Source organism: Hydra viridissima, unplaced genomic scaffold (genome assembly GCF_058129835.1).
Source record: "Hydra viridissima isolate aposymbiotic clone 2 unplaced genomic scaffold, HvirCarnegie_v1 scaffold_7, whole genome shotgun sequence".
Classification (NCBI taxonomy): Eukaryota; Metazoa; Cnidaria; class Hydrozoa; order Anthoathecata; family Hydridae; genus Hydra; species Hydra viridissima.
In genome coordinates, this window is record NW_028324306.1 from 11,167,854 (window position 1) to 11,310,421 (window position 142,568).

Genomic DNA, 142,568 nt, shown 5'->3' on the forward strand with positions numbered 1-142,568 from the left:
ATGGCATAAGTTTTAGTTAAACTTTATTTATAGTTTAAAAAGTTATAGTCAACCAACAAAAATGTTATTGCTTGTGATGATTCTATAAATACTTATTTATCACAAAGCATACATTCATAATGAGAACTGAATATTTAAAGAATATTTTAGTATTATACCTTCAATTATATCTGAAGCAGAGCCAATACAATACTCCATGACAAGCTTAAAAAAGAAATTCACCTAATTGAACTTTAGTAATGAAGATCAATTAAACAAATATACACTGCAAAAAAATTTTTTTTTTTTTTGCATAGAAAACAATATAACAGAAATAAAAATTGACATTCACCCAAGCTGTATGCTCTTTAATATAACATCCATAATATTTGACACAATTTTCATGTTTTAAATTAACAAAGAATCGGACTTCTTTTACAATATCCTGCCACTTTTCATTGGAGTTTTTTCCTGAAAAAGACATTTTCTTGATAGCCACTCCTTCTGATGTTTGACTATTGCGTGCAAAAAAAACAGCACCAAAACTGCCATGCCCAATTTCACGTAGATCAAGAAATATCTTTTCTGGATCAATATCAGAGAACAGACCTGCATATTCTGGGTTTTTAACACCCGCTTTGGGGTTGGGCATGGTTTGTTTCTACATACAGATTTTTTTTAAATACAATCTATCTAAATGTTTTTGTTCTTTAGCTGAAATAGAAAAGCAAGTTTACACAGCTTAAGAAGGCCTTATGAAAATTTAAATGTACCTTATTTAAATGTATCTTACTTAAAAGTAAATGTATCTTATTTAAAAGTAAAATTAAAAATTAAAATTAAAATGTTATTTAAAAGTAACAAATAAACAACATTCCAAATTTTTAACTGATTTTTAAAAAATACTTGTTGCCTAATAGTAGCATACAATTTTTTAATAGCTTTTTTTTAAAAAAAATTGAAATTAATAATTCAATTATAAATAACTAAACAGTGTATATTTTACAACTTTTATTCATCCATCACCGAACTGCATACACAGAACTGCCTATATTCAACAAAAAGAATATTTTTTTAAGTAAGTTTTTTTATTTTTATAAATATTCTTTAACATGTTTTTAAGGTTTTTATTTAGATTGCAGCTATTATCACAACAACACTCTAAAAAACAACTCTGGGCTTAGTTAAATTTTTATTTGAATCTTTATCTAGTTAAGCTGGTAGCATTATTAACAACTGCAAACCTTTTTTATTACAAGAGAAGCTATGCTAATACAAAAATTATCTTAAAACCAATTCTAGGAAAACAGATAACATTCAAAATAAAACTTTCCACATTCGAATCGCTAAGCAATTAAACATATATCGAACAATAATCAACGGCTCGGAAAGGCATTTTGTGCAATAAGTCAACAATCATAACGTTTTAAATTAGATGAATCATAAATAAAGTACTCATAACGACGAGCCTAAAAACTAGATATGAGAAATAATTGATTTTTGAATTGATTGATTTGATTAAAATATCTTAAAAATCCGGACGAAACGTGAAGACACCAACCTATTCATGCGATGCAAAAGGCGATTTTTTTCCGCAAAATGTAAGTTAACGTTGAGGGTATTTACAACTGCCATCAAACCAGGTGCTTTCATGCTTTCCTTTGTAAACCTATTTTTTTTTAAGATTTATTTCCTCATTTCTGCGTAGCTTAACGATTTCATGTCTGCCACAAGGATTGTCTTAAATCATATCGTATTAACTCAATTTTTGCAGTTTTGAAATACAGCTTGAAATGAAGGCAATAAATCATATTCTAAGTCACTCAGAGAAACTCTTACTTGACCATTAGTAGAGTTTTTTAAAACTGTGAACTGTAATTTTTGTATTTACACAATAAAAACATACACAAAACATTTGTTTACTCAAATCTATGTTTTTTTCTGTATGGTTTAAGACGATCTCCATGTAAACATGTGTTTAATCAATATTTGGGATAATTTTCTAAATCTCAACTCTTTTGCCGATGTACTGGTTTTCAAAGTTCAGTTTTCTTTTGTTATTTGGTAAAGATATCAGAGGTTCAGTCTGAATGCTGGAGTGGCATTTTTCTACAAAATTTGCATTTTCCTATTGAGACTTTACCATTTCAAATCTATATTACGAAATTTTTTTGTCATTAAAAGTTTTTACTTGAGAGGGTATCATCGATGATTTGGAACACAAGAACGACGTTTACATCTCAGGCAAACGAATTGTAGTAGAGTTTAGTACCGTGCCCCCATTGTTTACTTTTTAAAAGACAGCCTTGCCCTGTACATGTGTGTGTATTACATATATTACTGTAGAACAACAGACTGTTGATGGTGGAATAGGTTGCAAGGTATAAAACACGTTTAACTGTGAGTGTATAACGCGTGCATAACACGTTAAATAGATAGTATACGCGTTTTAATATGTTAAATAGATGGCACACGCGTTTATAACACGTTTAATACATTGCAAAAATTTCATTCAATAGAAGCAAGCATAACAAAAAATAAAACATTTTCATAAAAATCAAAAGCGAAGATCTCCCTCATCACAAAATACAAGATGTTTTCAAAACCGATAATAAAATCTAAATTTCTATAAAATAAAATAAAACATCAAAAAACAAAAAAAAAAAAAAAATTAACCGCTGCTCATAATTAACAGAACAGACGCACAATAATTTACCATAGATAGTCTACGTGGCAAGGAAAGGTAATAATATATTGAAATTTTATTTACAATAACTCCAAGACTAGTTGATAGGCGTAGAAAAACTTATTAAAAGAGAAAAACTAGTTAATCGAGTAGATAATAAATCTTATGGAAAAATGTTGTAAACGAGGAATAGATCATAATGAATATAAAGGAGTTAAGATATCCCTTGTTAAGAGCTTTATGAATTGAAAAAAAAAGAGAAGAAAAAGGAGAGAGAGAGAAAAAAAAAAGAAAGCTCAAAACACGAATAAAAAATCATCAACAACAAAAAAAACACTCTGATCTTCTTGTCCATCTTCGCAGTCAACCGAAAATCCTTTCATAGTTCGAAGTTCATTCTTACTGCTGATCTCTGTTATTTCATAGTTCGAAGTTGTGTTCATTCTTACTCTCTGTTGATCTCTATTATTTCATAGTTCGAAGTTCATTCTTACTGTTGATCTCTGTTATTTCATAGTTCGAAGTTGTGTTCATTCTTACTCTCTAGATCTGTTATTTCATAGTTCGAAGTTCATTCTTACTGTTGATCTCTGTTATTTCCGAGTGTAGTAAAACAGATCTAGAAATCCATCTTTGCTTCATTTAATACCATATCACATTAAATTTGTATACAAGCATTTAATTCTGCTTTATTGAACATCTTTCATTATTAGACATTATTCACGTTATTCGAATCTAATTTTAAACAGTAATAAACCCAGACTTACTTTCTAACAACAAAGATTAGTTATCTTCTTTCTGATTCGATAAAGGAACGTCGATCAGCGGCGCTACCGTTTCGATTCTCATTTGGACGAGGGCGTAAAGGCGCAAAATTTGAAGCATTAGACAAGTGATCATCGTGCTGTGAATTATAAAAATAGTTCGTTTGTTGTAAGCTGTTCATACTTACTGAGCTTTCTCGACTAGAGTTTGGCAGACGGTTAGAAGGCATACCAAAGTTTCGTCCACTACCGCGAGGACTACTCTGATTAAAACTTCTATTTAGACTCGGACTACCTGAACCTGGTAAGTTACTTGAACGAGGACTATTGTCAATGTATCTCCGCGAAATACCGTCGAAATCTGATAGTTGTAGTTGGTGCTTATTTTGTAAATCTAAAAGACGCTCTTGACGGATATCTTGAAGCCGAGTACTCTCTTCGTGCATCTAAAAAACCATAAACAACATTAAATTTTAATACGCACGCATGTTTATAATTATAATAAGTATACGCTTATAAAAGATAGTCGAAAAAAATTACCCTTTCTTCAAGAAGCATTTTACGAAGCGAAACTCTATCTTCAAGTTCCTGAAGTTCTTTTTCGATATGATTTTTTAAATGCGTCGCCTGTCTTGTTTGGTAAGTTGTGAGCAAGTCTTGCTCTTGTTTTAATTGAGCACGCAATGCATTTAATTCTTCTAATTGAATTTCATCTAAACGTACCTAAATATTCCAAACTTTTATTTTAGGAATTGAACGACATTGATTTGTACGGTTTTTCATTTCCTTAAGTTTACTGTAAGTTAAGAACAATGACTACACAGCTACAAGACCTAAGACAAATATACATCTAAAAAAAGCTCTTAACATTGTAAGGAAAGAAAATGAAAAAAATTAGAAACATATTTTCTTCCTTACAATAAATTTCACTCAGTTCAATATAAATTATCAACCTCAAAATACGAATTTAAAAAATGAAAAAGTATTGCATTAGAAAGTAAATTATCAAAATCTAGAAAATTCTTTTGGCTTATCAATCTACCATTTAATATGTTACAAATTCCAATACAAGTTATGTTCTTAATAGTGGTTTTGGTTGCAAAGTTTTATGTGCCTGATAAACTTTAGAATGCTTCATAATTAGAAATTTTAAAATTTTAAACATTTTTTATTATATTCATGACTGTTAAGCAATTAAATATTAACAAAATTTGAAAAAATGTGATATAGATAGTAGAGAAGGGAACCAATTTTGTACAAAAATTGTGTTAATAGCACAGTGATTTAACTTTTGATTAAAAATGGAAAAATGCACTTTTAAAATTTTTTTTTAAGATTATGATTTGATAGCAAAGAGATTTATGTGAATGCTCTTTGGTTAAAATAGAATCAAAGTTTTTCAAGACAGTCTTTTTAAAGCGAGACACTTGCTTTCTGCCATCTTCAACTGACTTTGATAAATCAACCTTGCATAAAAATTAATTTGCTAAAAAGACAGACAAACCTTATCATAAAAGCCATTTTAAGAATTGAAATGATCTCTTTTTTAAATTCCGCTAGTTTCACATTTATAAAAAGAATATTTTAAACTGTTCATTGAGGTTTTTGAATAGAGATGATTGCAGATGAATCTCCTTAAACCTTAACAGGTTTTTTAGTGCTATACAAATATAAAACCTAAATAAAAATTTTTTAAAACTGTAAAAAGTCTAACAGCACTCTTAAACAAATATTTTTATATCCTTTTAAAAATTCTGAAGATGGTAAAAATTTTGAAACTTTATACTTTTCACAACCAAAATTTAGCAAAAAATTTCTCAAATTTGAACTAGCAAAATAAGAGCTCAAATTTCATATTCTTACTTTTAGAACCAAAAAAAAAGGGAAAAAATTTATGAAGCAGAAAATTTCATTTTTTCTTTTTTTAGAGACCCTAATATAACAGTTATTAGCTAAATTTACTTTTTGCTTTTGAAGTAAGTCACTGATACTGTGTTCATATTGTGATCCAAGATCAGCAAACTTTCTCATTCTGTCTTCTTCAAATTTATTGATGATAGCTTGATGCTCCTCTCTAGGAGCATTAGCTAATGTCTGCTTTCGTAGCAGTTTGTACTGACGCTCCTGGATCTTGCATGTTTCACGAAACTGTTTCTTAACTCGGTCCTCTTGAGCCTAAACAGTTATTGTAACAGTTTTAATAACTTTGTAAAGTGACAACAAATAATGAAAGTAAACAATTTAACTTTTTAATACATCTAGAAAATATTTCACCTTTAAATTTTTAGGTCTCTGTCTGAGTTCTAGCAAGTGTTTTTTTTGTAACTCCATCTCTGCCTTCTTATTATACTCCATTTGATTTTCCCACTCAGTAGCATGCAACATTTTTTGTTGTTCGTACCGCAAATCATGCATCTCTTTCATTTGACTGAATTCGAGTTCTTCAGTACATTTGTGATGATGTAGCAACATCTGATGGGCTCTATCTTTTTGTGCTTGCAATTTGTTCAACTCCTTAAAATGAATTGATTCATGATTTTTACATTATTTACACTATTTACATTGTGCATGTGTATATGTATTATTTATATTTTAAATGTTCTACTGAAGAAAAGCTCCTGTCAAGTCATAAAACACTACAAAAAAAAAAAAAAATTTTTTAAATAACTTAAATTAAAAAACAGAGTAACATGGAGTACTTCGAAGAGCATTTCCTTTTGCTGAGTTTGTCGTTTTATAAGTTGATTTCTTCTAAATATTCTTAACTCTTCTTCCATCATGATTTTGTGTTGATAAGTTGCTTGTTGCTCTTGCATTTTCTGCTGCTCTGTGTATTGGTCTCTTAATTGTGAAAATGTTATTGAAGCTCGTTTTAATTGTTCATCCTAAGTTAAGTATCCATATGATATAAATATGAGTAAACAAAACTAAAAAACTTTATTTCTTGATGTAAAAGATAAGTAATTTGGTAAAAACTAAACACCACTATTGACCTTTTTGAGGTTTTGTTTCGCTTGCTTGTAATTTGATTTTAGCTGATTCATAAGAAAACGCATTTCTTCCTCTTGCTTCTCTTTCAGCTGTCGAATTAAGATCTTCTCTTCATTAATACTCTCTTTCCCCTATGAAAAATAAAAAAATTAAATTAAAAAAAAGCAAAATTAGTTAAATGTGTTAAAAATGTAATGGAGATATCTTAACAAAAAGTATAAAATTGATAACAGAACATTACACTTTGCTCAAGTAATTGTCTATGCTTTGACTTCAACTTATCCATCTCTCTATCAAACATATGCATCTGGTTTTCAAACTCTCTTTCTAACAGTTTACGATGCTCACACATAACTTGTTGCTGTCTTTGTTCAATTTGTAGAAATCGCTTCTGATGTTGTTGGCGCTCTCTTTAAAAAAAAATTACTTTTAAATAAAGAAATGATTTTTCAAAATAAAACCTTAGAAAATCTTATCACAATTACTAGTTATATCTTATAAATAACTGCTAAATACCTATCCTATGATGATAACCTTAACACTTTACAGCAAAAAAAAATATTTACAATGAAAGAGAAAATAACTGTTCATCCTAATGAAATTTGAAATAAATTCATGCTTAAAACTATTATTCATAATCAAAACATTAAAGTTTAAATAAAAATCTTAGAGATTTATTTTTGTGCTTTTATGTAAATTGTAAGTTATGCTACACATTCATGACTCAAAAACTCACCTTTTATAAACTAGCAATTGCTCCCTATAAGCATCAGAACCTTGATGCTCTTGCACTTGACGAGCAACAAACTGAGCTGGACGCAATGTTGAAAACCTATTGTCATCAACTGGTTTCTCAGCAACTGGCTGAATTATTGATTAAAAAGTGATAATTTAATTCATGCTGTTATGGAAACTATTTTACTTGGTAAGAAACAATAGAAAAACAATGTCCCACTTACACTTGTAAGAAATACAGGCTTATCTGTTGAAGATGAAAAACTTGCAGAATCATCTTCTGAGCTTGCAGTTGGAGATGTATCACTAAGAGTACTTCCTTGACTTGTTACACTCATCCTCTTTGCTTCCTATTGAAATATAAAATAATTCCAAATTATTCAAAAAAATAATTTATTAAATCAAAGCAGTCTAAAACTTTAGTAATATGTCTTAGATTAGTCTATTCAAATTATTTTGAAACAGAGTTTAAAGGCTAACTAGACCTAATCAATAACTACTATATACAAAATACTATATCAATCTTTTTTTTTTAATTATACAAATTTATATTATACATTTTAATTGCTATTAGGTCTTAAAACTATTGCTAATCATGGCAAACACCAGTTATTTTGCAGTTTATAAGTCAAGTTCTATTAGATAGGATAATCTTTTCTTTTTATTTGAAATAAGCAGCTCAATTCTGTGTAAAATTGCTTCAAAATATATATAAAAAAAAAACTATACTACAACATAAATTAACTTATAGTATACTTTTGCATTTTCTCTTGATCTGGTGAAACTTTGTAAAGTAATTAAAATAAACTTAAATAAACTAAACAAGTAAACCAATCATTACCATATCTAGCATATCAATACATCCATCTTGAGAATCATTCCATAGAACATTAGCAGGTTTTTTCTTAGTTGAAGTAGTTTGTTCTCTTGCACCATCTTCAGAATCAGAAATCATTATCTTTACTCTATTATAATTAGCTTTATTTAGTGCAGCAACTGCACACTTTGTTCTCTCTATTAAATTTAACAATGTATTTCTGGGTCTTTGACAAGATATAAATGGTTCCTAAACAAAGAGTAAATCTTTTAAAATACATTTCTACACAACTTAAAATTAAAAAAGATTATTCTTAAAAGACCAAACATTCTTTATCTTCTTTTAAAAAGTACTCTTAACAACAAGAATCAAATTTATGTGGTATGAGAATCAAATTTATGTGATCACAACAAGTCTCAGCTCAACCAAACTTTCAATTAAATTTATGTGACAATAAATCAATTTAGTTTCAATCAAAAGAACTCTTGCTGCTACTTTAAACTCTAAAAGTAAAAAAAATAAAGTTACATTGAGCAGACTTTCTGCTGTTGGGCGATCTGAAGGGAGTTTTGCTAAACATTTTACAACAAATTCTTTAAATTCAGCAGACCTAAAGATAATAATATACTTAGTAAAATCCTAAAAAATTTAAAAGCTAATAAACTTTATAAAATCTCAATTTTTTCAAAAATAATTTTAAAAAAAAGTAGTACAATTTTAAAACTTACAAAAGCCTTAATATTAGTAAAGCAATAAAAATCATTTACCAGTCACCAGATGAAAGTCTTGGGGGGTCATTTTGAGCAATATGATATAACGCACTCATTGCATTCATTTTGAACAAAGGAGGCTGGCGTTCCGCTAACATACACACAAAAAAATGATAATAAAAAGCAGAAAACAATAAGAAAGGTTCTCACAAGTTTTGTTATTGCCAATGAATTGTTTAGCAGCAGATTTTCAACTTACCTAACTCAATGCAGGTAATCCCAAGCGACCATATATCAACCTAAAATTTAAATTTTATGTATAGTACATAACTGTCTAATGATTTTGTCATTTAAAAACTTAAACTAAACCCAGAGCGCCTGTAATATATTGTTTATCATACCTTGCCATCATACTGCCCTTCATCCATTGCAAGAATAACTTCAGGAGACATCCTTGAAAAAAGTTTTTTTGTGGATATTTAACTATATTCAATTAAAAATCATTTGATTGGCTACAATGCCAAACTTCAAAACAATCAAAAAAAAAAATGCTTGGGTCAATCATTTAAAAAATTACCAGTAAGGAGTTCCAACAAAAGAATTTGCAGGTACTTTCATTGACCCAGATCCAAAATCAGCTAAAGATTCATTGAAGTTAAGGAAAAACTTACCATAATTAAATTAAATTCTTACCGTAATTAGAAAAAAATTGAGGAAATTTCACCTATAGAGAGCTTATGCTCTTTATATCTAGAAATGTAGAAATTCCATTCAGAGAGGTTCTAGTATAATATACACAAAGATATGGATTCTCTAGATCTTTTTAATGGTATTTTAGAAATAAAGCACATTGAAAGTTTACAAAATTCACTCACCTAATTTAACCACACCTTTCTCTGAAAGCAAAATGTTTCCAGCTAAAAAATTAAAAATTAAAGCTTTCTATAAGGAAAATAAACTTTGAGCAGTACCTCTATAAATTATGCTTCTTACCTAAAAGACTTTAGAATTTATGATTATAGAGCATTTCATGTCAGCCCAGTAAACTTTTGAACTTTTTAAATCATATTTCTTCAAATTTGTTGAAATTTGGTAAAGTTACTGAGCTTGATGAAATGGTTTTCCTAGAGATATTTAAGCACCCAATTCAAAGCAGTTCTTGAGATATTCAAATTTTAAAATACAACTGTTTTTTTTTTTTTAATTTATAACTTACAGAGCTGAGTAACTAAGCCCAACCTTCATGCAACAATGATTATTGTTTAATGATAAGTAAATTTTATATGTGATTAATTTTTTTGTTTGTTTCTTAGTTTTATAGCTCACATTTTGGCAGAAGCAGACAAAGAGTGGGTGAAAAGAAAAAAAAAACAAATGAAGGGGTACAATCTGCACCAAAATGATTTTCTTCCTTGAAAAACACTGCATTCTGCAACTCCTGTAGCAAAAAACATTTTTCATAAGACTTCCTATCAGTACCAGATTCCTTGACAAAGACCCTTTAATATAGTAGGGCAATCTTGGTCACAAAAGTGGATACAAAAAATTGAGAGGATAGTTGTGAATGAAATTGCAGAACGAGATGTCATTATTACTCAGGATTACTGTAACATTAAAAGATGAACCTGAGAAATTATTTGTTTTACAAATCTTTGCTGGAGACCCTAAAAAATGCCAATAAATCCTCTATACAAAAAAATGTCAAATTGCTCAAAATATATTTTGATTTTATAGATTTGAGTACACCAAAAGTAACCTGATATAATTCATGGCTTATTAATCAACTTTGATCATTTTTTGTTTTAAAGAAATCTCCAGATTCAGTAAAACTTTTAATAAATATCATCAAGGTGATTACAATATTCTCTTAAGTTACTGCACCTTGCATAAGCTTTTGGACAAAAGTTTTCATAAAACTTCATGTTTCCACACCCCCAATAACAGCATAATTGATTAATGTCTGCAACCATTTTGAAGCTTAATTGGTTGAAGTTGTGACACATGCTGCATTTATGCTTTTTGGGATAAAATTCATCCCATTTTTGCCAAACTATAACTTTGTTGTAATACTTTTTCTTTTAATTACTTTTAGTAAAGTAAGTTTTTTTTTATTTATAATTTTTTGCTAGAGAATCAATTGGAACATTAGGATTTTAAGCCACTTGTCCAAAATGAATTTTCTCACTTCTAACTGCAAATGCATTTTCTTTGTTTACAACAAATTCTTTTTAAAATACCTTTATATCATTTGAAAGGTAGATAAATTTGCTTTAAAAATTAAAAAAAATTATCAAAATTGATTAAGTGGTTCTCAAAATATTTCAAAAATCCCATACATCATTATCATTCTAGAAAGTCTTTAGTAGTAAAATGCAAACAAATATTTTGAATATCTTTTTAACACAACATTTTTACTTAATCCTTATATTTACATAATTGTTTTCACCACTTTGTTACAAAAAAGAAAGTTAGAAAATGTAAGAAAGTGGGCTGATATATAAATTTGATAAGCAGCTGAAGTATAAATTTGTTTTATCAAAACGCTTCTTACATATTTAAATATATCTTAGTTATTTATGATGTAACAAAATTGTAAGGAAATATTCTCCTTTATAAAGTTTAACAAGCATTCACACCTAATGCTTAGTATTTATTATTGAACAAAATAACTATTAGCTTGTTTTGTTTTTTTTTTGAAGCTTTACACTTATATTCCAGCTCTTTTGCCAGCTTTTAAAAAGAAAGATTTACATAAAAATTTATGGTAGCAGTTTCTTATGTCACAGACAAAGCCAATTGATATCCAATAAATTAGTGCATTGAATTTTAATTTTTAGATGGAGTATCATGGTTCTACTCAAAAGAGCCCTAAAACCTCTAAAAGACATTTTTGAAAAAAGTCAAAAGATGTTAAACAGATTTATTACCTTTAATATCTCGATGTATTCTATTATTTTGATGAAGATGGTTCAATCCATTTAATGTCCCATGACAAATTGCAGCACATTCATTCTCTGCTAAGGGTTTTTTGTGTACTAAAAAAACAAGTTTTATATGTATAAGATGAAAACTTTCTCACTTGAAAAATAAATAAATTAGCACAACATTTCTTATTTGGATTTACAATCAATGACTAAAATAAAAAATAACTTTAACAACTTTTTCAGCTTTTCATATAAAAGTTTTACGGTAAAGTTTTATACAGATTTGAAAAACTGCAAATGAAGAAAAAGTAGTAATCTATTATTCAAAATATAAAAAGCAATATTTTTTTGTGCGTTTATTCATTTATACCTATAACATTTGTTACATTAAAGAATTGTCAAGCAGAATATTTTTAAACTCTACTACTTAGCATACTATAACTGAAATACCTTCTAGTATATCTGAAGCAGACCCAATACAATACTCCATGACAAGCTGAAAGAAAAATATTGTGATGGTCAATAAATTTATCAACAAATTTAAAAAATTTTCAAAATAAATAAATGGACAAGTTCACTACAGCTAATATTACTCTTGTTCAGGCACATACTACTTGTTAACATTTGAATAAGAATGTAGAAAACAACTCTTCATCAGTCTTGGTATTAAATACAGAAAACAAGAAAGTTAGATTTAAAATCAGAGAGGATATTTACAAATTATATAAATGTCAAGCATATTATACACTATCACCTGATTTAATCTCAATTCAGAATTTCCACTACAAAACCATTCCTAGAAATCTTTAAAATTACAAAAACTAATAAGCAAATTAACAACAAAATATTTACCCAAGCTGTGTTTTCTTTAATGTAGCAGCCATAATATTTGACACAGTTTTCATGTTTTAAATTAACAAAAAACTGGACTTCTTTAACAATATCTTGCCACTTTTCATTGGAATTTTTTCCTGAAAAAGACATTTTCTTGATAGCCACTGCCTCTGATGTTTGGCTGTTACGTGCATAAAATACAGCACCAAAACTCCCATGACCAATTTCACGCTGATCATAGAAAATCTTCTCAGGATCAACATCATAGAATAAGCCTGCATATTCTGGATTTTTGAGACCCATTTTGGGGATGGGCATTGTGTTTCTACATGCGGAGATTTGACAAAATCCAATCTATCTGCACTAACAGATAATGCATTTTAATTCTATTGTAGAGGAAAATTTAGCTTTTAACAAAAATGTGATCAAAACTGTTTATTCTAAAAGATTTAAAATATTTAAAACTCATGTGAATATATGTATGTATGTATGTATGTATGTATGTATGTATGTATGTATGTATGTATGTATGTATGTATGTATGTATGTATGTATGTATGTATGTATGTATGTATGTATGTACGTACGTACATATGTATGTATGTATGCATACATGAATGTATGTATGTATATATGTATGTATGTATGTATGTATGTATGTATGTATGTATGTATGTATGTATGTATGTATGTATGTATGTATGTATGTATATGTCTGTCTGTTTGTCTGTGTGTATACATGCATGCGTGCATGCATGTATACACATAGACATGTATGTATGTATGTATGTATGTATGTATGTATGTATGTATGTATGTATGTATGTATGTATGTATGTATGTATGTATGTATGTATGTATGTATGTATGTATGTATGTATGTATGTATAAAACTTTACATTTGTGGTTTATAAAGAAAAAATTCTAAAACATTTGCATTTTTTATTTGCATGCTCAAATCTGGCCCTGTAAAAGAATATTTATGCATAGGAATGTAAGTTATTTTTAATACAAAATATTGTCAATCTTAAACTTTTTTTTTTTATAAGGTCTACCTTTAAACTTACTTTTAATTTTTAAAAGTAACTAAAATCATATAATTAAAACCTTATCCTTGATCAAACATATACAAAATATACTTTTCTCATTAAAGCCTAAACTTCTTAAAAGTATGTGATCTATTTTTAGTCATCAGTGGCATTACTTGAGTATACTTATACTGCATCTATTGTGTTAATATGTATCTGGTGATAATATATAGGTATATAATAGCTAGGTACCAACAAATTTAATAGCAAGCAGAATTAACATCAGAATAGATCTACCTATATAGACTTTATGAAAAAAATAAATTTTTCCTTTTTTAAATTCCAAACTGTTATAGTGAGTATATTTACAATTATGATATGTAAACTATAGTCTTAACTTATTATTTTTACCAGCTCGCTGTCATAATTAACTGCCCGTCACTTAAACATACATAAAATTTTTCAAAATAAAATACTACGCATGCGTACGGAGGGGATTCAGATAAATTCTGCCTCGATTTTCGAATTGGAGACGTTTTCTCAGTTGAATTATTATTGGTTACGATTCGAGCAATGTGAGGAGGAAAGTAAAGGAATTAACATGAAAAGTAAACAACTTTAATCAAAGCAAATACTAAGATGTGAAGGCAGTTTTTTTTTATTTATTTCTTTATGATATTCCAATACTACAAGATTTGTGTTCGATAACAACGACTATAAATATTATGTAATGCAAAGTGGTGTATTTAAATTGTCTTTTGTAATTTAAAATGCCACATAACAGAAACAATTTCATTAAAAAAGTAATAACAGTGACGTCACTTAACCAAGAAACAAAACAAAGAGATTTCTTTGATTAAAACTTTTAAAAGTTTCCTTATGAGAAAAGTTTTGCTGTTTTCAATAAAGTAAATGGTTCTCATTAAAATATGAATAAAACCGCCAAAAGCTCTTGTAAAAAAAATCTGAAAAACACTCAGTGGTTTCAAAAAATAAAAAACATGAAAATTTTTTTTGACTTGTAATTCTTTTGTAAAATAAAAGATATTGAGTTAAATTCTTCGTGAAAATGTCATACTAAAGCATTATTTCTACAAATTTTTATGATAAAATAAATGATCCTCGTGTTCATTGGTTTTCTCTATCTTTTGGATCTGTTATACCTCTTGTTATAATTTTTTAGTGGATTTATGATGCAATTTTCAAAATAGTTATTCTTGCTATTTCTCTATCGCTAAGACTGAAATTATTATTCATACCATTCTACTTGTTTCACCTACTGCTTTTTGACTTCTTTTTTTGTATCATAAAATGCGACTAAAATCATCAGGATTGCGATGGCTCCGCGCAAAATCGGACTATCTGCAATCTCCGCCAAAAACAAAATTGGCATATCTGCAATCTCCGCGTAAAACAAAATTGGACTATCTGCATTTTCCGCCAGCTTTATTTTTGAACTATCTGCATTCTCCGGGCGTTCAAAGTTTTTATTGCATGAAATTATGCGCCTTGTCAAAATGTAATTTCGCTACAAATGGCAGAACTAATGATAAAAGTTGTTAATAAGAAGACAGTAATTGCATTATTTTCCATATATTCCTGTGATATAAATCTGTTTAAGTTTTAACACAAAGTTTCACTTGCCACATTTGATTTTGTTTAGAAGTAATTATTTTAAATAGTTATATGACATGTGATATGTTAATGCAAATGAAAAATTCACAATATTTTTAGAACATCATTTTAGCAGCTAAAATAAGAACAGTCTGCATCTACTTTAATCTCAAGTCTGAACTTAGTAAGCGTATACACATTGAAATTGATCAAAGTGTAGCTGATCGCAAAACCAATTTTATGTATTCAAATTTAATTTGAAATTAAAATGCTGCTGGATTAAGAAAACGTTTTACAGTTTTACGAGGCTTATTCGAAACATTGTTTGGTGTTTTTCAAGTTTGTCTATTTTCAACAGAAAAAAAAAAGTAGTGTTACTGTGTTATCTATATTATATAGGTATACTATATAGCATATAGCAGTCAGTCATGTTTTGGTTAAATGTGAAAATAACAAGTTGGTTTGTTTAGCTTACAAAATTAATTAATTCAAGTGTATTATTGCTATCGTCAAATAAAATATGTTAGATCTTAAAAATATGTTAGGACTACAAAATTATAGATGCTTTTAGATAAGTTGTGTTTGTATGTTAAATTATAATTTCTAAAGTTAAAAGTTACCTAAATGTGACTATAATTTAAATTCAAGTAATTAATATTGTCTATTACAAATGTGATGATTTATTATATTGGATATACTGTAAAAGTAATAAAAGCCTGATATTCAGATCAATGTGCAAGTTAAGGATATGTTTATTTAAAACAGCAGTTTTTTGTTATTTTGTAAGTATTCTTTTATAGAAAAAATACAGCTATTTTTGATTGTATCATAGTTATTACTATCATAGTAAAAAAATTAAAACCCTTTTTTATATATCATTACATCCCAAAGTCTTGGATATGTAAAAACTATCAAATATAATTGGACCAAAATTGTTTGATCATCACTGCAGTTGAGGTGACATCTGATTAAACCAATGTTTAATGGTTTAGAGCTCAAATCCAACTGAACCTTAGGTTCAGTTTGATTTTGATCCTACTTATTGATAAACCAAGTTTAAGAAAAGTTGGAAACCATATGTTTAATACTCATGCATGAGTTTTGAACTAGTTTGTGTTCAGTTAAGTAGCATCTCCAAAAAAGAATGGTTTTAAGTAGACAGCAAAGAAAACTCCACATAGTTTGATTGCTTAATGAACAAAAATAGGTTAATAACAATAATTTTGTTAGTTACGATCTAGTTTACTATATATTTATTGTAATATTGAGACGACTACATTCTATATACGTTATGTATTTCATCCTCACATTCATTCGCTTTTACAATTTAAATACCATTTCTTAATTCATTGTGCACAATGAATTATGCACAACGAGCCATATATAGTCATTGAACTGCATATTCATTGTGCACAATGAATTACAATGACGCAACTATAACACCCCTTGATCTCCAGATCACAAAATCTGCATATTTATTCGGAAACTCTTCCTGCCTCATTTGCACACGCTCTTGAACAGTTACACGATCGCTCTTTCTAACAAAAACCGGTTTTGACCTTAAAGCACTTTCTTCATCACTATCACTGTACTCTTCCGACTCTTCGTACTCTACCGACTCTTCATACTCTACCGACTCTTCGTACTCTACCGACTCTTCGTACTTACAATTTAAATATCAATTCTTAATTCATAGTGCACAATGAATTACACAATGACGCAACTACATTTATATATATATTTATATATGTGTGTGTATATACACGTGTATATGTAAATATATGTATATATATATATATATATATATATATATATATATATATATATATATATATATATATATATATATATATATATATATATATATATGTATATATATATTTATAAATGCGTGTGTGTATATATACACGAAATTATTGTGATATATGTGTATATATATATATATATATATATATATATATATATATATATATATATATATATATATATATATATATATATATATAAATTAGCAAAAATACTTATCTAATTTTTTCTTTGACAGCTTGTTTTACCATCGGTAGGTTCATCAGGAAGTCTGATAAACCTAGTGATGGTAAAAGATAAGTTTGTAAATATATAAGGTTAATATATAACATGTTAACTAATGATTAATTTGTTAACCTTCCTGATGGTGAAACAAGTTGTGGAAGAAAAAATTAGATAAGTGTTTTTACTAATTTATTACTGCTCTGCTCTTTAAGACCATTGAGCACTCTATTTATAGAATACACTAACATAGTTTTTATATATATATATATATATATATATATATATATATATATATATATATATATATATATATATATATATATATATATATATATATATATATATATATGTATATATATATATATATATATATATATATGTATATATATATATACAGGGTGTCTGCCAATATTTTAAGTTGGATTTCCCTAGCTTTTCCCTGATATTTACCTATTTCTCGTTTAGAAAAATGCTCTTCAACTGCAAAAATATAAACAATAATACAACCCACATTTAATATATCAAGAGAAGTTCATAAAACTATCTGCCAAATAAACTTTTAGATTAAGTGAACTATATACAACTTATTTAAGTTATATAAGTTTGATAAAGACTCATCTTTCCTGATTTTTCTAAAATTTAGCCTAATTTCTCTGATAATCCCCTGATTTTTTTGAAGATATCCGAATTCCCTGGCATTTCCCTGATTTGGCAGGCATCCTGTATATATTTATATGCAGATCTTGCGTATAAAGACCACTTAGCAACATTGCAACATAACATAACAAGAATTTAATTTGATCTAAAGTTATTAGTCACAACAACAAGGCTAAATAAAATTGACAAAGTATCTATTATGAATTTAGCAATTAGTATGTAACATAACAATGTTTTGTTACATATGCTATATTATTATTAACAATAACATAAGTTATTTTTAACATATTTATCTTAACTAAAACTACTTGATTACTCACAAACAAGTTATGATCAAGGTTTTGTGTTTAAACAATCGCTATTAATAAATGTTTAAGTAATCGCTATTATTTAAAAAATTGTAGAATTTTATAAAAAACTTCAAATATTTAAAGAAACACCACCAAAAATTTATGCACCCGAAAAAATGCATGTTTAAATTAAAATTTACCACAGCAGATTTTAGCTCTCCATAACTTTTTATCCTATGTTTCTTTTATAGTTCATCCAAGTCTTTTCATAGTTACCTAAGCTGATATTATTGCAATCTACAAAGGTGAGAATGTGACACACTAAAATATGTATTTTCCATGAAACTGTCAAGTCATAGCTAAATACATCTTTTGTATATAGTTGAAGACTAGAAAATGAACTTTTGAAATCTTCAATTTTAACAGAAATATCTGTACCCATTTCCAAACCAAACACAGCTGATTTCACTAATGAAAACTTACGCAAACAATTCATTATTGATAAAATATTGATTGCTGCAGTTAAGGTCGCATCCTTCTCCAAAATATCTAATAGGGGCATAAATCAATTAACATTGTTTCCATCTAAACCTACACCATGATACCCTCTCATTAATATGTAATGTGTTTTCAACCAGCTTTGAAAAGCTGGCCAAACGTATTAAAGCAAAGTACAAAGTCTATCCACAACTCCCATCATAATGTGAAGATCAGGTGGAGGAACAATGTGTTCAAGAAAAGTTTCTTGATCTTCTTTTAAGTAAATGAAATGAGGATTTATTACATTTTTGTATTCCTGCATTTTCAATCTTTTTTTTCCACCATATACATATTGATCATAACATAAGTCTATAGAGTCCAACGTTCTTAGTTTCCCTGCTTCAAGGGAGCATTCTCCTTCACAATACAGGCAGGCATATTTACCAGAGTGACTTGAAAGTTCTAAAAACACTATTTGCACACTTTAGGTTAAATGCCATACTGAAGTTTACTTCTTCAAGTTGAAGAAGTACCAATAATTTTTGGAGATTGCCATTATCCTCTAAGACCATCTCCACAATGGTAAGAATATAGCATTGCTTGACACCTGAATCTTCATATATTTCAAAGGAAGAATAATGATTTTTTGGATCGAAAACAATAATAACTTTTAAGAAGTTTTGACCACCATTTAAAGATATTCAGAGTTTCCTGCAATTCAGTTATTTTAACATTAATAATTGATTCTACAGCACTTGTTAGATTCCTGTGTAAAGCAGAACATGATTTTTTGGTTTTATTTTTAGAGAGTTCTAATGCATTTATAGCTCCATAATATTTTGGAACAAGATATGATTTACTTTCTTTCTTTTTGACTTAATTTCATTTACTCCAACTGTAACAGAGAAAAGATTTCCACCTGTAGACATCTTGAACTGCTCTACACTTACAATGCTTTCACTCTCCATTTTATGCTTTAACAATCCAGATGCTACTTGTTCTGCATGTTTATCTCCAAGTGATTCACTAATATCTACTATATTGGTTACAGCTTTACTTTTGCAACAGTTATGAGAAACTCCTCTAAAATTAATAGTAAAAATTTTATAACAGTTTTTGAAATATGTAAAAACAATAAAAAATATATTGAATCAAACTATAAATTAGCATAAAGAGAAAAAATGTTTTAACTGATCTTATTAACCTTATTTTTAAATTATAAAATCATAGATATAAATAATCTATACTAAGATTTAAATAGCAGTCCACAGATTTTTTCAGCTACATTTAAAGTATTTGACCCTGGCTAATTATTTGTCTGGATACATATCAGAGGTTTGCCTAATAGTACTCCTATTTACCTGAAATACATTACTTTCTATCAAATACATTATTCTACCTGAAGTACTTTAATCTTATATATATTAATGGGTTATTTTGACTACAATAATGGCTGACTTTATTAAAACTTTAGAAGAAAAAAAGCCAAAAATTATGCGTTTTAATTTTGGAAGTATACATATTTAGCACTTAGTTCAGAATTTTTTTAACAACATATATTGTGTTTACTAATGCATATGATTGATTAAATGTAAAAAAATCAGGAGTGGGGAGAGTTTCAACCTGGGGGTCAATTTGGAGAACAGTGTTGCTTCACTTTTTCTTTACAGAATTTTTGTGAAGTTAGACATCTAGATAATATATACGATTGGGAAGGATTAACTTGTAAAACCGGTAAAGATAGGCAAAAGGACATCTTGACTCGACTTGAAGATTTATTATATATTTGAACTAAAATTTGGCATTTAAAAAAAAAAAAAAATTGGAATATTGTAAAAATTATCGTTATTATACCGATAAATATCGGTATTCTCGTTACTTTTATGTATTACGATAAACCGATAAAAAAAAAGCCGATAATATCGTTTCAAACGATAAGTTATCGTTTCATAGACAAACTCATATCGTTTGATATCGTTATCATTTTATATCGTTATCGGTTCAAAATATCGGTTCATACCGATATACCGATAGCGATACGCAGACCCTTAGTTGGCACAGCGATCACGGGGTTAGTTGGCAACATGTGCCAATTTACAACTATTCTCAATAGCCGTAAATTCACTTAAGTATATAACACTACAGATCTACAGAAATGAGAAATTACAAAAGAAAAGTAGATAGGCCTGTACATTATAAAAATGTTTCAAAAAATGCTGTTGATGCTATTTTTTTAGAAGAAAAGTCTATTTGATCGACTTAAGGGCAATAAAAGTAATGTCAAAAAATATTGTTAGATAAAAATTATGAAGAATTTTCATAAAAAAGATGCGCTTGAAATAGATGTTTAATGTTACTAAACTTGTCTCTTTTTATATGGTGTGCCAACTTACCTTAGGGTATAGGCAACTTACCTCAAGCCGGGATAAGTTGGCACATATTTTTTTCTTTTTGGAGGCCCTTTTTGGGCCACCAATTATCTTTGACACTTAAATATGCTTGCCAAACTCATATTCTTTTAAACTGCAATTTGATATTCTCAAAAAAGTCCACCCAGAAGAGCTCAAAAACTAAAACTGTAGCCAACTAGCCCCGGTCTCCACTACTTAATGAATCTATAATACAAGTTTTAATTAAGTTTTAATGTAGAGAAATGATAAATAAAGCGGTAAAAATTTATAAATTTCTTCCTATTATAGCGATATGTTATTTTTTAAAGAGATTTAAGTAGGTAATTCAGAGAGAACAATCAAAATATTCCTTAATATTTATTCCTTAAGAGCTATTGTCTAAGAAATCTAGGCAAAGTCTGGAAGTGATGTCTTCAATTGCTTCAAGATCGTTTTTTCCGTTTAAAACTGATGGGAAATACAGTTTTCTAAGAATTACCAAAAAAATATAAAAAATTTATTAATGGCCAATCTGAATCTCCACGTTGTTAATATCATCTTTTGAGAGTGAATAATCTCCTCTTTGATTAGTGTTGGTGCATCAATCTTACAAACAATGTCAAGAGACGAACATTGGAGAATATTTTCTTTGGTTGGCCACTTGAAGCAGTTCTTTCCAGGTGTAACAGAATATTCCATACAAGAAACATATATACCATCATCATTGACCTAATGGTTAAGGTAAAGTAACGTCTAATCATTGCTGCTTCCTAAATATTCCTTGAAATTAGTTAATCTGGTTAATAAACCAATAATTTTGTAATAGATCTCAATACACAAAAATACAATATTATTGTGGTAAAACTTCTTACATTTTAAATTATTGCAGGATACCATTACATAAAGTATGGAACAACAATCCAATCACCAATTTGAAATTCAGCTGCTAACTCCTTTGCACAACAACAATATCGTTGTTTAAATCATCTTCTTTGTTTTCAGGTGCATTTTTCATATCAACAGTTTCATCAATCGCATCATCAGTTAAGTTAACCTCTTCACAAAACGTGGTTGCCAACCTTCCTGTTCTTTTTTGCTTACTCCATTTAAAAAATTACACTTAAAATAATGGAAATTGCTAAATATTTATCTTAAGCCCCAAGAAAAGAAAAAAAGTCACATTTTTTAGCATACATACTTTGGGTATTTGTAAATATACAAGTTAATTTATTTGCCTACAGTATAATGATCGAATTTGTTGAGTTGTCACATATTCACATGGCTTTAATATTGTCCTCAGCTGCTGGTGAACTTGCTTTATCTGAAAGGACAGTGGACTTGCTCTAATTGCTTTATACAAAGAGCTGCTTTTAGCTGCTTAGCTGCTTTTTTGATTCTTCGATAGTTTCATCTAAAATGATTGTTATATCTCGAACATATATGTCATCAGCAGGAAAGCAAGACTTTATTGGTGTTGGAGCTGGTTCTAACATGTCAATATTGTTACCTGTAGAAATACTTTTTAGGTGACTGAAGCAAAATACGGCTCCAACAGGAAGTGATAAACTCTTTCCATTATTAGCAGCAAGGGTGTTCAAAGGGATGGATCTAATTTTCGGTGCTTTTTTACCGATTTGAAATTCATGTCTTAGGTGTTGACAACTGTTTGGCTGACTCCAGCTAATACCAAAAGAAAAACGATGGTACGACCATAATGAGTCATAGCATGAAAGATAAGTTTGTAGTCGGCTTTCAATCAAGGTTTTTTCATTCCACTGGTTTGTCGGTAGTAGCTATAAAACAGTAACGTTAGATTTTCCACTTATGGAGTAATAAATCCTGTTTCTTTTAATAAAAAAGTAAATAATACTCTAATATTATTTATACCTTTAAAGCTTGTAAATGATTAGTTATGTCAGCAGTTAATTCGTTAACTTAAAAAATTCCATCTTTGTTTCAACGCTTAAAAGGACCACAAGAAGTCTTCTCTTTATTAAAATATACGGATTTCTCATAAGAACTGACTTTATTCTTGCTCTCTGACATATTTTGTTTATTGATAATTATTTATTGACTAATATTAAAAAAATGCAGTTTTTACTAACAAATTTTAATTCTTTTACTGAAAACTGCTGAAAAAAATTTATGTTATGTAACTCAAGTAAACCATGGTATGTACCAAGTAGTCATTAACAAAAATAACACACTAAGTCGGCAGTCATTCGTCCCTCAGTATTATCTCGTTCTATCTACAAATGAAATAAATAAAATGTTCTGTTTAATATATAAAATAAATACAAATTCATATATATATATATATATATATATATATATATATATATATATATATATATATATATATATATATATATATATATATATATATATATATATATATATATATATATATATATATATATATATATAATGTTCTACCTAATATAATATATTATATTAGATAGAACATTGTATTTATTTATATATAACTTTTATTTGTTTTTATTTTAAGTGCTATATGTGTTTTTTTCAAGTTTTCTTGTACAGTTCCTTTAAAAAAGCATTATATTAAAATTTTTAATAGCAGTACTAATTAATAAGGGTGTAAAGTAGCTATTGCTAAGTATATCTATACCGTTGCTAGGGTATTTTTTTTAGTTAAAAAATTGGCAAAATTAGACTACTTCTAGGATTTCTGTAGGCTTTTTATCACCCGAGCACATGGATTTTTTTTCAGATATTGGAAGATACATATTTAAGGAAAATAAATAACTTATACTGTTCATGGTGGACCTAAGGGCACGGTTGTTATGGGTAATCTATCAAAGCGCGTTAAACGCAAAAAAGTGATTTTTGGTAGGTTACTCCTTCCCAAGTCCTTGCATGCACATGGTTTTTGTTCCGAAAAATCAATGTATATCTCACCTAAAAAAACTGGCGCTTGATTGATTTCGCACCCCCCCCCCTTTTTTTTTTTTTTTTTTGCAGATTCTGAAAGATCTTTGTCTGAAACGGAAAAAAATGGTATTCATTTTTATTTTTGATAAAGAAAAAGTACTCTAATTCACATTTGAATATTCCATTTTTCCGTTAAAAACGACGCTGCTTTTAACTCCATTTTGAAACTTTTTAATGATAGTTTTAAAACCATTAATTCAAACCGCTGAAAATATTTACCTGGTTTTTACAAGCGTTAAGAAACACAAAGAACAAAAAAATGACTTAAATTAAAACATTTACTGAAAAGCTACTAAATTTATTCATTACAATATATAAAGAAATATAAACAAACAAATAATGAGCTGTGTTCATCAAATAGTTTTACGAACACCTAATTTACTGGGTAGTTAGTAGCAACTTGATCCCAAAAGTGAAAAAACGCATGCTCTTTAAATCTCTGCATCCACATGAATTCGCTGAAATAGTCAGGAATCATGTCTCTATGTTTTCCAAACATTGCTTTAAACTTTGCTTTGCTGCGACTCCACATTGCTTCAACTTGATTAGTTGTCACGTTTGTTGCCCGATCTACAAAGTGAAGCAAGTGGTTCACCGTACCATGCTGAAAGCCTTGTGCTCCAAGAGTGTTATAAGCACCCCACATATCACTCCAAATTTCCGTCCCTGGCCTTATCCATCGATGTATAATCGGCAAAAGAGTTGCTGCATCACGTTGAGCAACGGGGATTAAAAAACCTTGTTTTGTTGTTGGCTCGTAACAACCAAATATCCATTGGCCTTCCACAATTCCGCCACGGTTGTATTTGCGGCGAGCAAAAAGAGATTCGTCAATCTCTACAACACAGCCAGGGCCGCCTAATTGTAAAGGATTATTCAAAAAGTAATCTACTGCAACATTTCTGCAAAACTGATTCCAATTGCTAATAGTTTCCCTGCGTCCAATATCCAATTCTTTTTGAATATCTTCTTGCGACAGTCCCCGACTTTTGCCTGCGCTACGAGCCCATATGTATGTTATTCCAATGATTTTCCACAACTCCAGTTTTGATTTCTCAAAAACGCTGCCTTTGCGAATGTTTACAGTCTTTTTACACTTTTTAACAGTACATCTCCAGGTTATTCCATCTACACTGCGTGTGTACAGCTGTTCGCTACACTGCAAGTTGCAAACGGGACAAATCATTACAGTAGCAAGCAAACCGAATTCTCTTAACCACTTTATGCATTCTTCGCGATTATTCATAAACCTCGCACCAATTTGAGTTAACGAGATTTTATCGAATTCATCTACTGTTGGTTTTCTAGCCATTTTGAAATTTCTCTTTGTAAAAAACTGGTGACACGAATTTATTAAGCGACTTAATATAAGACATCAAAACCGTTCGAAAAAATTCCAAATAATTTTATACCTGTTACCTGTTATTTACTGGTATAATAAGAATAGTATAGATAGAAGAAGAGTATAAATAGTTTTATAAATGTCACCTGTTATTTACTGGTATAAGGCAGTCGCGCAGCAAAACATGGACAAACATCAAAGATGGAGTGTAAAAACTACTTAAAAACTGATTTTGTTTTGTTGATAACACTCATCCATTTTTTTGTTCTTTGGTTTCTTAACGCTTGTAAAAACCAGGTAAATATTTTCAGCGGTTTGAATTAATGGTTTTAAAACTATCATTAAAAAGTTTCAAAATGGAGTTAAAAGCAGCGTCGTTTTTAACGGAAAAATGGAATATTCAAATGTGAATTAGAGTACTTTTTCTTTATCAAAAATAAAAATGAATACCATTTTTTTCCGTTTCAGACAAAGATCTTTCAGAATCTGCAAAAAAAAAAAAAAAAGGGGGGGGGGTGCGAAACCAGACAAGCGCCAAAAAACTACGTGCACGTATTAGCCTAAAGAGATATTAGAGCTCAAAGTTAGGGTAAAATTTAAAATGTTGTGGTTTCGGACCACAATTTCTAGACAACTGAAAAGGTAATCATGTTGAATTTTTACTTTTACTGTAGAAATCTACCCAGATTAGTAAAAAAATTAAAAAGAAATGTTTCTGTCATATTCATGTTGCTAAAACTACTCCTCAAAGTAGCAATTGCACTCCATGCGCAAAATTTTCTCAAAACAGGCCAAATTTTGGGATCCAATATCTCCAAAATTAATAAAAATTTTAGAAAAAATAGTTCCCCGTGGCCTACTTTCATTATTTTTTACAAAATATCTAAAAATGAGTGCAATTTGAAGACATCACTTCTAAAATTTGTTTATTTTGCCTACATTTCTCAGAAAATGGCTCTTAACATTATTCTTTAACAGAAGTGTCTAAACGTGCAAGAGCAGATAATCGCTGTCAGGGACATCTAATTCTATTATGACTTTTATTTAAAGAAGATGAGGAGTCTAAGCATTCCTAAAATCCATCTAGATGATCTAGACAATTATGAGCTGACCGCCTGAATTGCCCTTTAAATTGCTGTAGGATCATCACGACAAAATATTCCGTGTAAAGATTCATCGAAAATTTGAGTTTACTGAGTTCTATAAATTCCATGAAATCGAGATTGAATCAACGAAAGAAATGTTTACATAATACAGTTATAAAGCGAAAAGAAGGATTTTTTTTGGAAGAAAAGTTTTCTTAAACAATGCAAAAAAAAGTTTTCAAATAACTTTTAAAGTTCCCAGCAACAGAGATTTTTTCTAATAAAAATTTTTCTATAACTCAAAAATAATTTTTTATTACTCTAAATCAATCTTGAATAAAAATTTTATAATATAAACTAAACACAATTGTATTAACATAACACTGCTACATAGCAAATACTAAAACATGAGTTCAGTGACGCAACGCGGAAAAAAATGTTTTTTTATCAGCAAACTTTTAAATGGAGTTTTCACTGAAAACTCCATTTAAAAGTTTTTTTCTTGTCTTGTATCGTTTTCTTACATGTGAATTAAAGATATTTGCAAATCTTGTAATGCTAACGCAAAATCTGCTGCTGACCTGATCTTGTATTGACTAGATTTAACTCTCAGGGCTGCGATTCTCTTAACAGTAGCTCCTATTCCATCAACCACTCCTTTCCCGTGCATCGCTGCAAGAAATGCCAGAAGAATTTTTTATGAAAATCTTTTTCATACACAACCAGTGCAGCCATAATGCTTTTGTTTTTGAACTGAGAAGTGGCATTATCGCTGAACATGTGTACTTCTTTGACTTAATCAGGAATAAAGTGAAGGATTTTGTCAATGTACGGTATAACGGAAGACTTTGTATGATCAGTTGAATCAGAAACTATGGCAAATGTTTTTAGATCAATGTTCCAGACTGCAAGGGTAATGATAGAATCTTGATTTTGACCAAAATGAGCCGCTTGTGGTTCGTTTTGATAGAAACACCTAGGGTTTTCAGCCCAGTCAACTTGGATTACCGCAATTTCAGAATTAACACTCATCGAAACCTCCTTCAGTTCTTAAAAATTGTTGATTGATTTTTCTTTACAAATGCGTGTTTAACGAACTTATCACGCATCGCTGATATGTGTTGGGTGAGTTCTGTTACAGTAGATTTTTTTAAAATGTTTTCAATGTTTGCATTTGTTTTTAGTTTCAGGTTTTCTCCACTCGTCCCAGGATACTTCGAAACCAAATGTATTAACAGCTTGCAAGTGTTTATCGAAGTGTTTTATAACTTTGCATGCAGCGCATTTGTCATAGACGCAATCGCATGTGTGCGGTTCACAAACAAAGTTATTTATCATTTCAGATCCAACTTTGATTGAAGACGCTTGAATTGATCTTGTTAATGCATTTAAGGCAAATCGCATATTTTCATGCAAACATAAACATTATGCGGAAATTTTGTAAGTGATTTCACATTGCGTGGACCAAGGACGTATTAATAGATGGACGTTCAACGCATTGTTTTATAAAAAAGATGTGTGTTACGCTATTGTTTAGATAACAAAAGCGAAACAATAGGTGATAATTGCGAAACCGGGGAGTATTTTTATTTTTTTCGACGTCGGAAAAAGATGGTCTCGACTATCCAATAAAAATATTTTTAAAAGTATTTTACTGAGCATCGATACATAAAATGAGTATGACAGAGAACTTTGCTATTAATCAAGATTATTCTTTTTTGCTTGAAAGTATTGATAGCCAAATTGATATAGTTGTGGATGATTAAATTGAGATAGATCTTGAAGAGTTAGCGGAATTGTTATCAGAGGATTTTGAATTGGAGCTCATACCACCAGCAATTCCTACAGAGAAGCTGATTGCAGAAGAAACCAAAATGCTGAAAAAAACAGAAGAACGCTTAATAACTAAATTTACCTGTCCGAAATGTTACAATAAATATCTTAGAGAATAGAATTTTAAAAAGCATGAAAAGAAATGTTACATTGCCACTAAAGGTGTGCTTATACTCACATGTTGTGGAGCTTAACGCCTAAACGGGTGCTAATTTATATTTGCAAATACTCCCAAATTATGAAAATATTGTAATAACTCTTAATTTTGATTTTAGAAATTATTCAAAACTGTAAATTGTTGTAATGTACTATTGAATTTCCATATAGAAGAATGCAAGTTGTCTTTATTACATTTTTTACATATACTGGTGTAAGAAAATGTACACAGTTAAAAAATGGCTAGTTAAAGGTAATAGATGATTGACATTTCTCTTTAACCTGGGTTCCATTACAGCCAAGTTAGTATGGTAGATGGTACTAAAATCACAACAGACTTCTAAACATATTAATGAACAACCTCTATGTCTAATAACTTTAAAGTTTTCAACTGTATTGCCTTAATTCCAACATCCTCATTTGATGTGCTTTGGAAATTTTTAAAATCAGAAAATTTATTTCTGATTACAAAAAAAGATACTGGAAGTCATTATTACATTTACAGATGTTTATGCATGAAATGTTGTAGAATATAATATTAGCAGATTGAAGATTTAGTTGATCTGGAAGAGATTTGTTAATATTAATGGATAATGGCACTTCACGATTTAAAACAATTAGTCTCCACATGCCATTTGATTGGCGATAACTATTGATTTTAACTATTACAAAATAATTTTTATTATTTTCATTGTAACAGTCAAAACCATGTTTTGATGCAAATGCTTTTAACTGTGATGAATACTTATCGCATGTACTTTTTTATTTCTTCCAACTCTTGTGAGTGTGTTACATACATAACAGGTTTTTCAGAAAAATTGAAGAATTTATCATTCCTCTCAAGCCTCAGGGGCGGATCCAGGAAATTTTTTGGGTACATCTGATTTTTCCACAAGCAATTTTTCTCCCCCCCCCCCCCCCCCACACACACACACACACAATTCCGGAGTTGGAGGGGAAGGATTAATACACCATATATATACACAGGGCCATTCCGAAAAGATCTTCAAGGAGGAGGAGGAGGGGGGGAGGAAATAACGTATGTTTTTGCCGAGTTACTTCTAAAAAAAAAAAGTCATCATTTACTGACATTTGCTGACTATAGTTAAAAACTTGCCTAATACAAGTCTAAATTTGGCGACTAATTTTTCAATAAAGTTTTTGTAGGGGGTGGGGGTTTAGACACCGCTCTTCCCTACAACATAGTGACAACTCTGTATTTATAAAAAAAATACGCAAGGATATTACTAGGACATCTTACCATAGTAAAATCGTATATTTACATAAAATTAAGAAATTTATTTATATTGACAAGTTAGATTTATTTATACTCACAAATTAGCTTAATATTTTCACATTCCATTTTTAAATTATAATCTTACACATTTTACACATCTTATATTTTTATCGTAAATAATTATATATTATGTTTATATTGTAACAAACATAAAAAATATAAATGTAACAAAATAATTACTTATTATAATAATAAATATTGAATTTTATATAAAGAAATTAGATGCCGCAATCTTAGTTTTACATTTTGCATAGCAAAAGTAAGTTTTAAAATCTTTATTCTATTGAAACTTGTATAATACATAAAACTTCAAAAAATAAAAACGTTTACACTATAATTATTACAACATAGCATTTACAAAAAATGATAACAGCAACAACGATATATCTGAAACCAACGTATGTAACGCGATGTATGCCAATAATTTCTTTATGCCAAATAATGTTTTAAAAAGATTGGTGGCTATGTCGCAAATAAAGATGACTTTTTTTGTTCTGTTTTTATTTTTAGTAATTTGTATTTTTTAAACTTTATATTTTTAAATTTTTTTAAAATATATTTTATATTTTATTTCAATTTTATTTAAAAGTTAATCTACGATTAATAGTAGCAAACTTATCAATGACTTTTTTTATATCTATAACTATCTCTGTATGAATATTCATTAATGCTAAACCATTTAGGCGGTCCTGAACCATGGTGCTTCGTATGTAATTTTTTAGGCGCCGCACAGTGGGCGGAATTTCAAAAAACCTGGCCAAAAGTCAAAAAATGATTATAACTAATGGAAAATTTCTGTAAAGCATTTTTTTGAATCCCCAACTTTAAATTTGACATAAGTGTACCAAAATTCAATAATGGTAGATCCAAAATGGCGGTGTTTTAAAAACATTAATCATTAGAAATGCCTTAGGGCTTTCGTATTTAACCAATTAGTTCTAATTCGACATTTAAGTTCAATAGACTAATGTATTATTTACATTACATATATAAACATTATATATAATACCGATATATAATGTATTATGACTGTATTATTATGCCGCAATGTTAAAAAAAATAAATTGAAAAATTCATTATTTATTCTACTTATTTATTTGTTCAAGGAAAACAAGGAAAACTTTTATTTGCATCATTTATCATAATTGTTTCATTTATTTTACTTTAAAATAAATCACCACTGTCATCTGAATCATTTATTGTTGAAATATTGTTGATAAACTCAATCACAGACGAATGAGTTTCAGAGTTTTCGTTAATCTCCGGAGGTAATAACATTTGTAAAGCTTGAGAAGACAAAGATCTGCTAACTTTTGCATGAGATTTTAAAAGTGAAGATATTGCAGGATCTGACGAAACCAGAAGTCTGCAAAAAACGTCATGCATTGTATTTTTTCTGGAATTTTTCCTGGAGAAATCTTCGCGATATTTTTTTAAGTCTTTGTTTCTCGATTCCTGTGCATCCTCAGATAGTTGTCCTATGGGTAGTATTGCTGTTTTTGTTATTGAGTCTCCATGAATAAGTACTTTGTATACTGTTGTAGGCATGTTGTACCAAGGATACTTTTCAACAAAAAGTAGTGCAGTTTCGGTAGAATAGTTATCGAGTTTGTCTGCGTCTATTGGAAAGCCACTAGATAGTACCTGTAAAATTACATGAAACCGATTTATTAGTTCTAAATCCACTCCTAGAATATCAGCAGACACTTGTGAGTTTTTAAAAAATCTTCGAGCTGTATTTCCGTCATTTGTATTACCGCATCCTGGTTTCGGTCGATCAACTATTAACCCTAGCTGCAGCTTAAAAGCATTCTGGATTAACAATTTTTGTTGTAATATTATACTTTTTTCAATGTCAGAACGTGCTTGTCATTTTTTTATTCCAAGTTTATACCCAAGATGCAAAAAACATTCAAAAAAGCGAATCCATGTGTGCTACTAATTTTTTTGTAGTTTTATTGCACTTAACAAAATCAGTTTCTCAAGAAACATAATAACTATATCTATATACAATTTGACTGATTTTGTAAAGAAAACAAAACACCGCCATTTTGTTTACTAAAAAACACGACTAGCACTACACAATTTAAGTTAATGAAGTAATAGGCAAAATTAGGTGCCTTTTCTTTTAATCAATCTTTAGAATACACTTTTATGAACAACATCCAAATTATAACTAAGCGGAATCTCGCGTGTTCACTACTTTTTCAATGCTTGAAAAATAGGTTAAAGAAAATAAATAAACTTTATTCTGTACTTTTTTGTTCGCACTTTTCGCATAAAATTTAGAGAAATAATATAAAACATTTTACTAAAATATAATATAAATACCTTGAATAGTATCGTCCATAGTTAGTTTTTTAGTAACGATAAATAACTTTTTTGTAAACGATACTTATTTGACCACTTTTTTTTTTGTTTTTAAAATGCCTATTAAGTGTTTTTAATAACAGATGTTTAACTGCGTAGATTTAGGTAACTTTAAAATTTATACAATTTTTTCTTATACAATTAAATGCAACAGGGCTTTGTTTATGTAGTTTCAAAATAATAAAATCACAATAGTGATTTTTTTTTTTGACTTTTAGCCAGCTTTTTTGAAAATTAGCCCACTGTGCGCCGAAGCGAAGAAAATGACCGCTCACACTCACATGAAGTTAATGGAAAGGTAGCAAGTAACTTTAGACAAACTTTTATGTTTTCAAAACCAGGAAAATTTATCGCTTTTAAAGTCTCAGAAATATTAGAAGGGATATTTCCTTTAAAATTTAACCAGAAGGCTTCCCATAAATCAAGCTCACCAGACAAAGCAAGCGGATTCGGTAAATCTGTTCCATAAAAGTCACTGAAAGATATGATGGAGTCTTTCCAACTGGTGTCACGAGAACATTGCACTACTGAAATCATTTTTCTAGGAACTAGCACAAGTGCTTTATAACATTTTAAGGTAGTATCATCAAACCTTGTGTCTAGTTCAACACTGAGATGGTCTAACAAAGGAATCGTGATAACAAACTTAAAATAATCAGAAATAGATTCAGAAGGTGTATTATCTCTGTTTTTGGAAATAAAGGAAGTTCTTGGCTTTGTTTCGGCTACATTAATATTTTGTGCAATTTTTAAAGCCTGTTCATAACACATTTGATGGTGCTGATCAACTACATTTCTAAGTGAAGATACAACATCTTTCAACGCCTGAATAAGATTTAAACCATCATAAATATCATTACTCTTTGACTGCAACATTCGCGTTATGGGAAGAGTTAAGTCAAACACATTTCTTGTTATGCACATAGCAACAATAAATCAAAACCTGTAATTAGTTTCAGAAGAGACGATGCACTTGAAGATGTTGAGTGATTAAAACTCTTACTGACATTTAAAGACATCTCTTCAAGACAAGAGACCAAAGGAATAAAAAGTTCTTGAAAAGTGTCTAATCCATTTACTTTTTCCACCCAACGTGTCCTGCAAACATCTTTTAACTTTTTTTTAACAGCCGATGGAACAGTACTTTCGATATACTCCTCTAACTTTTGTTGTCTCGTAGGTGAAAGATTAAAAAAATATGATATTTCTTTAACATGTGTCAGAAGATTCTTTACATATTGTACGTTGCACGAGGCACAAATAGCTAAATTTAGCCTATGGCTATAGCAATGAACAAATGAAGCTTTTTCATTTAGATTTAAAATGCGAGAGGACAATCCTTTGGTATGACCAGCCATTGCTCCAGCACCATCATATGACTGTCCTCGGCAATTCATGATATCTAAAGAAAAATCTGAAATACTTTTTAACAAAATATCAAATAATCCTTCACCAGTAACACCATTTGTGCAATGTAAAAAACTGATAAATTCTTCTCTTATATTAAACTTCGAATCAACAAATCGTATAACTAATGATAGCTGTTCTTTATTTGAACTGTCAGAAGCTTCATCAGCAATAATAGAAAAATATTTAGAATTTTTATTTTTTGCTATTATTGTGTCAGTAATAACTTCTCCACAACACCTTACTAACTGATTTTGTGATGTCTTAGATATATAAGATGCATTTCGTTAATGATATTTAAGATGATCTTCAAGAACTTTATCACCAGCTTTAACACGAAAATGTAACAATTCAATAAAATTACCTACAGTATTATTAGAAAACTCACCATTTTCAGGATGAAACTCCGAATCATCTCTATGGCCTCGTAAAGAAAGACCAAGACGTCCACAGAGAATAATTGTTTCAATAATAGGTTGTAATAACTGTCGGTTTTTAGAAATCTGTGATTGAACTAATTTTTGAGATGTAATATCTAGCGAATTGATTCTGTTTTACAAGACCAAATGGACGACATTGAAAATAAAACTTTAGCAGTTTTTACATGTAAGCTTTTATTTCTGCAGACAGACCTATCATTGGTTTTGCCAAATGCATGTATCTGAAAGTAACGAGAAGCCTCATTCCAGCGATCAAAAGGCTTACTAAATAATCTTTCGACTAAACTACATTCAGATAGAAAATTGCACCCAAAAAGTACACATGGCAAACAGAAGGCTCCATCAAATATTTTCAAATATGTGAGCCATAGAAATTTTTCCATCCACATAAATTGAAAACTTCGCCCATTCAGATTTTTAGGAAAAGAATATGTTTTACAAGGTACAAAAACAGATTTAACTAAATGTTGAAGTTCAGAATTACTTAAGGTTTTTGCAACATTTGAATAACTAGTATAGTTAGAAACCAAATAACCAATATCATAATTATTGGACGGTAAAGAAAATGATTCACAACATGTAATTTTACTAAATTTTGATAATGATAATGGTGGTTGAGTAGAGACTTCCATTGGTTTCCTTTTTATATTATCCAATAAAAGACTACTATCTTGATGTTGGCCTCGAAATAAATTTTTATTTTAGTCTGCGACATTTTGGTTTAATTTCATTTGAAATTTTTTGTTTTAAGTTTTCTTTTATTATCACAGGGGTATAATGGTTGTGTTGGAAAGGAGCAGAAAAATCATATAAAACACCTTCATAACAAAAAAGGAGATAAAAAGACTCAATATTGTTTAAAGAGGTTATACGAGGTACAATAGTAGAGCTGAATAAATTTTTAAACTTATGTAGACCAAAATCTGGATATAAACATTCTATTTTCTTATTGCAAACACTTGATAATGCAAGAATACAAAGTAAAGAAGACCAGTTTTCATTGTTACAATTATTAATAGCTTCTTCTTGAACTAAATCTATACTTTTTTTTCCTGAATCCAAAGAATTTAGTGATACTGATAAAGGAAGAATGTTATCAAAGCATAGAAAAGAGCTAGTATTATTAACAAAAACATTATGAAAATTCGGCATTTAAGAATAATTCAATTGAGGTCTGTAATCTTAAATCATTAGCCATACAGTTATTTCCAGTTAGACACAAGGAGATAGAACTGTACAGACAGTTTCCAGTTGATTGAGACCTGAGATTTACATAAAATATAATAATTAATGTATTTATATGAAAAATTTATAAATATTTTTAACTAGCTAGCAGTCAATATAACATTACAATTAACCAAATAGTTATTTAGAAAATTATGGAACCTGAACAAACATCTTTACCTTAAAACAACAAAATTGCCATTATGTTTTTCTTTAAAACTTTTTGGAAGATAGATTTCAAAAATTTTAAGAGTTTTTTCTGCTTTGCAAGAGTCGACAATAATAATATCTTTACAAGAACTAATATTTTTTTCTAACATATCTTTCAAAGAAATCAATTTTGTTTTATCATTTTGTAACATAATGTTTTTAATTTCTTGATTGATTGACATTTTAAGTTAATACTCGGACAGACAAATTAATGCTTGAACATTTAAAATTAAACAAATTTTGAATATTTTGAATTATTCGTATGTATATTAGGGTGTATGTGTTGGGGTACGTCCGACAGTGTTTTTTTTTATAAAAAAAACAGAATATTTAAAAAATGAATAATGAAAACTAAATTAAATATAAAGATAAATAATATAATGAAATAATACTGGGTACGTCTATTGATGTATTATATCACTTATAGAATATTATTATTATTTTTACCTCCTGATGATTGCAAAACAATAGATTTCGTCAAAAATTTATTAAGGATGCATTAGGTACGTCCAAAAATTGTTATAAGTAAAGAAAATTTTCAATTATTTTTTTAACAAGCTAAATAAAAATTTAAAAAGATTTTTAATTATATACTAAAATAAAATTGGGTACGTCTATTGATCTGTTTAGGTAAATATTATTTATCAAGAATTGCTTAAACCTCCGGTTAAGATAATTTTATATACGTTTTAAAAATCGCTTTAAACAAGAACCATTGGTATTTTTATTTCACAATTGCCCGTAAATGTAAAACGCAAGCGTAGTACTTAAATCTTATTGATATATACTACTAAAGATATATACTTTTTTAAAATTCAATTAATAATCGAATTATACTATATAATTTATATTTTTGATATTTTTGGGTACGTCTTAAGACGTATTAGACGTACCCTAGATCCGTCCCTGAGCCTTTTTTTGATTTTAAATCTAACCTGCATAAGATCATATAACATGATTTGCATAAATATTCAGGATGAACTTTTTGATAGTCTGAGGTTGTATCCAGCTTGTAAAAGCTAAGAATTGCTTGTTTATAGATAACAATAGGTTTTATTTGATAGTGACTGTCCTGCTTTATTATGCAGCCACACTTTCTACATAAATGTTTTAAATATTCCTCATGAAGACTCATTATTTATCCTGTAATGAGATAATAAATATGAATATAAGATTATTTCTTTTGATATAATATTTAGAAAAGGTTAAAAATAGGGCTATGCATCACTTGTAGAAGGCTCAAGAATATGCAACTAAAAGTATGGTCTTATCATTTTTATTACTTCTGTTGTTACTATTAGTAACAACAATAATAATTAAAAAAATAAGATTATTATAACTTAAAGTAGCTCTACATGACAGTTTAAAAATGCTTAAACAAAAATGCTCATTAAAAATATTTTATATATCTTTCCAACTCCTGAAACGAATAGTATTTTATGAACTTTAAGATGCTTTTAGTTATAATACCTTTAGACAAAATGCAGTTTAGGTATCGAAAGTTAGAAATTTTTTAACTAGGTCGTTCACGAAAAAAAAAAATCCCAAAATTCAAGAGAAAAAAAAAAGCGAGGCAAATTAGTTCGACATTTCCGACAAAAATAAGAAATACTCTCTGATTTGAACCTTAAAGTGGGAAGCATAATCTGAGAGTGGGGTGAAAAGAACACTAAAAATATCTTTTTCGACCTTTAAAGTATATCATAGCAGCTTCAATTTAATAAGGAAAATTTGTTTCACTTTACTCTATCCATTCTAGTAAACCAAGCATAGCCTTTTTGCAAAAGCCTAGTTTTAGACGTCAAAGTTTAAACACAGCTAAATTTTTATTAAGCAAAGTTCATAGCTCAAATCAACCTTTTTCAGATTTGTGAACTATTCTTGATTAATTTTTTTGTTTTTTATAACCATAAGCTTCAGTAAATGCATAATTATAATGGGTTTACTGAGGGAGGTTTTTTGACGGAAATTTGACGGGTAGAAGTCGGAGTATCTGTATCATGAATTTAGAAAATTGACGGTAACACGCATAGTTTTGGCTAATTGGCGGCACCTTTGATCTATAACAATGCGTTGAACGTCCATCTATTAATACGTCCTTGCGTGGACGAAGGCCATTGATCCATTCGGAACTCCGTCTCGTCGGATTTTTCTCGGTTTTTCTGAATTTCGGAGTTCGAAAGAAATCGAGAAACCTCGACGGAACTTCGACGAGGTTTTTAGAAAATATCAATTTTTACTCGTAAAATAATTAAATTCTTATTTTATTTCTACGCTGCTTTTACAATAGTTCATGTTGTTTTCAAAATATAAGTGTTCTCTTTGTTCAATATCAACACAAATTTAAATCGCAAAGCAATTAGTAATGCACAGTGGGACAGGTGGTGGTGGTGGAAAAAACCTCAAAAAAAAAGCTTATTCTATTCCAAACCATATAATAGAACATACTCGTACTTTTCCATTGTACTATTTCAGAAACTCTTTTGATTATAATAGTATCTTTTTAATAATAGAAGTTTTTAAATCCTCAAAAATCAGTTGCGGTATAATAAAATGTAATGCATAATAAAGTAATATCTTTTTTTGTCAAAAAGCAAGAATTTTTTAATTTTTAAGCAAAGATATTGTAAACAATAACTTTTAAAATATTATGCGTGTGTGATATTAGTTAATGTATTTTAACTATTTAGTAGTTTACCTTTACAAAAAAAAGTCAAGATCATTATTTACAATATATACAAAAACTGGTCTTAAAATAACGAGGTAAGTTTTAAACATAATACTTTTTTTTTACAATAATGTCGTATATCGTATGATCAAAATAATTTTCTCCACCTTAAGTCTAATATTCTTTTATAGAGAAAAATGGTTTCGGAAGCGTGGAAATACTTTGATAAAGTTGTAGTAAATGATAAAAAATACGGAGATTGCAAAAAATGCCATAAAAGAATCGCTTGTCCAGGAAGCAGCACAAACGGCCTAATTGGTCACATCAAAAGTTGTCAGAAAATAGATTTAAAACCATCCAGTTCCAGACCAGTTTTGACTAAGATATCGTTAAACTATCTTCTTGCCAAGTTGACAGCTCTTGATGGATACTCAATCAGGTCCATAACTCAATCTGAAACACTAAGAATGCTTTTTGAAAATTATGGGCATAGTTTGCGCAAGTCAGCGTCCACAATTTCAGAAAAAATTAAGATGTTTCATGCTGAAGCCAAATGTTTAATGATCGCTGAATTGGCTGCATTGAAAGCAAAAGGAGAAAAATTTGGACTAACAGGTGACGAATGGTGTAGCAATAGAGGTAGAAGATACTACAATTTAAATGTTCATCACGACCAAACATATTGTTTAGGAATGGTGAAATTGCCGTCTCTTAGTTCTGCCGAAACATTAAACATTTTAAGAATGCAAAAATTAAAAGAATTTGGTATAGGTGATGAAGATGTGCAGGTAAAACTACGGATGGCTGTAGCTGGATAGTGAAATTGGGTACCATGTTTAAGTTTCCACATCAAATCTGCCAGAATCATTCAATTCATTTGAGTGTTTGTGATTTGCTATACGGTAAAAAAGGTTGTCGCGAAATTGTGAACAAAGAAACTGAATCGGATGTTCAAACAGAAACAGAAACTGATGGAGAGACTGAAGGAGAGTTTCTTATTGACTATTCGGAGAATGAGATTGAATATGAAGAAAATATCGAAAAAAGTCTACAGAAACTTCGAATACTAATCAAGTTTTTAAAATATTCATCGTTTCGGTATGAAGTTCTTAAAAGAATAATACACAAAGTTTACGGATCTTCGCATGACAAAGGACTATTGCTCGACAACCGCACTAGATGGAACAGTGTTTTTCAGATGATCAAAAGATTTTTGGACTGCTTAGAAGCTGTAAAAAAAAACACTCGAAGAACTAAACTGCTTAAACATGTTAGATGATATTGACTTGGATTTCTTAAAATCGCTGTCTGACTTATTGGAAGTCATTGCTGACGCTGCAGTTCGATTGGAAAAACCAAATACAACAATTTTGGAGTGTGACATCATTATGGAAAAGTTAGTAAGGAAATTGAAGGTTATAGACAGACATCGGTTCTAATTTTGCAGAGGCGTTAATCTCTAGATACGAAAATCGTAAAAACATTATGTTGGTATCATTAAGTCGTTATTTGCACAATCCCGATTTTTTTAAAAATAAAAACCACACATTTTTTTACGCTTCCAAAAAAGATATTCAAGTTTATGCTGCAAAATTATTTGATCAACTATTTGTAACAAAAGAAAATAGTCTCCAAACAAAATCAGATGATCGCGCTAAAAGCAAACAAGAAGAACCATCACAATCGACCATCATAATCTTATTTTGTCGAAGTTCAAGAAGTTTTATATCAAAATTAATCAACAGCTAAAAAGCCAAAAAAAGTCCAGACCTTCACCGATCAGTAAAAAGAATACGAAGTAACTGGTGTGAAATCAGAAGCAGTTTTGGAATTTGAACTAGCCATCCACAGAATTCAAGCAACTTCCTCGGAAGCAGAAAGAGTTTTCTCCTCGTCTTCCAGATTTGTCACAAAGTTTCGTAGTTCGCTTTCTGATGAAATGATAAATGTTTTCATCTTTTTAAAATATTATTTTAAAAGATCTTCAGAATAAATACTTTTTTAATATTCTTTTTTTAGTTTTTACTATAGGTACCCCAAGAAGTCTTAATTACAGAGCACCGCGGAAGGGCATTTAACTGAAAGTTCACGCCTTCTTCCTAACCGATGCCGGTTAGAAAGCCATTTATTAGATAAAACTTGTTCGTTAAAAGATTGCGATAAGAAAAATATTTAAGTACTAAGGAATATAAAAATATAATTTTTTTAAAAATTTATTATAAATTATAAATCGAAATATAAAAAAATAAAAAAAATTAAATATAAGAACAATGTTTAATTATCAACTAGATAGTTTATTTTTTTAATTTAAAACAAAGTTTTATCAAAGCTCCAACTTTTTCTCGACTCCGACGGAGTTTTTCCTCGATTTTTCTCGATTTTGAATCCTCTGTGTATAACCCGCACTTTATTTATCTACCGTAAATACTCGTGTATATCTACCGTAAATACTCGTCTATAACCCGCACTTTATTAAAAAAGAAAAATCTTCATAAGTTTGGGGTACGGGTTATATAAGGGGCAAAAATTACCTACACATGGTTAAGTAAAATTTCATTTTTAATTATTGATAAAATAGAAAAGTTCGTACTTATTTCAATTCTTGCTTAACCAGTCTCTATATCAGATTTGTACTTACATACGATTCCAATGAAACAAGTGCTCATTTTGACTCGATTAACAATTTGAACTCTAAAAAATATGCAAAAACTTGTGCTATGAAGCGCTTTCCAATTTAGATTACAAAATCAGGCTTCCAGTTTAGACCATCAAGTATCTTTCCAGCTTAAATTATATAGTACTTTCTATATGAAGGTTTTTACATATGAGCCGCTCAGAAGCCAATGCGGTTAAGTCCATTTTTTGATATATACTGATTTTTGGAAATTTTGATGAAATAATAATCTTCTTACTTATTAAAGGATTTACTCGTTGGTTACTTTATACACTTTTCTAATTAACTTAATAAACCAAGAATTTTGAAAACTAATGTATCAAAAAACATTAATTTTCTCAATTTTTGTGTTTTGGACTTAACCGCATTGGCTTCTGAGCGGCTCATATCATTCCTCAGGTTTTCATATAAGAAAATTTTTAAGTGACAAAAATGTGGAGAGCGTAATAGTGTTTAGACAAATTTTCAAAAAAGCATCAACATACTAAGGTATTTTTGTGACAAAAGCTTTGAAAAAATCATTTGAAAACCAATTTACTTAGTAATGAAGAGTCAATTCATTGCTTAATGAATTCGCTTTAGGTTTATCGAATAAACATTAGCAAGAAGCATTAATGGTAACTGCAACGGTAAGACAAAACATTTTTAAAAATTTCACGATTATCAAGTTAACAAATATTACACAATAATAAGTTAAGAAAAAATATAAGCTTATTAACAGCTACTCTATATTTACTAGGATAGTTCGAAGCCGGCTCCTGATTTAATCGCATATCTTAACTTTTCCTTTAGTATGCTCTTTTTCTTGTAACACGGGAGCTTTAACAAATTGAAGCATGTAGAGCTGGTTGGTAAACGGGCAGCGGATGTAGATCCGCGTTTTCGTAAATTAAACAAACCTCTGACAATACTTGTTGCGGTGTCTCCATTATCCTAAAATTATGATGTAATAGATAGTACAAATGTAACTGATTTTTGTGAATTGTTTATCTACACAACCTTACATTTACCTACACATCTTTATCTGTCACAATTATAAAACGCCTAACTCTGACCAATAACGAATTTTATAAAAAAATATTTCGTTCGTAATTCTGACAACATTTCTTAAAAAGCATCATAAAATGAAAAAAAAAAATAACTTTTGACTTTTAAAGATGTCTTTGTTAAGGTCCTAAGATAACTGAAATACTATAATAAATAAACTAAAACTCTTCTAAAATAGCAATTCAAACAACAACTTTTGCATTAATTTAATGTTTATTTTATAAATCTGGGAAATGCATAACATCTTATTGATAAGACTTTCCGTAAGCCTTACATCTTTATTTTGTAGAATTGTAATGAAACTTACATCTTCATCAGAAGAATCCACAAAGCAAATAGAAAACTTACATCTTCATCAGAAGAATCCACAAAGCGAATAGAAAACGGTGGCTCAAGATGTTTGAAACCTAGTAGAGGTGGATTGGAGCAGCTTGTTACGAACTAAAAAAAAAAACATTCAAAAAGTCAAATAAAAAATTATCTTTCATATTTGCGATCCGCTTAAAGGAAAAATTGAAATAATTAAAAAAGCCTCTTCTATTAAAAAAAGAAATGTAATGAAACCTTTAGAAAGAGTTTCTTTTCTTGCAATGTAAAGTCGTTGTTCAATATATCCCACAACCAAACTATAGTTTGGTGAGAAGCATGGTAGCCGCCATAATACCGAGTGTTATTTCTAAACTCATTAGAGATACAGAAAAAAAAATTTTAACCAAAATATATTTTATTTAAAGTTTATTCAAAGTAAAAAAAATTTACTTTAGGTCAGCGAGATCCAAGTTCTCAGTGTCACCAGATATTAGACGCTGTAACTGTGGTGCCGAAAAAATACTCAGCCACTCTTGTGAGATAATACTACGGAAGCCCTGGACAAAAGCAGCTTTTTGCTGTTTGATTTGTGTATGAAGGCGGTAGCGAGCCATCAAGTGAATGTATGTCACTCTAAATAGAATATTCAACGTCATTTCCATAGGAAAAAAAAAAATAATAATTTATGTATAATTGAACAACTTTTTCATGTTTTCTATCGATGCAAATGCTAAAAGAATTTGTAAACAAAACATGTAGAAATGTTATAGGAAAAAAACATCATACGAAGAAATATTTTAGAAAGATTAGAGTATAATAGAAATATATAAGAACAGTTAAAAAATTACTTATTTGAATTAGTAACACTTGCGAATCTCCCTCCCGGCTTCAAATCATGCGTCACCCTCTAAAATTTTTGATAAAATCTTTAAGATGCTGGAAATACCTTTTGTTTGAGATTTCTCAAAAAAAATATATATAAAATTTGAAAATTGTAAATTATAAGGCTCACCTGTCCTAAAACATCTTCATCAAAAGCAAATACTAATTCCAAATCAGAGACATCACCGTTGTAAGTCTAATGAAGAGAAGCAAAAAAGTTACAAGATATTTTAACAAGCGAATTTTATTTCAATTTTTGTTTCATAGATTAAAAGTACTGAAAGTTACTTTTTATCAAAACTGAATATAAGAAGTAAATATAAAAAGTGAATATAAAAACTGAATACAAAAACTGAATATAAAAACTGAATATAAAAACTGAATACAAAAACTGAATTTAAAAAAACAACGACAAACCAATGTTAAAACTGGAACGTTTGTTTAATGAAAATTAGCTTAACAGATATCAAATCCAAGAAAAAATATTTACAAAATAATGAAAATTATACAATGCAAATCACTTCTTATGAAAATAAATCTTAAACTTTCCATATTTTATTTTCTAATTATTACCTTGATAAAATTTAGGTTTTTGTACATCTCAGGATCAAGGGATGGAAGCTCATCAATCGAACTATACATGGGAGAATGTTTGCGTTGCAGTATGCAATTTAAAAAAAAAGATGCAAAAGGAACATCAACCAAGATACCCTGTTATAAAATAGTTCAAACAGAAACAATTTTTCAATGTTTAAAAGTTATTATATAAACAAAAGAGTAGTTTTAAATTATTTTTTTACATTCAAGTCAAATGATACTTACAAGATTAAATATTTATAAGAATTGAGTAAATATTTATAAGAATATTTATAAGAATTGAGTAAATATTTATAAGAATATTTATAAGAATTGAGTACTATGCACAATATCTACTTACAGATGGAACAAATGAATGAAAGTAAAGAAAACCTAAAGTATCACCTCATATACTGCCTTTCCTAGCATCTTTCCAACAAATTCAAATAACTGTAAATGATTTTCGTGGAGAAAAGATGTTGGAGAAGGATACAAACGTTGATCTTCTCCACATGTCATCTAAAAAATCCCATTTTGAAAGACCTCAATTTTTATTTCTCAACATTTAAAAAAATTTGATTAACTAATTTTGATTGATAACTAAATACATTGGGAAAAGTGTTTGATTTTATATTAAAAAAAAAAGCATGGAAAAACTGAAATGTTTTGATATTTTCATGTCAAAAAGTGTAAACTTCAAGTTCTGAAAATATAAAATATTAATACTTACTTTAAACAAATTTAACTCTGGATTAAATGCTTTAGATATAACATCTTCTAAAAATTCCTTAAAAACACCATCTTGGTCTATTCCAACCTCATCCAAACCCTACAATGACAAAAGAAATAAAAGACTCACATGACTTGTTAGCCTAATAAATTATCTTTTTTAGTAAAGTCATTCTTACCTGTTCATTTATAAACTTGACACGTATGATTCCTTTTAATTGTGTGCCAGTATATCTACATAACTGCTCATAACCGTTCTTAAATATAAAAAACTTAAAAGTTCAGAAAAAGTTTGTGCTTTAACATAAAAAACAATGAAGATAGTTACAAGTTTGAGAGTAAAAATTACCTCTAACAAATGTGATCTATTTATAGAAATTAGAGCAGAAGGACGCGAGCATTCTTTACTTATGCCAAGTGATTTTTTATCATCACTTATCCAACTGTGAAATATTTTCATTCTCTGAAATCAAAAACTTAATTAACAGAAAAAGGAAGCTTATAAAAAAGATCTCAATAATAAAAGGGATCTCAATTAAAAAATTATTACAAATAAAGAGAACCTCCATATGTGGAATAATGTGAGGAATATCTTTTAGTACAGCTAATGCTCTTGGAACTTTTTCTTGAAGCTCATTATGAAACTGACTCATTTTTAATTCTCTAGATTGGAAAATAAATACAATGCTTAAATATAAAAAAGTGTAATAGTTTTTCATACAAATTCAAATTTTTATTCAAAAGTAAGATTATTAAAAAAAAACACACACACAATGATCATCTTACTTCACCAACCAGTGATTATTTGGAGTAAATTGCTTTCTACAGTCGCGATCATGAATCAACAATAATAACTGGAGAGCAGCTTTTTTAATGTCACCATCTTGGATTTCACTACTTGTTGATGTTGCTAAAAATTCTTTATCAAATGTTTATACAATACTTTAAAAAATACTTCTAAGATAATAAGAAGCATGCAGAGGTACAAATAAGACTTTTCAAATCAGTTATAAAAGAAATACTTTGCCAAAGAAGCATATACAACTTTGCAAATATGGTGTAACTTTTACACTGACCATTGTTGCATTAATAACTTGTTGCAATAATAGTCATAACAATCGCTACAGTAGAGATGCACAACAGTACAGATACACTATAATCATCCTCGTCATCATCCTTGTCATCATCATCCTCGTCATCATCACCCTCATCATCATATACTTAAAAAACCTGTCACTACTGTGATAATTTTCTTTTAAAAAAAGTATTTATTTTTTAATAAAAGTTGGTTTTTTTAATGAAAAAATTCCATCATATGCAAAAGATCTGTTTTGCTTTGACACCTTTTATAAGCTACTGTAAAAAAATTACAAATCATATTCTTTTAGTTTTGAAGCTTGCCAACCTCCCTCATAAACCTTTTGAGCCAAATATCACCAAAAGTTCTCAATTGGTCATAATTGAAGCGCCTTTATTGGATTGGATTCCTCATTAATGTAATTGACATATTTGTCCATCCAATTTAGTAATGAGAACTTGCTACATCTGGTTGAAATAAATAGTTAAAGTCACCATGATACTTGTAAATAAATATTTGCGGACCATATTTTCTATATTGAACATTCATTTTTTAAAATTGAAACCAATTGTCAATTGATTTTCAATGTATTTAAGACACAATTTTTTCCTTTTTCAAATGCTGACAAGTCTCTTTGGTTTAACTTTCTTTTCTAGTTTAACTTTCTTTTCTAGTTTAACTTTTTTTGTTTCTGCCCATGAACAACCAGAGCATTTTTTGTCAGAAAAAAACTGATACTTTTATACTTTAATTTTTCTTGAATATGCATTTAAACTACTATTTAAGTATATAAGTATATAAAATATATTAAAACATTAGAGAAAAGCTAAGTTTAAAAGTTGTACCACAACTTTTTAAAATTGATACTAGAAGTTTTTACCAATATTTTTATAATATAAATTTTTTTAATAAAAATATTCTACCAATAAATTACTTACCTGGTGCCAACCATATCAGTTTAAAAACCATTGAATTTAAAAAAGCTGCTAACTTCACAAGGTCATCAAGAGTAAATGGTTTTTGCTTCTCATACAATTCACTGTCATCCAGAATACTAAAGTCAAAAACAAAAGTAGTGAAAATTGTTCTGTTTTTTTAGACTTTTTCAATTAATATTTCCTTAAATACTAATGTTTAGTAAAAAAAGTAAACTGAATAAAACCCAATAGATTCACAAGGGTATCAATTAAAACATAAACCAATATAATTCTATTTATGGTAAAGCAAAAACTTTTAACTTGATAATTATTAAAAGTATTAAAATAAAAATCAACGCAGACTTTTCTTGATATAAAAGTTTTTTTGGAATCTTCTAAAGTATAACAAAGGTTTGATTGCATGATGTTCAAAGGTAAATAAAACCAGAACTATAATAAGATTTTATTTTATTTTTTTGCGATACAAAGAATATCAGCAATTCAAAAAATAAAGTTAATCACTTAGTAGTTTAAACACAAGAGCTATTTGAAGATTACTCAATCAAACCTTTTTTTAAATTACAAATGAAACAACAAAAATTGAAAATTGGTAAGTTCAAAGCAAAAAGAATCAATAATCACAAACACAATACTTACGGTATTAACTGAGATGAACATTCAAAAAACAAAACAAGTAATGATAACAATGGTGCAGGTAGAGTAGGAGAGTTACCAGTTATATAATTAAGAATGCTTTTCAACCCTGCACCAGGCCCAAGTGAATAAACAAATCGCCACAAGCGCACAAGCACCTCCTCTTGTAAACTTAAAGCTAAAAAAATATTATCTTTTACTGATGCACAAGGATATCTTTTCCATAATTGAAAGCATGAAAAATAATTAGAAGATCATCCCATTTCAAAAAAAAATTTCAAGTCTTGATTTTGCACTTAATTGACTACTTAATTGACTAGTTAATCAAAAACCAGCCAAATTACCAATTATGCAATAGAAATAAAAAAAAAATCACATTTATTTATTAGAGAAGAAAATCAAGCCAAATAAGAGAAAAAAAATGTCTTGGTGTAAAATTTTTGCATTTTATTAAAAGTCTTTGAAATTGTTAGACTTCATATTTCATATGGAAAGTAGTACACAACCAACTAATAAATAGCAGGCAATATAATTTAAATGAAAAGGATTTTCAACTTAAAAATAAGTTTTAACTTGACATTAAATTCTTTATAAACTTGAACTAAATCTTGATTTTTAAATTATAATCACATTTTTAGAAGCACTTGACAATAAATATAGCTGAGTACAGATTTTTATATTGGAAAACTAATAAAAATAGTGCAATACCTTTTTTTCAAATCTTACACTTAAGTACATATCGAGGACCCAAATTATTTTATTATTCAAACCATTAATATTTAAAATGATAAAAATTAGAATATTATTTAAAACTTATTTTTACTTTAATAATGATAAAAATTTTGAAAAAATTATAAAGATTTAACTCTATTAACTTTATTTAGCAAATATTTAAAAATTAATAAATATCTGCTAAATAAAGGGGAAAAAAATTTATATTCAATAACAGAACTCCCTATAATATAAGTAATGATAAAAATTTGTTTGAATTTTGGTAGATTATGGGAATAATATAATGGGATTTGAAAATTACATCTCTATTAAATTTTCAGATAAAGTACCTTAACCAACCTGCAACAATTTCCATTTTCAGTTGAGGCAATGAGGCAGTCATTGTTCTATACAAGTCACATGATGTGCAGATATCCATTACAAGTGGTTCATTTAAGTCAACAAAATCAGAAGACTTTTGAACTGTTTTCATGAAGGCTCTTCGAAGCAAACCACCTGAACAAAATTTTCACAAAAACTTATACAATGAAAGACTTAATTTCATTATAAAAAATGTTTCACCTAACAATTAAAGAAAAATATTTAAAAATAAACATTAACTTTATTACAAGTTTTAAAATTAAGCACCTTTTGATTGATTCTCACTTTCTTGGGTGAAAAGCGCTTCAAAGTCAGTGGTTGAAGGTAAGCTATCAAAAAAACACTTCACTAACTGTTGGTGCCATAAGACTTTGAGTTGCTTCATTATATGAATGTAAGCATCATTTAATGATCTAAAAAAAAAACTCTATGTAAAAAAAGAAAAACTCATTATACAAAGAAATCTAAAGTTCTTTTTAACAATAGAACAGACAAAATATTGTTATAAAATAGAAAAGACTAATAAGAAGGGAATTCATTAAAAAAAAAGAAAAAAAAATTACCGACTTGTGGATACATCTTTGTACCACCCAAAAATTGGGTGCCATTTTGAATTACCTAAATGCTTACCAACATACAGCTGAATGTTTTTTAAAAGTCCAATTAAAACCACCTGAAAACAATGTTTTATGCTTGCATATTTCAGTCAAAAAATTCAATAAAAAAGGATTGTTTATGGAACATAACAACAACAGCATTAAAAACTAAGGGTCTGCAGACCATATTGTTGTGCTGAATGGTGAAGCAACTTTTGTTACCACTTTGTTAATGACTGCAGTTAATTTTGAAATCAACACCTGTGAACAAAATGGTGCAATAAATGGTGCAATAAATTAAATTTATTGCACCATTTTGTTCACAGGTGTTGAAGATTTTAATCTACTTATAACATGGAAAAAATTTTGATAATGCTCACAATGAATTTAACAAGTTGAAGCTGATAATTATCAAAAATGAAATACCATCAATTTACACATTAAATGATGACTCATGTTTTTCACTTTAGACAGATTTAGACCAATGGCTGACTGTCTGAAGTTGAAGATTTGCCTTTGGATGAAGTTGAATCATGAGATGCAACAGAAAGTGATAGTGCTCTTTTTGTAGGAGCTGGAAGAAAAGTAAAGTGTTTGTGTGATACTGCAGCGTATTTTTCTGATGTCCTGAAGAAAGTTCTTCATTCCTTTTCCAGGTCTTTGTCATTGATAATTGGTTTTCATCAAATGAAATCATTTAAAAAGAAAATCACCATTTTCACAAAAAACTGCCATTAAAAACTCAATTGTACAACTACCTCAAGTTAGCCATTCCACATGCTGACAGATGCTCCAGAATGATCTCTTTATAACTGTTAGCCTAGACTTTTTATAGTTGAAGAGGTTTTCCATGGTAACCAGGATTAAACATGACTCCAGTGACCAAAGCAAGATCTTTTGCACCATATGTATCTAACATTTGATGCAGATAGTACCTTGTATCGCATACAAACTGTTGCGCCAGATTCTTTATTTCAAATTCAGCTTCAGTTGGACATTCAATATTGAGATGGTAAGTGAGCTGAGAGGTAGACAATCAATTGCAGTGAAACATTCTCTTCTATATTGTTCAACTTTACAACAGCTCCAAACCTGTCATTCCAAGATGGGTTGCTTCTTATCATCAAGTTCAATTATTCCATCATTAAATTAATGTTCACCTTTTTGGTGAACACCAATTTAAACTGCTCACACAAGTAAAACGTAATGTTCACAGTATTGGTCTCATCATAATGAAAAAATTGTCACTATATTACTGTCAGTGACATTCAGTTTGGAAATATTCTCCATTCTGGATATGCAGTTAACTGTATATGTGTGTATTAAACCAAAATAACTGCATTCATCACACCAAAACTGATATGGTGAGCAGACCCTTAAAAAAACATCTCTAAGTGAAACTTCATATTCTAAAACTGCTAACATTTAATTATAAAAAGAAAAAAAAAATACCTTTAATTGAAACTTAACATTTTGGAACTGCTAAAATTAAATTATAAATAATCTAAAGTTAAGATAACAAATACTATGGTACTTTTAAAAAAGGATTTTTACTTATGTATATCATTTTTCACAACATCTTTTATTTTTTATGTTCAGCTTTTACAAAATTTATTTTTTAAATTTCTGCTTTTCCTAATGTTTTTTTAATTAAGAAATCAACTGCAAAAAAAAAGTTTTTCACCTCACTTAAACCTTAATAACTTTTTAGAGGACCAATAAGTTATTTGTGCCACTTTAACTTAAGATAAATCTTTCAAAGGTGGTCCTTTGAAATGTTTTAAAGAGAAAAAAAAATAAAAAAAAAAAAAAAAAAAAAAAACTTTACCTCGGTGTTTAGATGAAAGAAATTTACTAAATTGCCTAAACAAGGATTCAAAGAGTTAAAAAACAAAACCTATTTTTAAAGGACATAAAATTAACTTTTGTATATAAAACTTTACAACCTACCAAAAACACATAGGCATTGATTAGCATCAAGTTTGGTGCACAGGTGTTTTAGATTTTCATCACTATAAAGGTATTGAATGGTCGTTGGAAACATTTCCATTAAAACTGCATTGTTCTGCAAAAGCCAAGTAAAACAGAGTAAAACTGCATAACAACAGATACAGTTAATGTTTCTAATACTAAAAGTTTTAAAAATTGTTTTTGTTACTTTAGTTTCAGTATAGAAAAAGTTCTTTCTTACTTCTGGTGCCATTTGATTCAGGTGGCATATGTATGCTGGTATAGAAAGAACATGTATAATGAACAGAGATGTTGCTGTAGCTTCAGACAAAACCTTCATTGATCTAAAATGTGTAAATGAATTAGATAACTAATGAATTTTTTCAAAGAAAAAAAAAAAGAAGATAAAATCAACCCAACCATAATTTTCAAACAAAAAAGAAACAAAACAAAAACAACCTAGATAATAATGTATTAGTTGCAGATATAGCTACATTATTCAATGATATGTGAGTACAGCATAATCCATTCAATAAAAATTCCTATAAAGAAAAAAAATTATTTTAACCTAATAATATTAAGGAATCAATCTGGAGTTCTAAACTTTGTAGAGTAGAAACAGAAAGCAAATTTTGGAAACAGAAACTAAAATTGAGAAAGGTCAGGAAAGTAACTGAGGGCTTATTAGAAAGGTATTCATTTAGTTAATACAAGTTTTAAATATTTGATTAATTTTGTAGACTGGGCTCAAATTAGCATAATTGGTTCAATCTTCAAAGTTACATATCTTCAGTTAGAAAGCTAAAAACATACTTTTCCTAAAATCTATCTTGCTTTCAAAATAAAACATTTTCATACATTTTTTTTAAAACAATATTTTTATGGTCTATTTCTACTTCTGGGTCGATTATGCTAAATAAAGGGGGAAAAAAGGTCCATTATGCCTTTTGTATAAATAATAATAATATTTCAAACTTTTGATCTAGGAATAAAATACCTTAACAAGTTTATCTATGAAATATCATTATACTATTTATGAAATATGCATTAAACAATTAGTAAAGTGAGGATCCCATATTCTATTGCTATTTCCAAACATTTAAAATTTAATAGAAAGTCAGAAGTAAATATAAAAAACAAGATAAATTTCAATTAAAAACTTAATATATAATAAATACATTAAAAAAGAACCTCTAAAGATGTTATTATTCCTTTTGATATTAAGTCCGTCATCACACCAATACATAACTGATGCATTATGGGAGCAATATTTTCACCTAAATATCATAACATTTAATATTAAGTTTTTTAAAGTATATTATGATACTGCAATTTTCATCTGTACAATAAAACTTGTGTTCATAATCATATTTATCAACCATTATCATAAACATAATGAGCATTTTCAACATGTCAAAATCTTTGATGAACATAATAAATATCCGCAACCAAGTTTTAATAATTGATTTTGATTAATGATTTAAAATGAGATATCAAAGTTTACATGAGAAATCAAAGATTTAAAATAAAGAACTCCAAGTAGATAAATAACCTCCTTTCATCTTTAAAATTTTCCAATTTGAAGAATCTGTGAACATGACCAACTAAACAACATTAAATCATTTTCATACCATATTTTGTAATGACACATGACTAACAAATTTAAAAATTAATAACAAAATTAATGCTTATAGTAGCAAATATTGCACAATGTTATGATTACAGGAAGCATTCTGTTAAGGCAATATAATTTTTTCATACCCATATTTATCATAAGAAACACACACCCATATTTATCATAAGAAACACACACCCATGTTTATCATTAGAAACACACACCCATGTTTATTGTAAGAACACATGCCCATGTTTCACGTACACCCAGATTTGATGGTAAAATGTAGTTTAAAAAAAAAATCCAATCATTCAGACCATGATACCCTTACTTCTTAAAACTAATTGATACTTGCTTACTTGTAGTGCATAGTAAATAAAAAAGAATTATGAAAATTGAAACTTAAAGTGTGCAATTGTTCTTAAGGCAACTACAATTTTGTTGATTTAGCATTTTTGTAAAAACAGAAAGAGCAAACAAAGCAACTTTGACCTTAAGACAGTTAAGATTGGAAATTGATTTGACAGTTAAGATGAGAAATTGATTTGATAAACAAGTTTGATAAGCTATGTCATGATTGTGACAGATTTATAAAAATTCAACCAAATATAATTTTTTACAAAACCAAATAGAAATATAGAAACTTGTAATTGGCACAGAAGATTTAGAATTTCAAGAGCATGAACAAAAATAAGTGTATTGACAAGAAGAACATCAGAAAAGGCAAGACTGAGTTGATTGAAAAAATGATGATGATGATGATGAGCTGTTAATTAGCAAATGACTAAAAAGGCCATTATATTAAAAAAAACACCCTCTTCAAACTCTAATTAAACAAAACAAAGAATTAGCACCAAAACTATGCAGTGTTATTAACATTTTTTTATTTATTACTAGTCTTGATCTTACAAAATCTACATCAGTGCAAGGTGTGCACATTGTTGTACCAGTCCTCATAGCTGTTGGTATTAACATCAAAGATTTAATACTATTTGCAGAGCATAAAAAACAATTAGAAAATCAATAGCCCAAAAGATTCAAGAAAATTTTGTAGCAAATACACTTCTAATTACCCATGTTGACAATAAAATTCTATCAAGCACATATGGATGCCAATTATTATATCAAGTTTAAATGTAGTAAAACTATTGGCCATTTCTAAACTTTCCATGAGTACTGGTGAGCTCATGGGAATTTTAGCTGTTGAAGTATTGTCTGAATGGAAAGTTGTTCCAGCCTGGCTGTCAGATTTTTGTTTTGATATAAGTTTCAAAACTGATATTCACACCAGTGCTATTACCATCATTCAGCAGACAAATGACAAATATTTACTGCTTTTAGAATGCAGGTATCATGTCCTTGAAAATTTTTTAGCTGTTGTATTTGACCGGTTTTTCCAGCTTTCAAGGCCACAGATTGGAACACTACTTAACACAGAGTAATTGAGGCTCCTGACATTGAAATTCTGAACTTACAGTTGATGAATTTACATGACTAAACCAGATGAAGAGAGATATTTCAAAATTCCTAAGAAAAAAACTCTTAAAATTACCTGGAGCTCATTAGACTGACAATAATCATATTGGGTAAAAATGATGATAAAATTCATTTTAACCCTCCAGGAATCTATCATTTTCCACACAGATGGCAAAGGTAATATATTGGACATAAATTCTGACAAATTGTATCTTTTATTCTCTGGAGAACTTTAAAGAGATAGATATTGAGATTAGTAAACAAAAAATAAACTTGCGGTTTGAGTCCAAATATTAAACAAGCTTCAATAAATGCGCAAAACAATGCAGCATAGGTTTCTGTGAATAAATTTTATGTCTGTAGTCAAGTCAAGTTATAGTTTAAATGTGAAGTCAACCTAATTTACATTTACAAATACATAAAATAGTTATTTTTTGGACTCATGAACTATAAATGAACTACAAATAATGTAAAGATCGACTGATTTTGAGAGCATGTTACATAGGGTTGTCAGGAAACCAAAACGAAATCAATAAAATTTAAAAAACAACTAACCATGGCTAAATAAAGACTTGTCCTATTTTTTCCACAGTTTGTCTAAAAGAAAAGGAAATTATTAAAACCATCAAAAAGTAAAATTAATTTACTAATCACTAAAAAGGAAGAAAATACTTAAAATTAGATTTTAACTTACACTTTGACTTTTTAATAATTTAAAGCATATATACAAAATTTTTTTTAATGATAAGAGCCATAATGACGTGTAATCTTTTAGCAGCATTATTGACATATACCAGTACTAAAATGAAAACAGATACAGTTATACTCTCATCAGAAATAAAAATGAGCAAAAAAACTAATAACAAAATAAAATACCTTTGGCTCTTTTCTAGTTTCAAGGTTAATCAAAATAGCTTTACATAAATGTTGAAATCTCTGAAAATATATACATATTTTTAACTTATTAGCACAAGAAGCTTTATACAACTTAACACATCTGGAAAGTTCTTTTATGCAAAAAAAATGTAATTAATTATTTATATTTAGTCATAAAAATTATGGTTGAGTTTTTACCGACTTAAATTTACGAGTAAAACACCAAATAAATTGAAATTTTCCATAATTATTGGTAAAATTGCTAAAAAATATTTGACACTTATTGAATGGTTGATCTCCAGTTATTGAGTGAAATTTAAAGACTTGTAGCTCTCTTTTCGGTCACATCACAAACCAACATTTCTTTTACACTGGTGTAGAATTCGTTGTTTGACTTGTGAGGTTGTTTTTAGGCCTCTTCAAGTGAAAGTGGATTTTTGTCAAGATTTTCTGAGCTACACACTTCTTGAATAAATTCCTAGATAGATATTCTTCAATAATTTTCTAGTTGAACATTCGACTTTGAGTATCCGTTGAACTATCTACAGATCTACAGACTGTTCCATCTTGTTCTGCTATCAAGGATAAGTGAAAACTCTTTTTGATGCTATTTCTTGATTTCTTTTTCAAGGAGATTATTTTTTATTGGGATTTTTTTAGATAACTTGGCCTTTTTTCTGATTTTTGTAATGACAGATTGCAAGTGCACTTTTTGAAATGCAAATGTTTTCATCCATGGTAGCACCAAGAAAACTGACTTGGGTGTCAGGTTCAAATTTGCCACTCAATTCAATTGAGGAAAATGAGCATTGAACTGTACTTCCACATATATTGCAAGTAACTGCTTTTGCTTTGTTTAAGGTGTAGTGACATTTTGCCTGAAGGCAAATCAAATTGATTGATAAAGACAACAACAAATAAATTACAAGAAAGTAAGAACCTTTTTCTTAAAATTTCCAGACAAAACTAAACCAAAAAGAATCAGTTTTAAAGCAAAGATAACAATAGCTTAATTGATAGGAAAGTGGTAATCAAATTTTTAATCTATTGGTCCATGCTATTTCAAAGATTTTAAAACATTCTTTAGCATTATTTAAAAATCGATATTTTCTGAAATTTAATGACATCATTTTGCTGATTTACTAGTATATTTTTGGTAAAAGCTCAACCTTAATCAGAATTCCAGTCAAAATTATTGTGGAAATTTAATTTACTAGTATATTAATTTCTATCTAGTGCAATAAAATTATTGTGGAAATTTAATTTACTAGTATATTAATTTCTATCTAGTGCAATGCTTATAATGCATAATGCAGCTTATTACGTTTATCAACTTTCAATTTACTAATGTATAATAATATTTAAAAACTTTACAGTAAAAATGCCTGTATAACAGCAAACATACCTTTTCATCAATCTTATCTTTGTATATAAAAAGTAACTTGCGAGCACTTGAAAATAGTGCCATAGCTGAAGAAGGTAGTTATTAATTATTTTCATGCAAATTTTACAAAAAACTAATTAATATGCTAGGTTACAACAAAAAGACATAATGCTTACGTTTAATATCTATATACATTTCTTAACATAGTAAACAAAGTATGATATGATTAAGGGTTGAAATCTTTTTTATTTTAAATTTGAAAAAGTTTGTGTTCATTTTGAAAGAACTCAAAACATACAAAAGTTTTAATCATCTAGTTATTTATCTTTTTTAAACTCTATTGTACATTTTTATGTAATACAAATTAAGACTAAAAGAAACTTAAATACCTGTTATTCCTGTTAGAGACTTCTTATTTTGCAACAAGGAATCAAACTCAGTTCTTACAAAAACAGAAAAACAACTGATAAATGATAGAGAAACATAACAGAGAAAAAGTTATGTTATATGAGTATTACATTAAAAACAAAAAAAAACAAAACAAAAAAAAAAACAAACTAATATAAAATATTATTTAGATGAGACTGATTCTGTGCAATACTTTGTTGATATAGGAAATTATATCTGAATCAAAATTTACTCTACCTTATTTGATTTGAAAGTTTTTGTTTACTGAGAAACATTCTTACAACAGCCTAGTAAAAAATATTCAACATTTTCTAAAAAATATAATTACCATATAAATATACTGTCCATAAATAAAGTATATAAGTATATATTTGCATATTATACTGACTTGAATTTTAACTGCTGCAGATGCTTTTTTCTTTTCTTGTATTCTTTCTTGGCGCTCTTGCTGCTTAGCTCGAACAAAATCTGATATATGCTCATCATTTTTGCCAAACATATTTAATTTGTAGATTTAACATTAAGCAATTTTATTAACTCTGTAAACAGTTTTTGTAGTTAAAATATATTCTAAAATCAAGATTTTTTTAGTAAAATAGAGATTTGACTACTTGCAAAGCCTAATTTAATAAAAAGGTGTTTAGGTTGTACAAACAACAGCTGATAAAATGTCTGAATCTTGCCTTATCACTTTGTCAGTTGATAATCTGAACTGGTAATTTTATAAATTTCTGGTACTTTTATAAAGTTCTTGCCTATTATGTAAGCAAATAGTTACTTTTTTGCTTCATATAACCAAACTATGTTTAACTAATTAATCATTATTTTTTTTAATATATGCTATAGTAGAATACTATTGTACATAAACATTTGAAGTTTTTACTAGTTTTTAAAAAATTATTTTATTTCTAATAGGTACTTATTTATAACTATAGTTTTAGTAAGTGTCTAAAGTTTACATAGCTTAGTTCAGTAAAAAAAATTTTTTTTCTAATAAAAATTTGTATCACTTTTATACACTTTATCTTTTTATTATAGTAAAATACACCAGTTTTACGATAAGTTTTATGAATTTGTAGGCAACATTTTTGAAAGCTAAAAATATTTCAACTTTGTTGTTGTTTACGTTTAGTTCACCAGTTACGCCTCAGCTTCTTTTCCGAGAAGATAAAAGAAGTCTGTTTACTAAGAAAACCCATTAAAGGACGATTAAGTGCAGCTTTGCATTCTGACAACTCTACTTAATAAAATTTTGTTTAGCTGAGTATTTCCATGTTTATTATAGAATTTGAGGTTGGTTTAGAAAGATGCCAAATAAAGTCTTCTGGTTTTTACAGAGTATTACTTCTCTTTTTCCAAAATTTTCGATATCGTCCAATTTTTGCTCGAGTTTCTTATTGTATACTGATCATTTCAGCTGTTACTAAGTAACTTTTTTTAGTTTAGGAATTTGGAAAATGATTCTAATCCAATTCTTAGCCTCAATAAATATTACTTTTAGAATAAAACTCTATAACATTATCATTTAAAGAAAAGTGAAATTCTAAGTATCTTAAGATTATAGAATGTCAATTTACTCTCAAGATATTCAAAAAGATTCAAGGCTTCAGTAAAAAATAATGACACTAATTCCTGAGTACATTATTCTAAACGCTCTTTAATCTTCTAGTTGATATCAATGATATTAAATTTTTTTCTATATATTTTTTTGCACATTCAGAAGAATTCTTCACCCTAACTATGAATCATTATACTTATCACTTTATAAGTTTGATTTTCGTTAAGTTTTGCTTTCCTCTTGTTAAGTTAATTCTTTATAACAAAAATCTTTACATTGTGTTAAGTATTTGTTCTTGAATGTCATGATTAGCTAAGATCCTATGCAAAACATATGCACAGCTTTTTGAGAAAAGTTTAGGTATGGTCAAACGATATTTTAAAAGTTTCTACTGGAGATAATTAAACCCATTTACTTTTATGTAATTTACAACACAATGCTTAAGTAAGGCGAATTTGAAAGTTTATCGAAAGATAACGGCATTTTAGTCAATATATATTTTTGATATTTTAAAACGTAAATCGTCAAAAAAAAAAAAAAAAAAAAAAAAAAAAACAGAAATAAACCTTAATTTTTTGATTTTCTCCTTACCTTATAAACAAACAATTTTTTTTTAGATTTATGCAACACTAGGATTATAATTGGGAGAGAAATGTTTTTTTAGATTTATTTAAACTGATTAGAAAAACTAGTTTTAAGGAAAAAATTGAACCTACGCAAAAACTTTGAAGAATAAGAAACCTTAGAAAAATCAATTGTCAGAAATAATTAAAAATCATATGAAACACATTAATGAGCATTTATTAAAAAAAAGTTTAATCAGAAAACGTTTAGATAAAGTCTCTAGAAGTTGAAGAAGCACGTCTGATAGTGGGAGAAGCATCTCTGGTTATTGGAGAAGATAAAGCACTGCCACCGGAAATCTGCTTGATTTCAATATCAGTATATACAAACGTTGCTGTACTAGTTGAACGATGGTGTAAATGATGGTGCATTTTTGAATAAATGAAGCAGTTGGCAAAACTATTAGACATTTGTAGAACTGACAATACTTGATCCACTACTGAAGTAATTTCACTATGAAAAAAAAAATCAATATTAGGATAATGCATGTAATACAAAGTTTTTGAAAAATTTTTTAACTCTTAATAAGTGAAAAGAAAAACTTAAAATGATAAAGACAATAAAGAACAATTTTTATCTTAAAAACAAATTTTCTTACTTAAAATTGGGCTTAAGACCTAGCAATCCCTTAAACAAGATTATACAATCAAAAGCATCATATGGTACAACAAGTATTGTAAAGACAATCTCCATGATCACCAACATCAACATTACTCTGCGCGGCTTACTTTTATTATGAGTGTTTGATGCTATGTAAAGTTCATTCTTTATCAATGAGCGATATACTAGTACAGATGTCACTGTGAATATAATTATTAAAGTAAAATCTCTCACTATTATTATAACTATACGTGGAAATGAATACCATGAAGATAACTTGTTAATTGTACATACCCCATTGGTTTTCAACTGTTGGAAATAAATCTGATACCACTGCATTAAAACACTGCTAATAAATGAAACAATAACAGTAACATGAATGCATCTCTTAGAAAATTTTTCCTTCAAGGGTCTTGTTATTGATCTACATCTATCAATGCTCATAATAATAAGAATTGCCACAGACATATTCAAAGATATATGATACATTGGATAAATAATTTTGCAACCAAACCAAAATAATGGCCATTTTTTATAACAGGTCAAGTGTTCATAAATTTCCATAACTATCACAATAGATGCCATTAGGTCAAACATGCTCAAATATAATATTAACACTTCAATGTTTGAGTGGTGACGTTTGGTGAAGGGCTTGAACTTCACCATAATAATGCTGTTGCACACAAGTATTAAAGCAACTATAGTGCTACAAACAACACAAAAGATAATCACATCTTGTTTTAAATCACATGATGTAGAAGGCAATATGCTGAGCTTTTCTGTACAATTGCTCCCAAAAGATTTCATCATCCAGCAGACTGTAAAATAGTTAAATAGTTAAAAAGTCTGTAATTTTATACAATAAAAATAAATTTAAAAAAATGACACAAATAAAAAGGAATACAGATTATGAAAAAAGAAAACCATGTTAACTAAATAGAATACATATAACTTTATATTTGCAGCCAAAAGTTTACTTAAAACTATAATCAGCACTTACACATCTGTATTTGAACAGCCAAACATTGCAACAAATAGTATTTAATCAGAGTATAAAATATATTTACCTTCCAGAAAAAATCACATAAGTGTAAAAAGAATTTTATTTGCAAATAAAAATTTTGGCATTTTACACCTTCCCTAAAATTTCAAACATTTGTGAAAATTTAAGAAAAGTAGTAACACTGCAGGAGCACCCAGTTTATCTAATTAAAATAGACTCAACAAGCAATGATGGTCACCAATATTTTATATTTATTTGATAAAGTAAATCTAATATAACAAGTTTTCAATAAATGAGATTTCCCTTATATATATGACTAAACACACATATATACATAGGCATTTGAATGTGTATATTTATGTGTACACTGCATTGTACACATAAATATACACACTCAGTTTGATATGTATGTATGTATGTATGTATGTATGTATGTATGTATGTATGTATGTATGTATGTATGTATGTATGTATGTATGTATGTATGTATGTATGTATGTATGTATGTATGTATGTATGTATGTATGTATGTATGTTTCTATGTATGCATAACCTTAAAAAAATATAAACTTCAGAAAAAAGTTTATATAAAGAAATAAAAATTCTTACTTACAAAATTGAAGTTTACGAAGAGATACAAGCCATTCACATCACTTTTACATAAGCAATTAACACATAAAAACTATTTCAAAACTAAAAAAAATCACTTGGAAAATTTGCATTTAGCTGAAGAGACTTTAAATACAACTAATTGCAATTTAACATAGCACCTACTTTTGAAAACATCATACAATCATATAACCAAAATACTATAAACATCTTAAAGCAACTGAACTGGATATAACTTTAAGTGCATGATTGCCCCAACCAAAATGTCATTGTTGCACCAGCAAAAAAATATTGACTATCTTCCTAAGACTTTTTAAAATAAAGAAATTTGGTGACTAACTTAACTAATTGAATATCTAAGCATAAAAAACAAACAAAAACACTTAGATAAAAAGTATAGACTAAAAATATAATAATAATTTTTTGTCTTCTTTTAAAGAGAAGCAAAAAAATACTCAAATTTAAAGCATATGGATTATTTTTAGTTCTTTGCTTTATATACAACTATTTATATTTACAAATCCAGTGGAAATGGTTATTTAATACAAAGGAAAATGCAATTTGAGTGAAGCTTCATTGAAAAGCACCAAAAAAGCATTTAAATTTCAAATTTCTTTAAAGTTTTTCATAGCTTCCTCTCGAAGACGTCGTTTTCTTGCAGTGTTTTGTTCTTGCTTTTGCTTAGCCTCTAGTTTTTGTTGCTGCTTGCTTTCAGCAGGATTGTATAAAAATTTCAATTTTTCCAAAAGCCGTTCTCTTGCTATGAAACGATTCCTCTCAAGAGATCTACTCTCTTGACACTGAACAAAGTAAAGTTAACGAATATAAATGAATTGATAGCTTACTAGTTTTTGAACTTCCTAAACTAACATTGACTGCCCTAGGATTTTGAGCATATAAAATGGTGCATTTTGGCATAATCTGAAATGTCAAGTCATTGTTATTAAACTATTTACTTCTTTACATAGTTTCAAAGTTTATTACTCTGAAGTCAGTTGCAAAGAAATATAAATAGCTACATTAATTTAATAACCTTAAAAATATTTAACAAAATAATTTTTACATTAAGGAGATGATGAAATATAGAAATGGAAGTTATAAAGATGCATACACGATTGTAAAAAGGCTGAGAAGCATTTGTAAAAAAGATAAGAAATATTTCTGTTCTACTAAACCTTGACCAGCTTTGTTGAGTGATTAAATTATTTCAAAACTAAGCATTCTTTTCTCATTAGTACATTAAAAATTTTTTTTTTTAAAAAAAAAAAAAACAAACCTTGACAACAAATCCAGTTACATTATGTTTTAACTCAACACAATTACTAGTTTTGTTAATTTTTTGACCACCAGGTCCGGAGCCTTTTATAAACTTCTCTTTAAAATCACCTTCTTTTAAAGAAATAGTTCCAGATTTATCCTTTACAACTTTTGGTGTCCGATCATCATCATAACAACCAGATGTCAATTTTTTGTGTGACATCCAACAATTCGATAAATTGAGATCTTTACTGAGGAACGATGTCCCCATATGAAAAGAGAGCACTCCTCTTGCAACTGCCATTTCAAGATAACGTCTTAACATAAGATAAATAACTATTGTTATATTATAAATGTTAAGCCAGTAATAAAATGTCAGCTAACTTCAGCAGCCATTTTTACAGTTCATAAAAATTCTCTAAATCTTGTGACTCCTTTAAATGAATATTAAAAGAAAAAAATATATTAAAACTGCAGTGGCCAACTTTTCGTAAAACATTAACTTAAACGAAGTTTTATATATGATATTGCGAATGTAAATTCAATGCTTAAAAAGAAAACTAAGTTCCAGTTTCAATTTCTTTAGCGGGAAAAAATGTCATCACATTATTAAAAGGTAATAAATAAAAAGGTGCTGAACTTATTGTAATTAATATGCTACGACAAATTAAAAAAAGAGGTGAATATTTTTTTTCTTTTTCTTTCACTATAATGTTTAACAAAAATTTGAAATATTAGTTTAAAAAGTTCACATACAGAAAATTTTTCCAAACTTGAATTATTTGACTTTTTAAATGCGTCTATCCTAAAACACAAACGAAGGAGAGTATTCTATGATGTCAAATTGCTAAAAACTAAGATTATTGTTCCTAATTACAAAAAATGTCTTGACAACGTAAACTAAACATTAGTCTATCAAAACATACTTTAAAACTCGAAAGCTTTGGAGCTTATTTAGTTTTTAGCTTATTTAAGTTTCAAAGTAGTGTTAACACTGAGAGTACTGAGAGTTATAATAACTTTAATCTGAGAGTTATAATACTTTTAATCTTAGATGAAAGCGATGCTTTAGTACCAATCTTTGGCTGTCGCAAAAGGCAAAGAACTTCAGTATTAGCAGATCCCATTGATTTACCCAGTGCAAGTGAAGATGATAAGTTTTTACTTAATGCTCTATCTCTTGAAAATCATTTGAATCAAAATAAATCTCAATGTGAAAGGGAAAGGTATACAAAACACCAGAAGCAATCTACAGCTTCAGTTATACCAACTTATAGTTTGAAACACATCTCTGATAGAAAGGTTGTAGATAACCAGTTTCAATCCTCTTATCATCAACAACAGCATCAAAATAGATTTTATTCCAAGTTTAATAATGTTAATATTAAACAGCAAAATTATAATCAAACAAATGATAACAATCAAAAACAGCTTTTAAAGTATGATAATAAAAATGAGATTAAAAAGAATATCCAGCAGCAAGAGCAATATCCAAAGAATTTAATGCAACAAAATCAGCCACAATTATCAACCTTGAGAAAAAATTTAGTACCACCTTCAACATCAAACTATGGAACAAGTTTTCTATCCCCATGGTAAATTTTATTAAAAGTTGCTGTAGGCTAACCTGATGTTTTATTTACCATGTATTTTACAATTGTATATTACCAGGTAGCCCAGAGTTCTATATTTTAAAGTCACTATTTTTTTCCCCTCAATAGTATTTAATTTTTGTTTTAGGCTACTTATGGAGCTTATTAGAAACTTAGGCTAAATTTTTATTCATCCCATCAAAACATTGAATTTATTTGATTTTCTTCCATCCAAGCTTTGAAACTACTACCATTCATTTTAATCAATTAGCATCAGATAAAACAATTCTACCTTAATATTGTGAGCCTATCTCTAGTTGTCATGATCAGTTTCTAGCTTGATAAGCACCAAAGTTTTTCTTAAGTAAAATGTTTCTAGCTGTTTTTGAAGAATTATGTTTTCCAAAGTTCTGCTAATTTTGCAATGTGTGTGTCTGTGTATGTGTATGTGTCTGTTTTTGTCTGTGTCTGTGTGTATGTCTGTGTCTGTGTGTGTCTGTGTGCCGACATTGATTACCATTTCCTGTCATCATGTCTTATAATCTCTGAATTTTATTTTGAACAAGTAAATTGTCCTCTTCAAAGTTAAGTGATATTTGCAATATTCTTTAAGTGTTCTTTTTTTTTTTTTTCCTTTGAGTATTTTTTAACCAGACCTAAAATTTAATTAACCAGATGTATAGAGCTATTTTTAAAAAAGTCATTGCATAAATATTCATGGTTATATTTGCATATTTTTGTTTGTTGTACTGACATGGAATAACCCTATAATCAATTATACATGCCTGCACAAATATTTATTAATAGATAGAAATGATGTTTTGTTTGAGCTTTGCTAATTAATAGATTATTTATTTATGATATCTATATTATTCTCAGTATATATTTATGTTCTTTTCAACGTAAATTATGGATTTCTTCTTTAAAAATTGATTTATTCATCATTATTTAAAGAGTATAAGTGTACTTTACACTAATGCCAGAAAATTAGGAAACTGGTTGTTATTCTCTTAAAATATTATCTTGTTATAGGGAAGAAGGCTTAAATAAAGAAAATTATCTACAGTCAAGCTCATTCTTATCCTCTTTTAATTCTCAGGAGCATGTAGGTTTTTAAATAAAAAACAACAACAAATATTTCATTACCTGTTGTATGAATATTTAATAGAATTATTTCTAGATAAATACACATGTATGTATGTATGTATGTATGTATGTATGTATGTATGTATGTATGTATGTATGTATGTATGTATGTATGTATGTATGTATGTATGTATGTATGTATGTATATATGTATGTATGAATGTATGTATGTATGTATGTATGTATGTATGTATGTATGTATGTATGTATGTATGTATGTATGTATGTATGTATGTATGTATGTATGTATGTATGTATGTATGTATGTTTGTATGTGTGTGTGTTAAATTTTTATGCTTGTATATATAATAAAAGTTATTTATTTCATAAGGTTATTTGGTGCTTTTGTATGTGTGTTTGTATTTGATTATTAAATATTTTTGTAATGGGTTGATAAGAATTTTTGGAAGTGTTAGCTATGCATCTCTTTCATATTTGTTTCTACCAATCGCTCAATAAAAAAATTTTGTTTAATTTTATTATCTTTAAATTTTTAGACTTTACCTAAAGGCTTGAAAGTAGTTCATGTCAAGAGGACTCATGTCACTATATGCAAGTTTGTCACTACTTTAATTAAAAACCTAAAGGACTGGCTTAAAGTCACAGAAAGGAAACCTATTATTTTTGAAATATTTGGTGCGTATTAAATTTTCTTAGGATAAATTGTTTTTGGTCACTTATATCAATTTGATAAATCTATAATCTTAGGGACAATGGAATCAACAATTTCTCATGGTAAGCCTGAAAAGTTGTTTCATATTAAAGATCAGACGGGTATGCTGAGGTATAATTTTATAAAAATACTTGCTTTAATTATATTAAGAGCTTATATTAGTTATATTAATAATTTTAAAAAATGATTAGAATTAATCCTTTATAATGTTAAATAATTTCATATTTTTGTTCCTCAGTTAAATCACTAATTTTTCTTCTCTGGCTTAGGCATTTTGTAAGTCTCATCAGTCATATTCATTCATTCATAATAAAAAATATTTATAATAAATGAAAAACTTACCTATGCAAATGTTTGGGAATAATTTTTTAAATAATTTCTGGTTTACATTTTTACAGAAAAATTTTAAATTTCAATTCAAATTTTCTTTGAAGCAATTTTTTCCTGTAAAAAATTGTTCAAGCAGTTAACTAAAAGCATCTTGTAACAAGTAAATCAAATATTAATTTAAAAATTGCTAATTTCTCCTAGAAAAAATTTGATTATTTGAGTTGTTTCTTACAAAAAAAAATTGTTATAGCAAAGTCTCTGTTTAATGTATCGCAATGTCTCAGTTTATGTATTACTTCCACAGTTTTTGGTTTTAAAAACAAGAAATGTTCAGGAAGACCAAGGATTACCAAAAAAGGTGGTAGACAACTTTTTAACTTGTATGAAGGTGATCCTAGAAAAAGCACTGTGACTTTGAATTCTAAAATGTCTTTGGATTAATAAGTAAAATGAAGTGTGACACAATTCGGAGTTTTATGTCTTTTACTTTATTGAACAGTTTGTTTTAAAAAGCAATCATCTCTCTCACTTGTTACAGACATTTAAATGTTGTCTAATCAAACATTCTATCTTCTTAAATCTTGTGAACTTATTGAACAAATTTTATTGAACAAAAGAAGTATGTGCTTGGTGCCATTTAACACATTTTTTTAAACATCCATAGTGCAGGAAATTTTCTTTGTCATTACAATCCTATGCAATAAGTTGTTGATATTTTTATGAGGTTCAGAAACTATAGTTATCTTATTTCTTTGAATATAAATATTAATTGTAATCTTTTTAGATGTGTGTTATGGGAAATTGTAAGTTGTTATCTTCTTTATCTTTGAATATTTTATTTTGAAGTTTAATATAAGCATTTAACTAGTTTTATTTGCAGGATCGTTCTATGCCACATCTACCAAGAGGTTCAATTGTTAGGTGATTGCTTGTTAAAAACCTATGATATATGTATGTTAACTTAAAGATGTTAGTTCCTAATTATATGGTGCCGATTTTTATCTTAGATGTGTTGGCAAGTTTAATGAAGATTATTTTCATTGCTTTTCCGTTCGTCAAGTTACATTACAAGAAACTAATTTGGTTGAGTTTTTTTTAGAAAAAAGTGATCAAGAATTACACAATCAAATGTTTAAATGTAGAGAAGTTTAAAGTTCTTTTATTCATAAATTTTATATATAGTTTCATATATAAACGATAAACGCTTATAAATTTGTATAAATTTTATATATAAACGATATACGCTTGTGTTGATATCAAATAGTAAAAATCATCGTAATTTAAGATGTATTAAATGTTATGTAACACCGTGTTAAATTTGATATTATATTAAATTCCAGAAAACCTTAATGTTTTTTGCTATAACTAAACAAAATTCTCTTTTTATTTGGTTGATTTTATTTACTAAAGTTTAGTGCATGGGAAAAAAAAGTAAAACGTTGCATTCCTATAAAAGTATTATTCTCTAAATTATTACATTAATAAGATTGTTTGCGTTGATTTTGTTTATATTTTATAACAAATCAAAAGGTTGTAACTTAATGGTACTATAGTTCTTTATAATATAGATATTGGTTTTACTTTTTGCTGTTGTTGTTACAGTTGTAAAAATTAATTTTCTCCTTTTCGTTTCTTGTCAAAAGTAGATATTTTAAACCGTACTTGCTTTTATCATATTAATGTTCATGTTTCTTTTAGTCAGGATGAGATTAATATTGATATCTGCGATTATAAAACAAAACTTTCTTAACTCCCTCAGACCCCATGTGCAGAATTATGCACATAATGTTTTTGCATTTTAGAGCAATTATTTTTTCCTAGTCGAAAAAGACTTGTTGATTTTGTTTAGGAAGATACATTCTCTGGACAGCTTTTCTCTCGAATGTGACAGATTTCTTTAACTGATTAAGATCTTTGTACTTATGTTATCCATAATACCTTCAATGAATTTCACCAATTCTAAAACATTCCCTTGTTTCCTTGGACTGGTTATTCCTGTATTAAAATTGTTATCTGCACATTATTACATAAGAAATGAGCAAAACATTTATCAGCTCACTAGTTGGCCAATTTACCCTATATAAAAGATACTTTAAATTACTTTTTTGAAAAAAGAATCCTGTGTACAAAAATCCAACTGAGACACTTCTTCCAGCTTACGTAAATAATATGAATTTCACCAACTCTAAAACATTCCCATGTTTCCTCTAAGCATGTGTATAGTTTGCAATTGGTACTTCCAATTAAATCTTTGGCTTGAAGGTCGCTTGGATGTTTTTGATTTTCCTGATTTTTAAACATCAAGCTTATCAGATTAAACATCATTCTTTACAGTTTGACATGAAATGAAATGTCAATGAAAATAAAATTAAATTCCATGTTCGGTTGTAGCCCTAAGTGTGCCCTATGTTCGGACATTGGCCCTAAGCACACTGCACGGTATGTTAAGCAAAAAAATTTAGTAAGCAACAAAGAAAAATTTTCCAATGGTCAGCTCAAACTGTAGATCTTAATTGAATTGATTACCATTGAGATTATTAGATTGAAAACATTGAATCTAAATGACCTTAAGTCCATTATCAAAAAAGGATAAGATAATATCCCGACTAAAATTACTCAAAAGTCGGTCTACTCTGTACTACAAGGACTGCAGGGGTTTCATGAATCAATAGGTAACCCAATAAAATATTGAACTTTTGTTATTGAGTTTGAAACAAAGTTCTTTCGCACTTGCGCCATTACAAATGGATCTCATTAGAGCATAGGAAGTTTTATGAATTTCTAGAATGTTCCAGCCTTTTGTTTTAATCCATCAACGGTACATTACTTTCTAGAAATTTCCACCCATCTATTTAAGTAAGTAGAGGTGATTCACTTGATTTAACGTGTCAGATCAAAATTTCCATATTCGGCACTGCATCTGGAATGAGTTCCACCTCGATCATTGCACCCATCCCCATCAACAAAATTTAGATGTCCCCATCAATAAAGTTAGATGGCGACAAAGAAATGATACACAAAAAAAGAACAGTGGGCTATCTAGTCCCAAAATAGACCGACATTTAAATCATTTTTTGGAAAATGTTTAAGGCCAAGACAATCAAAAATTGTTTCTTTTGTTGATGTTTAACAGAAGTAAAAAACCTGTTTTTTATTTTAGTTTTAGATTTAGTAACACATGTTAAAAAAAATTAAATTAAATTAAACAAAACAGGAAAGCGAGATGATGCAAAAATGTTACGCGAATGAAATTCTACTCTTTCAAGAGCAAGTTAAATAAAGAAGCTTGTTTTTAATCCACTGAAAAATTCAATTCCATACACGCAGGACAAAGCATTGGCTTTATATGTGGATGGAGGATTTACAAAAATAACTTATACATTAGTGTAGCTTGGTACCCATGGTACATCGTGCTAACATATATCCATCGTATCCTTTCATAATAGCTGCATAGAAGAAATGCTATCCAAGCAACCCCATTTTGCTATTAGAAATTTCTGCAGAAATAGTTTTATAAGGTTATTGGAAGTGTAAAAGTGGTACTGTATCAAACTAAACCTCAAGTGTTAGTTATGATATATAAATGGGCATTGTAGTTCCTATTGTAAAGCAAAAGCAAATATAATGTAAAATTCCAAATGAACAAGATCAAGATCACAAATGGGTTTAACTGTCAACATTCTGAAACCAGAAAACGGAACAACAAATGATGGAAATACTGCAAGGCGATTTCTCCAAGACTCAGTATTAGCTTCACCGGTAACTGAAGTTAATGAAGATTTATTTAAAAAGTTTCACTTTATATAGCACTGTACTCTTGATACTATATGCCATCGAGTGTTCACAAGTTATTAACTTATGGAAACGATATTACAGAAAGAACTTGTTTTTCAATTAAAATGTTGTCTGGGGTAGCCTTAAAGTTGAGGAATGAAGGTTCCAGAAATACTTGAGAGTAAAAAGTGCGCAAAATGTCTCGCAAAAAATCTATAGTTATACGCAAAAGTGCGTACTTGGATTATTTTCCATCGTAAAAATACGTGACCGATGCACAGTGGAGTATTTCACATAAAAAGTTGAACAAAATTATTTTATGTTTATTATCGATGTGATATGTAGTAAAAAGAAGTTTAGGGTCATTATATTGTATTAAAAACGATTGGTCACACATGAAATGTAAAAAATTTATATATTAAAACAAAAAATACAGACTTTTTTACATCTTACATACTTTACAAATATCAACAACTTCGCAACTATTTAACATAATGACAAATAACTAAATTTATATTACTAAATAATCACACTTGAAAGATGCATCTAAACCTATACTGGGTTTCTTAATCACTGAACTTAATCCTTAGGTTATAACTGTTGTCATGAATTATTTTTCGTTAAAGGATTAAATCCTATGGTTAATCCGCTACAAAGGGCTAATGATTTGACAACTAAACAATTTGAAATTAACAATTTAAATTTATTATTATAGCCCTATATTTAATCCAAAGTAAAATAAAATTTTTTAGTACATGTCATTGCAATCATTTTCAATCAGAATCAATATCTGATATATCGTCAATCGTCATTGCTTGTGAGTCTTCTAATGTTTCCGGCATCATGAGTTCTATTGTCACACTGGAGAACGGTTTTCTTTTTTTCTGGGGTCTTTTTCTCATACTGCTTAGCAAAGGATCCGAAGTTAGCAGAAGTCTGTTTAAAATATCTCTATTACAGTTTTCTCGCGAAGACTTCCTCGTATAATTCTGCCGATAAAGACGGAAATGTTTTTTTCTGGCTTCGGCTGCTTCTTCTGATAGCTGGCCAATAGGCAGTATAGCCTGTTCAATTATTGTGGTGCCATGTCTTAAAACGTTATGCATAGTCGGCGTCATTGGGTGCCATGCATATAAATTAACATAAAGTTTAGCTGTCTCATTTGCAAAATTTTTAAATTTTTTTACATTAACTTGATGCCCACTCGAAATTGCTTCCAAAATGACATTACATTTTTTTTATAAGATTTTTATCAATCCCTGTGATGCGGGAAGCGGTTAAGGGATCGGTGAAAAATCTTCTTGATGTATTCCCATCATTACTGTTCCCAAATCCAGCCTTAGGAATATCAACCGACAGTCCTAATTCATCTTTAAAGGCATTTTGAATTTTTTGTTTTGTTTCCGCTACTATTTTTTTATCTTCTTCTGTTCTTGCTTGCCATTTTTTTATTGGTATTTTATATGATATATGCAGCAAGGATTCAAAAAATTTGATTCTTGCGTGCATTATTGATAGCCCAAATTTCAGTGTTTCACGGCTAACTGTCGTTTTTTTATTCAAGTCATTAAAATCTTTTGAAGTTTGGCCACATATATAGCATCTCATTGTTGATGTTGTATTTGTAGCAGCATTGCAAACTTTTCCATCAATCATAGCAAAAAAAAAATACATGCTTTATTTGCAAATTAGCAAATAGCGTTCATTATTTCACTTTTTCTGAAGCCTTTCATTTGGTTCTCTACGCATTCGATTTCATCATTCGTTACGTCTTTGCTCTCCCGAATAAAACATATTTTTATTGGTTGGCAATATCTTGTAGATGATGGTGCTGGGTTTTGCCAAAGCACTTTCTTTTGGTTACCAATATGGCATATGAGCTGTAAATAATTCTTTCTTTTTCATTTAAAGTTTCAATAGCTTCGTTCAAATAACAACATAATCGCCTAGACGTGTGATCCAGAAGATCTTGTAATTTAATTTCTGAACAAGATTCTGTAATTGTTATCGATTCTTCTGGTGGATAACATTCCACTTAACATTCCAATTCACAAATATTCTTGTTGGCTGCATGAATAATTTCATATTGTTTTTTAGTCACATAACCTTCCTCAAAATTTGACAACGCTTCTGATGGTGTGTGCTTTTTAATGATATCTTCAGTAGATGTGTCACTTTTTCTATATTGTTTGGCTTTTGTTGGTGTAAATAAAATTTCCTTTTTAACGTTAGACGCGTCACTGTTCCCTGCAGCACCTGATTCATTTGAGCAGCATAAATCAACTGCTCACAAGGTATATGTTCCCTTAAAACCCTTGTTTTTCGCCTTCTCCTTGGTGAACTCGATTCACAAAATTCTTTTGACGGTCGGCCGGGTATTGCCATCGTCCAAGTTGGTAGAGCTATGGTGGTATTGAGCCATTGTTTGTTATTTTTTAAAAAACGCTCTCTTTACGGCTAGCGTCTTCCCATTTTTGTTTAAATTAGAACTTAAAAGGTGAAAAAATGGTTTTTAGTGCACTTTCTTCATTTGCAGGGCATTTAGTTATGTTTTTAAGGTGTTCTAATAAAAACACGAATTTGTCGTCAATTTTTTTCTCGGAACTTTGCTCCAAGTCTTCATAAAGTGGTCGTCTAGTCATCTCTGTTGTGATTCTACAATAAAAATATGAATTAAATTAAATAAAAGTTTTAATCACAAAAAAAAATGTTTTTGCCTTATTGACTAAAAAAAATTTAAAAAATCTTAGGGCGCGTACATGCGCAACTTTTTTTTTTTTAAAATGGTAAATAGAATATCTAAGGTTTACGTGAAGCACAAGCTCGTAGCTTAATAAGGCTTAATTGATATTCAAAAACACTTTTTAATATCGTGTATATAAAAAAAAACGTTAAATTTTTTACATCAAATATAATTGATGAGAAATGTGACAGTAACATATAAAATAGAGAAAATAAATATACCAAAAGTATGAGCTTACCTTCTTTTTCAATATCCATTGTGATTTTTAAAATTTGTCACTAACCACAAACTCAAAAAATGATTTGTAATAATGCTCGTCAACAGGAACGTTGAAAAACAATTGAATTCATTACCACAATTACTCGACTTTTAAAGCTGCCCCAATAAGGTGGGAGGGAGATGGTTAACCGAAATGACCAATTAGGGATGTAACCTTTATTAAGCTTTAACAATGCACCAATAAAAATTGATTTTGACAAAATTTTGAAAATCGACTTTTGATCAACTTTTTCGTATAAATACTCCACTGTGCGATGGTCAAAATAAAATACGGTAATTAATCGGAAAAAACCTTGATAGAAATTTTGAAAAAATAAAAATATCGAAGTTCTTACGAGGTTTCTCGAGGTACGATGTAATTCGATGATTTATCACGAGATTTCACTGTAAATACGAAGTATTTCTAATAATACGAGATATTTGATTAAATTTCTATGGTAATCTGTAAAAAGAGTGAATTAACTGTAATAACCGAATTAGGTTTTCGCAAATTCCCTCCCAAAATAAACACTCCATCGGAAATAATCGGAAATTAATTTCCAAAGGAGAGAAAACTAGTAAAGCTGTAAAAGCTGTAATTTGATTAAAGTTTTTATATTTAGTTCCTACAAACCTATTAGGGATAGCACTTTTATTTACTTTGATGTTAAAAAGTTACTTTTAAACAAATATTACTTTACATAACTTAGGTTAAATTATCAGATAAATTTACATTTAAAAATAATTCATTTTTGAAAATGTAGCATAGTAAAATAATAGATTACATGTAAAAGTTACTTACATGAAATTAATTTTAAAAATGCGTAAGAAACCAGAAACAAACGCTAATAAAAAAATAACTGGTAAAACCTGTGTTTAGAGAGCCATGGCTAAGAGATCGAAGCAAAAACGCTAGCGAGCTTGAAAATAAAATTCTCTATTTATGCTAGAATAACACTTAAATAATGAAACGTCTGAGGACATATATAAAAAGAACGGTTGAGAAAATCTTACAGAGAGAGAGAGAGAGAGAGAGAGAGAGAGAGAGAGAGAGAGAGAGAGAGAGAGAGAGAGAGAGAGAGAGAGAGAGAGAGAGAGAGAGGGAGGGAGGGAGAGATTTGCGAAAAAATTGATAAGAAAACTTTGGGAAATTTTTAAAATGCGATAATATGGGAAAAAGAGAAAAGAAATTTTGAAAGAAGAGATAAAAAAAATATATAAGAAAAGAAGTAAAGGAGATCTTTCAAAAAGAAAGAGAATATTTTAAAGTGAGAACAGTTCTATAATAGACAAATGCTTTGGTCATTAGTCCAAAGATGGTAAAATAACCATTTTGAGTGACTTTTGATATTATTATCTGTATTTGTAAATATTAAAAGAATATATTCGGATTAAGTATTTGAGAGCATTTGTAAAGTGAATGACCATTAGTAAATATCATTATCATTTCATTTATATTTCGGTAGAGGAATTAATATATTGTTATTGTATTAAGTTTTTGTAGTTAAACTTTACGTAGGTTTAAAGTGTTAGAAGTCTTGTAATCTACCATTACACGAACCTTACACAAACCATACACGAACTATATTGGTGTGCGGTTCGCCTAACACTTAGGGCAGCTCAGCACCCAAACAGTTGATTTTATTTAGGCCAATTGTTAAAATAGTAGTATGGTTACTATGATGCCACCGGGCAGACTGACTCACCTCGACAATATTTGTCATACTTTACCGTTCGCCCCTTTTAGTCATGTGTGTGATGTCAGAAGTTAATATAAAACGTTTGATTTTCAAATATAACAAATTCCCTCATACCTTATAACGTTTAAAAAACTATTATTTTTATTTTTAACACCTTTGATCTGATAATATTTATTTTAGAAAGATATTTTCCATAAACAATATTATTTAAATGAGTTATTTGGCAGTACAACTTGAAACCAGGCATGTCTTAATTACCATTTTAAGACAAAGCTGATTATTCCGGTATTCGAGAGTAATCTTAAAACTTGAAAAACATCACAGCTTGTTTTTACCGTCTATTCTGGAAAATAAAATTAAAAAACATTAGGAAAAATGGCCTCTCAAAAAGATTGCAATGAGCGTTTCTTAAACTTTAATATTGGTGTTTTAGGACATGTTGATAGTGGGAAAACTTCACTCTCAAAATCTTTAAGTACAGTTGCTTCTACGGCAGCATTTGATAAAAATCCTCAAAGTAAAGAGAGAGGCATTACTTTAGACCTTGGTTTTAGTTCATTTTTGGTAGATTGTCCCGACCATTTAAAAGAATACAATTATGAAAAATTACAATTTACTTTGGTTGATTGCCCAGGACATGCATCTCTTATAAAAACCATTTTAGGTATGTTCAAAATGAATTTATTGCATATAGAATCTAAACATATAACCTATTATAAATAACAGATATTAAATCAGAACCCATAAAGTGAGCTATTAGCTAGCTTAAAACCTTATACATTTTTGAAATTTCTTTAAGTGTGTATTTTTCATGTCTTTATTTAAAAAAGATAAATATCTCTGAATTTAATTTAGGTGGTGCACAAATAATTGATATGATGATTTTAGTAGTAGACATACTAAAAGGGATGCAAACACAAACAGCAGAGTGTTTAATTATTGGTGAGATTTTATGTGAAAAGATGGTAGTTGTGATCAACAAAATTGACCTTGTTGCTGAGAACAAGAGAAGTTCAGTTGTGCAAAAGGTGATTAGAGAAATAACAAAAACACATGTGCTTGATCTTTTTTTATTTCTTGGTCTGCTTTTCCTAAAAATAAAGAGAGAGAGTGGGGTACTTTAGGATAAATGCAGTATTCAATAGCTTCAAAAAAGTAGAAAAATTGTAACAATAAGTGTATTTTTTAAGCTGGTAACTTGTTAATCGACTAAGTTAGTTATGAACTGCTTTTCTACTAGCTTTTTTTTTATAGCTTTTTTCAAAATTAAATAACTTATAAGATTTAGTTGAAATTATTGGTTCTAGGTAAGATTATGTTTTCTATTCTAATCACTAAAATAAATTACCTAATACATGAGTTAGGTATTAGGGTTTGTTTTTATAAAGTGAGGCAGTTTTATTTATGAGATCTTCGGTATCTTAGCATAAAGAAGAGTTTAAAAGTAAACTCATACTTGTGATTTACTATTTCTTTTAAATCTCTATGTATTACTAGATAAGGATCCAGTATTACTAAAAAAGAGAGAAAGATCTATGAAGAAGGGTGGTTTAAAAAAATAACAATAAATGAATCTTGAGGGGGGAAAAATGGAATTATAATAAAAATAGTTATTAACTGAAACTGTATATTTAGAAAGACACATGAAGTTAATATAGTCTGGGTTTAAAAAAGTAGAAGCATTGATTGCTTTCATATAGATGGCATGACTAATTTTGTTTTATTTTGTTACTTGGTTAGTTAGCTTTAATTTTTATTGCTGATCTTTTATACTTTACATCAAATCAAATACATCAAATAGACTTTTTGTTTGGTTTTTGAAAAACTTTAAATAATTTTAGTTTTTGGATATTTTTTCTTTCAAAAATATGATATATGAAAAATTAAGCATATTTAGAATAAGTTAATAAAGCCTTTTATAGTATTAATATAATAAATGGTACTATTAGATTTGCTTTAATTTTTTAAAAAGAAAGAGAGCATTTAACAACTAGTTTTAAGCTGTCTCAGATTGTCAGCAACTACCCCCTAAACTCTCCTCTAAGGAGACAGTTTAAGGCAAAGGCTCTTAAGTCATTTAAGTATATTTTCTTATAAATTTGAGTTTCTAAAGTTTTTCTTTAATTCAATCATCAAATCTTGTTTTAACAATTAAAGTAATAAACTCTTCTAAAAATGAATACAATAGTGCAATAGTGCCCCCCTCTTTCCTACATAAAAGTACAAAGTTCTATAAAATTAGTTATATTTTTTTAAGTAATTTTTTATTTCTTTTAATATAATCTATAATAATCTGAGAAAATAAAAAAAATAAATGTAGATGAAGATGCGAATGCTGAAGACATTAGAAAATACAAAGTTTAAAAATGCACCTGTGGTAGCTGTTGCTTCAAAATGTGGAGGATCTGACAGCGAAACCAATGAAGCACTTAATTTAGATGATTTAATAGCATGTTTGAAAACGCAATCCTATATACCAAAGCGAAATCAAATTGGTCCGTTCTTGTTAGCTGTAGATCATTGTTTCTCAATACGAGGCCAAGGAACAGTTATGACAGGAACTGTACTGAATGGAAGTATTGAAACAAATGATAATGTTGAAATTCCTGCACTTAAAGTAAGATATATATGAGTGAAATTGAATCATAAAAATGCTTTCTTAACATCTTTTATGTTTATTGATTAAATATTGATGTAATACAGTGTTCTTTTCTATTTTCTACTCTTACCATGAGCATAAAAATTTTAAAAGATGTTTAATACTATTTTTTCCTGTTGAATTAATAAAAGATTATATAATTTAAGTATTTTATCATTCAGGAAATAAAGAAAGTCAAATCTATGCAAATGTTTCGACAACCTGTTAAAAAGGCATTTCAAGGAGATCGTGTAGGCATTTGTGTTACTCAGTTTGATCCAAAAAATTTAGAGCGTGGATTTGTGTGTACTCCTGGATTTTTACCAACTTTGTTTGGAGTAATTTTAACTGTTAAGAAAATCTCTTACTTTAAAGGAAGCTGTTCTAACAAATCAAAGTTTCATATTACAGTTGGCTATGAAACTGTCATGGCAAAAATGCAGTTTTTCAATATTTTAAACTCAGACTTAACTAATAATGATAGTTTTAACTTTAATCTTGAATACAATTTTCAAGAAGAACTCACTAATGAAAATCATGGTACTACTCAGTTTGTCTTTTTAGATTTTGAGCATCCAATAATATGTCAAAAAGATGCTCTTGTAATTGGTTCAAAACTAGATATCGATATAAATATTAACACATGCCGACTTGCTTTTTATGGGAAAATTTTGCATCCGTTTTCATCAAAAGATTTTCGAGAGACTTGCCTTCCCAATTTAAAAGTGTTCAAAATGAAAAAAAAAGAAGGATTTATTGAGAGAATGACTGATGATTATTCAGTAATAGCACGCTCTATATTTAAAAAAGAAACAAGATTAGAATTATTTAACAATATGAAAGTTACACTCTCTACTGGAGAGACTGGACGAATTGAAGGCAGTTTCGGACAAAGTGGTAAAATAAAAATAAGAATACCAAATGGGCTGGATCCACTTACTAAAGAGCGACTTTCAAATAAAAAGAAGGGAAAGCAGAAACTCATTGAAGATGCAAGTTCAGATGGTGAACTTGTCAAAGTTTACTTGTATTTTAAAAAGTATATCTATGATGGCACAAATAAAATGATACAAAATTAGTCCTGTTGAATATTTTACGGTTTCCCTTTTTATTTCTTATGTTTGCTATTAAAATGAACGTGTATAGAATTTCGCAGAAGTTAAAATGTTTTAGAGTGTGATGTTTTATTATCGATGTTTTAGAGTGTGATGTTCTATTATCGGACTTTTTATGCATGTCTTATTTAGTGAATTTTTTAAAACAATTTTCTTTGTATTTATTTTAATGTTATTTTTTTAAGAAGAAATTGAAGGGAAGTTGTTGAAATAACTAACCAAAACTCAGATGTACTTTTTTTAAAAATACTTTTTAAATTTTGTAACCATAAGTGCTCGAAAAAAACAACATATTTTGAACAATTTAAATGAATATTTCAATTGCGCTCTAAAAAATCTTATAAAATTTAGAAACAAAAATGTCTTTTCATAATATCACTTCATCGCGTGATCCTGTACATGTTAAGCAAAAGAATGCACTTCTTATCTAACGCTTGTGCCTATCACTTTGTTGGAATGATATCCAACTAAATTTATTTGGATAATTACAGATTCATACTGTTTCGTAATTATCTTAATGTGAATCGATAATTATCCAAAATTATTCGGATAATGACAGATTCACATTAAGATAGTTACAACTCACATTAAATTAGTTATTAGCATTAACTGGTTTAAGGGTCTGCACATTATTTTCAGGGGAACTTTTTTTTATATAAAACTAACTTTCGTTAATGGAAACCATTTCCAGAAAAGTCTTTTGTCGGGAAAATTTTGTGCGCGAAGTTTTCTGTTATTTTTCAATTGAAAGTAAAAAAAAAAAACTGAAAGAATTTCATGAGTGAAAGTTTGTTTCAAGTAGAAAAAGATTACAAATTCATAGAAACCAATTACTCCTATCCCTTTTGCTTTGTATTCCTTCCACCCCTTCCCGTCAAAAAAAACCCCTTTCTTTATAATTTCTGCGGAGATTTTTTAACTTCGAGAAGTAACGTAAGAAGTATGTTATCTGGTGTAATTATTAGAAATTGTTAAAACATATTTGCAATAAATTTACTTATTAACATCAAACTTAAACTCCACCCAAAAATTTCTAGTTTTAAAAGTCCTAATATAGAAGACGGTAGGGCTTGAAATTAGATATTAATATGTAACTTTTTAGTAAAAAAAATAAAATACATTTATCCGTTGTCTGTGTTTAGGACATCTACAAAATATTTGTTCCTATCCATTAAGAAAAATAATCTTTATAAAAGATTTTATTGTTACAAGGAACTTTGGAGTTTACTCTCCTTTAAGAGATTAGCATGCATTTTTTATGTTTAAACAACTTATTTTAACTCAGATTATGAGTTTCTTTTGAAAAGAACCTAAAAAGTTGACGAGTTGAGAAGGAAGACAAACTATTTACACTATAGCTCACTACAGCTACGCTACCTTTTTCGCTTTGAACTTACTATTTTGAGTGATAGTGCATATTACTTCTGATCTGTCATGTTAAACAATAATTTAAATCTTCATATATTTGAATTATTGAAACTAATTTCCAGTTTATCATGCCCAAAAATTATTGTATTTGCATGTCATTCGATTTACTAAAGAGGTAAAGGATAACCGTAAAATATTAGTTTTCCAAGTTTAAATTTTAAATATTTGGAATAAGGACAGCTACTTGCAACTTTCAATCGCTGCCATTCACCCACTCAACTGTATTCACTACTACAGATATGGTAATTCAATAGAGCCCTAAGTAAATCATTTATAAAATTACGGCTAAGTAATTTAAATGTAAAATATCATTAGTTCCTCTAGCTGTAACAAAGAAGTAGACAAACGATGACAGCAATAAATTGTTAAGTATGATTAAAAAAAGTATTAAAAGTTATTGTGTCGACTTACAATATTTATTCAAAGAAATTATAGCATATGAGTATGCTAACATTGCTCTGATTTTTCAATAGGTTTATTGTATAGATACTCCATGCAATAAATCTATTGAGAAATCAGAAGTCTGCCTATATTTTTAACCTTTATATTATTTTTAATCTTTATACTATTCTTAACTTTTATATTAAGTTTGCTGCGCTTTCCTGGCATTCGCAGCGTTTTTACTATTTATTTCTTGGAATGAAATGTTAATATCAAATCAAAAAATCTTTTGCAAACAGTTTTAGATCACATTTAGCAGTTTGCAACTTCAAATTTGGAATTTCTATTTTTCAATTGTTAATTATCGTCTTTCAACGTCATTTAATAACTAATTATCGTCAGAACCAAAGTCGTATTAATTAATTCCTAGGGTAAAACGTAATAAGTTAAAAAAACATGAATATTAACGTTGTTGGTTCACACTATGTCTCTGGTATAGGGGTGTCTATATTCCAAACAGCTTTTGTAAAAAGTTCGTTGTTAAACTTTTTTTTTTAAAAAATAAATTAAGTGTATTTGTTAATTTCAAAAACAAAAGGTTTTTTTTCTGCTTTTTGTAGTTGCAAATTGTTGATGTGGTCTACATTTATAATTTTCATCAAATCTTGTTAAGTGCAGAGAAGGCCAAGATAATTTTTTACTCTTTCGTTGTTGAAAAAGAACGTTCTCCATTACAAGAAGCAACCAAGATGCTCAAGTAAACCCATTTGGGTAAGAAAATACATTTGAGTAAGAAAAAAGTTAATTTTTTCACAATAATATTCATCAACATTTTCCCCGCTGTTTTTACGTGGTGCTTATTCATTTTTAGTATTTCAAAGAACATGACTATATCATCCTTGAAATATGCTTCCAAATCATAATGATAGTGTTGCACAAGATAATCTGCCTCTTCGCAAAAAGATTTCATAGCTGACATGCTGCTGACTTTTGCCAAGAAACCAAATCTATCTGAAAATATCTGATAAGCGTTTTTTCTTCTATTCATTTACTTTAAAAGCTATCAAAATAATAGATAAGTTTTTTTTTTAAATTGTTCCCTGGTTGATAAAACTGCATCTTTGCCACTGACTTTACTTCACTAAAAACCTTGCACTTTTTATCACTCTTGCTTTCCAATAATCATTTAACACAAGTTGTTTTGCTTGTTCTTCAAAAGAATCAAAAGAATCGCGCATAGATTCAAGATAAATCAACAATGAGTTTAAAAGTTTTAAAATTCTTAGAGTGTCTTGCTAATAATTGTTAAAAAAAGGATTCCATAGTTTGCACAGCAGCGCTGTCTCCAGTCGATGGGCTGAATAAATGAAAGTGCATAGCAAACTGAGTCAGGTTTGTTGAAGGACACTCTGCTGGTGCTAATAAAGTTTACAATATTTCTAAATATTTTGGCGTCAAGGCTTTAATTGCAATTGCATGTGCAAACCACCTTGCATGGGAAAAGATGGTCTGCATGTACAGTTGAGTTAAGTCTTTTAACAACATATAACTTGTTCATGCATGCAATCATTTTCGCCGATCGTTGTCGTTTCAAAAATGTTTTAATAAATCCACATATACAAAAAAATCATGATTAGCTTGAATTTGAAAGTTGCACGCTTTTTATGGTTCAACAACTTCATTTATAGTATGTCATTTATATTGCGGTATACGATGAGTTAAGCTTAAAAAACTTTTATATAAAGTGATGATTGGTTAACCGAAATTAAGTTCATTAACAGACATGGTTTTTAAATAGATAAACAGTTTGAAGAAAACTGATGAAAAATGATGTGAACTGCACGCTTTAAAAAAATCCGATATTAAAAAAATGTAAAACTTTTTGTGTTATTTTATAAGTACAAATAAATTATTTCTTTTCGTCAAAGCACAGAGTTTTTAAGATCAAAAGATGTCATTGTTTAAAACTTAGATTAGGTTCTCTTTTTATATAACATAGTTTTAAAAATAAAAAAGCTTCTTTGATTTTCACATAGTCAAGTTGACCTATGCGCCCCCCCTCCCCTGACACTCCTTGTTGAGCTAAGTAATTTTTTAATTGTAATTGTAGTAACTATTTTATGATTGAAAATATCACTTAATGTGAACGAGTTTTATTTAATAAGCTCTATATATAGTTTGCCAGCGTATTTAAACATAATGGCATAAAAGCAATCTTTTTAAAATTTTGTATCTATTACCTTTATCGTTCAATGTTACCAAACGGCAAGAATTAAAATTTAGGTATTACTGTATTTGAAAAAAATTTGTTCTTTTTTTTTTTCATATCTTTATAATATTCATTAAAAAAAATTATTTAAATAGTTTTTTCAATATTCGACCAATAAAGGGTTAAAAAAATCCGATATTAAAAAAATGTAAAAATTTTTTGTGTTGTAAGTACAAATAAATTATTTCTTTTCGTAGGTCAAATTTTCTTCTAAGGCCTGAGGTAAACACCCCATCTGTCCCATGGATGATCCGCCCCTAGTCTGAACAACTATTTTTTGTCTCAAAAAATTTTATATAAAAATTTTTAAAAAGTCGAAAAATTTTAATATTTTTCAAGATGAATTCACTATTTGCAAAGTTTTAAATCATCAAAAGTTCTAAAATTACTATATTATAGTTAAAAATAGGAAAATGAAGATTCAATAAAGTCATACTTTATTTGAAACGCATTCCCAAAAATAGACCGATAATTGATCATATTTAACCTAGAGAAAGATAAATACACTTGCCTTACGACCGGTCAAATTTCAAAACAGGGAAACGTCGTGTAAAAGTTTTTTTTTTTTTCGTTCTTGAAAAATCGTGAATCGAAGTCGCCTCCATTTTTAAAGCAATATTTTTATTGCTCATTTCTTTTTATCAAGCTAAATAAGTTTGAAAAGTTAACATGCGTAAACAAGCAGCAAACACAAGCAAGTAAATCACGATATGCTTCTCCATACAAAGACGTACGCTTTTCGAGTTATAATTGCTTTTAAAAGTGTTATTGTATGCAATAGATACACTATTAAGCAGGTCGATGTAGTCTTTTGATTGGCTGCTGTAAAAATTAGATAGCGTTAAACTCTTATTGTAGCGAATTTTAAGCTTGTTTTTTTTTGAAAAAAGTAAAGTCCGCATAACGGAAGGTGATAACTTTGATGTGTTCAACTTTGATGGTGTTGACGAAAAATATCCGTTCATGTAGTGAAGTATTAAAGGTTCTGTATTTAATACCATTGTGGGAGTTATTATTGCTCTATCATGAGAAGCAGAGTGGTTGACTCCAAATGAACTAAATCGTGAATAATTATATACAGAATCTGTTATTTCGAATTGCGTTTTCTTTTGAACATTCTGGGTAGATGTTTCAAAAGTTGCTGAAACTGAATCATCTATCGTAAAAAATGCAATTTTCTTTTGAAAAAAATGGCTTATTGTTGAACTCTTCTGAGATAAAGTTGGTGTTTTCTTTGTGATAGCGTTTACATAATCTTTATGATAACTTGGAGTAATAATGTTTTGTAAAAAACTTGGAGTAATGTTTTGTAAAAAAAGATGGCTAATATTTACACTTTGTTTCGTTAAGTTCGTCTTATTCGTTGGATTTAGTTCGTTTAGGTTATGCGCTTGTTTTGAGTATTCAGTTGATGGCTTTGAATAACTGAAATTCGAATCACTTAATGATCTGTAAAAACTTCCTTGATCCATTTCTGTTGCATTTACTTGAAGATTTGGTTTAGATATACTATATATATTTGTTGTAGAACTATCATTTTGTTTTAAAACTGTTGTTAACGATTTTGATGCTTTTAAAAGATTAATTTGAGAAGTTTTTGCTGAAGTGCCCGAGATAGAAGTTTGAAAGCTTGATTTTCTTTGATCCATTACTTTGAAGACATCTGAATTTTGTGAAGTTGCGTAAGCATCGATTGACGATAGAGGGGGTGTACTTTTACTCGTGTTTGTAGGAAGTAATTTTTCGGATTGAAATGCACTAAAAATGGTACTTTTTACGACATTCAACGCCGTAGCGTTTTTATTCAAAAATGTACTTATCAAAGTTACGCTCGTGTTATCATCAAAATTTAATTCCGATGATTCTTGTTCAATTCGTTCTTCATTATGGAATATTGAAGTTAAAATCAAAGCTACTTGAGATGATTTTTCAGTTGTTATCAGGGGAAGATCATCGTTTTCTCCTGAACCAAGATCATTGGTGGTTGGATCACAATTTCCATCAGAGTCGTCACAATTTGTAGGAGATTCTCCATCACCTGATAACTGAACACTTTCAATTAACTGAGTATCATCTTGATCTAAATAAAAGTTGTACATTCAAGAGAACTTGATGATGATGATAATTGTGTGATAATAAAGACGACAATGACAATGATGACGGTGACGATGATAACAATGACTATGATGAGGATGACAATGATGATGATAATGGCGATTAAAATAAAAAAATATCAATTACCAAGGTCACATTTTCTTCCATCGTTCCGAAGTATGAAACCTTTTTTACAAAAACATTCGATTGAATCTTCACTCACAGATTTACACAGTTGATCACAGAAGCCGAACGAGCAATCTAAAAAAAAAAATGAAGTTTCTACAAACATTTGTGAAGAACAAGTTTTTTTATATGACAAATTTAATATGGAATTTATGAAAATACAAAGTTAAAATGTTAATAAAGTATTACAAAATTTAACGTAAGTAAAAGTAAAACTTATAAAAAGAAGGAATTTTTTGTAAATCTTTAAAGATTAGAACTTGCAGAGTTCTCGCCATATTTGACGTGTAAGTATTTTGAATGTCTGTTACGAACAATTCTTACCTCCTATAAAATATTTCTTTTGACCAGCACTCATGCAAAGTAACGTAAGAAAGGGAATGGACTTTAAGATCAACATCGTGTTCATTTCAAAGACCTAATGAAAATTTTCTTTTAATCTAAAGAAAGAGTGCGAAAAAATATTTTTCGATAATTGAAAATTTAACTACTATTTATTAATCCAATACTCACATAATTATTCAACTACTTGATAAAAAACTATGATTTTTACAAGTGATTTATATTTTATGTTTTATGTTAAACTTAATATATAGCATAAAATAATAAACTCGTTCACCAATAAATTCTATTTACTTTTTAAAAATTAAATTCACTCAGTTGTTATTCGCTGGGCTTTTAAAGCAACTGCATAATATTTATCTTAAAAGCAAAAATTCGAGCAGTTTGTTGAAGCTTCGGAAAGTGTGTAAATAGAACAGTCATAAGTTGAACTCAAAATGACTCAAGTTGAATTGTCAAAATAACAAACATAAAATCGCGATTTGAATTGTCATGAAATTTTTTGTTTATGAGCTGCATATCGTAAAAGTTTGTGTCCCCGGAAGCCGACAAAAAAATTCGCTGAAGAAAAACTAATATTTGAAATTTTACTTTTCCTTGTATGAAGCATTCAATAAAACAAATAGTTAGTAATAGTAAAAACAGTATTAATGTTATTGATGGAAATTTTTATCAATAATAACAGAAGTTGTTGTTTAATGTTAAAATTGTAGCGAGACTTTGAAAAAATTATCTACAATTAATTTATGTTAATTTATATTTTAAGTTAACTTATGATGATTGTTCAAATATCAGTTAAGCAATCGGTTATTTGGATGAGCAAATTAGAGTGATACATAGAAATTTATTAAATATATAATAGAAATTTATGATATATTGAATATGATATATGAATAAATGATAATAGAAGTTTGTTAAAGAATCTAATTTAGAAAACTGCTTTCTACCATCAATTTTTGCCAAAGTTTAAATCAACGAAAGAGTACATAGTAAAGCTTATAATATATATTTACATTGTTCTCTTTGCGTAAAAAAATCAAAACCATAGCTTTTACGTTTTTTAAAACTCTGTTTCTTCCGCTATCGTGGCATATTGAGTTAGAAAGGTGAAATATGCCAAAAATATGAGCGACAAACAATAGTTTTTGAATTTTTTTGGGTCAGATAATTTAAACTTGCTATTTAAAACAACTTAACAGGTATATTAGACACGCGCGTATGTTAGTGTGTTACGCGTGTAAGTTAACCGCGCCCAGCCCCCCCCCCCCCCACACTCACACACGTGTTCTACCACAGAGGATCTTTACATATCCGTTTGCTTTGACAGTAAGCGATATTGGGAGAGAAGTTCCTGCTGCAACCAGTGGCTCATGACATATTTCATTAGGTGCTTAAGGATAGGGCTTGATTTACAGAACTAGGACCGTGTGATTATGTTTTAGCTCGGCTTCCGTAAAATCACTTGAGCGAATATTCTTTGAACACAAATGTCTAAATTAAAAGGATATGAATGTTATTTAGACACGTAAAATACTTAAGGTTATTATTACATAAAGTTACCCTGTGTAAATTACATACAGTTACCGTACTAACTAAAGTAAAAAACTTTCAAAAAACCAAAATAAAAAAAGTGGATTCAAAAAATCAAAATACCTTATTATTTTATCTAACTTTTCTATGCCCAAAACAACAAAATAAAAAAACTGTTTTTATCAAAAAAAGCTTTATTTTTTTATTATGTCAAAGTTTTTTGAAACTAATGTTACATATTAGAGCTATTAGTACTGGTTTATTATAGCATTCTTTCTGGATATCTTTGGAAATCTCCTTATTCAGAGCCTCTTGTTACTTCTCAAAGTAGAAATCATCAAGAAGTTCTAATGCCTTAAATATCTGCACCCCATGTTCCAAAAGTTTATGAATTGTTGCGAAAATCACATACCAGGAATACTTTTTGAGAGCTGTAATTTCATAGCAGTTTCAACTGAAGCCTACTGATCATGTAGTTATACCTATAACTAAACCTATATTACTACTTTTAATCTTCTGCTTCTCTCAGTTAGATTTCCCCAGTCCTTGTTCTTTCTACCTGGTCCAACCGTAAGGTTTTTTCTGTTAACCAGGATCGTTCATATTTTAAAAGTCTTAACGAGGTTCTTTGATATTTCAGCAACTTATATTTAAATTTATATTGGAATATTTATAAAGTTTTCTAGAGATCATTTCAAGTTAATCCATATTTTCATGAGATCCTTCAACCTACTAAACTCAAGGAGAAAAGCCTTTAATAAATTATTATGATTAATTGTAACTCTTAAAGGATAAGAACTAAATACATTCTTTTCATGATGAATGTAAGCAATTAATTCTTTATTTTGTACGCAAATTTTAAATATTTAATTTAAGTAGCAGACCTTCAAATCATGCAAGTTTGAGCTTTGATAGTTAGCATAATTAGCATGATTTGTTTGACTTTTTGATAATTAGCATAATTAGCATGATTTGTTTGACTTTTTGATAATTAGCATAGTTGGCATGATTTGTTTGAGTTTTTGATAATTAGCATAATTAGCATGATTTGTTTGAGTTTTTGGATATTTGGTTTTTCAGTACTGACAAATTAAAATTGTAGTTATAAATGTAGTGTGAAAAATGTGTGAAAAAAAAAAAAAAAAAAAAAAAATGATACAAAGCTTTACTCCTTGATTATTTTAAAAGAGTTGTTAATTGAATTGGAGTTCAGACAACTGATAACTTTTTTCTACTTTCATTAGCACCTATGGAAATATGTTAAAACGACAATGGAATCTTGTGGAATCTCTTAGTTTCGATATCAATATCGGTGTATATACGAAATAGGACGTTATCCAAGTACATAGGCGAATACAAGAGAAAGTTAAAAAACTGGAATCATATTTCTGCGAAAAATGATATTACAGCAATGCTATTTGTGAGTTTTACAGGTAAAACCCAGCATACTTACCTGATATTAAAACCTGTGCTGAAAATTCAAAAAAAATTTTTGAACTAGTCAAAATGCTTGTTTTATTTAAACACAACTTTGGTTTGTTTAGATATATTCAGACATAAATATTCCGAACAGAGAGTTGTGTAAAAGTTACGTTGGGCTTTCTACGTAGATTTGTTGTTTTTACGTCGCTTTGTTCAGTCTCGTAGAGTTTATATGCATACAAACGGCAGCGAGAATTGAAACGCAAACTTGTTTAAATAGCAAAATCTTAATCAGATTAAAAAGTAAAAGAGGTAAATAGAAGAGGAGGAAGCGGCTCTTAAGCCTATGAAGTCGAACAGAGTTACATTATTAGAGACGACGTTCTTCATTCAAGGCGGTGATTATTTTGAAAGTTGGGACTATAAAAAACTTAAATATGATAAAAAGATTTAAAAGTTGGAAAAAATTCTTCTCTTTATTTTCTAAACAGCATTTTTTTTTTTTCATAATAAAGTTGTTGAAAATTAATAGAGGTTAGGTTCAATAATCAGATGCCTCAGTAGTAACTCATTTGCAGGTAAGCACACAAACTAGTCAAGCAGTGTACTTAGACCCTTTTTGAGCTAACGAATCATCAGATGTTGCCGAAACATTTACTTGTTCATCAATTTTGATACATTTTTGATGTTTTTCGATGGAACCATCAATTTGTTTTTGGCGTTTATGTTTGTAACACGAGTTTCTTTGTAGTTCCTGTATCAACGTTGCCAATCAATATGCCGATCGCATGTTCTCAACCCCTATACCATTTTTAAACAAAAGTGAGCCATTTGGTAGTCATATAATTGACGCTCTTTAACACCATAAAATGATGGTGTCATGGAGCAACTATTGCACGCATTGTCATTTCCTAGTTTTCGAGACCCTCGTTTGACTTTCATAATATTCGCATATCTCGTATTTCGCTTGGAGTAAACATGTGAGGTAATTGATTGATCGAGTAACTAAAGGAAAAACACGGCAAATTTTAGTTTGAATTTAATTTTCGCATGAAAATACGATTGACATTGTTAACGATTGTGAGAATGTAACTGAAATGGTCCCAAAAATTAAAGTACAGGCTTTATCTATTGAGTTTTGTCCTAAATTATTTCTGCACTTATTCCAGGCTTCACAACTGAATAAAACTAATGTAATATTAAAGTTATTTTTAATATAAAGCTTTTCGATAATTTTTAATAAAAAATAAATATTTATGATATGCTACGTTAAAAGTTTATCTTCTTTATTATTATTTTTTATTGCTTTTGTTTTTTTCTAAAATGATATATTCAAAATACGCAAACTATAATACGAAACCAATATCTTTCTCGCACTTTATTTAGTATTAAGTTAAAATAAGGTCTAAATTTCTTATTTTCCCTTCAGTTTTTAACAAGTTTCTGTTAAATAACATTTTTGGTTAGTGTTGTATTTTGATAGAAATCTAGCAGTTGCAGGACAATTTGTACAAGAGTTGAAAATGAAATAATGGCTTTCACTGTGAGACTAAGGAAGGTCTTAAAAATTACAAGACTCTAAAATATGCTAAGTCATTTGAATCCTACTCTAGATTTCGTTCTAAAATAGGATTCCAAATTCCTTGAAAGTTTTTCTTTGATTGAAATTAACTGCAAATTATTTAGCCACTTTCACAATTAGCCTAGCCTTTGTGGTTGGAATTGCATTTACGTTTAGGTATAACAGCATTTTTAAAACCTTAAGAGAACCACTGTACTTGGTGTTAGATAATAATTGGAGGAAAAGAAGAAATAACTCACCTTGAAAACATTTCTGAAAAGGAAATTTTAGAGAAGTTTTTTTAATACCTAATCTTCTAGTTGTAACTGCTCTATCATCTTTTTAGTCCAAGTTTGCTTAGAAGCAGACATAAGCCTACAAGACTTCTTCAAAAAAATGCAGAGTGAGTTTTTTAAAATTTACATTTTGAATGAAATTTTAAGTAAATTCAAGGTTTTCTGATAGCTTTTTATCAAAAACCATAGAAAGAACCTAAGGAAAAAATTTACTAGAACAGTTTTAAAAACATTTGAAATTAGGAGAAGTAAAAACAAAAATAGAGAGAAAGGAGAATTAAAAGTTTTTCATGGTAATTATTGGCAGTTTCATAGTTAAAAAAAATGTAAAAACAAGTAATTCAATACCTTTTTTTTTAAAACTGAAAATATGATTTCTTTAAAACTTCAATCATTTTAGAGAAAAATATTTAATTTTGACTAATAAACACTACTAATTTTAAACTGTGACTTTTGCTCAAAATAAAAATAAAAGGTGTATTTTGGTGTCAGTATCCATAGAAGAATGGGGGGGGGGGGGGGGGTTGTTTTGTATACTCCCTAGCACACACATTTACAAAATATATATTTTAGATATAGTATTTGGTTATTTTTAGTGGTATTGTTATTCTTATTATTATTATGGTTGTTATAAACCTTTCTTTTTATGTGCTAATAGAGTTAAGTGTTAATAAACTTTTTAATAATAATAAATATTTGTTATTAAATTTATCATAATAAAGTTTGATTATATGAAAGTAGTTTAAACATCAATGTCGCATATAAACAGTGGTAGAGTAAATTTGGCTCAATTAAGAGAAGCAGCACGCCGAAAGTTGTTATCTTGTCTTGATAAATGTAATGGAAGCAAGGTATTATGTCTTTTATAGGATTTTTTTAGATTTTTAAGTTGTCATTTCTGATGTAAACCAGAATACTAATTTAGAGAATCTAGAACTTAGTACTCTCATTATTAGTTCCTAAGAATACTAAGTACTGGATTCTATAATTCTTTGATTTAATCCTAACAGTTATGAGATGATTTTATGTTGTTGATCCTGTTAACAACAAAACCAAAAACTTCCAAAACACAAGCATAAATTTATACCATCAATTTTACTGTTTATTTTCTAGCTATTTATTAACAAATTGGTTTAATTACATTGTAATTATAATTTATTTCTTCTTTATAATGTTTTTTAGGCAATTATTTGGGATGATAAGCTCACTGGCCCTGTAGGTCTTATTGCAGAGTACAGTTTGTTAAAGGTTACCTTTGTTAATTATTCTCTATTTATAGTTTATTAAGAGTTATATTTACTAAGTTTTTTTTTAAAACTTTATATGAATTGATTAACTTTGGTATTTCTATAATGATCTAAAGAAGTTGTTATATACATTAAATAGTAATTTGAGAACTTTATTGAACTGGTCAAGTTTTTAGTTTTAAATGTGGCATTATTAATTAAGCAATTAATCTAAGTTTTAATCTTAAAGTAGTTTACATTAAATTTGAAAAAAATGCTATAAAGTAAAACAAAATTCTTTTAATTCTGAACAAGGAAATTTTTTTTTTCTCCTGGTAGTTTCCTACATACATGCGTAACATAATTATTTATATTTTTAATGATTTAATTTTTGATGTTATTTAATAAATTTGGTATTAAAAGAAAAATTTTAGTTTAATAACTTTAGTAAAAAAGCAAAGGAAGTTTTTCATTTTTAAGTTTGCATTTTAACATAATTTTCTTAATGAGGATTTTTCTTTTTAGGAACATGATGTAGGAAAAATGTTCCCATTAAAGAAAGGAAAGTTACCATCCTGTGAAGAGCATAATTTGGTTTTTCTTGTGCGTCCAAAGTTAGAAACTATGGATATTATTGCAGACAACATGAGGTAAGAAAAGTGTTTGTATTAAATCTTAGGATTGACCAATTTATTTTCACTGCTTTTGAAAAGGCCCCAAAAAATGCCTGAAAAATATTTAAGTGTTGCCCTGTAAACATTTTAAAAATTTTAAGGATTTATAATTAATACCTAAATGATAATTTTAACAATACGTTTATGCATATTACACTTAATTTACAACTTGTAGAGCAGTATAGTTGGTGTTTTTCCTCAACAATTAAGCCATTATTAATCTTAGTTTTGGCTGCTGAGGTATAAGCAATAGCATAATAGTCCTATTGATAGTAGAGGTTATTTACTATTATGTATGAAATTTTTTTAATTACACAATGCATTAGAATATGCATGCTGATTTCAATGGAAACAAGTTTATTTTTTTATTTAAAAAATGAAAATGTTAAAAATTCAAAACATTGTAATTCAGCTTAACTTACCATTATCTTATCAATTTCTACATTTTGACAAATAGTTTTCAAACTTAAGTTAAAGTCTAAAGTTGTGAAAAAAAGTGAATTGTCTATGCCACTTTTTTTTACAATCAAAAAGCAGTTATTTATTTTAATAGAAATAAATGCGGTATGAAAAAGTAACAAAAAGATAATCTTGTCATAATACTGACAAAAGTTAATAACACAAAAGCTATTGTCAGACAATAATGATTGTTTATGTCAATGATTATTTCTTAAATAATGCATTTTTGCAACATGTATTTAATGACTTAACTACATATGGCAAATTTATCTTTAATCATATTTTTTAAAATGATTTAGATGATATGTAATAATTTTGATAGGGAAGAGGGAAATGACATTTCAAAGAAGTATCACATCTTTTTTGTTCCAAATAAAAGTTTCCTATGTGAGAAAAGATTACAGGTAAAAGATTTGTTTTGTCGTTCAGGGCTACATACTTGATGTACTAATTAAGTGCTGGATATGTTGCTTTTTTTTTTAAATGTTTTTTTTTTTATATATTCTCTTGTCAGGAACATAGTGTTTATGGAAGTTTTACCACTATAGAAGACTTTGATATGAGTTTAATCCCATTTGATAATGATGTTTTGTCATTGGAACATGAAAAAGCATTTTATGTGAGTTGATTCAATGAGTTTGTATTTTTATAAAAAACACTTTTAAAGTTTTTATAAGTCTCTTCACAAGCTTTATAAGCTTTACTGTCTTGATATGTGTGTGAATTTATAGGAATGCTATGTGGAAAATGATGTTACATCTCTAAATCATATTGCAAATTCATTAATGACACTTCAGGCGTTATATGGTGTAATTCCACATATTTTCGGGAAAGGAGAAATGTCAGCAGTGAGTTAATACTTTGATGATAATAATCTGGCTGGAAAAACATATGAGCTCTCTAGGTGAAAAGCATTTTCTTCAAAATAATAAAAATATTTGTTTTAAGCTACACCTTGTTCTTAAGCTAAAAATGAACTAAGAATTCTGGGACTTTTGAAAATAATGGGTGATCACTAAAAATCTACACAAAGTTTAATTTAATTTTGTTTCAAAATGATTATACGTAATGTTCTATATATATTTATCAAGCTTAGTGTTTCTAGTTTTCAGAAAACACAAAAAATTTGTATTAAATATTTAAATTTTGAAATTGAACAAAATAAAGGAAGATAAACACTGAAAATGTGAGTATGAGTTTTATTTGAAAAATATGAATCTTGGAAAACATTCATGGAAAGCATTTCCAAGCTAAATATATTCTAAGTAGTCACAAATTTTGACATAATTAAATGTGCTGAAATTCGGACATGAAAGAAAAGCTGGAAATGGTTGTTTAGCTAAAAAATGCCAAAAAATAAGTTTACCAAGCTAAAAACTATTTTTGATCATCAAGATGGTAAATCTGAAAGATGGTAACTCTGAAAGGCAAGTAGTTCGTAAATTCAGTATTTTACAATCATATGTGAATAAATTTCTTAAAAATAAGTCTGGTATGAAATGCTATTAAAAACAAAAAAAATCTAAAGTGAGGTGATCAAATCATGTAAAGAGTTCAAATATGTTACAGTAGACTTCACCAAAATTCAAAGAGACTTTTGTATTTCACTTTAGAAATAGTATTTCACTTTAGATCACATTTGGATTAAGGAAAATGACAATTTTTACTCAAGTAATACTTTGTTGACTCCATCAAATGTTAAGTACAGTCAAAAAGAAAAGTTTCCAGAATAATTACTAGTCTGGATCGCAATTTCATCCAAAGGTACTTCTAAACCATATTTTTGAAAATCTGGCAATGCTATCAACCAATTTACATGCTTGGAAAATTGTATTCAAAAGAGACTTCTCCTATTTATAGAAGAACATCACCATAATGACAAATTTGTGTTCTGGCCAGATTTTGCATCTCATTATGCCAAAAGTGTATTGGGCAATCTAAAGTCTGAAAAGATTGAAATTGCACCAAAAAAGATAATCTGCAAAATTTACCAGAATGCTGACCAATTTTTGGTCAATACAGAAAGGACTTGTGTACAAGAATAAAAAGAAAGCAAAAACACTCTAACAAATAAAAGAAAGAATTAAGTATTATTTGAGTTTAATTGACAGATGAAATAAAGTGATAGAATCGAATTGAATATTATATTAAGTAAAATAAACAATTCTCTATAAAATACCTTATTTACTTTTAAAAAAATATTAAAAAATAAGAAAGTTATGATCCTTTAAAGTTTGTGGGGATTTTTAGTGATCACCTATTAGTTATATCATTTTTGGATCAGTAAATAACCTATATAATAAAAGTAGATTTAAAAAACACATTCTCTATTACATACATTAAATTTGATCTTTCAATCTTCAACCAATAATTTTGAAATGATTTTGTTTAAATTGTTTAAATAAATCAATTCAGTTTAAACCAAATCTTTAGGTACTTAAATGTCTTCTGGTTAGATTTTTATTTGCATAATATAATTTTTCTTAGATTTAAATTTTTTAAGATGGTAATAATAATCCCATTAAATTTGGCTGAAAAATCAAATTGTTCTTCTTGTTCACCTAAAAAATTTATAAAATGAGTTAAAACTAATTTTCTTGAGACTTTTTAGAAAGTTACTGAGATTATGTTGCGTAAACGCAGAGAAATGGCTGATTTTGAATCACACATAACACCACTTATTGACACTCTCTTGCTTGTTGATCGCAACATTGATTTAATTACACCATTGCTATCACAACTTATCTATGAAGGGCTCATTGATGAGATATTCAATATTGAAAATAGTAAGTACTTTAAAAATACAAAAGTACTAATATTTTTCGTTAAATTTTTCAAAATTTCATTCAATGTGTTGGTAAATAAATGGAGGGTTTTCAGAAACTTTTAGAAAACTGTTAGCTTAAAGAAATTTTTAAATAAATAATTAGACCTTGTGTGTTTCTCTTAAAAACTTTTTATTAGGATATTAGTACTTTTATTAGTACTTATTTCTGATTATATTACTATATTACTGATTTCCAGAACAAATGTTTTGGTCTTTCATTTGTTTTGTTATAAATAGCAAAAGTGTTTAGTATGTTCTGTTTAATATGTTCCAGATATATTTTGATAAATCTATAAGCTCTAGACCAAAAATCAATATAAAAAACTTTCAGCCATTTGTAAAATTTCCTTTTTTAAAGTAATTTATAATGTGTGATAACTGTTTTAGTCATTGTAACATTTATATTGTGTCAATAAGATGAAAGAGGTATTCGGCCAATTAACAATTTATGAGCATTTTGTGTTCAGCGTTAAAAAATCAAAAATTTTCATGAAAATAAATGTTCAATATTTTGTTGGATTTCATTTCTTAAACTGTCTGCAGTTGCTGTACAGAATAGACAATATTTTGCTGGCTTTAGTTGAAATATTTTTCCATTATCATTCAATGGCAGCCTTGAGGTCATTTTGGTTGCTAATTTTTCAAATGTTTTTGATGTTTTCTGCCTATCATAGTTAAATACAATGTGTGCACTTTTCATTGTCATACTGGAAAACAAAATTGGATTTAAAATGCAAATTTTTATGGTGATGTTTCATTCTTTGAGTTTGTTTAATGATATTTACATTAAAATAATAATTTTGAGTTCAAATACAATTTATGAAAATGATGTTTCTCAATTTTTTTAGTTGTAAATCAAAACTGCAATTAATCTGTTTCAATGCGACATTAATTTGATGTAACACCAATAATGGGGTGACATAAATTGACATTTGGCTGAATACTTTCTATGCATCAAATTGGTGCATGGCAATTATCATAGTGATAGTGAGCATACATTACATTTATAAGTGTTAAATGCATTTTAACTAAAATATTTAGAAGTTAACAAATTTAAGTATTGTGTTTTTTTTTTTTTTTTTTTTTTTTTTTTTTGTTAAAAAGCTTTACTAAAGATAAAAAAAATATTTCCTCACTAACTGAAGAATTCCTCTGACTACAGAATTCCTTTTTGAAATGTTTACATAATGTAGCATTTAGAAAAAAGAGCTACTGGATATGATTTAGATAAAAATATTTAGTATCAACTGATAAATCATCAATTAGTTGATGAAAATTATGTTTATTGTAACAATTTTTAGTATCTGATCATATTTGTAAATATCACTGTAATCTTCTAACATACTATATGCTGTACAGTTTTTACAGCCAAACACAGCCTATATGTATATATATATTATATATATATACATATATATATATATATGTATAATATATTATATATATATATTATATAATATATATATATATATATATATATATATATATATATATATATATATATATATATATATACAGGTTGTATCAAAATATTTACACATACATACATACATACATACATGCATACATACATACATACATACATACATACATACATACATACATACATACATACATACATACATACATACATACATACATACATACATACATACATACATATACATACATACATATACATACATACATGTTATTTTCAGGTATGAACTAAATATTGATGCTTTTCTAAAATTGAATTGTTAAAAAATTTATATAGCCAGCTGTCAGTTGCCAAGTGATCGTATACCTGCCAAAGAAGATAATCGAAAACAAACAAGTGTAGACAGTATTGCAAAAACAAAGATTGTGTTAAATTCTTCTGACAACCTTTTTGCAGAGATTCGATCAATGAACTTTTCAGGTGTTGCACTTGTCTTAAGCCGGGAAGCCAAACGTCTCACAGCTGAACAAGAGGTTTCTTGAATAAACTTTTAAAAACTCAAAATTATGTTTTGAAAATTCACATAAGTATGTTACAGATTAATTATTTCAAAATCAGAGTTAATTACAGTTATTTAGTTAACTTAATTTTAATAAAATTAGTTTTAATTATTTAGTATTAGTATTTAACAGTAAAAGTTGTAAGTATTTAATTAAGTTTTAAATTTTAAAATACTTATTACAATAGTTTATTAAATTAAGTAAGCTAAATTACTTTTCACCTTATTTGGTGCACTATAATATCAGCCAAGAAACTGCACATGAAATATTTTTCCTCTCTTAATCCAAATTAATTAGTAATTAATCACTAATTAAAAATCAATTTATTTCACTGCATTTGCTAAAAGACTAATTGCATTTGCAAAAGACTAATTGCAATAATTATGATGGTATCTTCTTGTAGAGTCTAATTTTCAAGAAAAGCATTTGGCATTTAGGAGCATCGTACAGCTAAAACTGTTGGCGAAATGAAGCAGTTTGTGCACAAACTTCCACATATACAAGCAGCCAAGAAATCTTTAGCATTACGTAAGTGGCTATTTTTTATTATTTAATTGGTTATAGTGAAATAAATTTAGAAAATAAGTAGAGGAAATATTTGAGGAATAAAGAAAGTGTAAGTACTCAGATGCATGTTTACAAATTTTAGTAGCTTTTTGATTTTACTTTTTGATTTTGCTCAGATACCAGTATAGCAGAGATGATAAAAGAAAAAACAGATTCTGATGATTTCCGAGAAGCTTTAGGAACAGAGCAAGGTCTGTTTTTCTTTTAGTTACTAAACAATCTTTTTTTAGTTTTTGAAACAAAATTCAGTTTTAAAGCAAGTATTGACTATTGGATATCTTCTACTTAAGAATTTTTCAATGGACTTGACACTGACCGAGCTCATCCATACATTGAGAAATGCATTGCAACTAAGGAGCCACTTATAAAAGTATATTCTGTTTTATGTTATATTATATTCACATCAGTTTATATTTAATTACAATAAATAGTTACATTTTTTGAGTTTTGTATAAATGACTTTTTGTGCAATATCATGTCTTTTTGTAAATAACATGTCCACATACTTGTTGAAAGAAAATATAAAAAATGCAATTATTTTACAAGTGTTTTTGCATTTCTTTTATATCCTTAAACATGTAAATAATTAAATTTTTGCTTTCTATGAAAATTATTGAAATGTTAATAATTAAAAATAAATTCAATTTTTTAATAGTTAAAGTTAATAAATGTTTTGATATCTCAAAATTTTTGAAAATAAAAGATATTATTTTGATAATTAAAAATATCACGAGTGAATATTTTAAAAGTTAGAAGGTATGTCAAAAGGCTTAAAGATGAGGAAGTTTAACCTGACCAATTTCCAATCAAACCAAATGAACAAATTAATGTTAATCATTTGCCAAACATCACATGGGAAGGTATTACACAAAAGTATCAATCAGTGTCTATAAATCCTTGGAAGCCTTATAAATCCTAATGAATACTTAATTTGTGATCAAAATATTGAATATCCAATAAGTATAATACGATAAAGATCAAAGACAGTATAACAACCTATGCAACCAAACAAAAACACAATCGTTGAATCCTGTTCAGATGATGCACCATGTAGGGCGTATAATAGTTTTGAATGCAAAAGATATTGTTCTAACATAAACATCGTATTAAATTGTTCTAACATCAAGTGTATTGTTGATGAAAAAGAATGCAAAATATGCAAAAAAATTCATTAAATCCTTTGTCATGAAGAATATAGTCTTCAGTTTCTGATATAAGTTTGCCTCAATAATCATCTGTTTGTCTGATCACCCCCACACTGAGACATTAAAAAATAAATTGTCCCAGCTGGTGTTATATTGGTTAAATATTTAATGTTTTGTTTATATTTACACCAAGTTTATAATTGTAAAGTTAATTTTTTAGTCTTTCATTAAAAACTTTCAGTGCAATCAATAATGCAAACACAGCTTTTAAACTTTTTTTAAGGGTAAATCACTCTGTATTTTTCCACAATCTGGCCAAACAATCAGATAAGCAAGTCTAACAGAAAAAATTTTTATTATTATTCTAAAAGTTTTTGAAACTATTGCAGGGCTTATCGAAAAGTAATATTTTTATTTAGTAGACCTAGTTTTAGCTTTTTATCAGTGCAGATGAGTATTTATTGAGATTTATCAGTGCAATTAGGATATGGTCCTCTAATAACAATAATGAGTTTTTATAATTTTTAATTCTTTTAAAAAGCCACATTAATATATTTCAAGATAAGCTTAAAAAATATTCATTTTTTCATCACAGTCTCAGCATATTTTTGTGATCACTCTAATCCTTTTTTGTTATTGCACAAAATTATTATTTTTTTTAAACTCTCAAGATCTTTGAATTTCTAATCACCCTCATACACTTTTAATTTCAAATTTCCCTGAAAATCTTGAATTGGTTGTGCCTTTGAAAAGTTATCTGGCTTTTTTTTTTGACACAATATTGATGTTTCAGCTTTTGAGGTATTCCTGGACTTACTGAGCAAAGTAAGAACTTGCCAAGTCTGGCCAAAGCATGTAACCTACAGCACGTAAGTCTGACCATGTAACCACTGGTAGAATAGTAATTCTTAATAAAAGGCCCTAAAAACCTTAGTGTGCAACAATCTAAGTAGACATTTTAATTCACAGCTAACACATTCAGAACAAAAATGAACACAAGACTCCCTTGGGCAAAATACACAAGCAAATTTTTGAATTTTGAATTTTTATGGACACCTAATGACATAGACGCCGACTTTTGATTTTGGCCAAGGGGGTGAACAGAAATGCTTTGAAGAAAAAATTTCCTCCTCCCTCTTACCTCCCCCCCCCTCCTTCGCTTAATCTACTGGCATCATAAAGTATTTTGTATTTATGTATTTGTATTTATGTATTTGTATTTATGTATTTGTATTTATGTATTTGTATTTATGTATTTGTATTTTTGTATTTGTATTTTTGTATTTGTATTTTTGTATTTGTATTTTTGTATTTGTATTTTTGTATTTGTATTTTTGTATTTGTATTTTTGTATTTGTATTTTTGTATTTGTATTTTTGTATTTGTATTTTTGTATTTGTATTTTTGTATTTGTATTTTTGTATTTGTATTTTTGTATTTGTATTTTTGTATTTGTACTTTTGTATTTGTACTTTTGTATTTGTAGTTTTGTAATTGTACTTTTGTATTTGTATTTTTGTATTTGTATTTTTGTATTTGTATTTTTGTATTTGTATTTTTGTATTTGTATTTATGTATTTGTATTTATGTATTTGTATTTTTGTATTTGTATTTTTGTATTTGTATTTTTGTATTTGTATTTTTGTATTTGTATTTTTGTATTTGTATTTTTGTATTTGTATTTTTGTATTTGTATTTTTGTATTTGTATTTTTGTATTTGTATTTTTGTATTTGTATTTTTGTATTTGTATTTTTGTATTTGTATTTTTGTATTTGTATTTTTGTATTTGTATTTTTGTATTTGTATTTTTGTATTTGTATTTTTGTATTTGTATTTTTGTATTTGTATTTTTGTATTTGTATTTTTGTATTTGTATTTTTGTATTTGTATTTTTGTATTTGTATTTTTGTATTTGTATTTTTGTATTTGTATTTTTGTATTTGTATTTTTGTATTTGTATTTTTGTATTTGTATTTTTGTATTTGTATTTTTGTATTTGTATTTTTGTATTTGTATTTTTGTATTTGTATTTTTGTATTTGTATTTTTGTATTTGTATTTTTGTATTTGTATTTTTGTATTTGTATTTTTGTATTTGTATTTTTGTATTTGTATTTTTGTATTTGTATTTTTGTATTTGTATTTTTGTATTTGTATTTTTGTATTTGTATTTTTGTATTTGTATTTTTGTATTTGTATTTTTGTATTTGTATTTTTGTATTTGTATTTTTGTATTTGTATTTTTGTATTTGTATTTTTGTATTTGTATTTTTGTATTTGTATTTTTGTATTTGTATTTTTGTATTTGTATTTTTGTATTTGTATTTTTGTATTTGTATTTATATAATATTGAATAATATTGAATTAAATTTCCATAAATTTTGGCCAGCAAACTCATACCATGCTAAGACATAGCTCCCCAAACCTTAATATTACTTAATATTAATTGGAATCATAAGTATAATCATAAATCATAAGAAATGCAAATAAAATTAAATATGTAGAATTACTCTATAAAATGCAATCAAAAGAAAGTATTATGAAGTGTGCTATTTCTATGACACCACTGTATACTACAAATTAATTTAATTTTGAAATGATGCTACATTATTAATATTACTCTTAGTACCTAAAGTATGTAATAAAACAAATGAACTCAACTCAAAGCAATTTGTTTTAAGTTTGCAAGCTTATTATTGCAAGTCAATTTGAATAATTTTTTTTTTCTAAACTTCTTTATATGCAAATATTTTTTTATTTATCACTCTTTATTTTGTATGATTGAAATAGATGATAAAAATATAATTGATTTTAGGTTTTACGTTTGGTGTGTCTTCAATGCTGCACTAACAATGGGTTCAAAACAAAACTACTTGATTATTACAGAAGAGAAATTATTCATGTAAGGTATATTTAGGGCATCGACTCAATATTTAAATTTCTCTCAGTGTAAGAAATGTTTTGATGTTGATTTTGAGTTTTAAGACAAAACAACATTAGTCTAACTTTACACAAAAACAATCTTGTTTTCAGACCTATGGATTTGAGCATTTGCTGACACTTTCAAACTTAGAAAAAATTGGTTTCTTGCGTGTTACCAGCTCAAAAACTTACCCAACTTTAAAAAAAATTTTGAAACTCGTTGTGGAAGGTGTTCATGAACAGGTGTTTAGATATATATATACACATGCGCGCGCACACACGCGCATACACATATATATACATACATATGTTTTTATTTGCAATTTATAATTTGCTAATTTCCTATTTGATTGCTCACCTTTTTTTATTGGTCCTTTTTTTTATATTTTGTTAATTGCTTTCTTTTCACTTTTTACATAGAATCCGAACGACATTGCTTATGTACATTCAGGTTATGCTCCGGTATCAGTTAGACTCGCCCAGTTTCTTGAGCGCCCGACAGGTTGGAAGGGGCTTGAAGAAGTTCTAAAATTGCTCCCTGGACCAGCTATAGAAGAAGTTCAAAATGTACCATCAGCGCTTCTGAAAAAGAGTATGTGATCAGAAAAAATTTAACTTTTACGCAAGTTTACTATAAAGTTTTCAAGTATTCATATTTTTTTTCAGCCCCAATTCAATCTGGAACTAATTTAAATTACGAAGGACCTCCTAAAGTGACGCTTGTATATTTTATCGGCGGATGTACATATTCAGAAATAGCTGCTCTAAGATTCTTATCACAGCAAGAGAATGGTAACTGACACATTTTTATGTTATTATAATGCTCTTTTAAAATACCAAAAATGAATCTGTAATTTGATAATTTCGTATTTATATTGTTTATCAAAATTATGTTTAGCAATCACAGATTACATCATCGCCACAACAAAAATAATTAACGGGAATGGGTTAATGGAATCGCTGATAGAAAATTTCGTAAAAGTTCCAATCAATCCATGAAGTGCTTTTACTAATATATGTTTTTTAACTTTCCTCATAAAATGACCAAATGATTTCCAGTGATGTGTTTTTGATAAAAAATTTTGACTGATAAATCTCTACGTTAAATTTTATAATGTTATATGCTTTTAGTAGTAAATTTGTTTTCTGCAGCACTTGCTAAGCAGGTTTTTATTTCGTGTTATTAGCCATTTCAATGGTTAATGAGCTGCTTAATAGGAGAAAAATTTAACAAAAAAATATATATTTAACAGAATATAAGCATAAGTATTGGTAGTAGCATTTTTTTTTTTTTTTTTGTATTTTCTATTTTTTTCGAATTTAAATAAATTTAGAATGTAGATAGCATAGCTTGAAAATAATTTGGAGTTAATTTAACGTAACTCAAACCCACTTCCTTTTTTAAGAAAACATCAAAATAATGTTCAATATTTATTAAGATTGTTAGAAAACAGAGGTAAACACATTTCGTTGAAATTAAAAGGAACTTTAATCAAAATTGCAGCCTTTTCATATTCTCTTAAAAACGAATACGGAAGCGGTACACGCGGTACACGCCTGTACCTCTATGCAAAAATGTGAGTACTTTCAATAGCGTTACGCAATAAAATTGTTATTAGGAGTCGCAAACTGACGGTAAACGTTCAAGTGAATATTGAATTTTTGAAGGAAAACTTTCCTTAAAGTACCAACTCCGATGGATAAACTAGGGTAACTACTATTCGTATACGCTTTTTGTTCTACGAATGTTTGCGGTTTAATCGAGGCTTTTATACCTTAAATAAATCGTATAATAGACTTCATAGATCAAGACTTTTATCTGTGACTGCGATTTTTAGCTAAAAGTAATATTGAAATTCCTCGAAATGGCTGAACAGTCTGCATAGTATTGAATTCGAGCATTCTTTGCGCGCAAGAAACGCAGTCGGCCAACAACACCCCTACTGTTCGTTATAATTTTTCTCTCTACGTTTTAAAGCGCATTCAGCATGCTTTTTGCATAAATCGAGTTTAACGGGGCTCACCTAACTAAATTTTATTAACAAAACAAGAATTTTTATTTTAATTTTGTACACAATTTCTTCAAGAAACCTAAAAATATCAATACAAAACCGAATAGCATGTAGCTGAAAAACGTGATACTTTTACGCAATTATGCTTAAAAAGAAGTTTGCTTTCTTGCTGTACACGATCGCGTATTTTAACGCAGGTAATCATTATTTTTTACTACAATTCTAATGAAATATAAATCTATCTTTAAACAAACACATGACTTAAAGAACGAAATGTTTAAATATAAAATATTAGAATATTTAAGAGTATGTATGCACACCAAAAATAAGCACCGCACTCTAAAATATTAGCAATCAAGTTTAAAATAATATTTTTTCAACTTCAATTATTCAGTTCAACAACTGTTCTAAAAAAAGTACTCTTTAAATGGGATCATTTTGTTGCTTTTACATAAATGGAAAAGATTTGTATATAGCACGACTACCTGAAAGTAAATGATTTGTTTTGCACCTATTTATCTCTTTATGTAAAAATGTGGTCCTCCGAAAAATTAGTAACTTTGTAAATTACTCTAATTGGAAAAAAGTGTTATTTTTGCAGCCGGTGTCATTATCAGGAATGATGCTGACTTTAGATAACAGTTTTGCGCTGTTGTGGTAAGAGAGCTTTGTAATATCAAGGATTTCTATTTTACAATCGATTTTTTTGCAAAAAGGTTTTTAATAATCACAGAAAACAAGTATGATTTAGCTTTTCGAAAACGTATTATCAAAGATTGTTAAAAAAGGAAGAAAAAAGAAATTGCCAATAACTACTCCATTAACAGCTTAATTGTATGTCGAATAACCAAGCGATTTAACTTAGGCAGCCTTCCCCACCCCCACCCCCTTTTAGAAACAAAACATAAGGGCGGAAGAACACGCAAGCCATGCTGTTTCACTGGCAGAAAAATTATTTGTAACGTCAAAAAGAATCCTTTCAACAACGCTAATGATGCCATTTAAAATCTAAAACTTTCAATGTACAAAAATACAGTTTGCAGACAACTTTCAGGACTTCGGTGTTTCAGAGCAGTATAAACGCCTTTCAATTCTCCAAAGAATTGAAAGACTAAAATTGACTTTGCAAACGTTTACAGACACTGGATTATTAATGATTGGAAGAGAGTATTGAAAAGCTAAAGGTTTGGATCCTAAATACACAAGAAGAACGGTCAAGCATAATGGTGGAAAAGGTGCAATTTATTAGGGTTGTTTTTCTGTTTTTTTTGGAGATAGACTCATGTTGATAATAAAACACGCATATCGTTAACAACAGTTTGAAACGAATTTAATCGAAGTAATGAAGCTCAATCATCTTATCTAAATTCGGTTGAAAAACGAATCAAGTTAAACTTTCTCTAAGACGCAAAAAATCTTTCAAAAAAGCCGATGAGCTATATAAAGCTATTGAAACCACATGGAATAAAATCACATAAGAAAAAAATTGATAAACTCATCGAGTCTAAAAAGCCGAGAAAATGTTCCATATCCTAAAAAGTTAAGAATATGCCATTAATTACTGATTTTAGCATTTTTTTTTTTTTTAGTAGGTAAAAAAAAAATTGATTTGGAGTTCAACAGTTTCAGTTTTTTTTTTCAAAAAATGGATGAAGTTTTTTTGTTTAAAGGATTCACATGAAAGTTGAATTTATAAAATTTATTACAAGCATGAAATCATGCTCACGAAAAAAATTTAGAAAAAATGCATGGTGGAATAGACAAGATGTCCATACCACCATTCACATGAGGGTGGCATACCACCATTCACATGATGGTGGCATGGACAAGATCTTTGTCATTAACAGTTGAACATTTTTTAGTTTATTACAATTTAAAGATGGCTGTTATTCTAATTTGCATTATGTAACTGCCATTCATAAAACTTCTATCCTTTTGCATAAGTTATGCTTTTGAGTATGAACAACGCTTGAATTTATATTAATATGTATTTACATAAATATGTTAAGATAGCTTAATAACTTTGGAATTAACCGATTCTTCTTATAGCATGCAGCAGTTTATTCTACGGCAAATTAGTTTTAAAAACATCGGCTTTAAACCCAAAGCATTATATGCATAAACCCACGGTTTTTGCCACACGCCGTTCAACATACCTGAAAAAAAACGGCGATGTCTTTAGAATACACATACCTGGCATCGCAAGAAACGCTACTCATGATTCTATTTCCTTTGAGTCTGTTCGTTGGCCAGGATACTTTCTTCGGCACCGAATAGTTGATAATGATTACAAGTTCAGAATTGCGAAACCAGCTCTTGAAGATGAGAACTTCGGTGAGTTTTAAGCATCATACATATATTATTAACTTACTGTTATAATAACCTCAATCTTTCTTACTTCGTTTATTTTCTCGTTATCTAAAATACAAGTTTTAAAAAAAATATCAAGAAAATCCAATGAAACAAAAGTAAAATTAAACGACTTTCGTTTTAGATCGTGAATCGACTTTTCTTATTCAACGCCACACTGGTATCGAAGGCTCCGGTATGTTACGTTTGTTTGAGAACCCTCAGTATTATCTATGCGTACGCAAATATAACAACGCTGATTCAGCGTTAAAAGCGATGAAAAACGATCACTCTCGAGATTTTGCTGAAAGGTGTTCTTTTTTTATTCAAAAACTAAAACCAGAAAACGTTGATGCTGCAGTATTAAAGTCTACCCAAAATAAGAACCCTTCAAAGTTTAACAAAAACGATCAGAAAAATGACAAACGAGTAAGAAAAATACTCGAGGAATATGTCAAGAACTTTGAGAACAAGCATTCTAAAATCGGAGAATTTTCACTCAATAAAAAAGATCCAAGAAAATTATATGATCTAAAAGATGTTGGATTTAAAACAACGCCGCTTTTAACAAAAAATCTTTTAAAGATATATCCCGAGTTACCAAACGAAAGATTAGAAGATGCACGTTTGCTTTCCACACCTATCAACTATATACCACCACAAGTTAGCAGCTTTTATAGTATGTCTAACCCCTACAGTTCCTTGATGACAAATTATCAGTATTCGAATACAAATCCATATTATAGCGAAATTGAAAATAGAAACCCAAACATGCTATCGTATTTCCCGGTGGTTTCACGCTATGACCCAATGCAAACTGATATTCAAGCATTCTTTGCAAGAAATAATGATGCGAAGATATTCAGGCTCAAAAAGAACTACGATAACCAAATCGGAACGGCATATGCTTCTTGGAAGCAAGAAATTGTTCCTAGAAGTGTGTTAGGAGGCGGTAACGAGTTTAGCAATAACTATATTGAACGAAAAACTCATCAGGTGAAACGCAATATTATGAAAGCAACCACTCTCAAAAAGAAAACAAACAAGACTCAAGATCAGGGTTCTGAAAATCTCGTTGATAATTATCAAGCTCCTTTTTTTCTCCAATATCCTGTAAACGATAAAAAAGAAACCAAGTACTTTCAATCGGAGCGAAAAAAGAATGTTCAAAAAAATGGGAATAAATCTATTTTTCAAGATTACTCCGATACTTTAAAAAACTTCAATGATAAAAATCAAAAAGAAGCATCATCAAAAGTACTCAATTCCATTTTATCGCCAGTTTTAAATAAAAGTAGTAATCATGTAAGCAATCGGAACAGAGTTGAAATTATACCAAAAGTAAACCAATTTGTCAATAGTACTATAACAAATGGTGATGTATTCGAACATAAAACCAGCGTATCAAAGGAAGAAAATCTTGTGAGTAAAACCCATATTAGTAGAGAAAACTCTGATAAAGTGGAAATTTTTCCTGAAAATAATGACATTACGAAGAAAAGGGAAGCTTTACGAAATGACTTTGAAACTTTATTACGGTTCACTCATTTTGATGGAAAAGAAAAAAGTGAAACTGAAAAGACTTCTGAGAATGATAGAGAAGGCCACCTCATTGGCATGGCAGATGCACTTGAAACATCGGCAGCTTTGACTGTTGATCGACTCAGCAAAGATAGTTTAATGAAAGAAGTTTCAGCTTTAGGATTTAATGGCCCAACCTATAATGAAGTATTAGGAAATCTTACAACTGAGGCAGACTCGACTAACGAAGGTGAAAATAATAAAAACCATAATAGCGATAATAAGCAAAAAGATTTAGTTGATGGATCGTCATTTTCAAAAAATGAAACAACAGTAAGTAAAATTAAAAATGTCACCAACCTAAATAGAGATTCTAAAAACGAAAGTCTCTCAAAAGTGGTGTCAAATGCTACTCAAATATCAAAGGGAGATTTGAACCAGCCGAAGAACGACAGTTTTAACTTTTTGCCGGTTTCTACATCAGTCAAGCCAGAGAACAACTTAACTTTTCTCAGTAATTTGACAAAGCCTCTGGTTGCGGGTCTAGTTGCGGGTGCAAATGAAAGAAAAGGAGAACCAAAATTGGAAAATGTGTTAAAACCACATTTTAAAGAAGCGGAAGAATTCAATAACTCCGTCGGTGAATTTCCGAAATCTCCCATAACTAATAATCAAAAAAATTTTAATAACGCGACAAAAAATGAACTCCATCAAACTGTTACAGAGAAAAATTCATTTAAAGCAGCTGTGTTGCATAGCAATGCAGTTAAAGCACAAAAAGAGCAATCACAGGCTGTTGTAAGTCCAACAACTAAAGATCGAAATAAGAAAAAAAAAGAAACAAAAAACAAAAATAAAAAGGCAAAAAAAAATCGCGAGCTAAAAAAAAAGCGACCCAGAACAAGGTTACATAATTATATCACGTATGGGACGGAGGAATTTAGTAGTGGCTATTCTAGTTCAGAAACAGGTAACAATGACGAAGAGAATGAAACAATAGAAAATGCTAATAATGATGAAACGCTGGCTCGTGATTTTAACTGGAACAATTATGACGAAACAAAATTAAACGAGGAAACGGTTCAAAATGAACACCTGCCTACAAACAGAGAAAGCAACGCAGATATTGAAAAAATGTCAAAAGGAGAAAACTACGAAAATATGAAGCTAGAACCTAACGATGCTGCTGTAGGGATGAACTCTCATGAATTAACTCACCATCCAGAAGGAGATGGCATAATGTACAACAATATTGACAAAGCAAAAAATATGAACGAATTAGGAACGTTTGAAATGAAAGGGATTGCAAGCGCGATGGATAAACTCAACAAAGAAGATGTAAAGCAGCTGAAAACAAAGATGAAAAACTTAGAAATAATTGATACAAAGAATCAAAAAGAACGACTGAGCGAAGGTAAAAAAAAGTTAGCGTTAGCAAATTTTAATTTAGCTTAAAAATAAATAAATTTACGATGATATAAACTGACGTTGAAATTGTTTTCAAGGTACCGATTACCACGAAGAGTTGAGATATGTGGCTAACGATGACCCAAAAGTAGAAGTTAACAACCATGTTACTTCCTCTCTACTCTCAACTGTTTCAAACGAAGCATTTCCAGATACGATGTCCACATCTGATGCCAATGGTGTTGGAGATATGAGCTATCATACTAGTGATGAGGCACAAGATGTAATTCATGATACTATTAATACTTTAAGACAGTCTGCATCAAGAGAACCTGACATTGTTGAGGAAGCAACTGTGGTTCCTTTGAGAGAATCTCCAGCTTCTTTCCAGCCTTCCATGATCAAAAAAGAAAGTGATCAGTATGAACAAAACAGCAATATTGAAACGGTAGATAATCATGATGACTTGGGAGACAATCATGATGCTGTAGATGATGCTGGTAATGAAAAAATATACGATACAAAAGGTAAAAGGTGGATGAATTTCTTGTTGAACTACTTAACGTAATTTTAATAATTTATTTTGCCTCGATTCTCAAAATACTTATTTGTAAATATTTAAGGAATTGATGTGGCGGCTTCTCGCTCAAATTTAAACTACAACCAACATCAAACAAGACAAAAATCTTCAATGAAATTGCGCGATGTTGCTCGCAGTACTCTGCTTCAAGTACCAATCTCAAGTGAAACTCAGAAAAATTATTTTCCTACAATTCATACAGTGAAACAAGATAAAGAAACAAAAAGAGTCATTAATGATATTGTCAAACGTGGGAAAATAAATATTCAAAAGGAAACGGAAAATGAGTATGGAGATAATACAGAAGCTCCTACCGATGACGATGACATAGTTGCTGTTGCACATAACAACAATTCCATTGTTGGTCCACAATGGCCAAATTCAACTATTAAGATTGAATCTGCAGACAAGGGTTATATTTTACCTGTGTCAGTTTTCATTAATACCGACGAAAAACCACCTGCTGTGCATCATGACGTAAATGTCGTTCGTCACACGCATCACATACTTAAAGTCAAAGATGAAGCAGAGAAAGAGGAGATGGTCAGTGACTTAGTCAATTTTGAAAAGGGTGAGTTTTTTTTTGAAACATATTTTTAATTAATCTTAAATGAAAAATAGGTCATTGAAAAAATTTTAATTTTCTTACAGACAAATGTGTGTCACTCAAGCTAAGTAATGACCTTGGATATCGATATCGACTCATTTCATCAATTAACAGCCACGGTTACACCCCTCGCGGCAAATTTTTCACGTTAAAAACTGTATTTAAGGATCCCAACGCTCACAAGTTCGTTTCATTTCATTGTATAGATGACACAGATTCCACCAATCAAATCTTATTAAACGGAAAAAGAGAAATAGTGAAGGTAAATATTTGTTTGAAAGCAGTTACAAATCAAGAAGAAGATGGTTCCCACAATCATAAATAAAACGAGATGAAGATAAATGAGGTGTGAAGATAAAAATAGTAGCCACTTTTCTAAACACTAGTCTTTAACTCTATTTGCTCTGAAGATTACAATTTGGACAAGAAGGGGAGGGGCGGGGTGGGATGAGCTAACTTCTTTCAAAAGTTTTTAAAACGATAGTGGCATGATTTTTTGGTAAAAAGTCGTTACATGGATTTATTTGACCAGTAATAGAGAACTCGTAAAATTACTGATTAACAAAAATACGGGCCAAAAAATGTTTACCTATTTCATTAACAATATGTTAACTATTCATAAAAACATTTTTTGGAATTTTTATGTTTACAGCATATTTTTGATAGATCAATGTTTAAAATTCGTGTCATTGTTCTGCAGGTTCCTGAAAGTTGTAGAAATGCTCCAGAACTAGTGCATGTTTCAAGCCCGTCCACGGAAATAGGCGGAATCCAGCGCAAAAGAAATACCATCCACAAAAAGCTTGAACCACAAATGTTTAGAAAAAGTAGCATAATTTACCCAACGATCATTCAGAGAGAAAATGGAAACCAACTTTACATAAAAAATGGAGGAAAAGATTACACAAAGAAGGATACTGTCACAAGGCCTTCAGGTAAGTAGGCAAGAAAAAAGTATATTTTTAACACGCTACAAACTTTTGCCGGTTTTTTTCGTGTATGACAAATAGTTGATAAAAGTAGCTTTCGGGTCATGTTAACATTTGATTTAAACTTGTTTTATTTTATAAATATCTTGCAATTTCGCAAAAATAATCACATTTTATGGTAATTTTTTTTTTTTTTAATGGAAGATCGAAAGAAAAAAAAATTACCATAAAATATGAATATTTTTCTGTGTAGAGTTTTTAAGGTTTTTTCTCTCTGTGAGTATTATGTAGATTTCTTCTTTGTTTTATAAGATTTTCTTCGTATCAGGGTCAGAGATATTTTACGGAAAGCTTGTTTTGCGCACCGAACCATTAATGGCAAAAAGTATGCTTGCTGAGCGTCATTTTATTTTTGCTACACGCTCAACAACATACCTCAAAAAAGATGGCGATGTGTTTAAAATTCATAATCCAGGACTCGCTCCAAATGCAGGCGTTGATTCCATTTCATTTGAATCTGTACGTTGGCCTGGATTTTTCTTAAAACATCGTGCTGAAGAAAACGATTTCAAATTTCGAATTGAAAAACCAGAACCACAAAATATGAAAAACTTTAGTAAGTTAAAAAAATTTTTAAATCGTTTTTTTGGTGAAATTTTTTTTTACTTTTCTTGATCATTTTTTTTACGTGATTTGTGTTTTTTTTTGTTGTTTACCAAATTATATTGTTTTTTGTGTATGTTAAATTTATGTTTAAATACCCGTTAAATTTATGTTTATATACCCGTTATGTATTCACCAACTTCTTAAACTTAAAATGAAAAACTATTTTTGCTCCCCTCCAACTTCTTTATAAGCTTCATAACTTAATCCAAATTTTTCAAATTAGTTCCCAAACTCCCATAGAGTTTCGAATAACCACTAAAAAATTTTATGAAAGAATACCAATCTGGCTTCTGACGGAAAATATTTTTCTATTTCTCATTGTTTATTTTTTTTTAAGATTTTTTGTTAAAAACTGTAGTGGTTGTTTACTCGATTTTTAAACAATGAGAGCAGAATAAAATTATGGCTTCGAAGGTGATAATAACGCTCAAGTCCACCAAAAGAAAGACGTTCATTGTTTTTACAATTTTTCGTTCTTTCTCAACAAAATTGAACGGTTTTTTTTTTCATTTGTTTTTTTTTAAACTAAGATAATGAAGCGACGTTCATCGTTGAAAAGTATCATGGAGTAGAAGGATCTGGATTACTACGTTTGTTTGAAAAACCTGATTGGTACATGTGCGTTCGCAAATACGGTTTTCAAAATTCTGCTTTGAAAGCAATAAAAAACGATAATAGTAAAAGTTTTGAGAAGAGATGCTCTTTTTTTATTGAAAAACTGGAGCCAGAGATGGTTAAAGACGAGCTCTCGAAAGCAATAGAAAGAAACGATGCACCTAGCGGTAAGATCTAAATCTCAAAACGTGTTCTCTTTTTATATAATATTTATGTAGTTCATATTATCAACATTGCTTACATATAAGATATAATAGTTTTACTTAATGTTTAAGTTGCAAAGAGGAAAACAGTTCAAAAACCTGCAGAGGAAATTCGACGTCTTTTGGATGATTATATAAGCAATGGAAGAAACGAATTGGTTAAAGATCTCTTAGAGCAATCTTTTGCACCAGAATCAAAGCGTGAGTATGTCAACAAATTCAGAAGAGCAAGATATCTTCCATTGAAAAACAATCCTATCGAAACTATTGAAGGAAAACAATGGCGCGGAGAAAATCCTGATTTAAATACGGAATCTAGGCGATTTGTTGAGGCAAACCATCAGGATGAGAACGAATTAAATTTGAATAAAATTGATAATTTTTTTGGGGATTCATCAGATTCGACGCTAATTGGTACGAGCTTACGAAATCTAGAGAACGGTGAGTCTACTCAACCTTTTCAAGATTTTGGATTAGTACAAAACCAAGCTTATAAAGAAATTTACCCAAGAAGACTTGATAGTTATGAGTTTAGAAAAATATCTCCCATAAACATTTATGCAAATTCCGCAGAAGGAAATCGGTTTTCAACGAAATACACTCGCTCACACAAACCAGTTCGTAAGTTTTCTCTTGGTATGAGGAGAGACATTGTTCCCGGAACTAAAATTTTACCTGAAAACTCTTTTCAAGCTTCAAGATCACGGTATGATGATGTTTTGCATTCGGAAAGAGATGAAACATCATTCTTTAATAAAAAAAAATACGTAAACCAACCCGAAACGAACGGAAGAGATGCCAATGATGACGTTGATGAAAAACATGTTTATCAAGCTTTTCATAGTAATAATTTTGTAGAAAGTTTAACCCCCGAGAGTCAGCAGCGCCAAAAGGAGTCTTTGGATTTAAGATACAAAGTACCATCTGAGAACAAGTATATACAGAAAAATAACAAGAAACGTAAAACCCGCACGCCAAAAAAAATTCTAGTTAAAAAGGTTGCATCCAAAAAGCATTCTATACCGTTGGTAATTTATGATGAAGACGTTTTAACTGTTGATAAACCATCTCATAAAGACAAAGTTGATGTCATTGATTATGATGAGTTGTTAAAAACAGGACCAAAACTCCGTGTAAAACATGTGTATGCGGATAGCAACGGTCACGTGGAAGGATATTCGCCTAACTCTTTAGTCCGAAAACTAACATCCCCATCCAACAGCTTAAATGAGCTGAAGAAGCTCGGCAAGCATGTAAAATTGGGCCAGAAATGTAAAAGAACCGGTGTAGCAATTATTGATGTAGCAGAATGTGATGATAATGATCCATATGCGCAAATAGGAAATGAAACTATCCATTTAATAGGTGGAGAAGAAGAAGTAATGGAAAATTCGACAACTCCTTTAGAACATGATGAAGAGGATAGAGAACATAGAACTCAAGGAGAGGACCCAATTGATAGTATTACTACAGAAACTGCAGACGATGACAAAGAAAGTGAAACCGAAGAAATCTATGGAAAACACCACCATTATACTAAAAATAATTATGATATAGAAAACGAGGAAGAAGAAGATGAAGACGATGAGCCAGATGAAGAAGAACGAATTCAAGGAAGACTCAAGCATCACCATCTGCATCATCATCACAATCAAAGTACACACGAAGAAGAAAGAGACGACGAAGAGGAAGAAGAAGAAGGAGGAAAAGAAGTAATTCATCAAGACGAAGAAGAGGATCACGACAGTGTAATACATCATAATGCTGAAGACGAAAATAACGAACACGGACAGAAAATGTATCATGACGAAGAACATGAATGGGTTGATGAAAAAGGAGATACTCACTTTTATACACACGACGCGTGGCTACTGAAACTAGAAGAAGATAAGATCAAGTCTCAAAATAAAACAAACTCGACCAATTCACCGAACTCTGCAGCATCATTTAACGTGAATAAAACAGAGAACTTAACTTCCATCGTCAACTCAACGACAAAAAGCTCGGAAAATACAACCCTATTCGAGTTCAGAAATGAAACAATTGCAAAAAATATCACAAATGACAACAAAAAAAATACCACTTTCCTGAATAGCCCAACAGTCTTAAACAATACAAGCAGCAAACCCAGCCACAAAAATGCCAACGAAAGTAATTTTAATAAATGGGAAAGTTCACTGAACAATGTTTTAGAGGATAAAAAAAACAGCAATTCGAACAACAAGTTCTTAAAATCTCATTCTATTACAAACGCTGAGGCAGTAAATAAAAGTGATTCGAATAGCTGGAATGAAAATAAAATCTCAGACGTTCAAAATCAATCTAAAGCGTCAAGCTCAGATCATTTGATTAAGTATGTCGATGAAAAAATTTCGAGCAATTTTTCAGAACCTACAAATAACACTACTGGCATTGCTTTCGAATCAAGAAAACTGATCAATGATGATAAATTAAACGAAATGAGTGGGGAAAAAAGTACTGATGAAAAAATACCTACAGACCACATTGAACTTAACCGAACCGACTTGTTAAAAGAAAATAGTACAAAAACTGGTTTCAGAACAGAAAATAAGGAATCGAGCAAGTTTAAAGCAGAGGGCCCTGATGAGCTTAAAAATAAAAAAGTTATTGATAAAAACTCGAACAAAAATGAGTCGAAAGCTAAAGAAGAATTTAGTCAACAAATGCACGAATGGAAAGACGAAAACGGAGATATGCATTATTACACTGAGGAAGCTTGGAAAATGAAATTAGCTGATGACAAAAGAAAATCTCCTAAAAAAACAGAAAAGAAAGCTGATTCTAAAAATGCTTCCTCGCACGCAGAATCTAAGGTTAACGAGTCAAGATCACACACTGACGCCGACAGCTCTCAGCCTGAAAACAAGCAAATTCTTTTAAATCTGCTGAATTCGTCTGAACCTTTGGTTAAAAATATAATCTTAGATCTGATACTAAAAAAACCAATGCTGAAGAGAAAGAGCGAACAACTTACAGCTCAGCTTGTAGAGGGCCTTGTGAAGCAACCACTTTTTGATAGTTCTTCTGCAGACAATCAAGAGCGCATGTTAAAGCACTTGAAAAATATAACAGCTAATGAACTAAGTCTTTTATATCTTAAAAAATTAAAATCAAATGCGAACACAATACTCAAACCAAAACTTTCTGAACAAGTTGATATGAAGCCTGGTGAGGTCATTCAGGGGATTGTCAATGAACTTACGAAAAAACAAACATATCCATTAAGTGAACATTTTTCCAATAAAATTGAAGGTCAAAACGTACTATCAAATTTAGAGCAAGGAGAGGGAATTGTTAAATGGAGCAGCAAAGCGCATGTTAAAGAAGAATTGAATCTCGTCCCTAAATCGAACCGCACAAAAGCTACAACAAAGTTTCACAAGTCTATAAACCATAGACAAGAAAAACCAACAAATCACAAGCAGGAAAAAGTAACAAATAAACACTTTGAGGTAATAAAAAAATTAAAAAACATGGTTCAATCGAAAAAACATTCTTTGAAGAGTACAAAGTTTGAATCAAGCGAAAAGAAATCGTTCAATGTTGTAAGCAAATTTATAGAGCAAAATGTTGGTGATGCAGATCCGTCTATTTTTGAAGACCATAAAATCACGGAAAAAATTGATAGAACTGCAAATGAAGTGAACATAGAAAAACCTATTGAAACTCGTTTTGAAGAAAATATTATTGAAAAAGACACCCGTGAAGTTAACAATACCAATAATAATCACACTTTGCATCTTTATGACACGGACAGCAATGAACAAATGATAGGAAGTGGAGAAGCAGATGAACCAAATAACCTTAGGACAATTTTAACGGAACACGACACTGGAAGTGGTGTTCATAGTGAGTTTACTTCTTTGAAGGAAAACGTGACAAAACCTTACAACCAATCAATAGGACAACGTTATCAACCTCAAGAGCAGATACAACAGAAAATCCAACAGCCGGGGCGATTGCAAGTCCAACAACCGGAGCAACAACAGGATTCACACAAGGTAAAACAAGATTTTAAATATCTTACACCTGGTACGAAACCGGAAACATTGAAAGATATCCACATTTACAAAGCCGGTAAGCCTGAACCACATCTGGAGGGATTAAAACCTAAAGAAGTGTCAAAAAAATTAGAATTTAAACAAAGAAAAGTGTCGAACAAAAAGAAGCAAAGTAAGTTTTCTCCAACTCCTTCAAGCCCCATTAATCCAACATGGCCGAGGTTGGATTCGCTAGGAAAACTAGACAACAAGAGCACTAATGAAAACTTTCCACATAGTGCAAAACACGTTTTAAATCCAGAAAACTCAAAGAACAAATCTAATAATGCAAAAAAATATGCCAGTAAATCATTTTATGCTACTTCTGAACCAGTGCGTCAGCACATTGTTAATTTAGACGAAAAGTTAAACATTGAAAACGGTGATCCAGCCAAAATGACCACAGACAGACTTTTCAAACAGCTTGAAAAAAGCACACAAATGTTGAAAGCCCGCATTCACGTAAACAATGAGACGAAATCAAGCAACGGTTCTGCAGAAGCTATGAGTAATCAGTCAAAGGATATTATTTCTGAAAAGCCAAAAAGTAAAATAAAAGTAGAGTCTGGTGAAGAAACAGACGCTCTAAGTGAGAGTGCAGCATTAGTAAAGTTAGCAGGTTTAGATGACTTTGATGGAATTTCTGGATTTGGAGAAAGCGAAACAAGTTCCAACAGCGAAATGGCCAATGAAGACGATAAGTTAGCTTCAAAAGAGTCAGGGAAAACTTTATTACCAGTTAAAAATGTGACGGAAAAAGATAGTAAACAGTTTACCGCCTCGGATGCTTCAACAGAAATAAAAAGCGAAAATGGGAATATGCGTAATCAAGACAAAGTATTTGATACTTTGAATTCTAAAAGCAGCCAAGAAAAATTCACAGATAAAGCAGATGAAAAAAAGTTAACGAGCTTTGACAAACTTGCTCGCTTTGCGTCTGATATTTTAAAAGTACAACACTTTCAAAAAGAAGAACCGTTAAACGATGAAAAAACCAGCCATAATGAGATTGACAAATCTTCACTCACTGAGTTATTATCTTCAGTACTTGATACAAGTGATAAAGATGATAAAACTTCACCGATTGTAACATCCAAGCATGAGGTTGAGATCCTAAAAAATGATATTCGGAATACTAGAAGCAACGATAGTGCGCAAACTTCAGATACATCGAGAAAAAAGTCTAACGAACAAAAGTTTAAAGAGATAAGTCCTGCATTCCAAGAAGAAAAAACAAAACATAAAACTCTTAAAAAAGAAACTTCCAAACAACAAAATTTTCAGACTAACGAGATGCTCTCAGTTGATGACGATGATACAAAAGACATGAATAGTATATCGCAAGCATTGGATGAGGTAATGGCTAAGGACGGAGAAAACAGCATGAAAACATTAGATTCAATTGATAAAAGTGCTCAGGACATATTAAGTGAAACTGACGGTAGCGGAGACTTAAAAACATCAAAATCAGCCAATCAAAAATTATCTAACGACGTCGGCCTTCAAGAAAAAGACAATACAAAGCCTGAGAAATCGCCTTCACGCATGAAAGCTACAATGTCAAGCGCAGGAACCAAAGAACGTGCAGAAGCATCCTCAGCTGATAAAAATCTTCAAAGGAACAGTAAATACAAAAAAGTAAACTACATTAAGGGAACTGCGATGAAAGATGATTTAATCCATGAATTTCGGCAACTTTTAAGCCTTGCAGAGCAAAAGAGTCCTGAGTCATTGCCTAAGGATTTGAATGAAAAAAAAGTTATTAATTCAAACGCGATGAAACAAAGCGCTACTGGTCTTGATGAGGCAAGTACAGCTAACTTAAAGCATACAAGACTCATAGAGAACAGTAATGGAAATACAGGGGATGAAGGTGATGAACATGAAGGGGATTCAACCGCTGTCAAATCTTTGCATAATAAAGGAAGTTTAGAAGAGATGGAAGACAGCGATAAAGATGCATTTCATCAACATAAAATTGTCACAGTGAAAGATGAAGCAGAAAAGGAACGTATGTTGAATGGTCTTGTAACTGATAATGGTAAGAAAATAGTAACCCATTAATTGTTCTAAAAACGTACAATCTTCTAACAATATTCTATAATTTATTCTTAACAAAAATTTCGAGAATAAATTAAGAGAGAAAAAAAAAAAAAACTTTTTACATCGTTTTTAATCAATATAATTATCTAACAAAGATTTTAAAGGATTTATAAAATACTTACAAGTTCAGGTTTAAACTTTTGAAAGTATAAACTTAAAATAAATGTTGTAGAGTAAAAGGTCTTGTGTCTCTTCTGGAAACGAAGCGAAGATAATTTTGTGATTCTTTTAAAGTAGAAGATCATGTGTCTCTACTAGAATAGCAAACCTTGTGTCACTTCTCATAAGTATCTCATAAGTATGATAAAAGATTTTTTATATCTTTTATCAAAATTGTTAAAAGAATTTTATTTTCAGATCGTTGCGTCTCTATACAGTTTGAAAATGAGCTCGGTTCTCGATACAAATTGGTATCTTCCATTAACAATCACGGTTACACACCTCGTGGAAAAATTTTTACTCTTAAACAAGTGTTTAAAGACCCTCGTGCGCATCGTTATGTTTCCTTTCACGCAACAGACGAATCAGATCCGGGTCGTACTGTGTTGTTAAATGGAGCAAGAGAGCTTATAGCAGTACCTGTTTCTTGCCGGTATCAACCTAGAGTTATACACGTAACAAGCCGTCAACCTGCTAAATTGACAAACTTATTCAAAAAAAATGGAGTGTTAAAGAAAAAAATGAGATGTAAGCATGAAATTTGAATGTGAGCACCCGAGCGCTTTGAATGTGAGACACCCGAGCGCGTACTCAAACTTTAGTTTGTTTTAAAAACTAGATTGTTTTAAAAATCATCCTTTTTTTAATTTTATCATTAGTTTTTTTTTATATATTTTTGAATAAATTACAACAATTTTGTGTTTGTTAGTTTGAGTTTTATTGGTTTTAGTATCAAACTCACCATTTGATAGAGAAAATGAAGTCGCCATGTGTCCATCTCGCTGTACAGAGTACTGCTCAAGCTCTTGCCCAAGTTACTGTTGCTCTGCACCAATTTCAGGTAAAAATCAACAGCAATTTTTTGTGCGACAAAAAACTAATTCAAATCCTTTCGACGAAGAAATGAATGTCCTATCAGCAGGCGAGGAAATTTCTGACAATGCTGGAGGCATCGAATCTGATGATTTCGAAAGGCCTTTTGCTGAAGATAACAATTCAGATAGCCAAACAGACCGCTGGTGGTGGTAACAGTTACCAAACATAATCTCCCAACTCCCTTACCACCAAATGATGATAAACTGACAGATGGCAAACTTGATTATTCCACAAAACTTTTGCCAGTAGATAATATAGCAACTGGAATTAGTTTGTATTAGTTGCAACCTTTATTTATGTGTTAACATATATCAATATAAATATCATTTTTACCACCATATTTCTTACTGCAGCTCAATTAACTCAATAATGGGTTTTATGTGATTAGGTCCAGAAGGATAATTAATTACTTACGCTTGTTTTTATCTTCAACAAAGTTTTACAATATTGTGAGAATCTTTTATTATAACGCTTTTACATATTTCTGTGAAATATTTTATGTGCAATTTTTAGTTCATGTTTTGTTTTTTACACGGTAAAATATTACTTACTAAACAAGTTACACTGCTGGTTACCAAAGGTTTCCTAACTTCATAGCTAGATACTATGCCAAGATAAATTTTTTGTTATGAATAATTAATACTTAAAACTCGATGCTTAAGAGAGTTATAAAATATCTATGCTCCTCTATATGAAAATATTGTACATTTGAAAGTTGTTTAAAATCAAAAAGGATGTAAAATATAAAATCTATGTAAAGTAGAAATCATACTTTTATTGCACCTGTAAAATAAACCTGGATTCTTAAAAGTGTTCTCATCTTTTTAATGATTCACCTTTACAATTATGTAAGTAAAGGAGACAGGAAAAAATGAATTTTAAAAACAACCTAAGCTAAACTAACATGTAAAGCATCAAATACCAATCCATAAGGAGTGAAATCCTTATGTATGCGATTCTTCTAAATCAAAATGGTTAGGAAAGATTTGAAGAAAAAGCGTATATCCTCAAAATTTACAAATTTCACAAAAGACTATCAGGAAGTTATGTTCCTCGGTAATTGTCAACTATGCGGCGGATTTAACGGTTATAGCTGTTTATCCGTGTAGTTTAAGGATGTATGGCAACATTTTCGTCTTGCAACATTTGCTTTCTTTATAGTTGGGTGTAATTAAATTTTCTCGCTGCGTCTCATTCATTGGTGTTATCATTATTGTTAAATGACTTTTTTATTTTTACTCAAGTTGTTGAAGTCATTTTTTTGTTTTTCTACACTCTTACTACCTTTCGTACTTCGATCAACTTACGATATTATAAACCTTATAAATTACGTTATTAAAAATTAAACCTCAATTACAAATGAAACTTTATAATAAACTTCCAACGTCTCTTCAACAGCTGGCGACTTTAATTTGGCGTTTTTCGTATTTTCTTGTGTGTCCAGTTAACCTCCGGTTCTCTCCTTTAAATAGTTTGTTTCATGAACTTAATTGCTATTTGGCTTTAGCTTGATTATATTTGGAGTTAAAATACAAGCTTTCCTTTGCCAAAGTAAACAGTTTCTTTCTTATTCCTTCGTTAGGGAAAGATTGCATTATTTCAGGACTTACTACTTAATTGAATTTTAGGTTTGTAATACTCAGGTTCATAAAACATGTTAACCCATGGTAGATGTTGAAGGTAGTTAAACCATGCGAGTCGTTTAGCATACTTGTCATTTGATGGTAGATGTTGTTGCTGAAAATCCGAAGAATCCTGGCAGTTTGTTGCCAGTCAAAAATAGTATTTTTTGTACTAGGAAAGCACAACCTGGAAGGTTCATTTTTCAACAGAACTTTCTAGAATATGTAGAATGAATGTATCAATGTACCATCAGCGTTTACTGTATCACACTAGATCACATGAACAATATTACTTAAATACATTATACCTTTTTTTCTGGTTAATTCAGTACAAATTGGTACCTTAAGTCAAATGTGAATATTGACAAAACTATTTGCAATTTCGAAATTCTTTGTAAACATAAATTTTAATTCATTTTTTACAATTATTTTAAAATTTTCAGTTGTTCTTAACATTTTTTCGTGTTTTTATTAAGAAAGATGCCGGCATAAGAACTTTTAATAAACTCAACATTTATAGCACGTCTGTGTTTAACAGTATTTTTGTTTCGAAGTAACTCAATATCAAAAAGAAGCCCTTTTAAGGAGCCCTTAAAAGGGGGGGGGGGGAGGGAAGGGGAGGGGGAAAGGGATGGGTTATTGTTCAGAAAATAAAACTTAAACAATTTTTAAAGGTTTCGTTAATAGTTAAAAAGGTTTAAAAGGTTTCGTTAATAATTTTGGCAATTTTACTCCGGTTTGAACATAGATCATTTTTATTTCAGTAAAGCGAGATTTTACAGTATTTTCTTTAATTCTTCAATTTGGTGTTAATAGTAATAGTAGAAATAGTAACAATAATCATAATACGAAGATTTAAATTGTTGTAAATATTTTTTAAAAACAATTTTACAAACGTTTTAAATAAAAAGAAGTTACTAATAAAGAACTGAATAAATTACAAAAAATTACATATAAATTACAAAATAAGTTACAAAAATGAGTACTTGAAAAACAAAACATATAAAAAGAAATATAAAAGATGAATACTAAACTTCATGTAAGTAAATATAAAAGCTTCACCAACGTTTTCTCACACAAATAAACAGCTACATCAACACTCACTTGCACATAAAGAATTCAAATTCCATAACAAATGAAATCAAAACATTAATATAGAAGAAAAAAACAACAACTACCGTTTGAATTATAACCAGATATCCGAAGAACAGTCGCCACCCGGATAGCGAATTTCATGAGCAAGAACAGGGCCATCAGGCTCTAATCCACAGTCAATAAAAAAGTTTTTATTCAATGATAACCCACCGTTTTCAATATCGATATCAACTTGCAGCACAAAACTTCCATTCCTAAAATTTGAGAAGTTGGCATTTTTTAAAGGAATTTTGGCTAAAAATATTATTGAAAACCTAGATGTGTTTAAAAAGCGTAAATTTTCTTGACGTTTAAGTAAAGCTACTTAAATATGAAGAAACTCACTTAACATTTCTAATTACTGGTTTTTCAATATTTTAAGAAAATCTGCCATCAAGACTATTTCTTGAGAAAACTACTCATTAAAGAAATTTGAAATAGTACTTTTTTTTCGGACATTTTAAAGTGAGAATCAATAAAGCATACTTAAACATATTAGGATAAAACTGCTTGTCCCATATGGAAATCAAGGAAGTAGAGACATATAAGCGCTTGCCATCCAAGCTAAGTTGAATCATCTGGGGACCACCTTCTACTCTCCTGCCATTCATAAAAAGTGGTTCTGGTTGTTTAAAATTTTCATCTAAAACTTTAACAGATGAATCCTTTGCTAATGTACCATTGATAAATATCTAAAATCAAACAGTTGCACAATAAAAGCAAAAGTTGCACAATAAAATTGAGCAAAAGTTGCACAATAGCAATTCTTTTAGAATTAAAATCCGAAATTAAGAAAAAATAATCTTTAAAAAAAGTGCAAATGCATTTTTTTGTGAAGATTTCCAACAAGTTTGATATGATATATAGCTTACTTGACCAACAAGTCTAGGATTTCTAGTATCAGTAATATCATATTGTCGAATATCTCCTTGAAGCCAATTGGAGAAATACAGATACTTGTCATCAAGGGAAATCAAGATATCGCTTATCAGAGCTTTAAAGAAAGAAGATACAAATAAACCACCATCTTTATCAACATCATAATATAAACACTTTTGACAATTTTATTCTATTTACATTTTATTAATAGATAAACAAGGAAAAAAAAAGCTCACAAGGTACTTCTGGTAATGCCCAACCCTCAACTTTAACTGATGGGACGTCTATTACTTTTTCTGCATCCCACTCATTTCTCTAGAAATTCATTTTAATAAAAATTAAATCCTTAAACTAAAACTTTATTTTAGTTCAAAATTTGGTTTCTTAATATCATTTGGTTTCTCATTATCTTGATTATGTTTGTAAACAATTGTCAACAGGTAAAAAGTAGTTTGAATTCAACAGGTATTTTTAAGATTTTTTTCTTAGAATTAAAAGTAAATTTATAAGCACTTTTAGTGTTTTAAAAAAACATTTACATTGTTAAGAAAGATTCTAAAAATGTTGCTGCTAAGTGCACATCCCACAAAACCTTCAGAGGAATCTGGATTGTGCAAAAAACGTAATTCTAGAGGAACTTGACCATCTGACCCTAAATCAATTGATTTGATATATTCATGCTCTTTCCACTTCCAAATGTGAAGAGAATGGCCATATTTCCCTAAAAAAATGATAGTAATGTAAATATCAAATATAAAGACCGTAAGTAGCCAATACATAAAAAATAACCAAGATATTTTTTCACAGAGGAGAAAACATTCTGAAGTTTCCCCTCGGAAAATTTAAAATCTAAGTAAAACCTTCAGCAACATGAGAAGGATTGAAGCCACTCATAAAACACTTTGGTGAACCCCATTCAGAGCTCACCATAACATTATGCCGAGGTTGGTACCAAAAATCATATCCAAATGGTACTTGATCACCCTCTTTTTCCCAGTTTCCAATAACCTCTAGTGTTTTACCATCAATTAAAGCAAAGCTCCCTTAAAAAATTCAGATAACCAGCTAATCAGCAAAAAAAATATTTCTAACTTTTAAAGAAGAAATTTGGTAACTATTTATAAATTACTTTTTGTATACAACTGCAGCAAAAAAAATAAACTCAAAAAAATTGCAGAAAATAGAGAAAAAACAATTTACTGAAAAATGTGACTTTGAAAGGATAACCATACCTTTAGGATTTCCTTCTTCATCTCCCATACCACTAATCATGATGTTACCATCTGCTAGACAATGTGTTGTATGTAAGTAACACAATTTTGCTTTCTCAAACATTTCTTTATTCTCAATCATCTAAGTATAAATTAGCAAAGTTTTTTAACTAAAATAAAAGCTGTTTACAGCAAAATTCAAGTTAAATGACATTTAACGTATAACAGAAAGACAAACTTCTTGGTCACAAATGATTTTAAATCATTCAGAATTTTTTATCTATCATGTCATTAGCAGTCATTAGAATAATTAACATTATCTTTTAGTATCTATTATCAATAATTGCTAAAGCAATATTTTAAAAAGCAAAAGCAAAAACAAGCATAAAATTGAAAAAATATTTCAGAAAACAAGAGAAATTTATGAACAAGAAAAAACAGATCCATTTCTAGAAATGTTAAAAGTAAACAAACCAGTAAGTAACTAACTTTATACAAATGTATGAATATAATTGTTAGGATAATTCAATTTATATAAACAACATGAGAAATTTCCTTATGAAACACTTGATAATAAAACTTACATGTTTTAGTTTAGGTGCTCTGGGATCAGCTGCTATATCAAATGCAAACACTCTTCCAGAATTCACAGAAGGCAAAATCAGCAAACTTCGTTTAGTTTTTGGGTCATTGTAACAGCTGTAGAAACAAAATTAAAAAAGAATTTAAAAAAAAGAAAAAAAAGAAACTACAATAACAATACAGATACTAAGTTATTTCTGAAATATTTACTTGCACATATAGCAGTGGTCATATGACATTTTATAATTGTAATTGTAATTGTAAAAACAATTGTAATTGTAATTAGTTGCCAGTTGATATCAGTAGAAGATCTAGCTAACAAAATTAAAATAAAATTAAAATATAACTTTTATATTTTTTTCAAATAAATTTACTTCACGCTTGATGATATCCTTTCAATTTTTTTAAAAATCAACTTAATATGGAGGTGTTTTATTTTTATCAAAACAAAGTAAAAAAAAATATCTGTAATATAATGGGGACATGCCTCCTTTCCTTAAGATTAAACTCTGATTGCAGCACTGCTAACAATTACTTTAAGTAAATAATGCAAGTTAATCAATTCATGCACTTTTGACACTTCAATATCAAATAATTAGTTCTGAAAAAACAATACAAAACAACAAATTTTTTGTTAAAAAAATCAAAGATATAAGAGCATGTTAATATCCTAACAAAATATCATACCTACTGCAAGCATTCCATCCACTATGGTGAAGTTCATCATGGCCTTCAGGAAGAAATGTTCTGTGAATAATCTGTTATAAATAATCATAATATAATAAAATATTTTCCAAACTATTTATATATTTCAATTCCATGTTAATAAATAATAGGTTTGAAAGAAAGTTTTTTTGCACTTTCATGAAACTGTTTAATTCATTACAACCCTCTGAATAAACACAATCAATCTACAATATAACCACCATTGATATCAATAGCCATTCTCTATTTATGTGGCAATGAATGGATCCCATCCTTATAGAAGCTGCCTGGCTATGTCTTGAAGAACTTACAAATGTTGGCTTTGAATTGGTAAACATCATCAAAGCTTTGAAAAGTGAAATTGCAGGGCACAGAAAAAGTGATAGTAGCTTGAACTGATGTCTAAGAATATATCAGGTGAGGCAAGATCTCCTGTCCCATTTCTATAAGCTTAAAACATGTCAATTCTGCTGAATGTGGCCATGCATTGTTGTGCAAAAAATAAATCTTTTGGTGTTGTGCCTGAGTTTGAATGACTTTTACCTGAGTCTTTTCAGTTTTTGACAAAAATAATCAGCTGTTATGGTGGTATTAGAAGAAAGAAGTTCAAAATACATGATGCTATATAAATTCGGCATTGGGCACTGGTTTTACTCACACTTCCGTGTAAACTCATTGAAGCTTTCATGTGTGGTTTACATAAGGTATTCAATTCTCACCATCAGTGATTAAATGATCTAACTAGCTGAAGCTAATTTTTTTGAAGAGCAAAAACGTGCAGATATCCAAGCACATGTCTTTTTCATGTTGTGTCAGAATATGGGGAACCGAATCACCAACTTTCTCAATAAATGAAGACAGTGCAGTGGTCTCTGTATATCCTCCACACTACAATGTTCTCACACATCAATGTAAGAATATTGGAGTGTGTATGTGTGTGTAGGGGGGGGGAGGGTATACAGGGGGTACTGAGTCCTTCACTAGTTTACGCACCACTTTAAAAACAACTTTAGTTGGACAACCAGACCTTAAATGATCCTTGAGTTAGAAGTACACATAAAATATATATAGGTGAAATCTTAACTAATATTATTATGAACATTTCAGTTTGGTTACTATGCAAAGCACAAAACTTGCATATAACATATTTACTGACAGTATTATATCACCAAAAAATATCAGACAAAATAACTGTGTAATTCACAACTGAAGGATTTTGATATTAGGTGGCAATCAGTTTGATTTAACTAAATAGTTAATAAGTGATGAAAAGAAAAAAAAAAGACTTTTAACAAAAAATATTTGAGTACCTTGCTATAAGTATTTGAACCAACTTCAACATCTGCTGTTGCTAAGTAGTTAGGTTTTCCCTTCTCTACTGCTACACATGGAAAATAAATCAGCTTTTCTTTTTCTCCTTTCATAGCGCTTAAAGGAGATGCATAGCCTGGCCCACAAATACACTCCATTTTATTAGACTATAAATTTATGTTAAACAAAATAAATTTACTAAAATAACTTAGGGGAAGATGTAGCTGAGAATCTCGATTTTGTTTATTTTATAGGATATGCCACTTCAAAAAATAAATAAAGTAAAATCAATCTTTTTATTCTCCAGAAATATAAAACAATAATGTGGTTTATGACAAGCTACCCTTGCCTACTCCAAGCTATTATAGAAAAACTGCACATTACGCTTGCTAAAAAAGGCATGCAATAAAGAGATGCTGCTTCTGGTGTGTGAAAAGATAGCTCAACACCATGGTTGAATTATGGTTGAAGAACAATTGTGACGACTTGTGTTTAATAATTTCACACTGAAACATACATATTTTACATAAATATTTACATATTTTACAATATTTACAATAAATACTTACATATTTTACATAAATATTAACAATAGTAACTGAGGATTTTTATGTAACGATGTTAGTACTGATTTCTATACGGTAAGAAAGTAGTAGTGGAGACTGTAAGTCAATATAATTGTCACTTTCTAGGTAAATAACAAAATTTAGATTATTCATTTAACTTGCAAACATTGTACAATGCAATTTTTTATCAAAAAGCTTCAAAAGTTGTTAAATTTTGGTTAGCTTGGATAAATCTTGAAGTCGGCATCAACTCCATTTTTTTTCTTGTTTGTTTTTGTTTTGTTTTGTTAGTTTGTTTGTTTTAAAGTGTATAGCAGTTTATCAAATTCAAATAAAAATTGAGACATTTTGTCAGATTTTTATTTATGTAATGTTCTGTGTTCATTTAACTTCCCGCGCAAATTTTTATTAAGTCTGATACAAATTGCTTGAATAGAAAAAAACGTCGAATAAGGTCTTTTGCCGAACAACAAGCCCGAACATTTTTTACTTATTGCCTTTTACTTTAAAAATTAGTGCTTCTTTGTTCTTACTCATAGTATTCATAAGACACACGGAAGACACATCCATCAAAACCAGAGATATTGGCTCTCATCTGGCGTTTTCAACAAATAGGTTCCGTCAAGGATCTTCCAAGGGCAGGAAGAGCACGCTCAGCTCGTTCAGAAGAAAAATTGAACGGAAAAGGTAGAGGTATGATAACGAGAAAGGGTCATCTATTTGAAGGCATTCTCAAAAATACCTCGAAGTATGTAGTACTTTGAAAAATGCACCTCATAGAAGCCACAGTACTGAATACAAAGTTCAAATCATTCCATTCAAGGACCAGTTAATACAGTATCCGAAGCCCATGGAACTATTGTGTCCGTAGATAAGAGAAGCCAACAGAAATTAGTAATTTTATTACAAAACTGATGAAGGGAGACGAAATCCATTTTCTTTTAAAATGACTTTGTGAATAGAAAAAATACCAGGTTGTGGGGAGCTGAAAATCCCAGAGTAATTCATCAACGACCCTCTTAAAGTCAAGGTCTGATGCGGAATATTACCAGAAAAATACTCTGTTCATACTTCTTCGAGAATGATAGTGGGAATTCGGTCACGATTAGCGGCGAAATGTTAAAAAATTTTGTGAAGGGCATGGGATAATCACTGTTTTTCATCATTACCGGTAACGGTAAAATCCCTGTTTTTGACATATTTATTACCGTAAAACCGGTAAATTAAATTTTTTTTCTGAGGAATTAAAATATGCTTGAAATTTAGCAAACTAGCTAATAATTAACACAGATCTCTATCAAAAAACATTAATTTCAAATTGAGAAAAAATGCTTAAAATATATCTTTTTTTTAGATATAACAGTTCAATATCACAATAAAGAGCTCAAATTTAATAGTTTAAATCGAATTCTTTATAGATTGACTTATGTAGTATTTAATACTGTCATTTATTACAATCTTAATCAATGCAGAAATTACTGCTGAGCTTTTTTCATAAATGCAAAAGGCATCGAAAGTGTTATCATTGCGGCTTTGTAATAAAAAAGACCACTTGCTGAGAAAGAACGTTCAGCTTCAAAACTAATTACTGGTACACTCATCAATTCATTATACATACATCTCTAAGTTTTGTTTATGTGAGTTTTTTTAAGCTTAAAAACGGCCATTTCTTTCAACAGTGATTTGGAACTGGTGCCCACTCTCATCCTTTTTGAACTGGCACTCTTGATAGACTGCTCGCACATCAATTCTCTTGATTATCTTCTTCTGATTTATTTTCATCATCTTTGTTTCTCTCCTTAAACAGAGGAAAATATAATTTAACGTCAATATAACGCATATTTTAACATTAATATAACATTTGCAAGGGCATTTCTTTTCATTTCCAAACTGTCAAAGACATCTTTCATTTATCATTTTAACTGTCATTTCTAATAACTCTTTGCTGAAATTGAATCCTGCATAGCAAATAAACTTCAGGATCTGATCATTTGAAATCAATTTTGTATCTAACCTGCATTAGGCCTTTGTTTCCTATTTTACAGGTTCTAGGATTGCAATCAAAATTTTACTACTGTTAAATTTTTTATCGGAGGAACTTATTTCACAAGAAATTTCAATCAAAGACATTTTGATAGGCTTCTTTAGCTTAACAAATCGAGATATCGTGCCCACCAAACTGTTTCACCACTGTTCCACCAAACTTTTTTTGATTTTTTTGTTTGTTTTTGAGTTAAGAATAAGGAATCATTTTTTTTTAAAACTCAGCTAAAACTTGCTTTTTGAAAACTTTCATTGTTTTTGATGGGGGAGTTACAAATTAGGCATAGTTAATATCTTACTTTAGGAGTTTAGGGGGTTAATCCTCTATATTAAGTAATTAAGATGTGTTTATAAAAAAATCCTTTTAGAAACCTTATACTTTTGGATATTTATTTATATATAATACCTGTAGCCTTCTTCATATTTGTGATCGCTGTCATCAGAGAAACAAATATCATCAAGGAAAAACTTCTTAGACCGGAGTGGTTTTGTATAAGACATCACAGATTGCTACACAATTGATGGGTTTGTAAAATGGTTTTTCCTGATTTTTTCATTACAAACGCATCATCACTTGTACCTATCAAAATATTAGAGACAGATTCAAATGTTTTTATTTTGTCTAACATTGACCCCAGCTTTCTCTGCAAAAGTTAGAAATGTTTTTATTTTGTCTAACATTGACCCCAGCTTTCTCTGCAAAAGTTAGAAATGTTTTTATTTTGTCTAACATTGACCCCAGCTTTCTCTGCAAAAGTTAGAAATGCATTCCCAAATTTTTTACATGAACATTGGTATTTACAAATCTTCTTTTAGAAGATGATGTAAATTCATCAAGAGTAAAACGAATAAAACGAATTTCTTTTTTCTTCATTTCTTCAAACTGTTTTTTTTTTAATGTATTTGACCTCAAGATAGTGCTTCATAATAATTGATTTGATCGAGTTTACATCTATCGGCAAATGGTATCTTTGAAATCTCAATGACTTAAACGTTGAGTTTTTGCCAGTACACCTATAGGTAATCAATCAAAAGGTACTAACTCGTACAAGATAAATGCCAAGGAATCTCTTTCGTTCTGAAAAAGTGACTAATTTTTCCAAAGTTTTCTTCATCTTTGGTTGCTACTGGTTTCGCTATATCGATTTTGATTAGATGCATTAATTTAAAATAAGATTTCATTCCACTGGTAGATCACAGTTTTTGATGTTAATGGATCCATTGATTAAAATTAGGCCTCATCACTGAATAAATAGGTTGGAGAATCTTCCACTTTTTCCTGATACCATTTGACAAAATGTAGTTGTTCCTAATAATAGTTCATCAAGTCATCATGTACTCAAGACCAATAGCACTTATTAAGTGTCAGCAGGAAGCATGAGGATAATTTTTCTTTTCTTCCATTAAAGTTGAATGAACCCCAGTTGTGATCCCATAACGTGCTTCATCTTTTATTGAGCCTGTCGACTCAAATTTTCCAATGACTTGTTGCACTGTTGAGTGTTTAAGTTGCTTCATGTGTAATTATTTCAAGGTATTAAAATTATTTTTTCCTCACCACTGTTATAAAGCAACGAGAAGTCTCGTATTTAAAGTGATCAATACTTGATCAGGAGTTCCAAAACGAACCACAATCTCATGGAGAAACAAAAAATAAAATGAAAATAAATGACACAAACTAAATCACCAATAATGCATACTATTTCTCATATAATAATCATTATTATTTCTCATGTAATAAGCATTGTATTAAATACAATAATAAAATACAGCTATGAATGATAAAAGTATGTTTACATTTTGCGGAACCTTTAAAATACCATACATTTTGTATGACAACAATAATGCAGGGTTGGATTTTTAAACTGAAACTTTTTTGTAATTTTTACTTACAAGTCATAATGTTGCTTTTTTAAAAAAATCAGCTTTTTCAAAGCTTCTTTTTTCATAAAGGGTGATTCTTGAAAAAGTTTGACTAGTTAAGGTGTTGTCATTAAAAAGTTACATTCTAAGGAAATTTGAGGCTTCTTTGTCAAAGAAATTTTTTCTTAAACATTTTTAAAATACACGTATATTCAATGCTAATACTTTATCTTGATTGTTCTCACGGACATCTCGGTTTTTTTGGGTCACTTCCCGGTTCATAAAAAGCGGCAAAATATTTAGGCTATTCCCGAAACACTATGCATATTTTTATGGAAATTTATAAATCGTATAATCTTCTGAAATTGTTTTTAAGTTTAGCAAATCCACTGAAATCTCTTTCAACTTTGAATTGAGAAAATGCTAAATAAGTAAATAGTTTGAGGGATATTTCCTACTTCTTCCCTTCATACAAGTTAACTCAACAATTCATCTACTCTTTGCCTTGGAACTTGAATTTGTGGAGCTTTTGCTGTTTCTGATGGCTGTTTTTAAATATCTCTTTGTTGATGAATCTTTACAACTGAGTTTAATCCCTTTATTATATAAATCGTCGTTCAAAATTTCATAATATGGCTTCAACGTTAAGTGAGAATCCATTAACGAAGCTTCTACGAACGCATCATGTTTCAAAAAATATACGAGAACGACCTTTCAACGTAGTAATAAGTTTGCTTTGTAATTGATTATTTAAGTCAATTATTTCTTGCCCTTGTATTTGCATTGCCTCACCGCATATAAAAGTCACTCGCTGGAAATCTTTATCATGAAGTTGTTTGTGTACGCCTGTTCTTCTTTATGCTAATCGTAATATATATATACTATCCCCTAGTCAGTTCTTGGTATTTAGAATTTTTAAAAAGAAATCATTGAAATTTAATATTTCTTGACTATGAAACTGATGTGCGGATTTCTTGAGTATATTTAGATGTAAAATCTTTTGCAGCAAGTTGACAAACATGCGCATCACAAAGACATCTTGATTGCAAAACTTTCGATTTGATTGATTATGATAAAATTAGGCTTATTACCATCAGTTTCTTTTTGATCACTTGTAGATTCGCATATTGTATGTATTATTGTATTTATTATTGTTTTGACTACCAAATGTTTTCTTCAAACTCATCATTGTTATTAAATTTCTCTTGCTAAAAATGTGCTAAAAACATGGAACTACTGATGTGCTTCAATCATTAAATCAGCCCATTTATCATATTTCTTCCTTGATTAAGACTTTTAACATAAGTGTAATCAACACTGGCAAAAACCGATCCGAAGATTCTATCATATTGTGTTAGCACTCCAAGTATTCGAACAAACATATTTCCATTTTTTGTGTAACAAAAATGGAAAAAGCATCGATGTATCTTCAGTTACAAAGGGACTAGTTAACCTTCAAAATATGTTCTTTCGCAGTGCGACAGTTTAACGTTACTTTATAAGAAGCGAGGAGATCATGAATAAATTTAATGTCTAATTTCTTTATCAGCCAATAGAGAAATGTTTCTTCTCAAAAAAAATATTAAAAAATCTCTAAAAAATATTCTTCGTCATCATCATTTGAAGTATTGACAGCAGCATGAGCAATTCTTCTCTGAAAAAATTAACTTTTAGTAATTGGAAAATGTTTTGCAGCTAAGTGATTTTTAAGATGCTAAGTGTGATTTTGACCAGGCATAAAAGAGGATTCTGTGCAAATAGAGTGGAGTTTATTTTCTTCTTTTAGTTTTTAGCTTCCTTTAGTTTATACTAAATTCAATTTAATTGACTTAACTAGGAAAAAAGAAGGGAAAAAAAAAATCAATAAAAATATATTATGTTAAAATATTTATTTTATTATTAATTATTGTTAACTTAGCTAAAACAATTTATATAATGCTTATACACTATAAAATTTACTTGTTGAGAACTTTTATTAAATGTTTTACAACTTTATTTACATAGTAGTGATATTTATATTTCTTGTGATATTTGTATTAAGTTGTACACAAATGTTAAATAAGTTTTAAATAGTAAATCTCATATTTTATATTTTTTATTCCGCCCTAAAAAAATAAGTCCCCTTCAAAAAAATGTTTTACAACTTTATTTACATAGTAGTGATATTTGTATTAAGTTGTACACAAATGTTAAATAAGTTTTAAATAGTAAATCTCATATTTTATATTTTTTATTCCGCCCTAAAAAAATAAGTCCCCTTCAAAAAAAGTCCGGATGCGCGTTGACAGGCGCGTTGACAGGCGCGTTGACAGGCGCGTTGACAGGCGCGTTGACAGGCGCGTTGACAGGCGCGTTGACAGGCGCGTTGAAAGGCGCGTTGACAGGCGCGTTGTTGTAGAGAACGCTGTTTTCTTGCTTAAACATCGCTTTTTTTTTTTTTTTTTTGACGAGACAATTTACTCACCAGGGTGCGTATTCACCAAATTTTTTTTTTGCGTAAAGTTTGGCGTAAGTTCAAAACAGTGAAAGCCGCATTCACGAAACTTGCGCAGTTGCGTTTCAAAAAAAGTTCAGCCCTAAACTATAGGTATTCACCAAACTGAAATGGTATTCATCAAACTTTTTAGAAACTTGCTCTGCTCAATTTAAGCAAGAAAATTTACGTTATGCTGTCTTAACTTAAAAATCGCTAGATAATAAGAATGCCGTTATATTGTTATGATGCATATGTAGTTCTATTGTCAGTTTGATATATTATAAAGGATTTTAACATATATAAATTATATATATTGTAATATATTGTAATAAGGGTTAACAATAATCATAGATATTAACAAAAAATAACTGCATCATAATGATATAACATCTTATAAAGATAAAATATTATCATTATTATCATTATTACTATTATTATTGTTGTTATCATTATCATTATTATTATTATTATTATTATTATTATTATTATTATTATTATTATTATTATTATTATTATTATTATTATTATTATTATTATTATTATTATTATTATCATTATTATTATTATTATTGTTATTATTATTATTGTTATTATTATTATTATTATTATTATTATTATTATTATTATTATTATTATTATTATTATTATTATTATTATTATTATCATTATTATTATTATTATTATCATTATTATTATTATTATTGTTATTATTATTATTATTATTATTATTATTATTATTATTATTATTATTATTATTATTTTTATTATTATTATTATTATTATTATTATTATTATTATTATTATTATTATTATTATTATTATTATTATTATTATTATTATTATTATTATTATTATTATTATTATTATTATTATTATTATTATTATTATTATTATTATTATTATTATTATTAAATATATGTTCTTCTTCAAAACTTTTTTGTAAAAAGGTATGTGTCTTATTAAGTATCACGATCATAGTTAATATCGTTTATTTTTTAATTGCGAAAACTTGGTTTATTAAAAAAAAAAAATCAACTCGGTTGTTTTTTTGCGTACGTTTTTACGTCAGTTCATGCGGAACCCTAACTTTAAGGAAATGCTGCGAAATATTAGTGAATACCAAACAATAATATATTATATATACTAGATGTCTAACTTCGATCCGAAAAGTGAAGCCGTGGAAGCCATTTCTGATTCGGCCAAATACATTTTTAACTTTTATTTCGCACGTCGGATAGAGCTTTTGCCCTTATTACAAATGGCGGATTCAATTTGTAAACAAAAAAAGCGGCTTCACTTTTCGTCCAATAAAATCCCGCAAGTTAGACATCTAGTTTATATAATATATCATTAATACCAAATAGTTACATGAAGGTACGGTTTCCGTAACCTTAGTTGAGCTGCTCAAGAGTTACGAAAGTTTGATGAATACGCACCCAGGAAGACCGTCTAGTTCTAAATAATTTCTAAACATTCCGGTTACTACTGTCGTGGCGCTGATATCTTAATTAACTAGAAGCTCTATTTTAACTAAATCAACTATCATTGTTTGACAGTCAAACTAAACCAACTATTGCTATTCCAATAGCTATGGAAAAGATAAAATTTTAAAAAATAAGATTTTATATGACCTTATCATTGCAAATGTTAGGAAAAACAAATAGAAATGTTTTAAATAGCAATCTAAATATTAGGATAGAGTGAAATTTTCTTACAGTGTAATAATCTGTAACGTTTTTCATTCTTTTAAAATATACACAAATGTATATTTAAAATACTGAAAAATATTGAAATACTCCAACTTTTGAGCTATTCGCTGGATATGCATTCCGCAAAAGTATCAAGGTCAATCGTTAATTAATCATTTTCCTCGACATTTATATACAAATTGTTTTCCGTTTAAAGTTTCCGGTATATTGATATTTAAAAAACCTGCGAAGGAGGTCATCCACAAATAATTAACATAAACCATCTTCTGATACTCTGTTAATAATATCTAAAAATGTTTAACGCATGGATATTAAAAGTACATATTATATTTAATTACATATTATACCTAGCTACATGTTATATCTAACAGGATAATATATATATATATGTATATATATATATATATATATATATATATATATATATATATATATATATATATATATATATATATATATATATATATGATACCCTCTTGTTTAAATTTTAACAAACAAGTTTATCCTACGATTCTGCTGAAGATTTTGCATTATATATTTACTATTTAGCTCTTATCTTTAGAAATATATAGCTGTTAAGTTGAGACTATTATAGTAAAGTTAAAATGAAGAAAATGAAGTCAAAAAGATCAAAAAAAGGTGAAGTTATTGAATATGTTGTAGACACTCCTAAAAAGTCTGCAAAAAACAAAAATGAGCCTAAGCTTAAAGATAATTTTACAGTTAATCTTGATGATACCCAAGTTGAAGCTCTATCAAATTCAGATAGAGTTACTAATGATGTGGCGTTAGGCAGTTCATCACTATGTGAAAATATTGATTCAAAAACAGAAGAAAGTAACTCAAGCAGTCAAGATTTGTTTAAATCAAATAGTTTCATTACAAAAAATAGAGGAGAGCTTGCAGAAGATCCGACCTCTTTAAACTCTGCTGTGGAAAATGTTAAGGTTAAAAGAAGTTCATCTATTAAAAATTTTCTTTCTCGGCGTCCTCTTTCAGAAGTATTTGAAAAACTAGACAAAAATGATGAAAGTCATGACCAAAAATCTAAACCACACAGATCGTCATCTCTAAAAAAAAGGTTTTCTTTTGGAAAGAGGAGAAGGTCTTCAAAGCTTAGCAACTCAAATATAGCACAGGAAAGAATTTCAAAGAGCCAAGACACACTTTCATCAAGCCAAATTATGGTTTCAAATACAGAAATGGATGACTGGAGAATGGATGGGCTTTTGATAAACACAGTGGAAAAATCTCATTCAGTGCAATCTTTATCTTTGCCATCACCACATCAAAATGTTCAAGAAGAGAAAAATTCAAATCCCCAAGTGGTATAACTTTTATATATTTTGTTTTATGATGCATCTATATCATTATTGATCTACTTTGTATAAAAAAATTGTTTGTTTTAGGTGTTGATAGAAGAGGCAGAAAAAAATTATGAAACACCAACATGCAAACAAAATGAAGAAAGTTGCGTTGAAGAAAATTTTCAGGAAAACGAGTCATTTAAATTGTTCATGAAATTGGAAGATTCTCTTGTGGTTACCATTCAGAATCTAAATATAGTTGTAAATGAAAAACATATTGATATGCCAAACAATGTTCCCTGTGATGATTGGCTTATTCTTGAAATTTGTGTTTAGTTGTTTTGTTTATGTGATCATTTATTATGTCTTTTATTTAGTTTTAGGTAATTTTGAGATTATATCCGACATTATTTCCAACTTTAGATATTAAAATGGAAACTTATGATTTTATATTTGTTTAAAATTTACATTGTAAATAAAATATTATTTACAGTGTTGTTGAAACATCTAAATGCAATTAATCTTTTTCAAATAAAATCACATCCTTTTCTATATCAATGGTATTAAATACTACAATCATGTAGATAATGAAGCATTATTAGATTTAATTTGATTACTGCCATGTTTTTTCTGTTCTGCATCAATGTGTTTTAAAGTATGTTAAATATTTTAGGTTTGAATTAGATTTCCCAATGTCTTTATCTTTTTCATGCAAATTTTTATTTCTTTTTATAGATAATGTGTATATAAGAAAGAAAAATTCAAAAGTTATATTCTTTCTTATGTTATGAGTAGTGGCTAAAGTATTTATACTACTTTACATAACATTTATTTTTTTTTTTTTAATTATTATTTAAATAGTATTTTATTCATATTTATGGGAATGTTTTCAAAAATAAGAATTATATTTCATTCAATTCTTTTTAATAATAACTATTGTACGTTTTTATTTAATGGCATCATTTTACAACCCAGTTCAACTTTGTAACATAGAAAAACTTTTTGGATGCAAATTATCAGCGCAATTATACTGTAAATATTATTGTAATGTCATTTATTATGGAGTTTATGTTATGAAAAAAGATAATTTTGCTCAAAATGATTGCTTGATATTTATTTTCAATAGTAAAATGGTATCTTTATTTTGGTGGTTATAATCTACTTGTAATTGAGGATATTGCATTTCATAAAAAGATTAAGTGAAAGGATTAAGTTATGCTCATTGTTTCCAATACCAATACATTCATAATTTCAACTGTGTAATGATAAGGTAGATCCTTTATATTCTAATGACAAAAGGAAAGATTTTTAAGCATATGTACAAAAGTAGTAAACAAAATATTCTTCCCTTATTCTTTTATGTAACATTGCACAGGCTTGTAGTTCCCAAATACTTTGTAGTTTTTGATTTTTAGTCTTTTTTTTTCTGAAATTTTTTGCTATATTTCCTATAACCTGATTAATAGCTGTATGAAATATTTGTGAAGTAACAGATTTGTTACAGATGATCTAGCTTTTCTGTTATCTGTATATGTTCTATTACAATATAAAAAAGTTTAATAAAATAGTTGTACTATGAATTGCACACCAGAAAGAAGACAGTTAAAAGGGATAAAGGATCCCACAACACCCACAGGAGCATGGAAAGAACGTTTCAGACAGGTTGTTGTAAATCAGAAATTCATTTTGACAAATTTCTTTCTTGCTATAACACACAAAAGTTAAGTAATAAACAATATATTATCAAAATTTTTTGAATTTTTTCAAAAAATGGAATTTTAAGAAGTTTTCATAGAGTGCAATATCTATTGATGATAATCATTGATTTTAATTCTTTTTATTACCACTTTAAATTAACCTGTGACTTGTTTTTTTTTGTTGTTTTTTTTAATTTCCTTGGTTATTAATATTAGAAATTTAAAGCATTCTTTCAGATCCCTAAATAATTAATGGATTATGGTGGTTACAGTGTAAATCCCAACTTTTTTTGTATTTAGTAAATTTAAAAACTAACTGTATTTCAAAAGTTTCAATTGTTACATTTTTGTATTATCTCTTCCCTCCCTCCCCTCTTCCTCCCCTCTTCCTCCCCTCTTCCTCCCCTCTTCCTCCCCTCTTCCTCCCCTCTTCCTCCCCTCTTCTCTTAATTGAGTGTTACATTTTTTTTGTAGAGTATTTTGTATTTATCTTTTTTTTTTTTTATTTAAGGGATGTTTGAAAAGACTTAAAGATAGTCGTGAGAGACAGGTTAACAGCTTCAGACATTCACCACTAGGCTCTCCACCATCTTCACAAGAATTAGTAAACCAAGTTATGATTCATGAATGGGAACAAATGAAGCTTGAAAGTCCACTATTGTCAAGACTTCCACAGCACCTATCTTGCTCGAAAGATGAGCAATTTGTATTACAGTACTTCATTACTATTTTAATTATAGGGTGTTTATCATCTCTTTAATTAGAGAAATGAAGTTCTTTATCTAAAATGTCTGATATTACTATTTAATTTGACCCAAATGAACAAATTTTCAATTACTACTTTTGCTCAGCAACTTTCTTTTTTAATTAGAAATTTGATGGTGAAGATGAAGTTGAAAACATTGAGGATATTTTAAATGTTTTTGAGAGCATTCAGCAAGAGCTGCTTAAGGAAGGTATTAAAAGTTGTTCTTTTTTATTTACATTTTTCAGAAAATTTTAATAACCTTAATTCTCCGATTATAACTCAAACATTTATGAAAAGCTATCAACTCAACTTGAATATTTTATTGTTTATATATATTACTAAAATAGAAAAGTTAAAGAATATCTTAGTTATTTGTTACAAAAAAAAAATCTTAGCTTAGTGAGAACAAAAACTATAATTTTTTTTAATGAAATACAAATTGAATTAAAAGTATCAAATTGAAACTTGTCATTTCTGTAAATAAAATCAGCAAAACTTATGCAAATTGTACTCTTAAGCTGAAATAAATTTTACATTTATTTAAAAAATTTTCAAAAATAGTTTCAATAAAAATATATTTCAAAGTAAACCATTACAATAAACCATGTAAGATGTAGAGATTTTTTTTTTTTGATGGGAAAAACATTTCTCTACAACTAAAAATGTGACTTAACTAATTCAACAGTTTTTTATGATTTATGTTTCATTTACATATGTTGTAAAATTATGTTTTAGTAAACCAACGGCTAATGATTAATACTTTATAATTTATCAGCTGTATGTATGAATGTATGTATGTATATATGTATGTATGTATGTATGTATGTATGTATGTATGTATGTATGTATGTATGTATGTATGTATGTATGTATGTATGTATGTATGTATGTATTAGGGATATGACTTTTTAATTTTTTTTCAAATAAAATGTTTCCTGTATCATAAATCGATGAACTTTTACCTAAAATCATGAAAAACGGCCCAAATAGCTTTCTGCAACAAAAAAAGGTCACCCCCAAAATAAAAATTTGATTTACCATTTTTATACATTCATTTTTGACCGATGTTTTAATCTTAAGCTTTATTCTCAGCTTAATTCTCAGTGTTGCTAATGTGAGCTCAGTGTTGATAATGTGAATAGTTCTATGAAGTACTCTGCGTGTAACTGAGCTAATAAGGAACTACTGTAGCGAACTAAAGACGCTGTAAGTGTACGAAGTATAAGTAGTTGTAGCATTATCGTTAGGATACGGACTGGATTATCGAGCTGTTATCAACATTGACTGGATTATCGAACTATAATTGGATTACTATACAGTTAAAGTATTTTATTAATTAAACGACTTTATTAAACGGATATTTACGCTCAGCTATCCGTAAAGTCGTAACAATATTATATGATGTCTCACAAGAAAAGTCATACCACAGTAACAAAGAACAAGAAGACTTGGACTAAAAATTTGGTGAGATTTCAAGAGTCACACAGAAGAAGAGGAAGCGTGGCTGTAGAAGAACATTCACTCGATGAAAAATCCAGAATACCACTTCAATTGCAGATCGTAGGAAGATACCAGTTTCTCGGAGCATATGTTAAAGGAAGAAAAGAACGAATAGACCAAATTTCTAAGGAAATTACAAAATTGTGGGACAATAAACTGAATTTTCCACATGTGTCTGATCAAGTGATAAGAGCAAAGCTTATGAAGGTGCTGAAGGTCTATGATGAATGTGTCAAGCGTGGAAAATATGATGTTCTCAATGCATTATTTGACATCACGAAAGTGAATGGCCAGTGGTTATCCTCGGAAGATAAACGTCTATACCACCTACAAAAAGAAAGTAAAGGACAGGTGGGGTACTCAACAGGACAAGTGGCAAGTAAAGAAACCATTCACCCTTCCAAGAGAAGGAAAGTCCAGTCTGGAACAGCAATACCTTCCACATCACAAGTCCTGTCTACCACAGACAGTGGTACTGAATCTGAAAACTGCAAAAGTAAGAGTGAAGATGATGAAGACGACGACGGTGATAAAGACGATGATGAGGACACTCAGAAAAAAACTAGAAAGCACTACAAAAGTAAATTTGCTGTAAGTATGGTTACATCAAGTGGAGTTTCCACAAAGAAAGCTGCTAAAATATGCAATGTATTATCACAACAAGGTATTGATATTCCAACTCCAAGTCAATCAGCAATTTACAAGTCCACATTCAAAGAGGCAGGTAAATTAAAAAAAGAAATGATACAACAACTTAAAATGGAACAGTGGTCCTTACACTTTGACGGCAAACGAATAGATGATAAGGAATATCAGGTAGTTGTACTTCAGAATGAAAGAACTGACGTGAAACTTGATGCACTGCGTTTAAAAGATGGCAAAGCTGAAACTGTTGCTGAAAAAATTGCCAAACTTATTGATGAATACAATTTGTGGAATTCAATTAAGATGATCATTACTGATACAACAAACGTCAATACTGGGAAGAGAAATGGAGTTGTTGTGAAGTTGCAACGTATGTTTAAATTAAAGGGTGTCACAATACCACAATTTATCGGTTGTCAGCATCACGTACTAGACAGGATTCTCCGTCTGGTGATGGACGAAGAACTTGGGGGTGATACCAAATCTCCAAACATTGAATACCCATTTGTGTCTGAACTGTTGAATAAGTATGATGAACTGAAGGATAAGTTTGTGAATGGAACTGTAGAAATTCTTGATAAATCAGGGTGGAGAGACGATATGAAGTTTTTGTACCATTTAACAAGAGTGTTTAGGTTCTATGAAGAACAAAGAAACTTCCCTCTGATTCACTTTCAGAACATTCCTAATATGAGCAATGCCAGATGGAACTCAAGAGCCATTCTCGCCATTCTGGCGTTCATTCTTATGCCTGAAGCGAGAAAGAATTTGGAGAAGGTTTGCAGGTTCATTTCATATGAGTGGGCAGAACATTGGTTTAGTAGTCAAAAGTACAATGACAATGACTTCAAGAATTTATCTGATGTATTGAAGCCTTACAAAAAGGCATTGCAGTCATTCAAAAATCACTGGAAGAAAGAGCCATCCGTCATCGACATACCACGAAGTAATCAGATAGCTGAACGTGCAATCAAGGTGATGCAAGACCTGTATGCTTCCTGCAGAAAGAAAGACAAACTGCAACTTCGATTCATTCTAAGTAATAAGCGCTAGACTCTTTATGAGACGTGAGCATCATGTGACCCCTGTACTAAACACAGTAGGCCTATAGACACAGACAGTTATGTATATTGTTGTACTAGACGCTTTGATACTGTTAATTTTGTAATACATGTATAATTATATATCACATAATGTTTTTTGTTATATCACAGTACATGTTGCATAAATAAATAAAATAACAACAGGAGTATGACTCTTACAACATCTTCAGCCTTTAATATTCATTTACTGTACAAAAGTGTACTTATTGAAAATTCGATTTTTTGGTTTTGGGGTGACCTTTTTTCAAAATATGTCAAAATGAAACATC

At 29.1% G+C, this 142,568-nt stretch overlaps 14 protein-coding genes and 3 pseudogenes across 33 annotated transcripts in view; 7 read left to right on the forward strand and 10 right to left on the reverse strand.

Moving 5' to 3' along the window:
* The window catches only part of LOC145184643 (serine/threonine-protein kinase TAO1-like), a 15,622-nt gene extending 14,905 nt beyond the window's left edge, over positions 1–717 (reverse strand). The window contains exons 1-2 of the mRNA XM_090093122.1: positions 332–717; positions 159–204 (exon numbers count right to left, since the gene is read on the reverse strand). Coding sequence (XP_089949248.1) covers positions 159–204; positions 332–631 — 346 coding nt within the window. The 5' untranslated portion in view covers positions 632–717. The remainder of the gene's footprint in view (positions 1–158; positions 205–331) is intronic.
* A 1,813-nt stretch (positions 718–2,530) lies between these two features.
* On the reverse strand, positions 2,531–12,886 carry LOC145184640 (serine/threonine-protein kinase TAO1-like). 2 transcript variants are annotated; one of them, XM_090093126.1, is made up of 20 exons: positions 12,459–12,886; positions 12,057–12,102; positions 11,610–11,717; positions 9,558–9,599; positions 9,260–9,320; positions 9,084–9,135; positions 8,942–8,981; positions 8,740–8,833; positions 8,501–8,582; positions 7,997–8,221; positions 7,380–7,505; positions 7,157–7,284; positions 6,662–6,830; positions 6,423–6,551; positions 6,129–6,314; positions 5,704–5,943; positions 5,392–5,604; positions 3,970–4,152; positions 3,433–3,875; positions 2,531–3,284 (listed from the first exon to the last, which is right to left on the reverse strand). In XM_090093126.1, the coding sequence occupies exons 1-19, from the start codon at positions 12,756–12,758 to the stop codon at positions 3,453–3,455; spliced, it is 2,847 nt and encodes a 948-aa protein (XP_089949252.1). In that variant the 5' UTR covers positions 12,759–12,886; the 3' UTR covers positions 2,531–3,284; positions 3,433–3,452. The 2 variants fall into 2 exon arrangements, with proteins under 2 accessions (XP_089949252.1, XP_089949251.1); XM_090093125.1 differs by having other exon boundaries at positions 2,531–3,875.
* Positions 12,887–16,502: 3,616 nt separating this feature from the next.
* Positions 16,503–19,597, reverse strand: LOC149886127 (uncharacterized; annotated as a pseudogene).
* A 4,661-nt stretch (positions 19,598–24,258) lies between these two features.
* LOC149886128 (uncharacterized) lies at positions 24,259–25,477 on the reverse strand. The gene is made up of 2 exons (XM_090094328.1): positions 25,374–25,477; positions 24,259–25,297 (listed from the first exon to the last, which is right to left on the reverse strand). Exon 2 carries the CDS (start codon positions 25,195–25,197, stop codon positions 24,259–24,261), a length of 939 nt encoding a protein of 312 aa, XP_089950454.1. The 5' UTR covers positions 25,198–25,297; positions 25,374–25,477.
* A 4,699-nt stretch (positions 25,478–30,176) lies between these two features.
* On the reverse strand, positions 30,177–35,431 carry LOC149886129 (52 kDa repressor of the inhibitor of the protein kinase-like; annotated as a pseudogene).
* Positions 35,432–37,861: 2,430 nt separating this feature from the next.
* Positions 37,862–39,666, forward strand: LOC145192458 (uncharacterized; annotated as a pseudogene). The gene is made up of 2 exons (XR_016454593.1): positions 37,862–38,012; positions 38,109–39,666. The product of XR_016454593.1 is annotated as an uncharacterized LOC145192458 (transcript).
* A 1,567-nt stretch (positions 39,667–41,233) lies between these two features.
* Positions 41,234–57,304, reverse strand: LOC145184638 (ubiquitin-protein ligase E3B-like). Of its 9 annotated transcripts, none has more exons than XR_016453882.1 (32): positions 56,569–57,304; positions 56,418–56,467; positions 56,162–56,214; positions 55,794–55,858; positions 54,389–54,448; positions 54,207–54,311; positions 54,068–54,109; positions 51,974–52,025; positions 51,613–51,698; positions 50,881–50,963; positions 50,663–50,765; positions 50,422–50,536; positions 50,300–50,334; positions 49,924–49,953; positions 48,439–48,548; positions 48,143–48,288; positions 47,855–48,010; positions 46,787–46,961; positions 46,151–46,266; positions 44,921–45,044; positions 44,698–44,797; positions 44,484–44,597; positions 44,314–44,391; positions 44,136–44,234; positions 43,811–43,924; positions 43,403–43,463; positions 42,960–43,025; positions 42,796–42,854; positions 42,398–42,580; positions 42,203–42,314; positions 41,987–42,079; positions 41,234–41,524 (listed from the first exon to the last, which is right to left on the reverse strand). XR_016453882.1 is itself a non-coding variant. In XM_090092141.1 (32 exons), exons 1-32 carry the CDS (start codon positions 56,677–56,679, stop codon positions 41,327–41,329), a joined length of 3,171 nt encoding a protein of 1,056 aa, XP_089948267.1. In that variant the 5' UTR covers positions 56,680–57,304; the 3' UTR covers positions 41,234–41,326. The 9 variants fall into 9 exon arrangements, 5 of the variants coding, with proteins under 5 accessions (XP_089948267.1, XP_089948266.1, XP_089948269.1 ...); XR_016453881.1 differs by having other exon boundaries at positions 44,921–45,053; XM_090092141.1 differs by having other exon boundaries at positions 43,403–43,540.
* A 1,214-nt stretch (positions 57,305–58,518) lies between these two features.
* On the reverse strand, positions 58,519–60,833 carry LOC145183871 (tachykinin-like peptides receptor 99D). 3 transcript variants are annotated; one of them, XR_016454186.1, is made up of 4 exons: positions 59,963–60,572; positions 59,257–59,780; positions 58,961–59,162; positions 58,519–58,815 (listed from the first exon to the last, which is right to left on the reverse strand). XR_016454186.1 is itself a non-coding variant. In XM_080059345.2 (3 exons), exons 2-3 carry the CDS (start codon positions 59,770–59,772, stop codon positions 58,569–58,571), a joined length of 1,059 nt encoding a protein of 352 aa, XP_079915471.2. In that variant the 5' UTR covers positions 59,773–59,780; positions 60,579–60,833; the 3' UTR covers positions 58,519–58,568. The 3 variants fall into 3 exon arrangements, 2 of the variants coding, with proteins under 2 accessions (XP_079915471.2, XP_079915469.2); XM_080059345.2 differs by lacking the exon at positions 59,963–60,572 and adding an exon at positions 60,579–60,833 and having other exon boundaries at positions 58,961–59,780; XM_080059343.2 differs by having other exon boundaries at positions 58,961–59,780.
* Positions 60,834–61,034: 201 nt separating this feature from the next.
* LOC149886130 (mitochondrial translation release factor in rescue-like) lies at positions 61,035–62,317 on the reverse strand. The gene is made up of 2 exons (XM_090093317.1): positions 61,851–62,317; positions 61,035–61,374 (listed from the first exon to the last, which is right to left on the reverse strand). The coding sequence occupies exons 1-2, from the start codon at positions 62,154–62,156 to the stop codon at positions 61,180–61,182; spliced, it is 501 nt and encodes a 166-aa protein (XP_089949443.1). The 5' UTR covers positions 62,157–62,317; the 3' UTR covers positions 61,035–61,179.
* Positions 62,318–62,399: 82 nt separating this feature from the next.
* On the forward strand, positions 62,400–67,152 carry LOC145183872 (uncharacterized). 5 transcript variants are annotated; one of them, XM_090093312.1, is made up of 8 exons: positions 62,400–62,510; positions 62,886–63,426; positions 64,456–64,528; positions 65,067–65,205; positions 65,278–65,353; positions 66,357–66,375; positions 66,453–66,493; positions 66,580–67,152. In XM_090093312.1, the coding sequence occupies exons 1-8, from the start codon at positions 62,486–62,488 to the stop codon at positions 66,722–66,724; spliced, it is 1,059 nt and encodes a 352-aa protein (XP_089949438.1). In that variant the 5' UTR covers positions 62,400–62,485; the 3' UTR covers positions 66,725–67,152. The 5 variants fall into 5 exon arrangements, with proteins under 5 accessions (XP_089949438.1, XP_089949441.1, XP_089949439.1 ...); XM_090093315.1 differs by having other exon boundaries at positions 66,453–66,523; positions 66,672–66,947; XM_090093313.1 differs by lacking the exon at positions 66,357–66,375.
* A 7,206-nt stretch (positions 67,153–74,358) lies between these two features.
* Positions 74,359–78,024, forward strand: LOC145184357 (selenocysteine-specific elongation factor-like). The gene is made up of 4 exons (XM_080060005.2): positions 74,359–74,711; positions 74,903–75,075; positions 76,368–76,664; positions 76,868–78,024. Exons 1-4 carry the CDS (start codon positions 74,423–74,425, stop codon positions 77,762–77,764), a joined length of 1,656 nt encoding a protein of 551 aa, XP_079916131.2. The 5' UTR covers positions 74,359–74,422; the 3' UTR covers positions 77,765–78,024.
* A 4,274-nt stretch (positions 78,025–82,298) lies between these two features.
* On the reverse strand, positions 82,299–84,908 carry LOC149886131 (uncharacterized). The gene is made up of 3 exons (XM_090093938.1): positions 84,483–84,908; positions 84,120–84,233; positions 82,299–83,958 (listed from the first exon to the last, which is right to left on the reverse strand). Exons 1-3 carry the CDS (start codon positions 84,565–84,567, stop codon positions 82,520–82,522), a joined length of 1,638 nt encoding a protein of 545 aa, XP_089950064.1. The 5' UTR covers positions 84,568–84,908; the 3' UTR covers positions 82,299–82,519.
* Positions 84,909–90,028: 5,120 nt separating this feature from the next.
* On the forward strand, positions 90,029–102,386 carry LOC145184490 (vacuolar protein sorting-associated protein 33A-like). 2 transcript variants are annotated; one of them, XM_090093017.1, is made up of 16 exons: positions 90,029–90,160; positions 90,492–90,557; positions 91,061–91,185; positions 91,991–92,072; positions 92,183–92,287; positions 92,400–92,572; positions 94,280–94,454; positions 96,252–96,448; positions 96,913–97,003; positions 97,159–97,233; positions 97,333–97,412; positions 101,004–101,090; positions 101,222–101,353; positions 101,531–101,702; positions 101,777–101,902; positions 102,009–102,386. In XM_090093017.1, the coding sequence occupies exons 7-16, from the start codon at positions 94,295–94,297 to the stop codon at positions 102,107–102,109; spliced, it is 1,221 nt and encodes a 406-aa protein (XP_089949143.1). In that variant the 5' UTR covers positions 90,029–90,160; positions 90,492–90,557; positions 91,061–91,185; positions 91,991–92,072; positions 92,183–92,287; positions 92,400–92,572; positions 94,280–94,294; the 3' UTR covers positions 102,110–102,386. The 2 variants fall into 2 exon arrangements, with proteins under 2 accessions (XP_089949143.1, XP_089949142.1); XM_090093016.1 differs by having other exon boundaries at positions 90,031–90,160; positions 92,400–92,516.
* A 703-nt stretch (positions 102,387–103,089) lies between these two features.
* On the forward strand, positions 103,090–120,008 carry LOC145184536 (uncharacterized). The gene is made up of 12 exons (XM_090092176.1): positions 103,090–103,319; positions 105,172–105,456; positions 105,617–108,406; positions 108,498–108,926; positions 109,023–109,550; positions 109,631–109,848; positions 110,287–110,521; positions 110,844–111,131; positions 111,712–111,963; positions 112,072–118,101; positions 118,521–118,850; positions 119,053–120,008. The coding sequence occupies exons 1-12, from the start codon at positions 103,265–103,267 to the stop codon at positions 119,349–119,351; spliced, it is 11,739 nt and encodes a 3,912-aa protein (XP_089948302.1). The 5' UTR covers positions 103,090–103,264; the 3' UTR covers positions 119,352–120,008.
* Positions 120,009–121,674: 1,666 nt separating this feature from the next.
* Positions 121,675–127,150, reverse strand: LOC145184188 (methanethiol oxidase-like). Of its 2 annotated transcripts, XM_090093481.1 has the most exons (10): positions 126,642–127,150; positions 125,314–125,384; positions 124,629–124,743; positions 124,066–124,186; positions 123,694–123,876; positions 123,373–123,554; positions 123,070–123,148; positions 122,827–122,948; positions 122,441–122,646; positions 121,675–122,169 (listed from the first exon to the last, which is right to left on the reverse strand). In XM_090093481.1, exons 1-10 carry the CDS (start codon positions 126,798–126,800, stop codon positions 122,007–122,009), a joined length of 1,401 nt encoding a protein of 466 aa, XP_089949607.1. In that variant the 5' UTR covers positions 126,801–127,150; the 3' UTR covers positions 121,675–122,006. The 2 variants fall into 2 exon arrangements, with proteins under 2 accessions (XP_089949607.1, XP_089949608.1); XM_090093482.1 differs by lacking the exons at positions 125,314–125,384; positions 126,642–127,150 and adding an exon at positions 124,837–124,943.
* An 8,674-nt stretch (positions 127,151–135,824) lies between these two features.
* LOC145184941 (uncharacterized) lies at positions 135,825–137,195 on the forward strand. The gene is made up of 2 exons (XM_090093502.1): positions 135,825–136,627; positions 136,709–137,195. The coding sequence occupies exons 1-2, from the start codon at positions 135,905–135,907 to the stop codon at positions 136,940–136,942; spliced, it is 957 nt and encodes a 318-aa protein (XP_089949628.1). The 5' UTR covers positions 135,825–135,904; the 3' UTR covers positions 136,943–137,195.
* An 867-nt stretch (positions 137,196–138,062) lies between these two features.
* The window catches only part of LOC145184659 (RPA-interacting protein B-like), a 6,095-nt gene continuing 1,589 nt past the window's right edge, over positions 138,063–142,568 (forward strand). Inside the window, exons 1-3 of one of the 2 annotated variants that reach the window (XM_090093504.1) lie at positions 138,063–138,268; positions 138,815–139,009; positions 139,175–139,259. In XM_090093504.1, the coding sequence (XP_089949630.1) occupies positions 138,182–138,268; positions 138,815–139,009; positions 139,175–139,259 (367 nt within the window). In that variant the 5' untranslated portion in view covers positions 138,063–138,181. The other variant, XM_090093505.1, reaches the window with a different exon arrangement.

Coding starts and splice junctions, on each gene's coding strand:
- LOC145184941 (XM_090093502.1), top strand. CDS start 135,905: ATGAAGAAAATGAAGTCAAAAAGATCAAAAAAAGGTGAAGTTATTGAA. Junction 136,628..136,708: donor AAAATTCAAATCCCCAAGTG/GTATAACTTTTA, acceptor TGTTTGTTTTAG/GTGTTGATAGAAGAGGCAGA.
- LOC145184188 (XM_090093481.1), bottom strand. CDS start 126,800: ATGGAGTGTATTTGTGGGCCAGGCTATGCATCTCCTTTAAGCGCTATG. Junction 123,149..123,372: donor TTAGAATCTTTCTTAACAAT/GTAAATGTTTTT, acceptor ATGAATTTCTAG/AGAAATGAGTGGGATGCAGA. Junction 122,949..123,069: donor GGCATTACCAGAAGTACCTT/GTGAGCTTTTTT, acceptor CTTTCTTTAAAG/CTCTGATAAGCGATATCTTG.
- LOC145184536 (XM_090092176.1), top strand. CDS start 103,265: ATGCTTAAAAAGAAGTTTGCTTTCTTGCTGTACACGATCGCGTATTTT. Junction 109,551..109,630: donor CTTAGTCAATTTTGAAAAGG/GTGAGTTTTTTT, acceptor ATTTTCTTACAG/ACAAATGTGTGTCACTCAAG. Junction 111,132..111,711: donor ACAAAATATGAAAAACTTTA/GTAAGTTAAAAA, acceptor TTTTAAACTAAG/ATAATGAAGCGACGTTCATC.
- LOC145184357 (XM_080060005.2), top strand. CDS start 74,423: ATGGCCTCTCAAAAAGATTGCAATGAGCGTTTCTTAAACTTTAATATT. Junction 75,076..76,367: donor GAAGTTCAGTTGTGCAAAAG/GTGATTAGAGAA, acceptor AAATAAATGTAG/ATGAAGATGCGAATGCTGAA. Junction 76,665..76,867: donor TTGAAATTCCTGCACTTAAA/GTAAGATATATA, acceptor TTTATCATTCAG/GAAATAAAGAAAGTCAAATC.
- LOC149886130 (XM_090093317.1), bottom strand. CDS start 62,156: ATGTTAAGACGTTATCTTGAAATGGCAGTTGCAAGAGGAGTGCTCTCT. Junction 61,375..61,850: donor TAACTGGATTTGTTGTCAAG/GTTTGTTTTTTT, acceptor TACTTTGTTCAG/TGTCAAGAGAGTAGATCTCT.
- LOC149886128 (XM_090094328.1), bottom strand. CDS start 25,197: ATGGCTAGAAAACCAACAGTAGATGAATTCGATAAAATCTCGTTAACT.
- LOC145184638 (XM_090092140.1), bottom strand. CDS start 56,679: ATGTTTGGCAAAAATGATGAGCATATATCAGATTTTGTTCGAGCTAAG. Junction 46,267..46,786: donor TGTTCATCTCAGTTAATACC/GTAAGTATTGTG, acceptor TTTTGACTTTAG/TATTCTGGATGACAGTGAAT. Junction 44,392..44,483: donor ATAGATCACATTTGTTAGAG/GTAATTTTTACT, acceptor TTTATATTTAAG/AACGGTTATGAGCAGTTATG.
- LOC145184640 (XM_090093126.1), bottom strand. CDS start 12,758: ATGCCCATCCCCAAAATGGGTCTCAAAAATCCAGAATATGCAGGCTTA. Junction 8,583..8,739: donor AGACTTTCATCTGGTGACTG/GTAAATGATTTT, acceptor TATTATCTTTAG/GTCTGCTGAATTTAAAGAAT. Junction 6,831..7,156: donor CAATTGCTAGTTTATAAAAG/GTGAGTTTTTGA, acceptor TTTTTTTTAAAG/AGAGCGCCAACAACATCAGA.
- LOC145183871 (XM_080059343.2), bottom strand. Junction 58,816..58,960: donor GGTCTTAAGCCCAATTTTAA/GTAAGAAAATTT, acceptor TTTTTTTCATAG/TGAAATTACTTCAGTAGTGG.
- LOC149886131 (XM_090093938.1), bottom strand. CDS start 84,567: ATGAACACGATGTTGATCTTAAAGTCCATTCCCTTTCTTACGTTACTT. Junction 84,234..84,482: donor AAAGAAATATTTTATAGGAG/GTAAGAATTGTT, acceptor TTTTTTTTTTAG/ATTGCTCGTTCGGCTTCTGT. Junction 83,959..84,119: donor TGGAAGAAAATGTGACCTTG/GTAATTGATATT, acceptor ACTTTTATTTAG/ATCAAGATGATACTCAGTTA.
- LOC145183872 (XM_090093312.1), top strand. CDS start 62,486: ATGCTACGACAAATTAAAAAAAGAG. Junction 62,511..62,885: donor ACGACAAATTAAAAAAAGAG/GTGAATATTTTT, acceptor TTTTAATCTTAG/ATGAAAGCGATGCTTTAGTA. Junction 66,494..66,579: donor CCAAGAGGTTCAATTGTTAG/GTGATTGCTTGT, acceptor TTTTTATCTTAG/ATGTGTTGGCAAGTTTAATG.
- LOC145184490 (XM_090093016.1), top strand. CDS start 90,062: ATGTCGCATATAAACAGTGGTAGAGTAAATTTGGCTCAATTAAGAGAA. Junction 97,234..97,332: donor AGCTTTAGGAACAGAGCAAG/GTCTGTTTTTCT, acceptor CTTCTACTTAAG/AATTTTTCAATGGACTTGAC. Junction 101,903..102,008: donor CTTATCACAGCAAGAGAATG/GTAACTGACACA, acceptor AATTATGTTTAG/CAATCACAGATTACATCATC.